Raw genomic sequence first — 127548 nt, 5'->3', positions numbered from 1 at the left:
GGACGGAGGTTTGCAACATTGTACAAGAGGTAGCAACTAAAACCATCCCAAAGAAAAAGAAATGCAAGAAAGCAAAATGGCTGTCTGAGGAAGCTTTACAAATAGCTGAGGAAAGAAGGGAAGCGAAAGGCAAGGGAGAAAGGGAAAGATACACCCAATTGAATGCAGAATTCCAGAGAATAGCTAGAAGAGGTAAGAATGTCTTTTTAAATGAACAGTGCAAAGAAATAGAAGAAAGCAATAGAATAGGGAACATTAGAGATCTCTTCAAGAAAATTGGAGATATGTTGGGAACATATCAAAGATGGGCATGATAAAGGACAAAAATGGCAGGAACCTAAGAGAGGCAGAAGAGATTAAGAAGAGGTGGCAAGACTACCCAGAAGAACTATACAAGAAAGAGCTTAACAGATCCCTGATAACCATGATGGGGTGGTCACTAACCTCGAGCCAGTCATCATGGAATGTGAAGTCAAGTGGGCCTTAGGAAGTTTGAGCAACAACAAAGCTAGTGGAGGTGACAATATTCCAGCTGAGCTAGTCAAAATCCTAAAAGATGATGCAGTAAAAGTGCTACATTCAATATGCCAGCAAATTTGGAAAACTCAACAGTGGCTACAGGATTGGAAAAGGTCAGTTTACATTCCAATTCCAAAGAAGGGCAATGCCAAACAATGTTCAAATTACCGCACCATTCACTCATTTCACTCAAAATCCTACAAGCTAGGCTCCAGCAGTATGTGGACTGAGAACTACCAGAAGTGCAGGCAGGATTTCAAAGAGGCAGAGGAACTAGAGATCAAATTGCCAATATACGCTGGATCATGGAGAAAGCTAGGGAGCTCCAGAAAAACATCTACTTCTGCTTCATTGTCTATGCTAAAGCCTTTGATTGTGTGGATAACAACAAATTGTGGCATGTTCTTAAAGAGATGGGAGTACCATACCATCTTTATTTGTCTCTTGAGAAACATATATGCGGGTCAAGAAGTAACAGTGAGAACTGAACATGGAACCACTGATTGGGTCAAAATTGAGAAAGGAGTTCGGCAAGGCTGTATACTGTCGCCCTGCCTATTTAACATATGCAGAGCACATCATGAGAAAGGCGGGGTTAGATGAATCACAAGTTGGAATTAAGATTGCTTGGAGAAATATCAACAACCTCATATGCAGATGCTACCATTCTAATGGCAGAAAGTGAAGAGAAACTAAACAGCCTCTTGATGAGGGTAAAAGAGAAGAGTGCAAAAGTTGGCTTGAAACTCAACATTAAGAAAACTAAGATCATGACATTCAGTCCTATCACTTTCTGGCAGATAGATGGGGAAGAAATGGAGGTAGTGACAGATTTTATTTTTCTGGGCTCCAAGATCACCACAGACTGTGACTGCAGCCAGGAAATTAAAAGATGCTTGCTCCTTGGGAGGAAAGCTATGACAAACTAGACAGCATACTAAAAAACAGAGAGATCACCCTGCCAACAAAAGCGTGTATAGTCAAGGCTATGGTTTTCCCACTTGCAATGTATGGCTGTGAAAGCTGGACCATAAGGAATGGCTGAGCACCAAAGAATTGGGGCCTTTCAATTGTGGTGCTGGAGAAGAATCCTGCGAGTCCCTTGGACTGCAGGGAGATCAAACCAGTCAGTCCAAGAGATCAACCCTGACTGCTCTTTAGAAGGCCAGATACTGAAGATGAAACTTAAATACTTTGACCACCTAATGAGAAGGAAGGACTCCCTGGAGAAGAGCCTAATGCTGGTAACAATGGATGGCAACAGAAGAAGGGGATGGCAGAGGATGAGGTGGCTAGATGGAGTCACTGAAGCAGTCGGTGTGAGCTCAGGTGGACTCTGGGGGATGGTGGAGGACAGGAGAGTCTGGAGGAATGTTGTCCATGGGGTTGTGATGGGTCAGACACGACTTCGCAACTAACATACATACCTATCCAACTGGAACCTCAAAAAACCGTCATTGAGGATGGACAGAGGGCAAATCCTCCACCCTGACATAGAAACATTGCAACTAACAGCTTAGAAGATCATTGGATAGATGCAAGAGCCCTTTTACAGCCTGAAATACAGCTAATCCTTGATGCTGTGCTCAAACCAAGCACCAAGTTCATGTACAAGGCAAAATGGAGGAGATTTGAGCAATTCACAAAATGATATGGGTTCATCCCTAACATACACTCCATCCACCAGATTCCCACCTTCCTGTATGACCTCCATGTCAAAGACTTAAAAGTCTTTGCTCAGGATATACTTAGCGAAGTGTTTGCTCAGGATATACTTAGCAGCAATAGCCTCCTTCCATGGGATGGTTGAAGAGTACACAGTTTTTCTCACACCCTCTCACCAGATGATTCCTGAAGGGACTACATAATTTCTCACCTCCATCCTGATCAATCATGCTGGGATGGAGACTTTCAGTAGTCTTACAAGCACTGACAGAGCCACCATTGAAACCCTTGGCAACTGCGAACATACATCTGGTCTCTGAAATAGCATTTCTTTTGGCTATATCATTGGCATGCAGGGCTAATGAATTGACCTCCATTCCTGACATTCCATAGGAACAAAGCAATATTCTGACTGGACCATTCCTTTCTCCCTAAGGTGGTCTCCACATTCCCTCTGAATCAAGATAAACCCTACCAGCTTTCTTTCTGACACCATTTGGACCAATAGAAACAGCACTGCACATATTGGACATTCGCAGAGCCTTAGCTTTCTATCGCTCATGCACAGAACCAATCCACAAAACAAAAAATACTGTTTGTTTCATACACCACAAAGGATAGTGGTGTATGAAACTGGATAGTGGAGACCATCAAACTAGTTTACCAAATAGCCAGACTGCAACTCCCACAACAACCAAAAGCCCTCTCAATCAGAGCAATGGCAACATCGACGGCTTTACACACTGGCATCCCAGCAGCAACATGGCCCAATCTGGCACTACCGACTTACCAACTTAATGTTCAAACAGGGTAGAACTATTCTTCTGGACAGGCAATTTTTACAGCAGTCCTTCAATGATGATACCACCCCACCTCCATTCCAAGGGAAGCTTGCTAATCACCCATATGTGTGATGCCCAGAGACCATAAAGAAGAAAGGCAGGTTGCTTACCTGTAACCAACATTCTTTGAGTGCTCATCTCTGCATTCACAACCCACGCACAGACCCCTTGTTGGTGTTGTATACAGTACAAAACACTTATCTTACCATCCATGCTGTAGTTCCAAGGCCCAGCCGACAGTCTCACAAGAACTGGAGAAAATGGCAGGAGCCTTGCCTTTATATAGTATCGGGGAAGTGGGCAGAGCTGCTGCCAAAATGCCTAGCTAGGGTAGCTCTATTTCTATCTATCCAATGGCAGGCGCCACATAGGCACAGATCCCATCTGTGTGAATGTACAGATGACCACTCAAAGAACATTGGTTACTGGTAAGCAACCTTACTTTATGGTTTTCTCTCATAATACTAAATAAACCCTGAGGTCACCTAGTGATGCTGAATGGTGGGAGAGTTAGGGCTAACAAAACAATATACTTCATATAGTACTGTGAACTGTGCAGTTGACTACCATAAGCTATAGTGATGGTTGCCAACTTGGATGGCTTTAAAAGACGCTTAGACCAATTATAAAGGGCGTGGTATCAGTGGGTATTAGTCACAATAGCTATATAATACTAGCATTAGTGGGAGTGCACCTCTAAATATCAGTTCCAGGTGAACATGAGTGACAGCATGCTGTTACATTCATGTTCTGAGTGTAGGTTTTTCACACTTTCCTTAACTGTGACTGCACAACCAGCTGGCTAAGTTTTGAGACCCTGATTTGCTGCAGGGCCACTCCACCAGATTTGTTGTAGCCTCCCTAACAGTGCTAGGCAACCTGGCACCCTCTAGATGCATAGCCAATTGTCCATTTATGGAAATTCTTGTCCCAAACATCTGCAACAAGGTTTCTTACCCTTGCTCTGTGTTCGTTTGGGGATTGATGGGAGTGGCTCATTGCAGAGAACAAACTTTGGGGAGTGTTTGTTTGCTTTTATAAGCTAGCCATCAGGATCTGGTATCACAACTCCATTGGTAGGACTGCGCTCAACTTGTTGACTCCTTAGCATCTGCCCCACATCCAGAAACTAAATCTACTAATATTCCCATATGTAGGTCTGTAGAGACCATACAGAAATGCAGGTTGTTTACCTATCTAATTGTAGTTTGAGTGGTCATACAACCCACCCTCCTACTCTGTTTCAGGTGCTGTCATGCCTGACTTTTTCCACTTTATTTGTAGGAGGGGAGGAGGGCTATAAAGGTCCTTGAACAAGGCTTTACATAGGTGTAGAAACTGTATGTGTGACTGCCCACATGATCACTTGAAAGGTAAGTGACCTATCATTTCATGTGGTACAAATAAATAGGTAACATAATAAAAACTAAAATCTGATATACCGTTACTAGCTTAATCTTGCCCTCCGCCATCTAACGGAAACAGAAGGTTCATATTGTCAAAAGATGTTAAGGCACGAGTATTACTGATCCTGCAAGACCACAATGTTTGTGTTGTGCAAATATGGTAGGAAACCTAAATATGTGTCTGCTTGTGTTTTTCAGGAATTCTGCCTATGTGGATGGCCTTTTCAGTATCTTCCACAGCAACCAGTGTTGTTCTTGTGACAATATGGGTGTAAGAACCTCTAATAATTTACCTTGTATTTTTGTAGTATGCAATTGAAATAATTCTTGTTTATCTTCAGCTTCATCAGCTGAAAATAATGTTATTCCTGAATCTTTAGGCAGAAAAAGAATAGGCTGTATAGCAGGTTCCACTGATGCAGCCCTTGAAGCTATAGCTATGAAGGCATTAAGTATTTTTTTACTCATGTCTTCCCTCATGCCTACAATTTCCAGTCAGTAATGTGCATTAATGGTGCATTTCCTTCTCCTCTTAGCTTATTTAGCTTGCATCTGCTTGGATGTGGAACAGTATACAAACATTGTAAAATTACATTGTAAAATGAAATAAAAATTAATATCCCATAGTTTTATTAAACTGTAATACCAGCCAGAGTGTATGTGTTAGATATGAGCAAATCAATGTGGTCCAGTGGCAGGAATGTTGGAATGAAAAAAAAAGTTAAAATTCTTGCTTAGGCCAAAAGGCAGTAAGTTGCTGAATCTATTTCATGGGGCCATTGTATAAATAAATAATATTTATTTATTTAGAAAATTTCTGTGCCACCCCATTCACCGAAGCCTCGGGGCGGCTTACAAATAAAAAATAAAATAGTACATCTCCTAGGATCAAACAGATATCTCCCAGCTTCAACAGTATTCTCCCCTGAACATCCTTGGTTATGATTTTTATATGAAAAGATACAACTCTTCCTCCTGAATTAAAATCGCTAGTACAAAAATGGTGTTATGCAGGACATTAAATAGTATCCAGTTTATTAACCTCAGTTGAATGCTGATTTTTAAAAATCTGGCTTGACTCCTTGCGCTTTCGGTGGAAATTACATGAGCAGTATTCATAGACTGTAATAGAAAAGTTGAGTCTCAATGTTTCACTTAAAGTTTCTACACGCTTGGTCTGTGTGTTTCTATTTCTATTCTATAAATAAATAAGAGCATTTTGTCATTTTATATTGCAGTGAGCCCTAACTAATTTTTCCCACATCTGTCTCACAGCATCATAACCAAGTGCTGCAAAAAAAACAATAGCAGCCCAATACATCAAAGAAGCAGAATCTGAAGTTAAAAAAAAGGTGCAAGCATTTGCAAATATTGCAAGTGATACAGACATTCAAGAGCAAAAAAGTAAATTAAGTCCCATCAAATTACAAAGAAACAAAGTTGATTTTCTAGAAGAAGAATCCATGGGATTATTAAGCAATGATGAAGCCACAGAACTGTCCACAGCTCCTGCTACAAGTCTGTCTCTTGACCAAACAGGACCAAGTGAATTAGAAACTAGCTTTGAAGGCCAGTCATCACCCACTTTGGAAAATGAAAATAATTTAATTCCAAAGAACCCATCATCTAATCAGCAGAAGTTAGCTGACATAATGAAGCACAAGCTGTCCTAGCTGCAGTGGGTGGAATTCTTCAAAGCTGCATCTACGGTTAAGGTGGAAAAGTGTCCTAAAATTACTTGTAGGAAAGCTTAAAAATGAGATTACTTGGTGTTTGCAAATGGGAAGCAGCATAAATTTCTCCCAGAATCACCATTTATAGCACTTCCTTTATGAGGACTATTTCAGAAGTTACACTATTGCCTAAAAATGGCATTGTAAGCTCAATGATTTGCCTACAAACTGGCAAATTTTCCACATTTGTGAACAATTGATTGTGAAAGTAACTAACTTTAGAAGAAATCTGTGTAGCCAAAGTAGGAATTAGACCAAAAGTGAAGCTTTAACACTACTGTTTTCTTCAAGCCAAAATGAAAAAAGTATGTAGAACTGAACCTACAGTAATTGATGTTTATCCAATGGGACTTATGTTGTAGACTGAGTTCAGAACTGTTGAAGTCATCCTGAAGCAGTGTAGCCTCAGATACTGTAATTCTGAAATAAAGTAAGAATGTGATATAGAACAGAGAACTAAACTTTCCTCAAATAATGGGTTTAATTTTGTAGTTTGCTTTGCTGCTTCATGCATAGGCTGAACAACTTTATACCAGCCTTAGCTGCCTCCAATACAGTGAGATCATAGAATAGAGCAGGCTTTTCTCTCTCCCCTTTCATGTAAACTTGAGAAACTTGCTGACTGATTCACCATCCTGATAGATAAAAATGAACCCACTATTTCAAAATGCCATGAAGGAAAATCAAGGCTTTTCACTGAAGGCTGGTTTTGTCAAATTTTAAGGATCTTTTTTCAAAAGTCCTACAATGTTTCCAAACATGTTAGGTTCTACAACATATCAGCCCAAAGCCAATTTTCACTTCTTAGTGTGGCTCTTCATGCACAGAGGTTGCTTTTTGGATGCTGTGTTAAGGACAATAAAGTGTCTACTGAAGCTTTTGAGAAGCAGTTGGTATGGACAAAGGTTTTTAGTTTTTCGTTCAACATTATCCTTGCCTATGAAATAATGCACTGTTTTTTTTCTCTTAGCTATAACTACAAGTTGGTGTAGTGGGTGGAGATGCAGAGTAGGACAGGATTCTTTGTCAGGAATTGTTCAGAAAAGCAAATTGTGAGCATGAGAAAAGCTGAAATTCCCCTTTATTAAAGGTACCACTTGGAGCATGTACTTCTCATACCTCCCCTCATAATAGAGGGTAAGATTGATCTTACTTCCTATTCCATAAAATCCCAATAAAAATATCAACAGCGCAAATGCTATTTCGCAACAAAGGGTCTAACCTCTGATTTTTGTTAGTATTGTTTGCTTTAGTATTAGTCCCTTTCCAGAGGAAATGCCCACTTCACTTAGGAGATTGGGCTCGTTGTTGCCTTCATTACTGTATTTTTGTCTCAATTTTATTTAAAATAAAGGAAGATTGGCTTCACTAGAAGAGAAGATGCTGGTTATCCAATGAACAATAAAATGTTAAAATTTAAAAGGACACATGAGAAAATAAAAAATTATTTTTATTAAAATATAAGTTTTTATATTGCATTGCAAAGTTTTTCTTCTTTTATAAGAATCAAAACAAACACTTGCTGCAAACACTTGACAACAACACAGATGTTTAAATCATTTTCAGTGCTTTCTTTTAAAGGTACAACAATTTGGCAAAGAGGATTCTACCTGTATACACTTCAAAAGTTGACTGTCACAATACTGACACAAAATACTTCATGTAGGTAAAACAGATGCACAAAAATGGTAAGGGCACAATCCAGCAGCAAGGTCTCCTCTATTCTTACACAACATCCACTTACTTAAAAAGAGCTTGTACAGGAGACTCTCCTGCTAGTTTGGGCCCTAAGTATTAAAATAGATGCTTTGTATAAGACACTACAAAGTGTAAGTTTAGATAATATGCAAATACTGCAATATCTAGAAAGACATGTATAAATAGCTTAACATTCTTCGTAATTTTGCTTCTAAAAGGAGCAAACTGTATTTGCATCTTCAATTTGTACATTGCATACATTTCTTATGTAAAGAAGATACTAGCTTAAAACATGATTGACAACTGGGCAAGGGGGCAATATTCTGCAAACCCTTCTGTGCATGTATAATTTTTTTTAAACATGATGTTTGCAGAATCAGGCCCATGGCTATAGTCTTCATAATAAAATATATAATGCATTTACATGAACAATTACCTAGTCAATTCATTTTTGGTAGATTAGTTAAGTAGCAGCAATTTGTTTCCTTCAAAACTTTATTTAAAATAAGTATATGTTTATTCTGAATGATATACCTCTAAGTGATATAAAAATAATAATTGTCAATTTTATACAGTATTTACTGCTGAAAACAAAATATTTGCACAACAATGTCCTCTTTCAGGAAAATGAAAAATCACCTTAATCCAGCAATTATTTTGCCTTCACAGTAAAGAACTGGCATGTATAGAACAAGTGCTCTGTATGCAGAAACTATACACTAGACAGATTAAACAACAACCTTTCCTGCATACAGGTAAGCCTAGAATGCTGCTGTGTGTGCATCAACCTTCACTAGTGGATGTGGGTGCAAAATGGTAGGGAAATGTGCTCTCAGCCAGTCCTGCACAGCACAGATGATGGTGCACATCCCTGCATACCATTTTTCCTGTGCAATACTTGCCATGCCCACAACTATCTTTGGATAAGACTGACTTACTGTGTTAGAAACTCCATATACTTTAAAGTACAGATGAGAAGTTATTAAGACTTAAGTCTGATGTGCATTCAAGCACAGTGGGACATACTTCCAAAGAAATATATGTAGTTAGGCTGCTTAAATTCTATGAATTTATGTGCTGGGTTGCAGCCTGAGGTCTGAGACGGAGGATGATTTCTTTCCCAGAGAGCCAAAAAGCAGTATGACAGAGCAATGTCTGTTTTGCACACATTTATTTTTTTTCCTAATAACATCTTTGGTCCAAAATACTTGTGAATTGTTGGAGCACTACAGAAACCTCCAAACTGTCTGTCCAAAAAGGGCAGTGAGTCGAAAGAAATGAGTGTGTACATATAAAACAGGCATAACTAGGAAACCAAAGGCGGAATCCTATGACCACTAGGCACAGTCTAGCCAGCCACAGGAGAGGCTGGATTCCTAGCTCTGACCTCAGAAATGTGCTTCGACATTGGAACTGTGGCTCCAACCTTGGTGGCCCCTCCCTCCACCCGCAAAGCCAGCACAGTTCTCTCTATGCTGGCTACAGCTCTGAGGTCACCAGACCAGTTTCATTTGATGAGCATTCCAAGGTCTGAGGCAGGAAGGAATGAGGCTCCACTGAGATTTGATGAATCCTGATAGGGCTTCAGCTGGTCCTTCTTCTAAGCCCAGGCAAAAATTTTAGATGGACAATTTCTACTATCAAAGTCTTTTTCAGGGTGAGAGAAGCACCAAGGTAACCTTTGCCTCCACCATTCCTCCTCCTCTCAAAAGGATGCTTGGAAACCTCTGAGCAACCATACTGGATGGCACCATAATATAATTTTTTAAAATGCTATTGCAGAGTAAAATGTGCATGATAGCTTGATACTTTAAATTAAAAATTAAGATGACACAAATAATATAATATTGAAATACAATTTTCTCCTGCTGTTCAGTGAAACAATCACTCTGGCCATATAATCTGTTTTCAGATTAAAATGTATGATACTTATTATATCAGCAGTTCTGAATGTCTTTCGCAACTCAAATGAAAAACCCTGCTTTTTTGTTACCACTGTGTATTGTATACTGTGGCTGAGAAAGTAAACACAAGGCTCCAGAGGAGCAAATGCAGTGCTGGCATAAGTTGACTACTACAAGAAAACTTCTTGAATGAAACTTCCGCCTGGGCTACAATGAGTGCTGAGAGTGGCACATGGGATGCTAAAGCAGGACTGTCAGAGTTGATCAGCGATTCTATCTTTTCTGCTTCCTTATTGCAGGCTTCAATCTGGGAAAAGTTAAGCATGAACTCCTTAAATATCACTCTCATATGTAAATACTTATATAGCAGCTTTCTATTACCTGTCTCTTTCCCTCTCATTCCCAGAGGGCATCCTCAAATTCTTAGGAGCATGCTTCCTTTTGCAAGTATGAGGCAAGATAAACATTCTTTCATAAACCCCACTGGAATGAGGCATACCTGCTCTTCCAAGGCCAGCTGCTTCTAGTGGCAGAGAAGCAGGGTTTTTGCTGAACTCCTTAACTTATTTTCCCTCCTCAATATGTGCCAAGTTTCTTAGCCCCTGACATATCCTAGATGGGGTCAGGGCCATCCTTGTCAAAGGATGGGTGAGGAAATCTGAATGGAGGCAGGCACCAATACACTTGAGCTCTGTAGCTGATGGAGACTGTTGTCAACACAACAATTCCTACACATCCCTCCCTTCTATTGGTTTGGCTGATTCAGAAAGTAGCTGCACTGTAGCAAGAGGCAGCAGCATCCTCTAGAGGAATTGTTAAGTTATCCAAGATCTCCCAGCCATTCCCTCTCATCTCAGATCTTAGCAGCAATTGAGCCAACTGAAGTTCCTCCAACGGCTAAGTTTTACCACTTGGAAGGAATTCACCCTGAGTTTGTTCCTGCCCCAAGATTGAACACAAACCTTATTTGCCCACAGAGAAAGACAAGTAAGGCTGAAAATTCCACACACACCTAATTCTGTTGTTCTTCTTCGTGGTTTCTGTGCATCACATATATGGGCTCAGTGCCTGCATGGGGCCTGTTGTCAGATTTTCCTAGCTAAACACAACCACTGAGGGCATCTAAGCATCCTTGGGGCCCATCCTCATTCAAGTCTCAGGGCCAATACAACCAGCCAACTTGCCAGCAGCAACCTGCCCAGCCACACTGAAGAGACACCACCTCTTGGCTCCTACATTCCCAAAAAAAGCTGGACACCGATAGATTACACCATTGACTCCTGCAATGACCTCCACTCCTTCAGCAGCACAAATATGGTTCAAAGGCCTTACCACCTACTTTCCCTCATGGGAAGCTATAACAATGGATCAGTGGGTACTCTCCATTGAAGGAGTGGATTTTGCATAGCATTCAACAGTTCTTGGAACCAGGCACATGACACCACCCTCTCCCATGCTGGTGGAGGAGGTTGCTATGCTGTTGCTAAAGGGAGTGATCTGATCCAGTCCTCCATCCAGTCTCTATTATGGGGTCTACTTGCATTACTTCACCATTCCAGAGAAGGATGGCAGGCTCCATGCCATCTTAGACATGCAAGGTATGAACTTTTTCATTCCCCACAGGAAGTTCTGCATTGTCTCATTGCAAAACCTTCTGCCATTGCTGTGCCAGGGGACTAATTCACGTTGACTGATTTGAGGGATGCATATTTTCATGTTATCATCCATCAGAACTACCAGTCATTTCTCCAGTTCCAAATTGGGCCCAACACTTTACAGTTTTCTGTGCTCCTGCTTGGCCTTTCCACAGCTCTCCAGGTTTTCATCAAATGTATGGCCATGAAGTGTGTTCACCTCCAGCTCCAGGGAATCCAGTTCTTCCCTTACCTGGACAAATGGCTGCTGGTTGTCCTTTGCTGGTATATGTCTAGGGCTCCACCCAGGACACATGCTATCTCTTGGAGAGACTGGGACTGTGCATTTACATCAAGAAATCTGCACTGCTTCCTTCCTAGTCCATCCCCTATACTGGGGTGCAACTAGACTCCATGACAGCATGGCAATACCTAAGAGCAGCAGCACTGCTCGGTTTAGCTTCACAGCTCCAGGTCAATCTCTGGATGATGGCTTGGTGTGTGCAATGACTCCTGCTGCTCAGGGCAGCAGCAGTTACAGTTGCCTGTTTTGCAATGCTACAGATGCAGCCACTGCAGGTTTGGTTTGTGCATGCTTACCAGCCCCTATGTGATTCAGTCCAGAAGTGGCTGGTGCTCCCACATTCAGTTTGGAAAAAACACTCATGGTGGACCTGCCAACATAACCTGACAGAAAGGGTTGTCTTTGTGCTCAAGGAACCAGACCTGACCCTGACAATGGATGCATCATGTCATGTCTATGATGGGGAGCACACTATGCCAGTGGCAGGACTCAGGGATTATGGACCAATTGAGACTGGAGGGAACGTATCAACTACCTTGAGCATCTTGTGGTCCAGAAAGTACTGGTCACTTTCCAGCTTCTCCTCAGGGGCAAACATGTTCAGGTTGCCTTGGATAACACTACAGTGGTGTTTGACCTGGACAAACAAGGCAGCACACAGTCTGCATCCCTAACCCATCTCAGGCTGCAGGAAAGAGACATTACCATAGTGGCCATCCACTTGGCTGGGACCAACATCATGGCAGACGCCCTGAGCAGAAAGCCCAAGGGGACCCATGAATGGGAAGCAGCTCTTCAAAACCTGGGGAACCCCATCCGTGGATCTTTTCTCCACACTGACCAACATGGTATGTGAAGCCTTTTTCTCCCAGGCCAGGATTGGCCAAGGTTCCATGGGAGATGCGTTTCTTCTGTGCTGTGAAGGAACTTTGTTCTTCCTGTTTCTGCTGATCACCAGGGTGCTCGCCAAGATCCAGAGAGAAGGCAACTGCTGGATTCTTGTGACTCCATATTGGCCCTGGCAGACATGATTTGTTCACCTCCTCTGCCTGTCCAGCTGCAAGTTCTTCCATCTTCCAGACACTAGGACCATCTGTTTGATGGCATGGGGGACTGGTCAGCAGATCAGAAGGTCCCTATCTGTTTTAAGATACAAACAATCCTGGATAGGGTCCTTTGCCCAAACATGAGGTGTCCTTAAAAAGCCAAATGGAATGCCTTTACGACCTTTACCTGGGTAGAAGCCTTCAATCCACACTAGGCATTCATCCAGCAGATCGCTGTCTTCATCCACATGCTCCATACCAGAGGCCTGAAACCATCTCCATTGGAGTATATCTGGCAGCAATTTCTTGCTTTCACAGGACGATCAATGGTTTCTTGGTTTTCTCAAATCCTCTGTCCCATTGGTTCATTACAGGTCTGCACAACCTGATCCCACCCATCCATTCCGTCATGCTGGGATGAAGCCTGTCAGAGGTCCTGCAAGCTCTTATGAAACCTCCTTTGAAGCACTTGGCTACCATGGACCTACACCTTCTTTCATGGAAGGTTGCATTTCCGCTGGCAAACTCTTTGACCAGCCAGGCGAGTGAACTTTGCACCTTGCACACTGATCTACCATTCCTCAATTTACTTAAGGACAAGGCAATTCTGCAACCCAACCACACGTTCCTTCTAAAGGTTGTGTCATAGTTCCACCTGAACCAGGACACTGTACTGCCAGCATTTCTTTCCAACACTGTCCCTCCTGATGGAATAGGTTCTGCATACCCTGTACAGGTTTAGGGCACTAGCATTCTATGAGTCCTGTACCAAATCCTTCCACAGGTTCAGAGACCTTTTGTTGCATATGGTGAACATTCCAGAGGCAAGCCTATTAACCTCCAACAACTCAAACTGAGCACTGGATCATGGAAACCATTGAACGGGCCTGCTAACTAGCTAGAATGCACTTCCCTGAACCAAGGGTGCATTCTGAACAACCAAGGGGCTGAAGATGACAACTATGGTGCTGCATGCCAGCATCCCAATGCAGGACCTCTGCAGAGTGGTGACTGAGTCCACTCCATCCACCTTCATCTGGCACTACTGGTTCAATGTCAACGCCAAGCAAGAGTGCTCCTTCGGCTTAGCAGTCCTTTTTGCAGTCCTCTGCAGATGATACTGGCCCTTCTCTGTTTTGAAATAATCTTGCTAGTTGCCCATATGTGTGATGCAGAAACCACGAAAAAGTAAAGTTGCTTACCTGTAACTGATGTTCTTTGAGTGGTCATTGTGCATTCACACAAGCCACCCACCAGCCCCGTGTCGGTGCCAACAGCCTCAGTTCTTGTAGTTCCCTTATTCCTCAAAATCCATATTAGAATGTGTGGATCAGACCGTTACTGGCAATCCTCCCTGGTTCCGAGGCTGAAGCATCAGTTTCATGAGAACTGGGGAAAATGGCAGGAGCTCCTTCTATATATATCAGAGGGAAGGAGGGTCAGAGCTCCTGCCAGACTTAGGTAGGAAAATCTTCCCAACAGGCCCTGGATAGACAGAGAGCCCATATGTGTGACTGCACAGATGACCAGTCAAAGAATGTCAGCTACAGGTAAACAACCTTATTTTACCGAATTATATTACCAAGCTTGAGAAGTACACATGAACAGCATGTCTACCTTCAAATAAGCAGACCAATGCTTTGCAAATCTACTTAACAGGACAAGACTCAGGTAGGAGGAGGACTGAATGACTAGAAGTTTCTTCCCTAGCAAAAAGCTCTTATTTCCAGCCACCAGCTTATTCTGGTAAGTACTAAGAAAAGTAGTCATTTTCAGCAGTAAGCAGGAAAAAAGCGCTTATCACTGATCATCTGCTGGTCAAGAACAGGAACTTCCCCATCCACGGCTGCAAGACACCCTTGGGCCAGATAAAGCACCCCATTAAGCCAAATGTTTCCCATCTCTGCTTTAAATAAACACAGGAGAAGGGTGGACACAATTTTTGTAGTCCTAAAACCAAATGCAGACCTCAGCCTAATTTCAACCCCATCCCTCATGCCATCTGTTCAAATCTCCAACAGCTGTTTCTCTCCTGAGAGTTCACTAGTTGGGAGAAAGATGGGGAGACAGAAGAGGATGTAAGGGAGAAACTCAGGTGGCAGTGCCCACTTTGGGTTCCAGACTTGCCAACCACCAGCATGTGTCCTATCACCAAAGATAAGTATCTCAAGAGAAAAATCGTTTGCTACTCCTGCTTTAACTATTCTCAAAGTGTTTATCTTACAGGGTCTGGAAAGCTAGGAGTCAACAATAACAGAACTGAACAATATCTTCAGCTGTAAATACCAGCACAATGCAGTTTTTCTATAGGCATTCTGAACTGACTCCTTGCTCCCTTCATGGGAACTTTCTGCGCCCCACGATAAGGGGTTGCTTAGAATTCTAACCTTTAAAAAAAGGGGGGGTTACATCTGCCATGAGAGTTTTAGCATTGAAAGCGCTCTTACCAGTCCCTGAGCTCTGTATCTTTCATGAAGCTTAGGCCTGAGCTCTATATTCATGCCCAAGTTAAACAATTTTTCATAGATCTCAAACATACTCTTGCTATCAAGTTTCTATGAAGCCAGTTAACCAACAGGAAAATCTCTGCAATAAACTGGAAGTTCTTTGTTTTTATCTGAACAGGGCAGCTGCCCTTTGAAAATCTCAGGTCTTCATGTGTCAATTTCAATATAACATGAAACCAACATTTTAGTTTTATGGTTTGACTGTATGTCTTAAACCTAACTAGCTCACTAACCACAATTTGTTTGCGACTAACAAACTAGGTCTTAAAATCACAATTTGTATTTCTGTAACACAGTAAGGAAGTATTTAACTGTACAATCCTATACAAATCTACCAGGAAGTAAATCCAAAATGAGATTCAATCCCAGAGTATAGGACTGTAGCTTGAAAATGCAACTTTCTGCATTTGGGGACAGGTACTCCTAAGCACTGGTGTCATTAAGTCACCTGGTCTAAAGCAATCCCTCCATTACATAAACCCTTGGAAAAGAACTACTTTTTTACATCCCAAAGGTATGAAAGTGCCTTCTGAGTCGGGAGAAAAGAGCCAATTTTGTACTGTGAATTCTTGTTCTCCATGGCTCCTTGATGCTTTTCTCCTATACTGCTGTAAGACCCATTTGGTTTAGGTTTCTGCCATGCCATACATGCAGACAGGGATGCCCAGAGATTCTCTCCTGCTGAACTTAACTTTTCTTGTGATTTACCAGTGTTCATTTTTTACTACAGTTGAGAGGCTTACTGTTATTTTTCTGGTCTAAATCTGGGAAAAAACAGAATTGTTCCTCTTAGAGGAATTAATTAAGAGTTCTTGACTCTAACTGTTGTCCTAAAGGACAGGTGCTTTCCCAAACATTTCAAAAGCCCCTCTGAAAGCCATGAAAAAGGTAGACTGCCGGTCTTCGAGTGGTCATCTGTGCATTCATACATACAGGCTTTGTGCCTGCACAAAAAAATGCCGAAATCCCCAACCCGGTCCAGCCCTTACCACCTGTGGTGAGGGGACAATTGTTGAAGGGACTACAGCAAGTGGGGCTGGATGGCAGGTTGCATGAATGTATAGATGACCACTCGAAGAACGACATACAGGTAAGCAACCTTTCTTCTTTGTGGTCTCTGTGCACTACACATATGGGTGACTAGCAAGCTTAGCTGGTGAAGGTTGGAGGGCTGTTGTCACTGGAGGACTGAGCAGTCTTCCCTTGTAAAAACATCCAGGTGGTAGTGTCTGACAAACACTGAGGGTGTGAACACATGGCTGCTCTGCAGGTATCTTGCAGGGGGATCCCAGCCAGGAGGGCTATGGACGTGGCCAATGCTTGTGTGGAGTGGACCTTAGGTCATGCTATTAGGTGGAGGCCTGCCATTTTGCATGCCAGGCAGATGGTTTTAGTGACCCAGCTAGACTGTCTCTGTGGGGACAGTGGGTCTCCTTTTTTCTAGCTACCCTAGTGGACAAACAGCCTTGGTGAGTGTTGAAATGGCTTGTTCTAGATTTGTAGAAGACAAGTGCCCTCCTGACATCAAACAGGTGGACTCTATCACAGTATTGCGGGGTGGTGAAGAAGGCAGGGATGATGATGTCCTGATTAAGGTGGAAAGATAAGATCAATAGGGAGATCTGGGCAGAGGACAGCCTTGTCCCTGTGGAAGGTAAAGTATGGTGGGTCAATTCTGAGAGCACAGAGTTTGCTGGCATGATGGGCTGATGTAATGGCCTCCAAGAAGGCAAACTTCCAGGAAAGGAGGTATAGATTTGCTGTCGTGAGAGGCTCGAAGGTTCTTTTGATGAAGGGCTGTAGCGCCACTGATAGGATCCATGCTGGGGTGCAGGGTCAGAAGGAGGGAATAAGGTTTTAAGTCCCCTCGTGGTAGGAGTTTTGCAAAAACTGATGCCCCATTGACTGTTGGCTGAAAAGAGATGGCCACCAGGTACACATGACTCAAGGAGGACTTTAGGCTCTTCTGAAGATGTGTCTGCAGAAAATGCAGGATCTGTTTGATAGTGGGGAAGGCTGTGAAACCATTCAATTTTGCCAGGTAGGACCTTCTTGTGGATGGCTCAAGATCTGTGTCTAATATAGATGAGACCTCTGGCGGTAGGGGCACTCTCCTCTGCACTAAGTGGTGATACTCCATGACATGAAATACAAAGGCTCTATATGTCTGGGTGGAGAACTTCACCCCAGTCCTGTGAGATCTGGTTCTGGCAGTGTGCGAGGCAGGTGAGGTTCCGCTGGGAGAGATGGAGGAGACAAGCAAGCCATGACCTTCTCGGCCACCATGGGGTTATGAGTACGCAGTCAGTCCCATCTTTCCGGATCATGGTGATCACCCTGATGATCATAGAGAATGGTGGAAAGATGTGGAACAGTGTCCCACTGGAGGAGGAAGGCATCTCCCAGGGAGGCAATCTCCTGTCCTGCCCAAGAGGAGGCGAAGCGGTACACTGATGGCATCCCGCGGCTGTCAAGGAAGTTGCAGAGGACTGCCTCATTCAGCTGTCACTTGTGCAAGTTGAGAGATAAGTAGCCAAGGGCATCTGCCAGGATGTTCCTTTTGCCCACCATGTGAATTCCTGGTAATCTGAAATGTCTCTGGTGATGGACCAGTGCCATATGTCAAGTGCTAGTCTGGGTGAGTGATATGGATTGTATGTGTCCCTGCTTGCTCATACAAAATATTATGGCTGTGTTTTCCATGATGATCTGGACAAGTTGACTGCGCAGAAAGGTTTGGAAAGAGATAAATGCCTTGCAGATTGCCAGTATTTCAAGAAAATCTGCTGGCCTCTTGGCAATTCCACGATCCCTGGGTTTGTAGGTTACTGCAGTTTGCTCCCCAGCCTGTCTTAGACACTTCTGTGGTGACAATGATACTTAGTTCTGGATCCCTTTTCCAAGAGATGGTCCACCACAGTAGGCTGTTCTGGACAGGTGAGATGTCCAGGAAGTGCTTTGGGGGGTTGTCCTTGGTGCAGTAGATGTGGATGAGTCACAGCTGAAGGGAGTTCATCCACAGTCAGGCAGGCAAATCACTGACACTGTGGTGGCCATGAGGCGGAGGAGCTTCTGCACATGATCCATGGTGGACACTCTTGAGCTGTGCAATGCTGCTGCTCTATCTTTTGAGAGGAGGGCTTTTGCTGAGAGTTGAGGCAAGCCCCTATGAAAAGGATGGACTGGTGGTGGGGGAAGATTTTTCACAATTCAAACACAGTTGCAGGTTTTGCAGTAAAGAGCAGTGGGTGCAGATCAAGTGTTGTTGGTCTGTTAGACTGGGTTATCAGGAGCCAATCATCAAGGTATGGGTGGATTTGTACTCCCTGCAGCCAGAGCTGTGCACAGACCATTGCTACACATTTTTGTAGACCCTGGGAACAGCTGAGAGGCTGAATGGGAGGACTGAGAACTGGTATGCCTCCTCCCCAATTTGGAAGTGAGAAAATGTTGTAATCGTGGTGTACAGTTATGTGGAAATAGGATTCCTTGAGGTTGATGGAGGCAAACCAGTCTCCCTGCTGCAGTAGGGGGAGGATCCTCTGCAGGGTGACCATTCAAAATCTCAGAGTGATAAACCAAATGACACCTCTGAAGTTCAGGAATGGTCTGCATCCCCCATCCTGCTTTGGTACCGTGAAATATTAAGAGTAAATATCTCTGGAAAGGTTGGAGTGGATTCTCTCAATGGCCCCCTTAGACAGGAACTCAGTGACCTCCAACAGTAGTGCTAGGGAAGGGGTCATACCTCTTATGGCACTGAGAGGTGGGAGGGTGTCAAAAACAATCCTGTAGCCTCTTTCCATGATGGGCAAGACCCACAAGACCGGTACCAGTAGCTGTCCAGTATTGAGGCCTGGTGTCGACCAAGTGCTGAGGGGTGGCAGTAGTGCAATGCTGATGGTTAGCAGCTAGTGTATGGCTTGTCCCCAGTGTTGAAAGTCAATGTCAGCCCAGCATGGGAGTCTGATTCCAGTGTTGGTGACACTCAGCACTGGGGTCTTGGCATCAATAGTTTTGGTACCAAGGCCTGGTATATCCAGTATCAAGAGTAGCAACTGCTGTCACTGGATGATCTGGACTTGTCCCTGGAGCAGAAGGATGCTAGTGACAAGTCTGAAGCACAGATCCAATCAATAAGGGAAGAGCAGGATGGACCCCAGTGTTCCCTAGCCTCCCAGTGTGGCATGGAGGCTCGTGTGGTCAGTCTCCAGGAACATCAGGGTCAGCTCCCAGGAGAGTCCTTGGCCCAATGTCCAAGGCGACTGGCAGCCGAGCAACTCAGTAGACTGAGCACCTGGCTCTCCTTCCAGCACAGCAGCAGTGTCCTCCCTCATCTCTGGGGAGCAGAAGTGATCAGCAGGCAATGGGGACTGGATGGTTGGGATCACTGGTCAATGGAAGCTCAAGCTGTGCCTTCTCTTTTGTTTGGGCACAGCAGAGGTAGTGGCCATCTTTTTCAACTGGCTGCATGGTCAACCAGCGAAAGACCCTAGTGCAGTGATCATGTTTTGGCCAAGGGTGCTCTCATTGCCAAGGCAGAAGGACACTCCCATCCTTTTCTGGAGCGGTCCTTCACCTGGGGAACCACTTCCAAAGTTCAGCCTTAAGATTCGGAGTCTGCTTTGTGAAGGCCTGGCACTGAGTACAGGCCTCCACAACGTGTCCCTTGCCCAGGCAAAGGGAATGGAGGCTGTAAGATGGAGGCAGCTTGCTTTCACAAGTAGCACTGCTCCTAAAAGCACTGAGAATGCCATCACAGAACATGGGAAAGGAGGAAGAGACAGAGGCACAGGCAACTCTGGTGAAGACATAAGAAGTTGTGGATAAGAAATCAGATAATTTTTTAAAAATTTATCCTGGAGCAAAAGAGTGACACAAAGGTTCATTGAAGGAGCAAAGGGATGGAGAGAGATTTGTTTTAGGTAAGCAGCAGGAGGAAAAATGAAAGAAAGAACTTTATATACTTATGTGGAATCTAGGCACAATGGTGGTTGAAAAGGAATTGAGGGAATGGGTGGGAGCTTCTTCCCGTAAGACCTGAGAACAATAAGGGGAGGTTCTCTCACCCAAAATGAGCACTTAGCTATAGAAGCTTCCAGACAGTAGCCTTTGCACAGGCACAAAATCCACATGTGTGAGGCACAGAGACCACAAAGAAGAAATAAGAGCTTGCAGGATGAAATTTCCTTTTCTGCATTTCTTACAAAATAGTATCTTTATTTTTTCAATATAATCTATTAAGTACTGAGGCAGCATGCAGTCTCACAAGCATATGTCACCCCTATTTTTATTTTCACTGTTTCACTGCTTCACCAGTATTTCAGTAGAAAACAGAGGGCAGCAAGATAATAAAGCCACATGCAAAGAACTGCATCATAAATTATACCTGGAGAGGCTTGGGATTTTGATCAACAGGAATAATAAGAATCACGATTTCAGATTCAATGCTGAAATATCCAAACACATCACACTGTGGTACTGAAACATGGAGGCGGATTTTTTGCAGTATTTCAAGTACTATGATTGGCTTTTTGTTGGATATCTGGAAGAAGAGCAACATTTCAGTACTAATGGGAGTTTACAAATTTGTGTTTCTCCGCTGTCCAGCACAGTTTCCATTTGAAAACAGAAATTCCTTAAGTGATGATCACACTTTTCTGACAGAATTATATGATCAAACAAAAGCAGATAGCAGAGAAGTGGCAAGTGGCATGATGTTAAAAGTGATTATATTCACACCATGTGGCAAGTGACCATCTATAGTTACTTCATGTTATAGACATCTTTAACTATTGAGTCCTGCAGTCCAGTGGCCTCGTTGCATAAGCAAGGCTTTAAGCATACAGGAGGCTCCCTTGCAGAATAAAGTAATTATTAATAAATAGGAAGCTGGCTTCTACTGAGTCAGACTATTGGTCTGTCTAGCTCAGTACTCTTGACACTGACTGGCAGCAGCTCTTCTAGGTTTTGGGTGGGAGCATATGTTCTATCAATGAGCTACAAACTAAGAGCATACCTTTTACCTGGTTATTTCTACCCCATTCTCTGCCCCCACACCATGCAGAGTTTAAAATTCCTTTGAATTCCTGCACAGTATGCTGGAATGCAGACATAATATTGTAACACATCTGAGCTTACTCACCCTGCATTATGAGCTTACTCACCCTGGCAAAGATATCCAGCTTTTCTTTATCATATAAGACCCTCAGCATTCCTGCATACAGAGGACAGCAAGCTCCTGTACAACAAACAGACACCGACTCCCAGAGTGAGACTGAGACTTGCAGAAGGCATTTATGATTTTGTGGCTCACCTTGTATATGATATGTGTACATAGAAATGCCACAGAGACAGAGAAGCCTACTAGATCAGACGGAAGGCCCCCCTACCCACCCTCTGATTTTCTATAGTAGCCACTGTCAGGGCTTAGAGACACAAACAGAAGTAGACATCTGAGCAGCAGTGTTTCATAATCCATGAGTTTGTCTAAATCTTTTTAAAAGCTATCTAAACAAGTAGCTATTATCATGTCTTGTAGCAGTTAATTATCATTGTGTGAACAAGGAAAATACACATTTCAAGGACAGTGAATATTTGATAGTGTTTTGGTTTTACACCAAACTTGTATGGCATTGTTTCACAGGACCAGCACTCTTCTTAATAAGACTGCTGCCAAAGTTTACTTGAATTACAGGATTTAGGTAGCAGGGTGACAAGACAATGATCCCCAGATCTGTGCATTTGGTGTTTTTCCACATGGATGGCAGGAAACCTGCACTAAAAGGGCTCTGCCTGCACACAGAAACCAAACCATAAATGGACAATTAATAACTATGGATAAATTTAGATACATTTAAGAGTTGTTAAAGTGCAGATTGTTTATCAGCAATTCTTCCATACACGTGTCAAGTGTAAAGCTGCTCAATTTCAAAATGGCGCAGCCTACTACTTTTCAACTGAACTGGAGATCTCTATCAGTATTCTCACCTGGTGGAATGATTGGTTTGTATCCAGTTGCTGAAAGATGAGGACATGTAACAGACACACATTCTCCTTGAGTACTGTAGTCAGAAAGGACTCCTACAGCTTGACAAGGTCCACTGTAATCTATAGCCACACGGTCAGAATATGCAGCACACACATTGCTGTAGGTTTCACCATTATGGCCGCACACCAAATCAACTGATTTGCAGAAGGACTGAAAAAAGGAATGATTATAGATTTACAATTCCTTTCATAATTCTGAAACAGACAGCATTTTTGTTCTAACAGTACAAGCTACACAATTATCTTCCAGCACTAGACACTGGGGGAATGAACAGTTACCCAAATGTATAGTCCAGTAAAACTGACGTCAACAAACAGCACAGAAGCAAAAAACAATGTGCAATGCTTCACACACACATGCTCTTTAGCCTCCTAAGTGCTTCAGATAAATTTGTTCCTCCTGATGGCAGTGAAAGTGCATCAGCTATATATAGTCCTGCCTCAGAAACATATTTCACATACTCAAGCAGATTCACACAACCATACATGAGATAAGTTGGGTAGTCTTGCAGTGGATATTCACATGCATTCAAGTCTTACAGCTGGCATGTTGCATGCTATCTCACATTCAGAAGTATTCCAAATTGAAATTCCTGGTCCCAGGTTGGCTGGCAATCTAACTATATAATGAATGATCACAAAATGAGGAAGCATGTAGGCACTTTCCAGGAGGTGACTTCAATAGGCCACATCTTGGAAGAAAAAGCAATCATGGAGTCATTACTTTACAATTCCTGTTCAATTTATATAGGATTTGTAAATGCCAAAAGGTCACAATATTTAAAAATTAAAAACAGAACAAATTACTGACTGGAAATAAAGTCTCAGATTATGCTAGAAAGGAATGAGAGGGAAAATCTATGACTCTTCCAAGCATACCATTGCATTCAAGTGCAGACTTCCAACCAACTTTCTCCTCAGCAGAATGAACGCTTACAGCTTACATATTATAAGATTAGCTGATGACATAATGCAAAAAGCATACATATCTTCATTTATGCACAGCAGGGAGCCACAGTTGGTCTTTGATGCAAGTCATGTTAAAGAATCTACACATAGTAATAATAATAAAGCCTCAGAAAGCGAGCAAGCAAGATGCCAACATGAAGTGCTTTACTTTACATTTGTCTGCACAAAGTGGAAGGCAGCAATCCTTGAATGCTATCCCCTCCCTATGTAAAATCCTCCCTGCATATATAAAATCAACATGTTTTGTAGATGTAGGGAGAACCATTTCTGTGAAGGAGTCCAAAATGGTAGCAGGTAACATCAAGTGTGTCATCCGCTTCTCTGTTTTAGCTTAGCATCCTTTTTAGTCACCAGTACTGTTTGAAAGAATCCTGTACTTGGGTTGAAGTAGGAAGCAAGGTGAACAAAAATCCAAATCCTCACTGATATGTCCTGCTACTGTGAATGTAAATTCACTGTTTTTAAATAGTGCCTTTTAGAGACGATTTGTACAATGTCCATGAGGAAAAAAATATTAGAAAATAACTAGATGGTATATTTACATGGAAGCTTGCACTACTCTAGAAAGAATTACAGTTGCTACACAAATTAGTGAATATTCTAATTCTATCTGTAATATACAAATGTGAGAGGCAAACTCACCTTTTTAATGTTTGTGTAAGCTGGGCTAGTTGCAGCTCTCTACAATATGTACATATGCTCAAAAAACAGGCTTGTCCTGTACAGTATTCCAGGTACATCATCGGAACATATAAGATACAGGTACATACCTGTTATTTTCACAAATACTCTGTCGTCTAAACTGAGGAAGAAATATGAAGGAAAACACCTTGCATCTTGCCACAGAAATTTATCTTCTAAGCTTTTAACATTACCATGACAAAAATTAAAATTAAGATGGAGTGCTGGGCTTGCTGAATCAATAGATCTAATACCTAGAGCCTCACAGGGTGTGGGCCATCATCTACATCGCCCAGCACTGCAGATGACATAGTCCAAATCAGTGCCCACAGAACGCATCACTCTGCACAGACTGATCTGGTTCTTCCACTTATTCACATTTCACAGAGGAAAATAGGCATATGAAGAAAGACAAAATGGGGAATGGGAGAGGGAGGGACAAAAAACCCTGTTCTAACTGGGTCTGTCTTACCAAGTGAAACAGTAATTATAACAGGTAAGCGTTTGAAAAATTACTCCATACCTGACATGGACCATTGTAGGATACACTTTTTCCTTTTTGATGCAGAGCACACAGATTGTTATATTCTATATTGTCTGTGTCACACACAGGATCTCTCAACTGGTCACCACAACTGAATTGTCTGGGCATACATTCATACTGGTTACAGCCAAACTTCTCAAAGCTGGTTAAGCAAACCTGAGGCTTTGGTATACATCTGATGAAATAATCATTTTCATACTTAAGTTATTGCTTCCAAAACACAGACAGACAGAGAGGCAGACAGATGCCAAGCTAATTTTATAAAAAGAAAAACTGTTCTTCAAAGAGAATTCTATGAATTACATATGGAAAAACATATGCAGATGCATTACAGATACAAAACAGAAGAAAAAGCAGTAGAAAAGGACATCCTTGTCCTGAAATGGTTACTATTTTCTTTAAAATGCAACACAAATGTACCTTAAAATACAACAATTAGCCCAGATTCCAGAGAAGGCAGGTTGTTTACCTGTAACTTTTGTTCCTTGAGTTGTCACAAGTACATTCACACATATCAACTCTGAGCCTGCATGGACACTGTAGTGAGGAAATTTTTACACCTAAGTGATTTGGCAGAACCCTTCCCCCACCTTTGGCATTCTGTACAATATAAGGATTTCCTGCCCCATCCCTCCATTCACTCAAGACCGACATTGGGGCCTCAGATCAAGGGAAGATCTGATAGATTGACCTTCAACGAAAACCAATCTCTACATAATACATAAACTTGTTAGTATATAACACTAAAGAGGGGGTGGTGGGTGGGCTGTGTGAATGAACAGTTGACAACTTGAAGAACAACAGTTACAAGTAAGTAACCTGCTTTTTTTCTTCATGGTAACTGTGCAGCACACAGGTGGGTGAATAGCAAGCTTATTTTTTGAAAAGTCTGCTTTCCCAAAGACATGATTTGCTCAGGCATGGACATAGCCAGTGCTCCACACAAGTTGATGAGGCAGACCAGGTGACTGCTGAAGCAATCACTAGCAGGGGAGAAAGCTTCCATGACAGCAGGTGTAGCTCAGTTGTCACTGGGGTTTGAACAGTTTCTTTGCAATGGCTTGCAGAACGACGGAGAGACTCCAGTTAGGAATTAAAGAGTTGGTGCAGCAATGTTCTTGAGCCCCCAAAGAAATTGCTAAGATAAGGGTTAGAAATTGCCAAGTTAGAGAAAACCCACAAACCCTGGATCAGTACATGAAATTGCTGCCAGGTAGATGTGGATGTATGATGTTTTCAGCCTATGTTGAAACAGAGAATTGAGGGAAAGCATGACTTGCTTCACTGTGTATAGATCAGCACTGAAGCCTTCTTGATCAGGAGAAAGCCTTCCGTGTCACCATTTTTGTACTAAACACAATCCTTCGGGAAGGCTAGTAGTCCCCACATCTAGGGAAGGGTTAGGGTGAGACATAGAATATGCATGTCCAGGTGCAATACTTTCCCCCAGTCTCAAAAGATTAGGTCTGGTTTTGGTTGGTCATACATAGCAACTGGGCAAACCATGGCTATCTGGGCCACCATGGTGTTACGATGATGAACCTTGATGTTCTAAACTGCCCAGAGAGTTTTGGGGTGGTATAGAAATGATTTTAAAAACCCCTTCACTAGCACTCTCATGATAAGAGGAAAAAGGGAGAATAGACAAACCAATGTCCCTGTCCAGTTCAGAAGGAAAGCAATCTCCATTAGTTTGACATCAATCCCCGGAAAAATTCTGGAGCAAATTATTTAAAAAATTATCTGCAAGCATCTTGAAGAAAATGCAGTGATTAATAGAAGCCACCATGGATTTATCAAAAATAAATCCTGTCAGACTAATTTAATCTCATTTTTTGACTGGGTAACCTCCCAAATGGACAAAGGGAACACTGTGGACATAATCTACCTACACTTTAGCAAAGCTTTCAACATAGTGCCACACAACATTCTGATTAGCAAATTAGCAAAAACTGGACTAGATAGAAAAACAATTAGGTGGATCCAAAATTGGCCGCTAAATCAGTCACAAAGAGTGCTCATCAATGGCACCTTCTCTAATTGGATGGAGGTAACTAGTGAGGTGCCACAGGGTTCAGTCCCAGGCCCAGTGCTTTTCAATATTAATGATTTAGATGAGGAAGTACAAGAGAAGATAATCAAATTCACAGATGATACAAAACTGGGCAGAATAGCAAACACCCTAGAAGACAGGGGGATCTTGATAAACTTGAATTCTGGGCTGAAACCAACGGAAAGAAATTCAATAAGGACAAATGTCACATCCTCCACCTAGAAAAAGAAACCAACGGCATTGATACAAGATGGGGAATACATGGCTTAACAGAACTGAACAAGAAAAAAATCTTGGAGTAATTGTGGACAATAGGCTAAACATGGGCCAACAATGCAATGCAGCTGCCAAAAGGGCAAATGCAGAAGCATTACTTCCAAATAATGAGAAGTAGTAGTTCCTCTATACTCCTCACTAGTCGGACCTCACCTGCAATACGGTGTCCTGTTCTGAGCACCAGGATTTAAGAAAGATGCAGGTAAATTAGAAAGGGTCCAGCGAAGAACGACAAAAATGATCCAGGGCTTGGAAACACTGCCCTATGAGGAGAGACTGAGGGAACTGGACACATTTTCTGAGGGGTATCTTTAGTGCCATTTCGAGCAAGAGGAGAGAGATGATAAAAGGGCAGTATTAGGAAGAGGAGAGAGGTAATAAAAGGGCTGTATTAGGAAGAAGGTGCAGAATTAAAAGGAGACAGAAATAACAGAAGGAATTTCTGAGGAAAAGATGAAAGGTTTTTTGTGGGGGGGGGAGGCAAATGATGTAAGGGAAAAGATATCAGAAAGATGACAAGATACATGGCCAAGAAGTTGCAAGAGGAAGAAGATGAAGGAAAAAATGCAGCAAATCACAAGGAGAGAAAGAACTTCCTGAGGCATCACAATGGAAGTCAAAGAAGAACTAAGGGAAGGAACTCCTTCTATTGTACCAAATGCCAAGGGTGGGGAGGAGCTCCCATGAAAACTCTCTTGGCTTTGAAAACTTCCCAGCAACAGGTCCATGCAGGCACAGAGCCCATAAGCATGATGCAAAGAGTCCACGTAGACAAAATCTGTACACAGTCAGCTTATACATATGAAGGTTCAAAAAGCTTGTAATAAATCTCCCATGCCTGATTACTCAGTCAATGACATCTAACTGGGAAACCTTCATCAACTTGAGGGCAGCAAGGTCTGGGGCCAGTGACAGGAAAAGCCAAAACCCAGGTAAGAGCTGGCAATGGACAGTCACCTCACTTACAAAGACACACAGTACTATGTCAACTCAAACTGCAGACTCCCAAAACATACAAAGCATTCACCAATGACCTGGGCAGCAGAGGAAAGAAACTGGGAAGGATAGATCTATACCTTTACACCCTGCAATTTTCACTCCCTGATCCCCAGTCTGAGTTGGAGAACACAGTAAACTGGCAATTCAGGAACAGGGAGCACCTGGGGTGCAGCTGCCAGGATGATTGCTCTAGATCTTTCACTTGTGATAAAGGATATAGAGGACAGAAAGCTGGAGGAATTAGCTGCCCAGATATTCTACCTGAACATGCTTCCTTTTGCACTTTTCTCACAGAGCTCCTGAAAAGCACTGCAGGTATCCTGCCTCTTTGTCAAAGACAGGAAGGCAACTATAAGAATGATAGGGGCCCCAACCACCCAGGAAATGGCCCTGCTTCTACAGTCTCTGGAGTTCCCACACATGCCACAATGACATACACAGAAGAATGCCATTTGTTTTCAGAAGCATTAATGCATTTTTATTATAGCCCAGTGTGAAACTTTTCTAGTGAATTTTGGTTCAGGGTGTGACACAAAATAAATGTAAGTTTTTATAACTTAAGTTGATATGATGATCAACTTTCATTCATTCTTGTCCATTAACAAAAAATGAGAACTGTGTAGAACATACTTGTCATCAGCAAGAAAGCCTGTCAACTGGAGTACCTCCCATAGCCTTGCAAATGTTCTTAAATATTTACCTCTGATTTTTAAGGCAGGGATTAGGGTTGCAAGGATCCTTGGATATACAGGATCCAAATTCAAACTGATTGTCCTCCAGCCCAACACAACGTGCTATACATGCACTTGGATAGGTGCGTCCATTCTGCCCACAAACTGGAACAAACTGATCAGCACAATTACATGGCAGTCCTGAAAAGAGTTAAACCTTTGTTAGGATCTTGCAGATTCAAAAGTGGCTAGGATTTTGAGGTTAATATCCCTAAAGCAAGTCTGAAAAGAATGGCCACAATTCAGCACATAGCTTAAGCCTAGTGAAATCAAAGAGTTTAAAAACACTTAACTGTGTGTTGGAAGCATGGCCCTTATTTAGGAATATGGTGCAATAGGTTCCTAAACTACTTATACTTCATTTCTACTTAGAGTTACGGATTTTGCTTTTTGCATTTAGCTATGTTATGAATGCTATATGTAATCTAAGGCAAGCCAATCTATTTCTTCAACATTATTTTTCATTTTCATTTCATATATTGCATTTGTATGGCACTTCATAGCCCATAGGGCTCTCTGAGTGGCTTACAATAGAGCAAGAAAACACATATTCAATACAAATACAATAACATAATCAAGCAAGTACAAAACACAATATTAACTATAAGTAATACAAATCAAAACAAAAACATCAGACAACCCACTGATATTCAAGAAAAAACAAGCTAGAGGAGATACTCCACGAATCTTACATTACTCTTACTGCACCTCTTAAGAACAAAATCTAACATTGCTTATGACTTGAAAATGGTACCTGTAAACATGTGACGTTCATCATCTGAGCTGTATTCATTTAAACACTGACGAGCAGAGCATATCAAATTCCCAGCAAAACAAGAACAGACATTGCAATCTATAGTAAAAGATGTTCCATGACCTTCAAATAAAAACAAAGAGATGCATATGTATTTCAAATGCAACTATGCATATGTCACTGCTATGAAAAACTAGACCTTGACAAATAAAACAACATTTTGTTATGTTAGTTAGCTTGGTCGTGCCTGCCAAAAAAGGAACAAATACAGATTTAAAGATTTATCTGCTTCTTTCCACTTGGGAAGAGATCTCTTTAACAATCTTTATCTGCACTCATTTTAGACAACTTAATCTGTTTTCATTTTTCATCTAGATGAAAAACTATCATATTATCAATACTTTCTGTCAAAAAAAAGTAGATGGAACTTATTTTTCTTTTTAAGAGAATTAAATGAAGAAATATCTCTATCCATACAAGCCTACTTAGACCCTAAGATCTGCATCAGAGGTCCAGCTTTGAGAGCTGCCCTTAAAGGATGCTAAGGTGGCAGCTACACAGCTGTGGTGCCCCATCTGTGGAATCAGCTCCCCAGAGTTGTGCACCAAAAGCCTTCTTTGTATACATTCCAGTGCAAGACTTTATTTTCAGAGTGTTTTAATTGTTGACAGTTTTAATTCTAATATAATTTTAGCTTGTTAGCATAGTTGATGCACTTTTATATTTTAATTATTTATAAGATGCTGTCCACTCTGTTACTGTATGTCAAAATGTTTGGTACTTGTGTTTTTGGAATGGATGTTTTTATTGGTATTGTTGTTTTATTACTGATGTTTTATTAATGAATTTGTTTATATGTTTGTTTTTATCTTTTGTTGATAGTTTTTAATTGTGTAAACCATTCAGAGAGCCATGTGAATATTGTGACAGTCTATAAAAACATGTGGTGTAGTGGTTAAGAGCCTGGGACTGGGACTCAGAGGATCTGGGTTCTAGTCCCCACTCAGCCATGGAGCCAACTGGGTGACTTTGGGCCTGTCACAGACTCTCAGCCCAACCTACCTCACAGGGTTGTTGTTGTGGGGGTAAAATGGAGGAGGAGAATGATGTAAGCTGCCTTGAGCCCCTTTTAAGAAAAAGGCAGGATATAAATCCAAAAATAAATAAATAAATAAAATAAGTTACGTTGTTTGCTAGAGGAGGCTCCATCAAGAACTTGTCTTCAAATCTGCAGGAATGTAAAATCTACAATACATCCTTAGAAGGCAACTTTTCCCACACAAACACCTAGTTCTGTGACTTTTCAGAACTTAACCTGTTACTTACTTTTTCTTTGGCCTCCAACAATACATGACTTTTGGAGGTCAACACAGTGCATTTCCATACAGTTTTCTAAGAGTCCACTCTGGCCGCATGTGCAAATTTTATAACAACCTACATCTGTAGATGATGGAACCTGGATGAGTGTACCTTGGCGGACAATAAAATCTGAAGCTTCGCCCAACTTGCAGCCTATAAAAAACAAGGCAAATGTTACTGAATAAGAGGTAAATTCCATTCCATTCCATTCATAGGATTTTTATCTTGCTCCTTAGCCAAAAAGGTTCCTGGGACAGCTTAAAAATAATCAGTAAAAGAAGATGCCCACATGTTTGCAATCTAAAAGAAACCTTACACAAGGAAAAAGGATCAGGAAAGGTAGAGCAGGAGGAAACAAGGTCTTTCAGCAGGCTTGGCAAAATGACCCTGCTTCCCCCTTCTTTTCTCTCAGTACAGCTTGCTGGAATGGTTGCTGGTTGCAACAGTTCAGGGATGAGGAGGAATCATGAAGGAGGCACTTCAACAAAGCTGGTGAAAAAGTCCCCCTTTCCATCCTACATATTTATTATAAGGGTGACATATTTACAAAGTTACTTCTGGGTGCTGTTCATCAATCAGCTACTGTAGTTTTGAAAGACTGACAGAAACTAGATACAGCCCTTTTTATGTAGCAAGGTGTGTCCACTGTAAATATTCTCCTTTGAATTCCTACAAGCATTTTAGAGAACTGTAAAAATAATTGAGATGACTTACCCTGCACACAAAAATAAGGAAGACAGGGTTCCCCAGGTTGACAACCCTTTCTGTTTACTTCACACAACTGATTGGCAGCACAAGGATTTGGGTTGCAGGGGTGTGTAACATCCTCCACAATGTTACCTAAAGTACTTGGACCTGCAAAACAACCAAGAATACATAGACAGTGCTTCAGAACTCACTGGTGAGTTTTATTTCTTTGAGTCAGCTTGCCATTTCCATTTAGAAAGCAGAGTTGTATACATTTGTTACTGTAGAACTAAGGCTGCATGAAAAGTTTGAGTAACAAAATTTCCAAGATAAACTGGGCTAAGTTTTAGGAAATGAAAGGGACAGGTTTGAAATCATGTACCATTTTTTTGTTTTAATTCAGTTCAGCTGCTCATATTTGGTGGTGGTGATGGTGGTACAAACAGCAGTAGAATGACTGCCATTTTCCTCTACAATACTATAATATCATGTAGAAGGGGTTTTGGGAAAAAAACAGAAACCTCTACTGGCAGCCACAATTTCTTTATCCAGCATCCCGCCCCCTAAATCATCAAAATAACTTCACCATGGGGCCCCACTCCATCCCATGCAGTCACAAACTTAGGGTTGTTTTTAGAATTGTCCGAGAATTGTCAATTTCCTTGTAAGTCATGTACTTTAGTTGAAACATATAAGGAAAGTGACCAGGCAAGACTACAAATATCAGACAACCATAAGGTACATTTGTGAAAAACAATAAGTAGCTGAAAAAACAACTGCACATCCACACTTTTGATGCTCCAAAACTAAAAATAAAAAAGCTGGAGAATAAAATGGATACTTATGGGAGTGGGGAAGGGGCTGGGACAAGGGAACAAGATGGATTCTACTACAAAGTGCCCTGAGATATGTGCCAGAGCTGGCTAAAGGACCAAGGGGAGATCAACCCATGGTAAGTCCAATCATCTGTCAGGCATGCAGAACAGCCCAAACTATGTAACTTAATTACAAGGCTGATGAACTCATCCAGTGCAAGCCTACCCATTGCCTCCATTATACTGAAACAGTATGATTATGCTGCTATTTGACTAGAAGGGGATTATTAATTTGATGGGAGAAGGAAAGGGGGGTTACTAATTTAAAGCTTAATTTTAAAAAATGTTAAGTCAAGGTGTTAAAACAGAGCCAATCTCATTTCACACAACTCAAGCTTATATATACTTGGAGATTAAGTCAAGACCAAACAAAAGAGATAAGTCAGGAGGTAGGACTACAGGTGATGGGACAATCCAAGGAACAGTAAGGTCATTTAAATGGTATCTGATTCTTCCCTCTTACTCATCCTTGGCTGCCACACCACTGTTTGGTGCAGAGGAGAGGACACTTTCTCTTAGTAACAACAGAGCAGGCTCCTAGACTAACTGAAAACATCCAACTGGGGAGTATCTATTTCCTGAGAAGGTATTTCTATCACCCCAGATGCAAGCTTCAATTTGTCCCCAGGAGGTGACCACAAAAGGAAAGACATTTTGGGGAAAGGGAAGTTCTACTGAAGGAGAGACTGTGAGAGAAGGCCATGCTAAACAGCTGTGTGATGAAAGGAGAACATAGGAGATGAAGATTGTGATTAGTTCAGTGAAAATAGTTGGTGTTAATGATCCCGATCCTCTTGAAAGGGAGGGAGGAATAAGCTTATTGACTGTTTGAAAGCTCTAATTATTGATGGAGTGGCTATACCAAATTTGTTGCCTGGGTGGCACCATTTTATTTAATTTACTCACTCTCTTCAGCCTTCTTGTTCATAGTTGGATTTTAAAATCATTTTCCTGGGAAGTAGTTCTAGCATGCAGCGAGGAAGCCTGATCAGACCCCTGCCAGTGCGGTTACAAATAAGGGGAAGTATGAGGAAGTGACTGATGAGCCAGATAAGGAGAAAAGCTATTAGACATTCCCTCTTCTGCTTTCTCCTTCATCATGAAGAACCATGGTAGTGTATTAGCTGGTCTGTGGTGTACTGGTGGTGTTGTTACAATGCCAGATCAGCTTACTTCTCTTCATCCATAATTTAATTGTGGATTAGGAGACTGTCTCGCTATGTATAACCAAGACTTGGGTTAGGAAGTTGGGTCTTCCAGATGTGCCTGGGAATTCAGTTCTGCATCAGGACAGACTGGAAGAACCAAGAGGGGGGACTGATGTTGTCTACAGCAATTTTCTTTGTTTCTTCAGGCTTGCTGTAACTTTTGAGTACCAATCTGACATGTATGTTTTGGGGTCCTCCAAAGTCCCATCTTGTTCTTTCCTTTTCAACACTGTGTACTGAGTATGTATGTATGCTGATGACATATAGCAATTCTTTTCATCCCATTCAGGTGAGGTAGTGTAAGTGCTAAACCAGTGCAAGGTTACAATAATGGACTTGTGGGGGTGGGCAATAAACTGAAGCTCAATACATTAATTTCAGCAGCTTATTCAGGGTATAATTTAGCAAAAAAGTAAATATAAAGGAAATAAATTATCTGCTGCATCAGATGCATGCCCATTTCAATGTGTGGTAGCATTTGGTGAAAATATTTAGCTTACTTTGAAGCTATTCATTTCTAGTGTCTTCCTACATGTTTCTGTTTCAATGCCACTTATTTTTGTGACATCTTCCCCCCCCCCTCCCCAGAGTTATCCCAGCCAACTATGGATCATGATGATGGCAATATGATACATATAGTGCCTGGAATAACTTATTCAGGCACTCCCTTTGATTTTCCTAATTTTGTTCTGTTATAACCTGGAATTGAAATGGATTTAATTAGCTTTATTATCACTTGATGAACAGAAGATACCCAACACTGTAAAGGTATAAAATATTTTTCTTATGGCACTAAAGTTAAGTAAACCAAAACAAACTTGGACTTGCTGGTTGCATGTGCAATCACACGCTTTGCTGCGACATGCTAAACTAAGCTGTGGTGCAACCTACTGCCTCCATTAGTCCAACAGAGTAAGTTGTTGGAGTCCACCTGTGTGCAATTCCAGTGCCACATGGTCTCAGATTAAACACCCCAGAGTTTCTGGAGGCCTCAGAGTTTGTTGGAGACCATATGTAAAGAAGAGCATCAAGAAGACCAAAGAGCTATCAAAACAACTCCAGGATAAAGTTGTGCAGATGCACAGATCAGGGGTGGGTTATTAAAACAAATTCCAAACTATGAACATTCCCTGGAGCACTGTTAAATCAATTATTATAGAATGAAAAGAATATGGCTTAACAATGACTCTGCTTAGGCCATCCACCAAAACCCAGTGATTGGGTGAGGAGGGCATTAGTTAGAAAAGCAACCAAGAGGCCAATGGTGACTCTGAATGAGCTGGAGAGATGTGCAGCTGAGGCAAGATAAATAATCCATAGGACAACTATCATCCAGATGCTCAACAAAGCAGGGCTTTATGGAAGAATGGCAAGAAGAAAGCCATTGCTGAAACAAACCTATATCAAACCCTGTTTGAAGTTTGTGAAAAAGCACATGGGAGATACAGCAAACCTACTGAAAAAGATTTTCTGACCTGATGAAAATAAAATTGATCCTTTTGGCCTTGTGCAATGCAAAGTTAACAGTGCTCATTGTCCTGAGAATGTCACACCCACTATGAAGCACTGTGGTGGCAACATCATGACGTGGGGATGCTTTTATGTCACCAGGGACTGGGAAACTGTTAAGGATTGAAGGTAAGTTGGATGGAGTCAAATAAAGAACAATTCCAGAGGAAAATCCATTTCAGTTTGCAAGGGACCTGGGACTGAGGCGGAAGTTCACCTTCCTGCAGGATTTTGATTCTCAAACTCAGCCAAAGTAACACTGGAGTGGTTTAAAAACAAGAACTTGAATAACTTAGAAAAGCCCAATTAAAGTCCAGACCTCAGTTTGAATGAGAATCTTTCCCATGACTTGAAATTTGCCATTTTTCAATGGTCCTCAAACATCCTGACAGAGCAGAAGCAGATTTGCCAGGAAGAACAGGCAAACATTGCAGGATTTAGATGCCCAAAGCTGACAGAGGCTTGCCCAAGGAAACTCCCAGTTGTAACTGCTGACAAAGATTCATCTCTCAAGCATTAATGCAGGGGTGGGGGGAAAATATTTAAGCAACCAATGAGTTCCAGTTTGTTTTTGCACCTTCACAATATTAAATATCTTGTTATCATCAACTGGTAACAATGCCGATTAAATCCATTTGAATTCAAATTACAACACAACAACATGTGAAACAGTCAAAGGCAGTAAATAGTTCTGTGAGCTCCTGTAGCTAAGCAGATCTGATGAAAATCTGATTGTATATGTGATACTAGCCAGTAAGGGATATAATATTATAAACATGATGCTATGCAGCCAATTGGATCTGACTATTTGCTGACATTTGAGAGTGGATGTAGCTTATTCACAGCAAGGTCAGTGCTTCCTTAATAGGTAAAACACTTCTGTCTGCTTTCAAAGGAAGCTCTACTAAAACTGGCTGAAACAGAAGACAGTTTTGAATGCTAGTAATAAAAGGGCTATAAAGAATCTTTCCCCTTACATATCACTTCAGCAATACAAATAAACTGCTTTTTAGTAATAAGCAGAAATTTGATTTGAACTGCAACTTTGATTCACAAGGCTAATTCTCATTACTTACGAATATATGTGTTTAAGGGTATGCAAGTCTCCAAGTCATCTGTTGGAGACAAAAGTTCACAAATGCTTTCAGCCATATGCCCTTCAGGAAACTTGCTTAAGTCTCCACATTTCTTGAGAATTTCCACACAGTCTGACCTGGAGGAAAATAAAATTTGCATCTCATCATATTGCTGAACAATACTTAGAGATAAAAAGCCAAATACATTGACCTAAAAGCATAATTTCTACCACACACACAACCCTATGGACAGATACTCATTATATAACAATAAGACTTGGTTTGCACAACATGAGAACCCATTATAGGCAGCTGGCAATGATTGTTGTGTCATCTTGGACTGGTTTCTACAGGGTGGCTTAATTTTCGGGAGCAAGCCCCCCATGGCTTATTATATTCACATAGGGTTCATGTGTACTCTGAACCTGAGAGCAATTTTACTGTGGGTTTGGCAATATGGCATCTTGGCAAGAGTCACAAAACCCCCTACTGTCCTTCACAATCTCACTCCTGCTGCATCCAGCCTCCTTCTCCACTGACCGTCCCTCCACCAAAGTCCAAATAGCACTCCGGAGGGGCTATCACTTGCTGCCACTTTTTCTTTTAATTTTTGAATCTAGAAAACTTAGCAAATGTTGCTATTGTGCTATTATTTTTGTTGGTCTTTTGGCGGTGCCTTGCCAACATCCTTGTAGGTTTCAGCTGTCAATGGGAGTAAAGTGCAGTAGGTAACATACAAGGAAAATGAGAAGGCAAGACTTGTATATAGGCAAATTTGTATACACTTGCCATGGATTGTGGGAAAGTAATATTAAGAGAGAGGAAAAGGGGAACAAGATGGTATCAAGTTGAGAAAGTTCCTGCTACCAGATTTCTAAACTGTTAGAAATATTTGTGCAAATTTAAATGCCAGAAGTATATAGAGGGCCAACTGGTACAAATTTAGAGGCTTGGCAGTAAAAGGATCGTTTTGCACAATTTAAGTAACTGCTCTGAAAGCTGAGGAGCCAATATAATTCCTTTTTGGACTTGCTGAAGACTCAGAGGAGTGTTGAATAGAAGGACAGTGACATATTAGTTCAACACTTAAAAGAGAGCCTATTACCATGCTAAATGGGAAAGCTTTGGCTGTTGGGCAGTATAGAAATTAAATAAATAAATATTGGCCCCTCTTCTCCTACTTCTCCCGCTTCTTCCTTTCTCTTAGTATTCTTGCTCCTTGACATGTACACAAATTTGCCTATATACAATCTTGTCTTGTCAATTTCCTTGTATGTTCCCTACTGCACTTTGAGTGACATTAACAAGAACACCTACAAGAAAAGAAAACACATATTGGACACCTGAAAGTACACTTGTGAAAGATGTTCAAAAATAAACTGACATGTGAACACAGTCTAGGGGTGCCATGCATATTATTAATCCTAATAATGGTACTATACATTTGTACAATATAGTATGATCTTTTATCTGGCCTTTATTATTTCATAAGTATGTTTGCAAGCTCCCCAAATTAATGAATTTGCTAGCTCGGCTGGGACAATATCACAACACACTAAGCATCTTGGGATTCTGCAACCAATAGTTACAAGCTATAGAACATAATTAGTGAACTATGCCATACCACTTTTATTTGAATGTGGAGTCTCACCAAACCTATGATCATGAGGCCAGGGAAATCCTACTTTTCCTATACTTAGTAGGACCGGGCATTCACAAGGATGTAATGTGTTGAGATTTCTCCAACTTGACACAGCTCCTTATTTCAGGATCTTCTGCAGTCCCTGACCTAATCCAGCAAGACAAGCTGAGGGAAAAACATTCACTGAGCAAAAGCCCATCCAGCCTCTTTTTTCATATACTGCAAGGCATCTCTTTAATCCATGTGACTGTCTACAGCCATATTCCTACCCACAGTCAAATAAGCCATGTGAAAATGCATGAAACATAATGGACATTCAGAGGATTAGTTTCCCAGTTTCCCCTTCAACTATGTTTCTTTGGGGCTGTTGCAGACTGCACAATTCTTTCAACAAAGGCTACACAGCTCCTTGTGGTGCTGGCCACTCCATAACTCCTCTAAATAAATAACATAAAAATGTTATGCAGCTCTGATGCTCAGGTAATGGACCCACCAACTGTTTGTCAATGAAGTTCAAATTGTAGTTTCTGATTCTGCTATTGACTGTGATTTGTCAGTTCAGACACCACACCATAATATAGTTAATTTCTCAACCACAAGGTCTGGCATGATGAAATTGATACTAAGAGGATTTTCAGCTCAGCTTTTGGATCAAATAGACATGCAAATATTTTCGATACTAGAAAACAGGAGGCAATGCAATACGGTTACATTATTGCTTCTTTCATTATTTAAATAAGATGTTTTAGTAGATTACAAATTAATATTTTCTTTCTACATGCATTTTACACATAGAAAAGCTACTACAGTTGAAAATTAAACAATTGCTTACTTGCAAATAATACTTCCTCTAGATTTACTGTGACAAGGTTTAATCTGCAGTGAACAAGCAATTGCCTTCCACATTTCTGGTTGGCATGTTTTAATATCAAGAACAGGAATATTTATAAATGGCATCTTGATGCTTCCCTTCTCCCAAAGTTTTATGTCATTCATAGCTCCTTGATCTGATTGGGCATTACAGCTCCTGAAGAGTTCAGTTGGCCTTCAAGGGAAAATGCGATATGGGATTATACAGAAGGGATGAAAAACTGTTTTTGAATGTAACATTGATATCTGTACATTTATAGATATATTATGCAAAACAGAGCAAAACATTCTGTGAAATGAGTTACAAGAATGAAACTATTGTAATGCTAACAATTTTTAGAAAAGAGCACCGAATCACATTAGATTCAATAATACAAATGTATTGGTGAAGGCTGAGAATCAAAACTAAGAATATCTACTTCAGAACTATCTGAGCAGGAACACAGACAGTTATTGAGGAGGCTGTACTAACTAGAAGTTTAATACAAAAAAAAGAAAAAATTAAGTATGAAAGAAATATTCAATAGAAATAATTAATTCCAATAAAATAGACATAAAATTCAACTCAAGGATAAGCACAGTGATACTCCTCAAAGTTGAAAAGGAACTAAGGTTGAAAAGGAACTAAGCAGGAAGACTGGAAAACACTCCCTTTGAGCATGCATGCTAGGGGAGGGCAGGTGGGCTCTGAAACTTCTCAATTCTAGAAAATTCCAAGAGAAGCTCTGCACAGGTGCAGGGCACATACTGTATGTTTGATATAGAGATGGCACAACAAAGAAACTGATTGTAAAGAAAGGAGGAAATTATTGACAAAGGGTGGAATATAGTTAGAAGATCAACATAATAAATACATTAAATAAATGCACAATAAAACATAAGAATATAAAAACATATTTATGCACAATAAAAACATAAGAGTTCTTCGCGGGCCCTGTCCTTGCCCCTCCCCCGCCGGCGTGGGTGGCAGCCCTCGCCGGATTGGGGGCGGGACACAGGGAGGGCCGCAGGATTAACTTGCCGGCCATGGCTCAGTCGGAGCCGGGACAGACCGTGCACCACCACTGTAGACACTGACCCACTCGCTGACGACGACGCTGCCCCGATGGACAGATGGCGACCACCGCGGGACCGGGATGCTGCCAGCCTGCAGGCCCTCCATCCTGCCGGCGAGTTATCCGCAGGCCCTGCCCTTGCCCCTCCCCCGCCAGCGTGGGTGGCAGCTGCACCGGCTTGGGGGCGGGGCACAGGGAGGGGCTGTGGGATTAACTCGCCGACCGTGGCCCAAGGGCGACGGCCCAAGGGCGTTGCCGCCGTTTGGGGCCGTGAAGGGGCTGGGTTGGCCAGGTACTCTACGCGCGTGCGTGCGTGTTTTGTAATTGGGTGGGTTGGAGGGTTTTAATTGTATTTTAATCGTATTTTATTGGGCTGTTTCAATGGATTCACATCTGGCTGCTACTACGGGGTTGCCTGGGGAACGCGTGGGCGCCACCATTGGGGTGGTGTTGGGCAATGGTCGATATAGCGTTGGGGTTTTAACATGTCAGCATAGAAGGAGGGACAGAAAGCTGACACCAGTTCCCCCTTCTGGTTATTCCCCCAACTGGAAGGTTCTGGGTATGCTTATAAACTGCCCATCGGGCCTGACGGTGCTGCTGCTTAATGCCAGGTCGGTCCATAACAAAATATCCCTCAACCACGAGTTAACTGTAGATGAGGGGGCCGACCTGGCTTGCATTATAGAAACCTGGGCGGGAGAGGAGAGGGATGTATCCCTCTCTCAACTGTGCCCGCCCGGGTATCTGGCCCAGCACCAGTCATGCCCGGAGGGGAGGGGAGGGGGGTCGCTTTAATCTATCAAGCTTCTATTTCCCTTGTGGGGCTTCCTGTTCTCTGAAGGTCTAGAGTGCTTATACCTGGTGTTGGGCGACCAAGACGACTGGGGATTCTGCACCCTTCTGCCCATCTGCCCATACACCCTTCTGCCCATCAAACTCTCTGCCTGAGTTGACGGAGATAGTTTCGGACCTGGTGTTGAAGACCCCCAGGATGTTGGTCCTGGGGGATTTCAATCTCCATGCCGAGACTGTTCTGACCGAAGCGGCTCAGGACTTCATGGCCTCCATGACGGCCATGGGGCTGTCTCAACATGTCATAGGCCCGACCCATTAACGTGGACACACGCTGGACCTGGTTTTCTCGACGGGGCAGGAAGAGGGTGATCTGAGAGTGAGGAATTTGTGTCTGACTCCCTTGTCATGGTCAGATCACTGTAAGGGGTGGACCCTATTGTGTTGGTCTGCCCTCACAGCCGGATGGCTCTGGATGGATTCCTGAAGGCTCTGGGGTATTTTCCGGTTGATAAAGCTGGCGCTCCTGTTGATGCTCTGGTTGAACTGTGGAATGAACTGTGGAATGGGGAAATGGTCAGAGCGATTGACACAATCACCCCTAAGCGTCCTCTCCTGCCAAGCAGAGCCCGTTCATCCCCATGGTACACATCTGAACTACAGGCGATGAAGCGGGTTGGGAGACGTCTAAAGCGAAGGTGGAGGAAATCACGGGATGAATCTGACCGGACATGCCTATGAGTTCATTATCGAGCCTATGCTGTGGCGGTGAGGGCGGCGAAGAAGAAATTCTTCTCCACTACCATTGCTTCCTTACAGTGCTGTCCAGCAGAAGTCTTTCAAGTGGTACATGGGCTGATACATCTAGGCCCTAAGAAAGATCCTGTACCACCTTCGATGGCCCGCTGTGACGACTTTGCCCAGCACTTTAAGGAGAAAATTGCTCAGATTTGTCACGAGCTGGACTCCACAAGTGATTCAGATCCTTTAGGGGAGGTGCCAATGACTCCGTCTGGTCAGATATTAATGGATGCATTTCAGTTATTGCGGCCTGATGATGTGGACAAGGTGCTTGGACAAGTATGTCCCACCACCTGCTTCCTTGACCCTTGCCCATCGTGGCTGCTGACCAAAGCCGAACACAGGATTGGTGCCTGGATCCTGGAGGTCATTAACGCCTCTCTGAGGGACAGCCAGGTACCTGCCCCTTTAAAGGAGGTGGTAATCAGGCCTTTCCTAAAGAAGGCGTCCCTGGATCCAGAGAAGGCTGCCAATTATAGACCGGTGGCCAACATCCCATTTTTGGGCAAGGTGTTGGAACGGGTGGTGGCAGGACAACTCCAACCACTCTTGGATGAAAATGATTATCTAGACCCATTTCAGTCCACCTTCAGACCCGGGTATGGTACTGTATCTGCCTTGGTCACACTGTATGATGATCTGTGCAGGGAGAGAGATAGGGGGAATGCGTCCCTGTTGGTCCTCCTGGACCTCTCAGCAGCTTTCGATACCATCGACCATGGTATCCTTCTGGGTAGGCTGGCGGGGGGATTGGGAGTAGGAGGCACTGCTTGGCAGTGGTTCCGCTCCTACCTCGACGGCCAATTCCAGAAGGTGGTGCTGGGGGACCTTGGCTCTGCGCCATGGCATTTATGCCATGGAGTACTGCAGGGTTCCATTTTGTCCCCCTTGCTATTTAATATCTACATGAAACCGCTGGGAGAGGTCATCAGGAGGTTTGGGCTGCAGAATCATCAGTATGTTGATGACACCCAGTTCTACCTCTCTTTTTCAACCGATCCAGGTGAGGCAGTGGCTATACTGAACCAGTGCCTGGCCGAGGTAATGGGCTAGATGAGGGCCAATAAACTGAAACTTAATCCAGACAAGACAGAGGTCCTGTTGGTGAGTGGATCGAGCTCCTGGGTAGGTGACTTGGACCTTGCTCTGAATGAGGTTGCACTCCCTCTAAAGGACAGGGACCGCAGCTAGGAAGGGCTCCTCAACTCAGAGCTGTCCCTGGAAGCTCAAGTGACTGCGGTGGCAAGGAACGCTTTCCTTCAGCTTCGGTTAATCCATCAGCTGCGTCCCTACCTGGAGGACGATTGCCTAGCAACAGTGACACATGCATTGGTTACTTCCCAGTTGGATTTCTGTAACGCGCTCTACGTGAGGCTGCCCTTGAAGACAGTCCGGATACTTCAGATGGTGCAAAATAGAGCAGCCAGGTTGCTGACAGGGACTGGGTGTTACTCTCAAATAACCCCAGTCCTCTATCAACTTCACTGGCTTCCCATTGAAGTCTGGGCTCAATTCAAGGTGCTGGTTATTACCTATAAAAGCCCTTAACGGCTTGGGACCTGGATACCTAAAGGAACTCCTTCTTCCATATTTGCCCTCCTGCCCCCCGAGATCGGCAGCAGAGGTCCTCCTCTGGGAACCCTCCATGAAAGATATTAGGAGGCAAAGTACCCAGAGTAGGGCTTTCTCTGCAGTGGCACCCCGCCTATGGAATGCGCTCCCCAGAGAGGTCCGCCTGGCGCCGTTGTTATTTGTTTTTCGGCGCCAGGTTAAGACCTTTTTATTTCAGCAATATTTTAATAACTTTTAATATTGGTTTATATATGTTTTTAACTGCAGCCAGTGTGGATCTGTAATTCATTTGTGTTATGTTTTATATTATTTATGTAAGCCGTCCTGAGGCCTTCGCGACAGGATGGCATATAAATATTCTAAATAAATAAAATAAATAAAAATAAGAATAATCAGATAGAAAGGAAAAGGACAGAGCCAACATTAAACAAGTAGACAGCATGGCTTTCAAACACATATATTTGGCAAAGGGAGAAGATCAATATGCTTTATTATCTTGATGGCTAGTGGAAACACAGGATCAGAATGTTTTTTAAAAGTTTAATAATTCTAAGTATCATGTAATGTTTAGAAGTGAAGGATCAAGGGTTTTATTCAAAATACTAATGATTTACTTTAAGTCCACTGGGAAGAGACAACAATTTAAATAATGGGGTATCATTATACCAGAATAGAAGGGAATATAATCTGTCATTTAGTGAAGCATACATTATTAAGTGGTGTAATCTGCAATCTGAATAATTTTTATTTTTGTATTAATCTTGTTTTTATTTAGGTAAAAACAATTGCACTAATGTAACATAGTCCCTGCAAAACTAAAAGAAACATAATCAGAAATGATGGCATAATATGAAAAGCACATAAAGCATTATGCAAACATCATCACATTTTGATGTGTATGTGGAATTCTCAATCACAAGAAATATCACAGAATGCATAAAGAGTTAAGAGGCTCTGAAGCAGAACAACAACACCCAAGAAAGTTTTTCAGCATTGCTTTTAAACCACACTTGAGGGAAAAAGCCCTATAACTCCCACAAGCCCAAGGAAATGTATTGTTGCCCATTGCTAGTCACGAAGTCATGTCCCATTGCGACTCCATGGACAGCATTCCTCCAGGTCTTCCTGTCCTCCACCATCCCCGAGAGTTCACCTAAGCTCACGCCGAATGCTTCAGTGACTCCATCTAGCCACCTCATTCTCTGCCATCCCCTTCTTCTTTTGCCATCTATTGTTCCCAGCATTAGGCTCTTCTCCAGGGAGTCCTTCCTTCTCATTAGGTGGCCAAAGTATTTGAGTTTCATCTTCAGCCTAGTGCTTTTCCCTACTTTCTTCAATTTAAGCCTAAATTTTGCAACAAGAAACTCATGATCTGAGCCACAGTCAGCTCCTGGTCTAGTTTTTAGTGACTGTATAGAGCTTCTCCATCTTTGGCTGCAGAGCACATTGTCAATCTGATTTCTATACTGACCATCTGGCAATGTTCATGTGTAGAGTTGTCTCTTGGGTTGTTGGAAAAGAATGTTTGCTATGACCAGCATGTTCTCTTGACAATATTCTGCCAGCCCTTGCCCTGCTTCCTTTTGTACTCCAAGGCCAAACTTGCCTGTTATTCCAGTTATCTTCTGGCTTCCTACTTTAGCACTCCAATCCCCCATGATAATAAGGACATCATTTTTGGGTGTTAATTCTAGAAGGTGTTGTAGGCCTTCACAGAACCGGTCAACTTCAGCCTCTGCAGCATCAGTGGTTGGGGCACAGACTTGGACTACTGTGATGCTGAATCTTTTGCCTTGGATTTAAATTGAGATCATTCCATCATTTTGGAGATTGTATCCCAGTATTGCTTTTCCTACTCTTTTATTGACTATGAAGGCTACTCCATTTCTTCTGAGGGATTCTTGCCTGCAGTAGTATACCTGATGGTCATCTGAATTAAATTCACCCATTCCTGTCCATTTTAGTTCACTGATTCCTAAGATGTTGATGTTCAGTCTTGTCATGTCTTGTTTGACCTCGTCCAGCTTGCCTTGATTCATAGATCTTACATTCCAGATATATCTGCAACTGAGTGTCCTTTTGGCTTTGACCCATTCACTTCTTTATTCCTGGTGCTACTAGTACTTGCCCACTGCTTTTCCCCAGTAACACACTGGACACCTTCTGACCTGAGGGGCTCACTGTCTGGTGTCGTATCTTTTGCCTTTTGCTACTGTCCATTGGGTTTTCATGGCAAGGATACTGGTGGATTGCCATTTCCTTTTCCAGTGGATCACATTGTGCCAGAGCTCTCTGCTATGACCTGTCCATCATGGGTGGCCCTGCACGGCATAGCTCATAGCTTCATTGAGCTACACAAGCCCCTTCGCTACAAGGCAGTGATACATGAAGGGAAGGAAACATATTAGCTCCTATTAATTATACATTTCACTCAAAGACAATACATGGTGTGTAAAATATTGAGTACGCCTTTCCTACCTGTTATTAAAATTAGTGCAGTAAGTAAGATTTCTACATCCCAGCTGACAAGGTTCACGTACATCTGCTAAACAGGTCAACATGGAAACTTCGACTGGGTTATACTCACAAAAACGATCAAATTCTTGCCAGCTCTGCGTATTGCCCCAGCTGCTGCTATAAAGTTTAGTGCATAAATCTCTAGGGAGAAACATACAGAAAGTAATAATTATAATGGAATTTTTAAAAGTTTAGGTAACTGTATTTAGGACACAACTCATAAGATACAGTACCCAAAAGGCAGTTTTCCTATATTAAGAGAACATGTGCAGATTACAGAAGATGATTAATGAAGGAATGTGTGGAGCCTTTTAACACATGACGTGTGTGGAAAATCATGTACAAAAGTTGAAGAGGATTTAAAATATGGTTAGCCAAAAGGGGCTCTCAGGAATCTTTAACACACTTCAGAGTTCAGTTCCCTGAATACAGGAAGCCTTCTAAGTAAAAGTGCTTAGATATATACTATTTTCTTGTTCTATGAGGCAATACATAAATGAAAAATCCCGTTACAAATGTGTCCTAGGTTACTGAACGTAGATGATGGTAATTTGAATCTTGTTGCAGAAAGGAAGTCACTATGCACTGCAACCCGAACACCAGATCACAAGTTGGGAGAGGTTGAGAAGATGGAAGAATTAACACCCATATGATGTTTAATGGGTGGTATGCAGAATATTGGCAATTTTAATGTTAACTTGCAGGGGATAATTAACTTTACTAATGTTTTATATACCACATATAGCAATGTATAAGAGAACCCTTGAAACCAAAAATAGCAAAGCTAAAACTGGGGGTTGTCTAATATGCCTGACACATATAAACAGTTCAAAATACTGACCTCATCTTATACACGAGTCACCTTATATGTTGACATATACGAGTATTTTTCTGAAACATACTTCCTGGTTGCTTGTTTCACACATTATTACTATATATACTAGTGTAGAAGACAACACTTGAAATTGAAAATAGCAAGGCATAAGTTGGGGGTAATCTTATATGACCAACTTATATCAAACACTAGGAAAATAGTCCAAAATATCAACCTCACCTTATATGCAAGTTGCCTTATATACTGGCATATACAGAATTTATTTATTTAAAGTATTTATATGCTGTCCTGCTGCGAAAGCCTCAGGATGGCTCACATAGATAGAATACAATAAAATATAACATAGAATTCAGTTCCATAATAGAGAAGACATGGAATGTACTGTTTTACATTTTGTTTATCATAGATTTATAATTTTGATTTTAAACAATCTTTAAAAGGTGAATTTAGGAACTACAAATCAAGTTCTTTTACATATGCTTTCAACCTGTATGAAATAAGGAAAAGGATGTGTAATATCATTATCCTAAAAGAAATCTTCTATTTGATTTATGGATGGCTCACTTCACACAAGACCATGGGTAAGAGCCAAGGCATACTCTCCATGCACAACGCTCCATGTTCACCTGCACTATATATCCATCGACTCCAGGAAGGGACCAAATGAAAGAACTTTCTAACAGCGAAAGCTGCACAAGCAAAACAAGCATACAAATCTGTGAGAAATATTCATTTCAATATTAATAAATAGGACAGCAGATGTGAAGAGAGATTTTCCTTGATAAGAGCCCAGAGGAGATGGAAAAACAGGGAAATATACTGACCTACATGTAGAAGTATTTGCCTTGGAACAGCAGTGCAACTTAGCACCATCCATGCCTGTTGAAGGGGGAGGATGTAGAGTAACTCCAGGGTGAACTGATCTTGAGCTCTCCAAGAAACATTGCCAGAGAGGATCCTGGGGAAGGGGCATTGTTTTACAGCTTTCAATAAGTCCATCCACAATTTCAAGTTCTGTTTTCATTGACATCAAAATCCTTTTACAAGCTGTTTGGCAAGCATAATCTTCGGCTCTGTCACAGCAGTACAAACCTAAATAGCAAAGCAAACATACATGCTGTTACCAAAATGTATTTATGTAACACTATCAAATAGTGACATTAAACATATCATGCAATTAAATAAAATCAATAGAAACAATTGTAGAAAGCACCCTTGTATCAAGTAAGACCCCTGATCTATCTAGCTCTGTCCTGTCTCCACTGATTGGCAGCAGTCCTCAAGGGACTTTCCTGGCCCAACCTCAAGATACCAGGGACTGAATCTGGGACATAGGCATGCAAAGCCTGTGCTCTACCACTTAGTTACAAACCTTCCCCAGAGAAACATAGAAACAGAGTGAGTCAGAAGGGGCCTCCCGGGCCAACTAGTCTGACCCCTGGTTCCAGCCGGCTCCACTCACGACATGCCCACCATGTGCATGTCTAGTCTATCCTTGAACACCCTCACCGACAGGGCCCCAACCACCTCCTGTGGAAGCACATTCCATACCATCGGGGTCCTAACTGTCAGGAAGTACTTCCTGGCATCAAAATTGGACCTTGGTTTCCTGAGCTTGGCTCCAATGGAGCACGTCCTGCCCTTCTCTGCAGGGGAGAACAGGTCCCTACCCACCTCCATGTGACATCCCCTCACATACCTGTAAGTCGCCAACAGGTCCCCTCTGAGTCTCTTCTCCAAGCTGAAAAGGCCCACTTCCCTCAGTCTCGCCGCATATGCAAACCAGCCACCAACCTTGTGGCCCTATGCTGCACTACTCTAACCTGGCTATATCATGGACAGGAGTATTTATTTCCTATAACTTTAAAAGCAGATATATAAAATTGTATAGATTTTTAAAACTGCGATCCATAATAAAGCTTGCTTCTACAACAGAAAAAGTTACTATAGAAGTGGACAATGTGCTGTTTGACCAAAACTCTCAGCATAAGCATTGGAGAGGGATGACAGTAGCTGCAGTCCAACAAGAGAGCCACCAGTGGTCATCTCTGCTCTATTGTAGACTTCCATATATTCACTGTTGATAGTTTGTACGTTAAACTTTATTTTTTCCCCCTTACTGTCTTATTTTTTTACTTACTGTCTGTTGAATTTCTCATTGGATAGGATTGTGTGTAGTTGTTCACACAATGAATTAACTGTGGGCTAACAGAGGCACAGTAATTTTCAACAGCTTTTATTTGGGAAGGACCTGGAGATGAGTCTGTTCGAAAGATTGCTTGGCAATATTCCCTGCAGTTTGTGTGATGAACAGCGTAACTGCAACAAACTGATCCCACTGGCAAGGTGAGGAAAGAAACAGAGGCAAGACAATAATTAGTGGTGAAAGAGAAATCAAAGTAAGCCTATGTTTTATATAAAATGGAGTGGGCTAATTGTCATGGGTCAAAGGCTGCATGGAAATTTGATGGTCAGGGGCAGTCCGCACACAAGCACCACACCCACCTCATGAGCCATCAACCATCCTGATGCCCACACAAATATTACTACAGATCACTAAGGTGGTCAGTTTGCCCTCATTACAGTAATTCTACTCCAATATAACCCTTTCTCTTGTAGTGCTACAGATATTGGGCAGTACTCTGGAGCACACTTGAGAGAGTGCATGTGTCTTATGGGCCAAGTTTTACCACTCTCTCTCTATATATCCAGCTGCTTATAAAATTGATGAAAACATCCCAAAAAGGAGGTAAATTAAAGGAATAAAACAAGGAAACTGTTAATTAAGAAGTAAGATTTTAAAAGGTAAACTTACTTTCATTTCTGTTTATGCAACTAAAAAGGGCATTCTAAAAACAAAAACAAAAACCATCATCAAAGCGTTAGTAATTTAGAAAAAACTGAAGAACACCTAGTATGGTGAAGAACAGAACCTAAAAACATTGGACCAACCCACATATTAAATTGTATGAAGAGTTAAAGCACTGTACAATTAGCAATGAAGAACATTTCCTAAAAATCTTTTGTACATCCAAAGGCTATAGTTAAGATTTTTTATCTTCCCAGGGGACAAAACAACAGTCCTTGTCTGTGAAAGGCCTAGTTTTCTCTGACTGTAAATTTAAGAGCTATATTTACAACTTTTGGCAACTACCACTAAAGTAAGAAACAATGCAACAGAAATGATAGCGATAAATCAGAGAAAAGAGGCATACAGTTTTCCATGAGAAAATAAAAGGACTCTCTTGAGAACTTTTTTTTGGTTTTGCTACATGCAAAGAATATCTTGAAATCCAGTGCTGAAACCTGAGTAACCTAAAACTAAATTAAGCATTTCTCAGTATTTTCCTTGGGTTTCTATTTCTTCTCTGCACTGATTTTAAATTTTCTTGGTTTAGAATGTTAACAGCCAGCTTTATGCACACTAGATGGCTGAATAGGCTGCAGAAATCTTGAAAATTTTTAAAACTGTGGCTGAAAGACATTTCCAATCTAATTTTTCCTAGTTTTCCTTGTTCTTAAGCACTTGTGCAAGGTGGCTTGAAAACAGCCATAGAAATTCACGATTCAAAGTCATGCACTGAGTTTTCAAAACAATTGCCGTTCTTCAGGACTTTTATTCTCAACCTGACCATTTACACATTTGCAGTCATTTTTCCACCACTTCCCTGTTCAGGTTGTAAGAACCTAATAGAAAAGTAATATTAAAAAACTGTTGTTGCTGCATATTGTGCTCTATGATGCTGCCTCCTCATGCCTCCCCAATACCCCAACCATCCCAGTTTGGATGTGTTCCCTTTCTCCTGAATGAGTAAGGAGAAATATTATTAATGAAGTTAACTTAGCATATTAATATTAACTAATATTAGCTAGGACGTTTGGAGGCTATCAAAATGATGCATTCTTCTGACTTTGTACTTTGATTTTGCACATTTGACAGATGCCTTTATAGTGTGATAAGTGGCAAATTATGAATATTCTGTTGCTTTGAAAGCTATATTTTAAGCACTAGTCATTTGCCTTTCTATTCAAGCAATTTCTGTCAGCCAGGAATCAGAAAATTCCAAGATTTCAGGAAAAAAAACCCCATCAGCCAAATTTGGTTTTTAATGTAAAGATGGCACAAATTGCAAACTTTAAATCTTTGCTAAGAATGAAAGATAAGTCCATATGTTGTAGATCAAGTGCTCAGTTCAAAATGTCCAGCCTGTAGTGAAGATAATTAGGAAGTCTTAACCTTGCTGTGAACAGATTGCTATTTAGAAGAAGCACTAAATGTTTTTTTAATGGTTATACGACAATCTGAAAGTTCAGCTTCATCAGTCCATAATGTACACTCTTTAATACTCCAGTAGAATATTATAGCCCAGATTCAAAGAGCTTGTGTATATCTATATGAATTGTGATTTTCAACAGCTCCCCCTATAAAATGTCATTCTACATATTGCTTTTGCCATCAGACATTTTTTGTTATTTAAGATATATGAACCAATACCAATCTCCCTTCTCTGCTACAAGCCACTTCTATGGCAAAAAATTCTTGGGTGTTCCAAGATCCCTGGGCTGGAAAAAGTTTCCAACTCGGCTCCGGGACTCCAACCATGGATCTCCCCCCTCCCTCCCTCCCTCCCACAGCCAGCACAAGAAGAGCCATAACAGATATTTCTCCCAGGTCATAAGAGTGAACTTGCAGAAGGAGAAAATAAGGTGTTGCCGGGGGCGGGGGGGCATAGGAGACTGAGTAGTGCTCTTGCCTCCTTTCATCTCCAGCTGAAGAACTAGACCTAGACCGACTTGCATAAAGACTGACTCGCCACTCTTCCCGCTCTGCAAAGAATACCTGTAAGTGTGGAGGTTTATGGGCCTCTCCATTGAATTATACTCTGAATAAAATTGTTTATATCCCAATTCTAAAAGGTTCCCATTATTTTTCCTAATTTTTTGGATGCTCAGGATTTGACTCAAAATTCGTTATCAGTTTTACTTCAAATGTTCTCCCTATAACTTTCCAAATACATTGCCTGTTCTTACAGTTATCTGATTCAATTGCCTTCTGATACACCTACTGTCTCACAAACTATTTCTAATCCGAAGAAGAAAATATCTTGATCTGAAAAGTTGTTTTTCTGAAATGTTATATTTTTCTTAGCTTTTCCATTCTATTATTTACTAAAAGAGCATTTCCTCATTTTTGTGTTGATACCTATTAATTTCGATTATGCAATATTTGTAAATAACATAATTGAACAAAGTATTAATATGTTATTAAATTGCCCCTTCTTGTGTAATTTTGCAGACTATCCATATGACATTATGATCTTGCAGCCATCTTATGATTTTCCCATTTTGCCCTTATCTTTTCACATTAAGGAAAATCCATTAATGTTCTCTGGTGCACCATAGTACAGCAAAGAGCCAAAGGTGTGTCTCTGGGGCAACTTGCAGCTTTTCTGCAGGGGCCTGAATGTTGCTTTTACTGTTGTGTTTCTGAATGGCAAGACTGTGGCACTACACTGTGCATCATTTCCCTTCCTCTTAGTGTTATACAAACACAGCCATTTCCTCCTCAATTTTATTTTGAGGGTGAAGCACCTGCATACTTCTGGAGTTCTCTCTTTTCAAAATTGCACTTGGAAATGTTTGCCAAAACCGTCTTGTGCGATTCTTCCACCTCATTTAAAAATTAAAAAGGTTTGTACATGGATGAGTTGACTCACTTGCAAATGTCCACAGAAGAAGTAAGAACAAGAATGGAAATGGTGTGGAAAGGGAAAGGAAGAGGTAGCAAGGGCAAACAACAAAATGGGAGATCATGTTACGAGGGTGCAGGAAGAAACCTTTGCAGAGTGATTGATATGAAATTCTGCATTTAAAGAAAAAATGGCATATCATGACATGTGCCTGCAAGAAGACTATTGTGCAATCAGACCCTTGATGTTCTTTAGCTACAGTTTATTCTAAGTTCCCAGTAGGTGTCTTAACTTTACTAACAAGTTTCCATCTTGTAATAGAAAGGACCTAATAGTTGCTTCCTCATTTATTTCTAGCTCACTTTGAAAATCTATATAGCCCTCAAAATATTTATTACTAGATGCATAATTACAAAAAGCATATCATTACTTTTTGTTATAAGAACCAAACAGAAATAGTATTTTCATTAATAACATACCATGCATTTTAAAATTTAGAATCAACCTCCTTCTGTCTCCTTCCTCATCAAAGAGTTGTACAATTCTCCAGTTCTACCCTATCAATGAAAATTCTGTGATTACAAGACAATCTGGATGATTAATCTACTGTTTCTCCTCTAGCAATAGTCATACAAGGCCTACAATTTGACACAACAAGATTTCTAGGTTTCAGATCCACTTGCCTCTCAAAATCTTTATTTCAGTTATGGGATTTTTTTAGTAGACAGAAGGAGACATCAACTGTATTAAAAAAAGGGACAACACATGATCCAAGTTGTCCCATGGCAAATTATGTTTCTCCAACAGAGTAAAGCTCAGGGCACCAAGGTTCCATTTGGATGCCAAGAAGCATTTCCTGATAGTTAGGACCCTGAGGGTGTGGAATGGACTTCCACGAGAGATCATTGAGGCCCCATCAGTGCGGGTGTTCAAGGATAGGCTGGACGTGCACATGGTGGGCATGTCGTGAGCGGAGCCGGCTGGTGCCAGAGGTCAGACTAGATGGCCCGGGAGACCCCTTCTGACTCGCTGTTTCTATGTTCCTCTGAAAGGTGCTATTGCAAAATGGACTAAATTACATGCTTATGTTAAACACATAGCATACAGCTGATCCTCACCATTTTATTTACCTTAGTTTAAGTGGAGGGTTTTTACTTCTTTAGTTTCTGCGTGGGAAATCTGAGGTAAAAGTGGTTAGGTGGAAAGGTTTATACTTCCCCTGCCAGCAAATGGAGCTCCTGATACGGCCTCCCCCACAACACACACTTATACTAAAGTAAACAGAATGGTGAGGATACTCGTGAAGTCTTCAGCAAAATGATATATGACATAGCATGTAGATTAGTCTTAAGAGTGAATATGTATTTTAGTTATCTCTAAAGTCTGAAGTCTAAAGCAGGCCTGTAATCAGTTACATCACTGTGGCAAGAACAGCTTGCTTTCAGGTGCCTATGAAAGGGGGTTTATTCCCTTGCTAGCCATCGGCTCTGGCCAAAACATCGAAGAGAAATAACTTGAGACCTACTGGGTGAGATTCTTGCTATTTTCTAAAATTGAGCCCTCAAAGGAAATGCTGGGAATAGGCATCAACTCAGATAACAGAGCCTCACGGAGGGGGAGGCTTATCCCCCCCCCACACAGACTTTGAGTGGCGACAAATTTGGGGCAATTAACCGAGAAAGCACAACACTATAAATCTTGGAGAATTAAAGCTACGTTAACCTCTCCAAGGGCAAAGATTTAAAGCTTGAAACCTACTGTAAATCATTTGAAGAGAAAGTCCACAGTTTTGGTTTATTTTCACTTTCTCTTTTGGCATCATGGCAACCTGAACATTTCCAGTCATTGTTTAAGAGAGTCGAAGGCACTGGATACCTGCATGCCCCTCTGCTGCCACCTTGTGACGAATTTGTTTTATAAAAGATTATTTAAATAAAATTTTGAACATTAACCATGTAATTGCTGGATGATATACTTAGAGGTGCCTTTGAAGTACCAACTTCTCTTTCAATAATGAGAAAAACACATCCTGCACCTGCCCCACCAGGGGCAGCTGCATCTATAGCTAGTCCACACCAAGCAAAAACATTGGAAACAACACCTTCAACAATTTATGACAAACTAGAAAAGCTGACTTCAAACTGAAAGATGGGCTAAGCTGGATATCCACTTCGAAAGTATAAATGTTAAACTTGCTGTAATACAACAGAAAGCTTAACAGAATGAGCAAAACATAAAAAAGGTGGAAAACAAGACTGACAATATAGACAAGAAGACTGAAGAGATGACTAACAAAATACAACAACTATCTCAAGTAAACAAGACATTATGGGGTTCAGTGGCTATACTGAAGATGGACAAGGCATCCAACTACCTGAGATTCCAGAATGTACCAGAGGCAAAAAAGTGAAGTCTTAAATGATGTAATAACTACATTGTTAGCTGATGCCTTGGCATTGAAAAGGAAGAGATGGATAAAGAAATTGATTTGATCTATAGAGTTAATTCAAGCTACATGAGGAGACATAAACTTCCAAGAGAAGTCCACATAAAATTCATCAAAAGGTCTACCAGAGATGAGATTCTCAAAACACTCTGTGATCAACCAGTTCTGACTGATAAGAATCAAATAGTGGCTTTGAAACAAATACCTTGGAGAATTAGACAAGGACGGAAGAAATATCAATTCCTCACCTCAAAGCTAAGTGCAAAAGGAATCATATTTTGATGGCTGACACCAGAAGGCATATTTCTTACTTGGGACACCAGAAGATACAGATTGGACTCAATCCCTAAGGCTCAAGAATTTTATGAAAATTTTAGAAGTCTACTAGAACAGGAGAATCAGACTGAAGGAAGTGAGAAAAAGAAAAATGGAGAGGCGGCTGCTGTAACAACCCACCTTACAGACAAAGAAGAAACAGTGCCCTCAGCACAACTGGGAAATGAACAACCATTAGAACAAAGAGAAAAGAGAAAGGTCAGGGTGCGAAACTCAAAAACAAATAGACATATATATATGATATACATATAAATATGGATCCCAAAATGCAAAGAAAAATTCAATTATTCTCTGTAAACATAAATGGACTAAACTCTCCCCTCAAGCAAGGGAGAATTTTTTCACAACTTGAAAAACTGAAACTAGATGTAATCTGCTTACAAGAAACCCACATCAAAAAACAACATTTTAATGGTCAAAGTGACAATAAAACAAAAGAAGATGTTATTTGTGGCAATCTATGCACCCAATGATCAACAGAAAACTTTTAATCAAAAATTATATATCTTATTGTCAAAAACTGGATAGCAAACCCTATGTTTAATGGAAGACTTTAATGCAATAGTAGACAAAAAACTGGACTACAAGAGCGATAATAAAGGGAAAGGAGGAAGGAAAATACTTCCAAGATCATTCTTCAACGTACTGGACGAACTTAGACTAATACATGCTTGGAGTCCTAAAAACACAAGCACAGCAACATATACTTTTTATTCAAACAGACATAGGTCGTGGTCTAGAATTGATATGATTTGGGTGATACCATCTGATTCTAGACTTGTTAAAAGTTGAAATAGACACAAATGTTTGGGCCAACCACAATCCCTTAACCATGACTTTGAAAGGAATACCCACACTGCCCAGATGGAGATTTAATAAATATCTCCTAAAAGACAAAGGCTTCAAAGAAGAAATAACAAAGAAATTAAGTTTTTTTCCCCAAGAAAACGAAATAGAAGAAGCATCCCTACAAAATGTTTGGGATACTACAAAAGCTTATGTTAGGGGTCTGATCATAAGATATACAGTAAACGGAACAAAAAGAGAAAACAAGAAAGAGATAAATTAACAGATAATTTGGTAGAACTAGAATTGGAATTACAGAGAGACCCATCTAAAAAAGATCTTAAGATTCAAATGAACCTTGTAAAACATAAACTGAACCTTCTGGAAAAAAATGAATTAACTAACCAAACCAAAATGGATAAACAGAACTTTTTTGAAAATGCTAATAAACCGGGAAGATGGCTAACCTACAAGTTAAAGAAAGAAAGAGAAAAAAGATTATTTCTTAAGTTGAACGATGATGATGACAGCTACATAAAGAAAATAGCGGAAGAGTTCTTCACAGAATTATACCAAGCTAAAGAGGTACCAGCTGAGAAGATTCAAGAATATACGAAAGGAAAACCTACCAAAACCTCCAGAGAACTTTAAAAAAAAGTTAAATGAGAAAATAACAATGATAGAGATAAGTGAAGCGATTAAAAGACAGAAAAATGATAAAACTCCTGGCCCTCATGGATTACTGGTGAAATACTATAAATGTTTTAAATAAATTTTAAATAATTAATTGAAAGATATATGTAATGAAGTTCTACTTGAAGCTAAAATCCTGAATACATGGATGGAGGTGAATATTACTTTGATACCAAAAGAAGACATGGACTGTACACAAATTAAAAATTATAGACCAATATCACTTTTAAATGTGGATTATACATTTTTTGCTTCAGTAATGGCAGAAAGATTGAAAAAAAATTTAATAGAGTTTATACATACAGATCAAAATGGCTTTTTGCCTAAGAGGCTAATTAGAGATAATCTGAGGACCATATTGGATATTTTAGAGTACTATGAAGCCCACTCTGGCGGTTTATGAAAAAACAATTAAAACAAATGGATTTTGGCAAAAAATTAATAAATGCAATAACATCTATCAAAAACAGACAGCCAGAATAATTAATGGGCAACCTACAGAGACAATAAAAATCCAAAAAGGCACAAGACAAGGATGTCCCTTGTCACCATTGTTATTCATATTAATTTTAGAGGTTCTTAATAGAAATGTTAGGGAAGATATGGAAATTATAGGAACTAGAGTTAAAGGTGAAACGTATAAGCTCCAAGCATCTGCAGACGACTTAGTTTTCAACTTAGAAGAACCCACGGTAACAGCACCTAAATTGTTGAAAAAAATGGAAGACTATGGAGAAATTATGGGGATGAAAATAAATAGAGAAACGACTAAATTGTTAGTAAAACAATGTACGTTGAATCAAAGAACAGCCTGGATGGAACAGCTAGATCTTCAAATAGTGAAAAAGGTTAAATATCCAGGAATCCACTTAACAGTTAGATGTGCTACACTGAAACAAGATAATTACATTATATTGTTTAAAGAGATCAGGACAGACTTGGAAAAATGCTGTAATTTACAAGTATCATTGTTGGGAAGAATAGCTATAGTTAAAATGAATATATTACCTAAGATTTTGTTTCTATTCCAAACAATCCCCATAAAAATTGGGAAAAAGCTTTTTGATGATTTAAATACACAAATTTCAAGATTTATAAGGCAAAAGAAGAAACCAAGAATTAAAATAAAAATGCTCCAGGAGGTCAAAAGGAATGGGGGTTTTGGCCTCCCAGATTTGTTGTTGTATTATCAAGCATGTGTTCTTGTGTGGCTAAAAGAATGGATAACATTAAGGAACAAAAGGATTTTATATCTTGGAAGGTCATGACTTACAAATGGGCTGGCATGTTTTTATGTGGTATGAGAAGTGTAAAGCTCATGGGTATTTTCAAAATCACTACATTAGGAAGGCAGTGATTCTGATATGGGAAAAATTAAAGATAAAAATTTATAAGAAGATACCGAGATGACTTTCTCCTATGGAAGCTTTTGTATACCCAAATGCATTACATTTCAATAAGATTGTGACTTATAATGACATCTTGGACAATGAAGGAAAATTGAAACCAAATCAAGAACTTCAAGACTAGGGCACTGATCTTTCTTGGCGGCATCAAATGCAAATACAATTGAGACATGCCAAAGATTTTAAAATGTATAGTTTCTATAAGGAAAAAAATACTTTTGATCAATTAATTTTAAAAAAAGATGAAAAAATGATTAAAAGATTGCATAATTTTCTTTTAGAAATGAAAATGGAAGATGAACAAGTTAAAGAAACAACATGGGGACAAAACTTTGACTATAACATTGAATCGCAAAGGTGGCAAAAGTTGTGGGAAAGAAATGTTAAGATAACTTTGGAAACTTCCTATTAAGAAAATTTGTATAAAATGTTTTATAGATGGTATCTATCACCCAACAGATTAGCTAAAATGTTTCCGAATAGGTCAAATAAGTGTTGGAAATGTAAACAGAAACCAGGTACCTTTTATCACATGTGGTGGACCTGTGATAAAGCAAAAAAATATTGGGTTAAAATACATAGAAGGCTTGGGCAAATGTTGCAAAGATCTGTAAAGTTTAAACCAGAAATATTTCTGTTGGGCATTCTCCCTGATGATCTTGATAAATAAAGTATATATTGACTTTGCATGCAATAACAGCGGCAAGGATCACATATGCGCAATGTTGGAGAAATGAAGAGCTACCGACTGAAGATTTGATCTTGAACAAGATATTGGACTGTGCAGAATTGGATAGACTGACTTTATCTCTTAAGGAAAAAGAAGATACAGATTGCTACCAAACATGGGACTTTTTCTATCAATGGTTACAGAACTGGAACTCTAATATGGGCTGAAATACATAGCATTTGTAGAGAGAAATAAGACTTTGTACACAGTATGTTTGAAGTCTTCAGAACAATTATTTGTTTAGTGAGTAGAAAACAATAAAACTTTAGAACTCATATCACCTGGAGACTCATTAGGGGCCCACCAGATCTCTATAACTACTGTCTGCGTCCTGGCTTCTCAGCCTGAGTAATTTTTCACCCATTCAAGGTAAAATGATGCAGTTTGCATGGAATTGGTGCTGGAAACTACAGAAGAACCAGTCTGTCTACTGACTGTTCTGCTTCATGGTCACCAGCACTATAAGCATTTACACTTTTTATAACTTGGTTCGTTTTGTTAATTTATTTTCAAGATTACTTTAAGCATCTCTGAGATGTTTCTAAAGGGAAATCTGCTATATGGAAAAAATGTAATTAACTGCAAAACAATGTTGCCTTTGGATGCACAATTGTACATGGAAGACACTTGCCAAATTAACAGCACCTTTTTCAATGGCATTCTGTTTTAACTCAGCCTTCATTGACTTCATACCCTCCAAATGTGCTGGACTACAACTTCCAGCATTCCTAATCATTGACTATGCAGGCTAGGCCTAATAGAAGCTGAAATCCAAAACACCAGAGGGCACCAAGTTGAGGAAAGGTGTTTTAAAATGGTTATGGTTACAGAAATCAGTATTGTATATCAACTGTTAGTAAAGGTATATCTTTTGCATTTATATGCGAGGAGACAACACAAAAGAAGTTGCAAGCAGGCAAAGCACACAATAAATAATCATTGTTGTAACATCACTTGTATTGCTTTTTATGATTCAAGTGCCTCTCTGTTTTCCATGAAGTCAAATACCATACATGATAAAATTGTGGCTTCTGAGGTGATAGCTATAAGTGAACATGCAATGTATAATTTACATGAAAGAAAAGCTACCACCAGATATTAAACTAAAATAAAATCAGCTAGGTGATATTCTTCATAATTTGTGCAGAGCCCCATTCAGAAAACTTCTATAGCTGAGATGCTTTTGACAGAAGCCCTCCCCATTGTCCCAGTGCACATACCTCTAGAAAGTTCCTGCATACCATCAGTTCTTTTTCAACTGCCATTGCAGTAGCCTTGTGGGGGAACTTCTCCCATTATTCACTATTAATATGCGACAGCTCAGGCATTTATTATTTTGTCTTTACTCCACACCATATAGTCTATTCCTACCTTTCAAAAACTTACATTCTTGTAGACTGCCGGTTGACAACATAGAAAGATGTTAAAATATACTTTGGAAGAGTTACCACCTCCCCACAAAAATCTGGTAAACTGAACTGGTATTTAGCATTGCATAGATTGTGCAATAAACTACAATAAATACAAGTACTTTATATTTACCTATAAATAATGGCATGTGGGGGAAAGGCACAGAGATATGAGAATTTATTATGGAAAATGCTAGATAGTTTCATGCTCCTAATATTTATCATCATTTTAAAAGGTTTCCTCTTTAAGTGAAATATGTCAAAATGATTCTAACAAAAGCAGAAAAAAGAGGAAGAATCAGAAAAAGAAATTACTCTGTCATGAGCAATGAACACTATTTCACTCTCATATTTGAAAACTCTTACCTGTCCTTTCTGTTCTCCAACAAATATTGGTCAACCTCCTACAGCAATGCAGACATTCAGAAAAGAGAAGGAAACACACTAGCACAACAGAGGAAAGGTTACAGATATGGGCAGAGAAGTATAATACAGTATTAGAAGAAATACAGTTAATATAGGGAGTTAAGTTCAGGGGAACCCAAACTATGAAAATTCCAACAACTAAAGATTTTGGATAAAGAAAAAAAAATCTAATGTTTGTTTGAGCTAAGAAGCAGAACTTAGTGATGTACACTGATGTATATGATACTCAATCCTAAGGGTATCTCCGTCCTCAGAAAACTGATCTTTGCATAGTACCACCTCCCAGGGATAAGAGAGATGTACCAACCAACTTTAGAGAAAAACAATCAATGTGGGAGAAGGATGCACCCACCCCCAGTCTAATGAGGACTACGCTTACTCAGTAGCCACTGCGTGCTGATTTCTGTGAAAGAAAATGAAAAATGGGGGGGGGGTGTCGGGATTTAGAGCATGGAGCATACAACTCCTACTTGTTTAATCTAAATGAAGCATTCTAGGGAATGAGTGAGCCACTGCATTGATCTCCTAATCTAAAGAATTAAGGAAGAAAGAATGCTGACTCTTTGTTATAAAAAGCCTCATACAGATTGAAATCCAGGGTCTATCTCAGGGGTCCTCAAACTTTTTCAGCAGGGGGCCAACTGAAAGGTGCCGGTGCTGGGCACGGGCCAGAAAGGTGGTGCTGGCAGTGCATGCGGGTCGGTGAGGGGGTGGGGGCGGTACGTGCAAGCACATGCGCTGAGGTGGGGGCGCGGGGCGAGGCACAGGCGGGCAAGTGCGCACAGCAAGGGGAGGGGAGGCAGGCGCACAAGGCAGCAGCTTGCTTGCTTGGAGATCATTTTCTCTGGGCGAGCAAACCGCTGCCTCGCTGCGCGCAGAGCGAGGCGGGCAACGGCGGGTGAGCACATGGGCCCGGGCACAGTGGGTTCAAATTGGCATGGCGGGCCGGATCCGGCCCCCGGGCCTCAGTTTGAGGTCCCATGGTCTATCTTCTCCAATGAAACATAATGGCCATTGTGACTCTGGGTTGAAGCTATCCACTTCAGATGGCAAGAACTGACTTTTCTGTTTTTCCAATACTTTAGAGTGTCCAAAATATTTCATAGAAATTAGAAAGAACAGGACAAGGGGTACAGTAACCCATCTGTGACCTGGCAATGTTTGCACATTATGGTAAACTAGAATTTATCATAACATGTGCAAGATGGAGCCACAATGAATTAGGCTTGTATACCTCCAAGCCACCTTATTTCTGCAAGGCTGGGAGGAAGATTTCAAGAAGGTGTTGTAGATCTTCATAGAACTGGTCAACTGCAGCCTCTTCAGCATCAGTGGTTGGGGCATAGACTTGAACTACTGTGAAGCTGGTTTGCCTTGGATTCGAACTGAGATCATTCTGTCATTTTGGAGATTGTATCCCGCTACTGCTTTTCCTACTCCTTTATTGACTATGAAGGCTACTCCATTTCTTCTGAGGGATTCTTGCCTGCAGTAGTGTACCTGATGGCCATCTGAACTGAATGCACCCATTCCTGTCCACTTTAGTTCGCTGGTTCCTAAGATGTCGATGTTCAGTCTTGTCATCTCTTGTTTGACCACATCCAGCTTGCCTTGATTCATAATCTTACATTCCAGGTTCCTAAGGAGTATAGATCTTTACAGCAGCAGACTCTCCCTTCACCACCAGATACATGCACAACTGAGTGTCCTTTCGGCCTTGACCTAGTTGTTTCTTTATTTCTGGCGCTACTAGTACTAGTCCTCTGCTCTTCCCCAGTAGCACATTGGACACCTTTTGACCTGAGGGGGCTCATCTTCCGGCATCGTATCTTTTTGACTTTTGGTATGGAGTTTTCATGGCAAGGATACTGGAGTGGGTTGCCATTTCCTTCTCCAGTGGATCACGTTTTGTCAGAGCTCTCTGCTATGACCTGTCCATCTTGGGTGGCCCTGCACACCATAGCTCATAGCTTCATTGAGCTACACAAGTCCCTTCACCACGACAAGGTGGGGAGCGCATGCCTAGCATGATAAATTATGTATTTTAACTTATTTTTTACACAATTGCACCATGTCAAATTGGCTACATAATCTTATCCAAGTGAATCTAAAAATGTAAACTTCTAAAATGAAGGTTGTTCTCACAGACAGGATAGATAATGTTATCTATTAGATAATGTCGTGGGATGAAGAGAGCGAGCACAGAAGGCCCCAACCACAATTAGATGCAGAGGTTCGGGTTTCCGCTGTCTGCCTTCCATCAGAGGAGCAGCCTCTTGGGCAGTCTCTGGAATTCCTCAAGGGCAGAACCAGAGTAAGAAGCAATTCATCCCTTAGGAAAAGGAGCGCAGGGTTCCAGCAGAAATTCAAGCACATGGAACCTCCCATGAAACAATACACTGGTTAACAGCTGGCTATAAATTAGATCAGCCAGAGCCTGGTCTTTGTGGCAAAGAACAAGAATAGTTATTGGCATTTTTGGCTCTAAGACTAGTAAGATAACTAGACTTTTGGCTTGTTTCCTGGACATTCTTTTGGATACTCCTGCCCGATTTAAACTGTGGATGCACAAACCATACAGCCTTGATCTTCAGACTGAATTGACTAATTGTTTGGAAGGTAACACAGGGACTTGGCATTTGTGGGCACAGAGCAGGACACCCTCCTTGAGTGGAGTGCTACATGCATACATTAAGGTAAATGAAGAGCTTTTTCCCAGACTATCTAAATGCATAGATAACACAAAAATGTTTTCACTGTGTGTGATGGGCTATGCTGTACCATGTGTTTCCCATTACGCACCTTTTAAAATGTGGGAAAGATCAGGTGACATCCCAAATGGGTTCATATTATAAGTGCACCAATTGAATTGTGGCTATTGGTCCCTTTGGTACCATGCACTGCAAGCTCAAAAAATGGCTACATTCTCTAGTTTACAAAAGAAACATGTTTTCTGTTTATTAGTTTGTATTGGTACACAAGTGCCTTTTTTTTACCCCCCCCCCACCAATTTTTTTATTTTTTTAGACAAAAAATAACATAAATACAACACAACAATAATAACAAAAACACTATAACAAAAGTAAATAATAAAGTGCCCCCACCACCCCGGAGACCAATGGTTCCACCATTCATATACTATAGCAATTAATAATATATAATATACTTCAATTATTTCCATATGCCCTCCAGAAGTTCATATAATCTTGATTGCGTTTACAGCCTTTGCCTTCTATCAGTACTGCTTTTACAAAATCTTCCCAAATTTCATTATATTTATTTGCTTTCATTAACCCTCTTTTAATTTTTATTTCTGTCATTAGTTTATCATTAATTACTACCATGTTCCATATTTCATTATACCATTCATGCCTTTGCAAAATCCAGTTCTGTTTCCAATATTTAACTATCACTAGCCTAATTGCCATTATCATACTTAAAATCAATTCTTTCTTAGCTTCATTTATATCTTGTTTTTCTATCAACAATTATAACACCAAATGTCTTGGTGACATTTCTGAGTCTATATCTAAAATTTCTCCAATTTCCTTAATACCATAATCCAAACCTTTGTATATTTTTACAATCCCACCACATATGTTTGTAAGTTCTGATCTCTTTACCACATCTCCAACATATATTAGAATATTTGTCATCAATTTGATTTAACTTAACTGGTGTTAAATACCATCTCCATATTACTTTGCATCCATGCTCTTTAATTCTAACTGACATATTCTTATATACTCTTATATTCCAAATATTCTTCCAGGCATTGTCTCTTATTTCACCTACATCCATTTCCCAAATTGATTTTAAACTTTTTGTCTGATCTTTTGTCTTATTAACTCCATTAATATCCTATAGATTTTGGCAATTCTTCCTTTACTTGTATATTCTTCCTCACTCACATTCTTTTATGATCGTTTCAAATTTTGTTAATTGTCTTTCTTCCTCTTTAAATTTATCCTCCATCTTTATCCATTTTTCTAATTAAATTAAAGTTAACCAATTTAATTTAACCTCTGGCAATATGTGATAGATTTTTATCATATTTTTCCAGTCTTCCCATCTATATGTATATATACGGTTATTTTTAAATTTAGTTTTCCAATCCTTTAATTCTATTTTTGGGAATTTCTCCATTTTGACCACTGGTGTTAATGGAGAAGTTCCTGGGATTCACTGTTGCCTCCATTTTCCCCATACTTCCATTGTATTTTTTAAAAAGGGATTTTGAATTCTCTTAATAATCTTTTTAATATCCCTTTTAAACCAATATGTTTCTAAATGATCATCTATTTTCCTTTTTTAAATTCGCTATCACTCCATATTAATTCTTTATTTTGGACTATAATACCTGGAACTATCTTTAATTGGTTTGCAACCCAATACTTTTTAACATCTGGAATGCCCAACCCTCCTTTTTTTGTGATTCATACCAAAGTACTTTACTTATTCTTGCTCTCTTCCCTCCACTACAATAAATCTCCAATAATTTCTGCATTTCCTTTAATTCATGATCATAAAACCTGATTGGGATCATCCAAAACAAAAAAATTAATCTTTGGCAGAATTTTCATTTTTGTTACTGCTATTCTTCCAAACCATGATAGTTTTACCTTTTCATATCTTCCTGGTGTACACAAGTGTTAAACTGAAGTTAATACTGACAAGAAAGGAGGAATTTCAGAGGGGAGGAATACGCAGGAGACTGCATGATCACTTTGCTGGCTCTTAGTCAGCAACCCAAAGTTTGCTAGAAGTCAGCATTTTATTTATTTAGAATATTTTTATCCTGTCCTATACAAACCAATTGTCTCAGGATGGCTTACAATATAATATAAATAAACAATAAATATAAACAAACAACTATAATAACAAGATAATTATATCATCTACAGTAAGTGAGAAAGCTCAGCTTGGTCTGTTTTTTCTCCAGAAGTGTTTGTGAATCAGAAATTATTATCAGACTTTATAGTCCTCAACAATCTGGAAAGTTTAAGCAAGCTTACAGGGAAGAAAAAGGCTATCTGTTTTGTGCTTACCTCATATTCTTTCCTGCAAATTTTCAAAATGTCATTTTTTGAAGATGCCTGAAATACACGCATTTATTATTAACACATACCCTTTTAATAAGAGTAAGACAGAAAAGATTTATATTGCAAAAATTTAGAAATGATACTAATATCTTTTTTTCATATGGCAATATTTTAATCACTTGGATATACTGCATTTTAGAATATGATCAAAATTACAAAGCATTTCTTTTAACAAATATCTTCATATTCAATTTAATATAATTATATAGACAAGCTAGGTTGATTATTTCATTATAAAACCAATAATTAAAACTAAATATGTTTTAAATTCATAAAATATTTAAATATTACAGTAGATAAAAATCCAAACCAGTCAAAAAAAATCTTACCTGTTTACATGCTTGTCGACATTCTACAACAATGGCTAACTCACAGCAACCTAAGCCAACCCAACCATCAGATTTCTTCAAAACACCTTTAAAGAAAAATTACAAAACTTGTTACAATACCACTGCTGTGTATGCTGCACAGCTGTAATCCAAAGCACTCTCCTTTTAACTTTTTCCTAGATGTGGTCTGATGGGAAGGGCTCTTGGCAGAATGACTCAGATTTCCCAGAGTTGGACAATTCATCTAGCAGAGTGGATTGATTTAAGTCTCCAAGAAAGAAAGATCAATTTAAACCACTTATTAACAATGTGATCCCATGGATCCTAGACTGTGTCTAGAAGACCACAGGATGCTTGAAATTCCCAGTTCCAAGGTCAGGAAAGAACTCTCAACTTGGACCTGGAGGTCTGCACTTGGATTCCCCCCTCCTGAATAGAGATGCCATGGCTGCTTCTCCAAAGTCAAAGACTGGAAAAGGTGTAAATAGGACATTCCAGGGGACAGGAAGGAGAGGATCTGGATCCACAGGCTATTATATATCCTGGCAGTGCTCCAGCTTATTTCTCTCCCTGTCCAAAGTGCCAGTCTAGCTTATTTCAGAACAGGGATGCAAATATAGAAACATAGAAACAGAGCAAGTCAGCCTCCCGGGCCATCTAGTCTGACCTCCAGCACCAGCCGGCTCTGCTCACGACATGCCCACCATATGCATGTCCAGCCTATCTTTGAACACCCTCACCAATGGGGCCTCAACGACCTCCCTTGGAAGCCCATTCCATACCCTCGGGGTCCTAACTGTCAGGAAGTGCTTCCTGGCATCTAAATGCAACCTTGGTTCCCTGAGCTTTGCTCTGTTGGAGAGCATCCTGCCTTCCTCTGCAGGAGAAAACAGGTCTCTACCCATCTCAGTGTGACATCCCCTCACATACCTGTATGTCGCCAACATATCCCCTCTGAGTCTCCTCTTCTCCAGGCTGAAGAGACCCAGTTCCCTCAGCCTCGCCTCATACCCCATCCCCTGCAAACCGGCCACCAACCTTGTGGCCCTACGCTGCACTGACTCTAACCTGGCTATATTCTTTCTGTAATGAGGGGCCCAAAACTGAGGACAATACTTCAGTTGTGGGCGCACCAGAGTCGTATAGAGTGGTAGTAATACCTCTCTTGATCTAGAAGCCACACTTCTGGCTATGCAAACAAGGGTGGCGTTCGCCCTCTTGACCACCGCATCACACTGCTGACTCATGTTTAGCCTGCAGTCAACCAGTACCCTGAGGTCCTTTTCACAAGTGCTGCTCTCCAGCCACTTGTCCCCTAACCTGTACTTATGACACATATTCCTATGCCCCAAGTGCAAGACCTTGCATTTATCCACATTGAACGCCATCCTGTTGTCTCCTGTCCACTGCCATAGTCTGTCAAGATCCTTTTGGATCTGGAGTACCTGCTCCTCAGTTGTGGCCACTGCTCCAGTTTTAGTGTCGTCTGCGAATTTGATCAGCACACTGTTCACCCCTTCTTCCATGTCATTAATGAAAAGATTAAACAGGATCGGCCCCAGGACAGAGCCCTGGGGGACCCCGTTTGTCACTGGCCGCCATCCTGATGATTCCCCACTAATGGTTACCTTCTGCTTTTGGTCAGTCAACCATGCCCTAATCCACCGGACAGTGCTTTGGTGTATCCCAAAACTCCTCAGTTTCTCAACCAGGATATCAAGGGGCACTTTGTCAAAGGCCTTGCTGAAATCCAGGTAAACCACATCCACTGCATCCCCTCCATCTAGCCATCTCGAAACCTTGTCATAGAATTCCACAAGGTTTGTCTGGCAGGGCCTGTAAGATTGCAACCTCTATATGGAAATTCAGGAAGAATGCACACTGGATAGTTTTTATTTCTATTTGCCTTCTCAGCCTTCTCCTAGCCTTGCCCTCACTAAAACAGAATAGGAGACAGACATGAAATGGCTATGATAGGTCAAAGCAACACATACACACAAAACAATAGCAATTCTATCTAGCCTGTGCCTTAGCACATGTGTCCTAGTCAGAAATTAAAAGCACAGAACTTTCCAGAAGCACAAACTGTTAGGCTGGACAAGGCCATTTCCACAAGATGAAAAATGAAGCTACGCGTACTGATAAACATTTTTACATGCCTGTAAATGTAGGCTTACCATACTTAAGAAGAGAGTTCACATAACTGTGGCACCATGTTGTGTATAAGATATTTATTTTTAATTAAAACAATCATTTTAAATTTGGATGTTCCCAAATATATACCATCAGTGCTGCTTCAAGAGGAAACTGAAATGTTATTTCTAATGACCAGGGCATTTCTTTTATCTTCAATTGCTGTATTCAAATTAAATTGGGGGCTCTTAACAAGAGTCAAACCATTTAGAACTTTTCAGTCCCCTCTTACATCAGAGAACCATGCTTTAACCCCCCCTCGCCCCGCGATCTCTGCTTAAGTCTAGAAGCTTCAGCTCAGTATGAGAGTTAAGAACTACCCATTCCTCCTTCCTACAAACTACTTATCATAGAGTCTTCCTTCTTATCTACGAGCTTTCAGTGCTATGACTGTTCACTCACACTCTTTGTCTTGTATGTTTTCATCCACATTCTCTGCTGTTTATAAAACCAAAGCTGCCTGTTCTGTTTGTCACAAGGCTCCACTTTTCCACCCCTTACCCAGTACAGCTGTGCTTAATTTCAACCAGCTAGCACAGGCAAGTAGTTAAATTGTTTATCTCCTTCTCTCTGGCCCAACACAAGATTATGCAAACTTTTTTTCAGGAGAGGAGATGCACTGACACTTTAAAAGAAACAGCATGACCAACCCCCCCATCCCCAATTGTCAATTCTATTCTATCTCATGGCATTTCTCCAGCTTACTTTTCATTTATAAACAGCAACAGTCAATCAGAATTTAAAAATAGCTAACTACAAATCCCAAGATCCCCAGAAAGAATTAGTACACTACACATAATTTCCACCTAAGTTCTCCACAGCACCTATCATGCCCTCCCACAAGGCTTTTTTTTACCCAGCAGGAGCCACACTTCAACCAACAGAACAAATATTCAGTAAGAATATTCCTTGAGGTTCTTCCTGTTTCACAAGAATACCTTAAAAGGTCAAATGGTTGGGTGGTGTATGGTGGGGGTTCCCACTGCACTAGTTAAAGGAAGTTTGTGAGTCTGATTTGTCCTTAATTTCAGGGGTTAAACCAATGTTCTGGTATCATATAATTAAGGAAAGTCATTTAACATTTCTCACAAAGCTTCCTGTTCTTGTGAGAAAGTTCTTGTCCTCTTGTACTTTTGGAAGCTACTGCATCTGTGACAGCCTCATTCTGGCACTCTTTGCCGGTCAAAGAATTTTTTAGGTGAGAAAACAAATAGGTGAAGAGGTATATAACTGCCTTCCTTTGCTTTTAGGGCAAAGCATGTATGTTAATACTTCTTGGAGCAAATGGTGAACTATTTTAATGATGTGAGATTGCCTAATGAAATGTTTTATCCAATGGAATGGGTTTTTATATCCTATGTGTAAGTCATGTACATTTTTGTTATGATTTGCAGTCTAAACTAAAAACTTATTTCTAAATAAATGTATTTTGGATCTCACAAGCTGCTGAATTTATGGTAAACCCTTTTCTAATTCATTCCTTAGTATGCAGTCATGCAAAGAGGAGGTGACTCACCCATGTCTGATTCAGTCAATATACCAGCAATAAAAATGGAATACAACAAATTAGAATATTGTCTGAAAACTACTAAGTAAATATGCAAAAGATAGTGTAATCTTATAAGTCTAATCAAAGTAAGACCCAAAGAGTTTAATAGGTAACTGTGCATAGGATTACACTGTCATTACAGTCTAAACTCTTACCTGGCAAAGAAGAATTTATGCATCCCCAAACCTCTCCCTAAAAGAAGTAATTGCATACTATAATTACAAAAATGGCTATAAGGTAAGGCAGACATATTTTTTAAAAAAATAAAATAAAATCAAGATAAATATCTTTAAGTAGAAAATTAGCACATTTAAACATAGATGTTCTAGGAAAGGTAACAACCAACCCTGAGGTAAGTCCATCTAGAATAATATATCCAGGATTCACTTCTGGGAAAGAAGGCATTTTCTTGAGATACCTTTGTGTGAACTCTTGCCTTGTTTTGCTAATAGTGTCTGTTTTTGCAGACATCATTGAAGCTAGGCTTCATTTTTCTTCACCTTTGAGATGAAGATCCATTGGCCAGTGATCAGTTCTGATACCATCAAGACAAGAAGACAAAGTAAACAAGGAACTGTTTTCAAATTGCCTTCCGGATATTTCCTTTTTCTCCCAAGTTTTCCTTCTTTTTTCTCCCACCCACCCCCAAACCAAGGAAGCTTAACCTGCAACTTTCAGCAAAAAAAGTTGTTTTTATTCACCCAAATGAGTTCATGCCAGCCACTTTACATCGAACTCCTAACTGGCCTGCAAAGCCGTAAAGTCATTTGTTGATTATACTATGAGGCTAAGAATAATTGATTGGATGTTGATAGATTAATTTGAGCAGTTTGTGAGGATCTGAGCTTGCCAGTGGGGAGGGGAGGATTGAACTTGCCGATCAGGTGCGATTCCTCCTTTTCTCCCTGGGTTGAAAATGATCTGAGAAGAAGCTACTGTCCTTAAGGATTGGCCAAGATCTGATCTGTAGAAGCTATCCTGAAAGTTGGATACATAGTTTCTGGAGGGCTCTATTTCTGGTCAAACAGGGAGCCAAGAACTATGGATCTGTTGTCTGTGATGGTCACCTATTTCTGCCTAAGACAGTGATGGCGAACCTATGGCACACATGCCCCAAGGTGCATGCATGGCCCGCTCTGTACACATGTGATAGAACCAGCAGCCATGTGCATATTTGGAAAGATTAAGGGCACCAGGCAATGAGTTCATTCATTAGTCGAGACTCACTGAGCTTTTGCATGACCAGTCAGTAAGCTGCCAGGGATTTGGCAAATGTACAAACCATAGCCTTGACTATACGCATTTTTGTTGGCAGGGTGATGTCTCTGCTTTTTAGTATGCTCTCTAGATTTGCCATAGCTTTCCTCCCCAGGAGCGAGCGTCTTTTAATTTCTTGGCTGCAGTTCCAGTCTGCTGTGATCTTGGAGCCCAGGAAAATAAAATCTGTCACTACCTCCATTTCTTCCCCATCTGTTTGCCAGAAAGTGAGAGGACCGGATGCCATGATCTTACTTTTCTTAATGTTGAGTTTCAAGCCAACTTTTGCACTCTTCTCCTTCACCCACATCAAGAGGCCCTTTAGTTCCTCTTCACTTTCTGCCATTAGAGTGGTACCATCTGCTTATCTGAGGTTGTTGATATTTCTCCCAGCAATCTTAATTCCAACTTGTGATTCATCTAGCCCCACCTTTCTCATGATGTGCTCTGCATATATGTTAAATAGGCAGGACAACAGTATACAGCCTTGCCGAACTCTTTTCTCAATTCTGAACCAATCAGTGGTTCAGTGCCCAGTTCTCATTGCTGCTTCTTGACACACATGTAGATTTCCCAAGAGACAAATAAGATGGTCTGGTACTCCCATCTCTTTAAGAATGTGCCATAATTTGTTGTGATTCACACAATCAAAGGCTTTAGCAAAGTCAATGAAGCAGAAGTTTTTCTGTAACTCCCTAGCTTTCTCCATGATCCAACATATGATGGCAATTTGATCTCTAGTTCCTCTGCCTCTTTGAAATCCTGCCTGTACTTTTGGTAGTTCTCACTCCACATACTGCTGGAGCCTACCTTGTAGGATTTGGAGCATAACTTTGCTAGCATGTGAAATGAGTGCAATGGTGCAGTAGTTTGAACATTCTTTGGCATTGCCCTTCTTTGGGATTGTAATGTAAACTGACCTTTTCCAAGCCTGTGACCACTTCAGTTTTCCAAATGTGCTGGCATATTCAGTGTAGCACATTTACTGCATTGTATTTTAAGATTCTGAATAGCTCAGCTAGAATAATGTCACTTCCACTAGCTTTGTTGTTGCTCAGACTTCCTAAGCCCCACTTGATTTCACATTCCAGGATGTCTGGCTCGAGGTCAGTTATCAGGGACGTTAAGCTCTTTCTTGTATAGTTCTTCTGTGTAATTCTGCCACCACTTATTAATCTCTTCTGTCTCTGTTAGGTCCCTGCCATTTTTGTCCTTTATCGTGCCCATCTTTGCATGAAACATTCCCTTCATATCTCCAATTTTCCTGAAGAGATCTCTGGTCCTCCTTATTCCATTGCATTCTTCTATTTCTTTACACTGTTCATTGAAGAAGTTATTCTTACCTCTTCTAGCTATTCTTTGGAATTCTGCTTTCACAATTGGGTGTATCTTTCTCTTTCTCCCTTGCCTTTTGCTTTCCTTCTTGCATTTAGATGTCAGGTAGCACTTCCTTAAAGTTAGGACCCCGAAGGTATGGAATGGGCATCCATGGGAGGTCGTTAAGGCCCCATAGGTGAGGGTGTTCAAAGATAGGCTAGACATGCACATGGTGGGCATGTCGTGAGCGGAGCCGGCTGGAGCCAGGGGTCAGACTAGATGTCCCGGGAGACCCCTTCTGACTCACTCTGTTTCTATGTTTCTTTCCTCAGTTATTTGTAATGCTTCCTCAGACCGCCATTTTGCTTTCTTGCATTTCTTTTTCTTTGGGGTAGTTTTAGTTGCTACCTCTTGTACAATGTTGCAAACCTCTGTCTATAGTTTTTTGGGCACTCTATCAGATCTAATTCCTTAAACCTGTTTGTCACCTCTACTGTATATTCATCAGGGATATGATTTAGGTCATACCTGAGTGGCCTAGTGCTTTTCCCTACTTTCTTCAATTTAAGCCTAAATTTTGCAACAAGAAACTCATGATCTGAGTCACAGTCAGCTCCTGGTCTTGTTTTTACTGACTGTATAGAGCTTCTCCATCTTTGGCTGCAGAGCACATTGTCAATCTGATTTCTGTGTTGACCATCTGGTGAAGTCCATGTGTAGAGTTGTCTCTTGTGTTGTTGGAAAGGAGTGTTTGCTATGACTACCACATTCTCTTGACAAAACTCTACCAGCCTGTGCCCTGCTTCATTTTGTACTCCAAGGCCAAACATGCCTGCAATTCCGGTTAACTTTTGGCTTCCTACTTTAGTATTCCAATCCCCCATGATGATAAGGACATCATTTTTTGGTGTTAATTCTAGAAGGTGTTGTAGGCCTTCATAGAACTGGTCAGCTTCAGCCTCTTCAGCATCAGTGGTTGGGGCACAGACTTGGACTACTGTGACGATGAATGGTTTGTCTTGGATTCGAACTGAGATCATTCTGTCATTTTGGAGATTGTATCCCAGAACTGCTTTTCCTACTCTTTTATTGACTATGAAGGCTACTCCATTTCTTCCCCCGGGGGATTCTTGCCTGCAGTAGTATACCTGATGGTCATCTGAATTAAATCACCCATTGCTGTCCATTTTAGTTCACTGATTCCTAAGATGTCGATGTTCAGTCTTGTCATCTCTTGTCTGACCACGTCCAGCTTGCCTTGATTTATAGATCTTACATTCCAGATAAATCTGCAACTGAGTGTCCTTTCGGCTTTGACCCCGTCACTTTGTTCTTTCTGGCGCTACTAGTACTAGCCTTCTGCTCTTCCCCAGTAACACATTGGACACCTTCTGATCTGAGGGGCTCATCTTCCAGCATCATATCTTTTTGCCTTTTGGTACTGCCCATGGGGTTTTCATGGCAAGGATACTGGAGTGGGTTGCCATTTCCTTCTCCAGTGGATCACGTTTTGTCAGACCTTTCTGCTATGACCTGTCCATCTTGGGTGGCCCTACATGGCATAGCTCATCGCTTCACTGAGCTACACAAGCCCCTTCACCACTACAAGGCACTGAACTACAAGATAAAAAGGGGCCTTCCAGTACCAAACATCAAATTACATTACCAAACAAAAGGCCTAATATGGATTACAGATTGGATTTTTAATTTCAGTGAAAGATTAGAGAAACTGGAAATTGCAGACTTTGAGGAAGGAATACACAATGGCTAAAGAATCAATTAAAAAGGTAATGACTCCAAATAGCAATCATGTATTTAGAGATGGTTTAATAAAAATTTGGTACACCATGAGAAGAATTAGCCCTCCAATCTCTCCTAGAATGAGTAACAAAGGGAAATTCAAGCTGGAAAAGACATAAGAAATTTGAGAGACTTTGAAATTATAATTAAAAATAAAGGTAGACCATCTCCTGGGATGTATTTATAAACAACTGCTTAAATGTGATACTGAGGCTCAACAAGACAAAATATGCATGAAGAGCTAGATGCAAAATCTTCAAGCAGAAGTCTTATGGGATGAAGGATGTAAAATTTACTGCATGCCAAGCATTAAGAAAAAATCAATGTAAGTTGCTGGTAGTATATTACCCTAAAAGATATACAGAAAATGGATGAGAATTATAATAAAAATGTTGGAAATGCAAAGGTAGATGGGAAATTTTACTATATGTAGTGGACTGAAGACTGCCTACCTGTCGAAGACTGGAACAACAAGCTGGCTGAGTATGCAACAATGGTGAAGCTAACTAGTTATGTCAACAGAAGATCAGTTAAAGAATTTACTGAAATATGAAAGGCTTATTGTGAGGAATTTAAATAATGGTTAAAGAAAATAAAATTTTTACAAAAGTTTGTGATTACTATCTGTTGCCAAAGCAATGTAACTGAGAATTGCATGGGTTGAATGGGAAAGTGGTTGATAGAGACTTCTGATTATTGTAAACATGCTTAAATGAGGAGTTGCTTGCTAAATCTTTAGAATGACCCTTGGCTGCTGCTTTTTCCCCCTATATATCCCTTTTTATTTTCCATTGTACTTTCTGAAAACAAATAAAATGATTTGGGGAAAAAAAAGAGAATGTATATAGTTCTGGATACCATAGCGGTGGGACTAAGTTTCCTCTAAGACCACATTCTCCCATATGAAGCAGCCCAGATTTTAAGATCACAAAGCAAGGCTCTTCTCTTTGTCTTGCTGTTATGTAAGGTAAAATTAACAGGTACTAGAGGGATTTCAGTGGCTTCTTCTAGTCTCTGGAACTCCCGCTCAAAGGAGAAAGTTTCATATGCCCTCCACACACCCCTAAGACCTTCCACCATCTGGTGATATTTTTACTATGATTGTTGATTTTGTATTCATTCATTGTTGTTAGACATGTTTTCATGTGGAACAGGGTATAAGTTTCAATAAAAATATGAATGACAAAGTGAAACCGGTTCCAATAAGAGCTACCTGATGATTAATTTAGAAGAGAAGTAATGTGAGAAATTCATAATTCCAATTACCTGTCCTTCTGGTCACATGCAGAAATAAGAATTTTCCACCAACAGACCAGAAAATTTTCTACCCACTCTTCTAACCATAAAGAGCTATTGGGTATTTTACAGTTCCTATTTCTCCCCCTACTCTCCACCCAAAGTAGCAGTTTAGTTTCTGAACTAAATTGGAATGCTTGTAAGAATACATCTGGCCTTAGCCAATGTAGAGTAAGTAGCAATTTTTATAAAACAGAATTATCAGCTTCATAAAAACTTTGTAGACCCATTTTAATCAAAAGCCTCAGTCCTTTGCAGACTGCACAGCAGTCCAAGCTGTAAGATATTGAAATGATTTAAAATTCATCATAATCCCTTAAAAGTACAGAAAATGATAATGAAAAATGTTGCAGAAGAAAACCTTACGATTTTGGTCTCATGTCTTACCAAACATAATTTTACCTACCATTGTTTCTGGACAATATTCAGGTGCACGTTGCAACAGATGTTTCAAATGAGAATCACTCTTAGATGTCAAAATCTACCAATGCATTTTAAAAGAAATATTGCATAATTATAAAAAATATAGGTAAACAGCTCAGGTTATTTCAAACTGTTATTCCACAACATATAAAAACACTGGCATATTGAACCAGCTGAACTTAAATTTGGTACCCAACAAATGTAATTTAAAACATATTAAATACTTTCATAACAATAGATATTGGGACACATATTTTAACTGGACCATTACATCCCCACTTCCTAGCTAAATTTTAGACTTCATGGGAACCTTGTCTAGAAAGGAACTAAATGCCTTGGTGATTATTAATCAGCACAATGCCACTTGTTTCTGATACAATGGTCATTTATTTTACATGGCCAAAAATGACCATGATTATTATTATGTTGAATGTATATCCCACTTTTTTTCTCTTGTAAGGACCCCAAGGTGGCTCACAAGGTCCTCCTCTACTCCATTTTATCCCCACAACAACTCTGTGAGGTATGTTGAGAGTGAGTGATTGGCCTAAGGTCACTCAGTGAGCTTCACGGCTGAGTGAGGACTAGAAACTGGATCTCTTGGATCCCCAGTCCAACACTCTATCCATCACACCACATTTACAGTAGCAGAATTATAACAAATTGCTCACAATGTCTGGGGCCCAAAGAACTACTTTTGGTGAGCAGTACACCCACCTGGATATTTGACTCTGAACAGCAGAATTCCCACTATTATCTGAAACTACTTTAAAAACTGACCTTTGCATCAAGCATAGCTGGCCACGCAGTATGGGAACATTACAGGAACATATCTGAACTGGTTCTCTATATCTGTTTGCAATATCTCTCCCATCTGCAGACCCATTAGAAATGACCTGTTAACTGTCATTTCTTTTCATCTGAAAAGGCAGGGAATTGAGGAAGAGGGCTATGGATCTCAAACAGAGACTCTTATCAAACTACAATTCCCAAAATTTTTTGATTAAACTACCATAAAATAAACATATGTTTGTGCTGATATCTATACTATGATCTTATATTGGTTACAATATAAAATGGTAACCTTACTGTTTATCCACTTAAACCTGCAAGTTTCAGTTCACTAGACCACATATCTTGTACTCTGATGAGATATGGATGATAATCAAAGATCAAACAAGAGGGGAGAAATGCCTAAAAGAAAAATAAATGCTTGTGATTTACAGACCAGCTGGCCCCTCTCAAAGGGTGAGATGTCAAGAACTGAGTCTTTATTCATATGGGTGCACTTATGCCTAAAAGAGCCTTAGAATAGGTTACCAACAGTACATTTTGCTCACATTGAGAGAACTGCTTAGAAGTTCAGCATTCAGGTTAAGTGTTGTAAACATAATTTCAACACATTTCTTTTCATAGATGTTACAGGTATGCAAATGTAAATTAAAAACCAATTTACCTGTTCACAAACATCACGGCACATTAAGTTACCCTTTGCAAGGTAACAGCATGATGCACCTGTGCAGAAAAATATGAATCAACATCAACAAAATAGCTGTTATTTCTGAGTATTTTGATGAAGTATTATTTTCATATTCATATAATTAATTGTTAAGATAATGAAGTCCAAGACTTCTAAGACATTTATTTTGGAAATTCTGAATACTCTTAAGAAATGAATTCACCCAAAACACAAGTAGAATTAAATATAGGACTGGTAACAGGTGTTGAAGGTAAATAGAGAAAACCAGCCAAATACTGCAGCCATTTATATTTGTGGGAAGAAATTACAGTATTAAATTAAAGATTAATACATGGTTTTGTGACATTCATGAGTCACCTGTATTAAAGGAATTTCTAAGGGAAGCATAAATGTTTCCTGGGAAGTCTCCTGGAAAAGGTTTGCTTTTAGTAGACCCTAAAATGCCAGAAAAGTTGCTGCTTGCCTAATCTGTAGTGGTAGGGAGTTTTCTTTCTTTCTTTCTTTCTTTCTTTCTTTCTTTCTTTCTTTCTTTCTTTCTTTCTTTCAACAATACCCTGCTTTTCTTTCCTTTCAAGGAACTCAAGGCAACTTACATAATTCTCCTCTTTTCAGTCTTATGCGTACAACAGCCTTGTGAGATAAGATGAGCATCTCTGACTGGCTCAAAGTCACCCAGTTAGCTTTATTTCCACAGCCAAGTGGGGACTAGAACTCAGATCTTCCTGTACTCTTAAACTCCACAACACATTGGTTCCTGTGAGTAGGCACAATAATGAATAACAGTTTTTGGCACTTTAAAGACTAACCATTTTATTCTGACAAAGCCTTTCAGGGACGTTGTCCCATTAATGCACCATTAGGTGAATGAGACATCAACTTCAAATTGACATATGCATATGTACGTTAATATATGTGTTTGTAATAAACCCAAAATGACTTATTTACTCTATTATTTGAAATAATTTAAAATATGGCAACTGACAATATATTCAGTTTTATACCTCCCTCCCACAAAATCTAATGCACCAACGCAGCCAGAACTAAAAACGTACATAACTATTTGTTGCTAACTCAGTAGACCCACTGCTATTACTGCACAGAACAGTGTTTAAGCTATCTTCTGTTACTCTCCAGAAAGTAGAAAGGGAAACATTTCGGGGACGAACTCAACATCTCCCACCGCCCTTACTATCCATGATCGTAGTCCTATGAATATATGGAATTCGTCTCCTCTGATTTCAGTGGGACAAGAGTGTCGTGTCTTGAAACTCGGTAGTGAGTTTCACGGGGTTCTAACGCAGATTTACGCCGTTCACTGTACACATGAGCGCTGGCTTCAAGGAAAACAAAGTCTGCGGATGTACCAAAGAGGAGCTTTGTTCCAACGCGTAGCTCCGTTGTGCACAGCTTTTTTTAACGGTGAAATTTGCTACATCATTTTGACCCTTCCTTAGGATCGCGGAACGCTTAAAAAGCAAACCAGAAAATATCCTGGCTCTTCATAGAGCAAGGTTGAGATTATTAGCTGTTAAAATTTTAAAGTGCTTCAAAAACTTCAGCAACTCAACCCAAGTTCTTCCCCCCACATCCTCAGTGCCCCCCATCATTTCCCCGCCGCGGAAGCGCGCCCTACTCCCACTTGATGGGTTCAGATTATGCTGAGCCCCCGTCCCCCGAGGGTGCCCGGCTGGATGGATGGCCGAGAGAATTCCGGAGAAGGGCTCACCCACCACGGCACCCAGTTACTCACCAGCCACGCCCGGCAAGAGTAGGAGCAGCGCGAGGACCGTTACCAGGGCCATCCGGGTCTCGCCGGTCCCCCGCTGCGGAGGGACAGTTAGCGTCGCCATGGCCCGGTCCCCTCCGCGCGCCACCCGCCAGCCACCCCGGCGCCTTCTCATTGGCTGGAGGACCCCGCCAGATCCGCCCTCTTCGCTGGTTCTGACGGAGGATGGGGCGGGGGGGAAGGGCGCTGTGGAAATCCTGGCGAGGAGGTCGAGATGGGGGAGAAACTTTCCCATCAGTCCCGCGAAGAGTTCGGGAGCAAGCGAGCCGTCCTCCTCCCAGTTCCGACAGCGGCTTCTGCCAGCCTTTCAGGGTGTCGACGCCTTTCACTGTCCACGCAGTACATGATATCTCTCTGCTGCACTTTGCCCCGCAAAGGGAAATGACACACGCACGCGCGCTGCTTGAACAAGTTGCCATGCACTGAATTAGGGTACCTCAGGAAAATGAACGCATAAGATGCAACGTGGACCGAGGCAGCCAGGGTGACTGTAAGAAAAGTTTTCAAGTAGTACAGTGGTTCTATGACGTGTAGGCTCGCGCCTTTTTGTCCCAATCTAGCCCCCTGCTGAAACTTTCTCTGCAAGGTTTCTGGGTCCCCAGAAAACATATTTATAGGAGTTAAGCTCGAGATAAGTAGCACACAATGAAAAACCAATGATGCCTTCGTACCATGTTGTATGTTTTGACACAGATGTTGTTTGCCTCCAATTTCAGAGTGCATTAACTTAATACAGTCTTGCCTGAGGCTTGGATTGGCAAAGGTTTATTTCAAAAATGTTATTTTAAATTGGCATACATGCACTACAAGGATGAGTGGTGCAGATAGCAGTTCTCTGTGCATGAAAACGCATCCCAAGCTTCTAAGATTTTTTCCACTGGCTGCTCTTACTGTAATGTTACATTCCCACCAGTATGATATGGCTGCATTTGCTCACATGTCCTTTTCTTTCAATTTATTTGAAAGGGGGGAAGGGGGATTTTTTACTGTAAATTTCAACAAAACCATAAGAAAAAGAAACAATCTTCTTGCAGAAATTGAAATGAATTGCAGTTGATGCATAAGAAAAGTGTACTCATGACTAAATATATGTATATGAAATTCACAGCAGCATGCGACAACTTCAGCCTCCTCATCAACACAAAGAAAACCAAAGTGATGCATCAGCCAGCTCCGAAAGCCCAACACCAAGAGCCCACCATCACAGTGAAGGGAGAAAAGCTGCAAGCAGTGGACCAATTTACATACCTTGGCAGCACCCTTTCCCGCGCAGTGACAATTGACATCGAGGTCAACTGCAGTATCGCCAAGGCAAGCTCTGCATTCAGCAGACTGCTGACCAAAGTGTGTGACTACCATGGAATAAGCCTTGCTACAAAGCTTAAAGTCTACCGAGCAGTAGTGCTAACTACCTTGATGTATGCCAGTGAGACTTGGACTGTATACAGGAGGCACGCTAGGCAACTGAACCACTTCCACACGCCTCTGCAGACTTTTGAGGATCTGGTGGCAGGACAAGGTGCCAGACACAGAAGTCCTCTCCAGAGCAGGCCTGCCATCAATTTACACCCTGCTGATGAAAGCTCAGACACGCTGGGCAGGCCATGTTGCAAGGATGCCAGACCACCGCATCCCCAAACAACTCTTCTATGGTGAGCTGTCTCAAGGAAAGTGATCGCACGGGGGACAAAAGAAGTGATACAAAGACACGCTGAAAGCCTCTCTCAAGTCCCTGGTTATTGACACCACCTCCTGGGAGACCCTGGCACAAGATCGATCGACATGGCGCACGCTGATCCACCAAGGCTGCCAAACATTTGAAGCCAGAAGGACAACCATAGAACAAGAGAAGCAAGCACTCCGTCAAGCCAGAGTTGCAAATGTTGCAACAATGGTGCCCACACATGTCTGCCCGACATGTGGCAGAACATTCCATGCCCGTATCGGCCTTATCAGCTACCTGTGGACACACCGTGGACAGCTCACAACCCGTTAGATATCAAGGTCCTCATTAAAAACGATGGACGAATATCATCATCATCATCATGATATACAACTATCAACAAAAATTATGCATAAGCCTCCAAAGGTCAGTCCAAATATACTTATGTTTTTGTTGGTGTTAGTTGTGAAGTACTTATGTTTATCAATATCCAAATTCAGGTGATTAAGAGAAGCATTGGTGGTAATAACCAAGATATATCTTGTAAGCCGGCCTGAGCGCTTGAAGCGATAGGACAGGGTATAAATGGATGTAATAAAATAAATAAATAAATAAAAACCCTCCAGCAATTAATTGACAGGCAAACCTGTATGAAAAAGATACTGTGTCATCCAATAAATGCAAAACAAATTTTCTGAACAAACATAGAAACAGAGCAAGTCACAAGGGGGTCTCCCAGGCCATCTAGTCTGACTCCCGGCTCCACCCAGCTCCGCTCACAACATGCCTGCCATATGCATGTCTAGCCTATCCTTGAACACCCTCACCGATGGGGACTCAACCACCTCCCGTGGAAGCCCATTCCATACCCTCGGGGTCCTAACTGTCAGGAATTACTTCCTGGCATCTAAACTGAACCTTGGTTCCTTGAGCTTCGCTCTGTTGGAGCACATTCTGCCTTCCTCTGCAGGGGAGAACAGGTCTCTACCCACCTCCATGTGACACCCTCCTCACATACCTGTATGTTGCCAACAGATCCCCTCTGAGACTCCTCCAGGCTAAAAAGACCCAGTACCCTCAGTTTCACCTCATACAGCTTTCCCTGCAATTCAGCCACCAACCTTGTGGCCCTATGCTGCACTGACTCTAACCTGGTTATATCCTTCCTGTAACAAGGGGCGCAGAACTGAGCACAATAGTCCAGTTGCAGGTGCTCCAGAGTCAATAGAGTAGTAGTAATATCTCTCTCGATCTAGAAGCCATACTTCTGGCTATGCAACCAAGGGTGCATTCTTGACCACCGCATCACACTGCTGACTCATGTTTAGCCTGCAGTCAACCAGTACCTCGAGGTCCCTTTCACAAGTGCTACTCTCCAGCCACTTGTCCCCTAACCTGTACTTATGATACCTTTCATATGCCCCAAGTGCAAGACCTTGCACTTATCCACATTGAATGCTCTCCTGTTGTCTCCTGCCCACTTCTATAGACTGTTCAGATTCTTTTGGACCTGGAATACCTGCTCCTCAGTTGTGGCCACTGTCCTGGTTTTAGTATCATTTGCCAATTTGATCAGCAGACTGTTCACCCCTTCTTCCATGTTGTCGATGAAAAGATTAAACAGGATCGGCCCCAGGACAAAGCCCTGGGGGACCCTGCTTGTCACTGGCCGCCATCCTGATGATTCCCCACTAATGGTTACCCTCGGCTCTTGGTCAGTCAACCATACCCTAATTCATTGGACAGTGCATTGGTCTACCTCAAAACTCCTCAGTTTCTCCACCAGGATATCATGGGGCACTTTGTCAAAGGCCTTGCTGAAATCCAGGTAAACCACATCCACTGCATCCCCTCCATCTAGGCACCTCAAAACCTTGTAGAATTTCACAAGGTTAGTCTGGCAGGACCTGTTTTTGCAGAAACGGTGTTGTGTGGCCTCCAGCCTTTAGTGATCTAGCGTCACTAGATCTCTTGCTAGTATGAGCCTTTCCATAGTTTTTCCTGCAATGGATGTAAGGCTAACTGGTGTGTAATTCCCCGTGTCCCTTCTACTACCTTATTTGAAAATTGGGACCACTGACGCCACCCTCCAGTCCTCTGGAACTTCAGCCGTTCTCCACGAGGCCTCAAAAATGGAAGCCAGTGAGCATGATAGAAACCCTGCCAACTCGCAAAAGTATTCTTGGGTGTAACCCATCAGGGCCTGGCGCCTTTGTAATGTCCAATGCCCTGAGGAGCCCCTCGACTTCTAGGAGGGTGACTCTAATCTGTGCCCCTAAGTTCCCAGCCTCATCTAATCTCCCATGTGGATCTCCCCCATCCTGCTTTGGGGAGAACACAGAGACAAAAATAGTCATTTAGCATCTGTGCCTGTTCCCTCACATCAGTCACTGGATCCCCTTCCTCCTTATTTAGAGGTCCCACTACCTGTTTCCCCTTCCTCTTGCTATTTTCATGCTGATGGAAGCCCTTTTTGTTGCTCTTGATATTCTTGGCAAGTCTCAGCTCGTAATCAGCCTTAGCCTTGCAAAGAATCCTTCTGCAATGGGCCTCCTCCTCCCAGTACACCCTTTTGTCTGTTTGCCCCAGTACACATTTCCTACGGAGGGTCCTCTTTCGTCTAATCCCTCTAACCACCTGCTTTCCAATCCATGGCAGCACTCTCCTTCACCTCCCCGCCTTACTAACTAGGGGTATCGTCAAGGCTTGTGCCTCCAAAACCTCCCTTTTGAGTGCCACTCTCAACTCGCTTACCTTCCAGTAACCTATCGCAGGAGACTTTCCCCAGTCTGGCCTTCAGTTGGCCAAAGTTGGCCCTCTTGAAGTCCCAGCTTCTAGTGCTTGACCTGCTGCACATCCCCATTCTCCTGATCTCAAAGCAAAGGATGGAGTGATCACTCGCATCCAGAGCTTATCTGTACCTCATTTATCAGCTCCTCCTTGTTGGTCAAAACCAAGTCAAGGATGTTCCCCCTCTCATCACATCTCAGACCCTCTGCATGAAAAACCCTCAATAGCTTTGAGGAAGTGACGTGAGCTGGCTGTCACCGCTGAGTGAGTCTCCCAACTAATATCTGGGAGATTCAAATCTCGCATAATTACTGTGTCCCTCCCTCGAGATATCCTTAGAATCTGATCTGTCAGGACATCATCCAGGGTCTCAAGTTGACCTGGAGAGTGATAACATACCCCCATTGTCAGGTCCTTCCCCCTGTCAAAGTTTCACCCAGACTGCCTCTACCAGATCCCCATCTGTGCTGCATTATATCTCACTGCATCCTATCCCTTCCCTGACATTCCATCTTGCCTTTCATCCCACCAAGTTTCCCTGATCCCCAACAGATCATACCCTCCTATTTGCAGGAGAGCTTCAAGCTCTTCCTGCTTATTACCCATGCTCCTAACATTGGTGTATATGCACCTCAACTCCATCCCACAGCTTCCTTTGTTTGGAATCCCCAGCCTCCTCTTTCCTCCCATCTTCCCTGATACCAGCCCCTCTTCATAGGAGTCCTCTCAGTACTTCTAACATCCTGGTCCCAGAGCCCTGATCCTCTCCCCTCACTTGTCCAGTGCAGACAAGTTTCTGGGGGACCTTATATAAAAAAATAACCTAAGATCCATTGGCAATTCTGGTGCAGTCACACCCTTCATTTCTCTCTGAACACCACCACATCCCCCATCATCAAAGAAGTTTCCGTCTTGGCATGGCAGGAGCAACTCTCCCTTCAACAGATCCATCCAGCAATCATCCTACCTCGCTTCAGGTCCCAGCTTCCCCACCCTCATTTTCCTCCAGCACCAGCAGCCCTACCTACTTGGTCCCTACAGTGAGACAAGGAGGGATATGGGCTGGAAAGGTATTGCATGAAGTCGGAGGAGAAACACATTGCTGTGGGGGCTGCCACCTGGGAAGCACTGTGGACTATGTTCACCAGGGAAATTCAGTCTGAACTGAAACCTGAAGGCATGGACATCACATGTCAATTAGCCCCCATGCGGGACAGGAACAGCAGTGGGCACAGCACATCATCACTAATTTCAACATGATGATGATCCACAGCCTCACCAGCACATGGCAGTCCTCTGAGAAAGTGAATCAGAAAATGGACAAGTCTTTATTCCACATTTCTCACCTCCTGGCAATGGAGGTACCTTGCTAGAACTGAGATTGGACATAGAGATATTCAGTCAGTAGGATGAGGCCCCCTTTGGCATCTTCCCACAAGAAGCCAGTGCCAAAGCCTACAACTGGAAGGAGGCAATGCAGAAGGTGGGCACACAGCTGGAAGTGGAGGAGCTGGGTCCACAGGCAGAGCAGCCAGAGGAGGCCCAGGAGAAACCTCCACTCACAAATGCTCAGCATGCTGCACATCTGCTAGCCCAGTCATGTGAAAGCAAGGCACAGCAATGAGTTGTTTGATTGAGTCCAAGAAGCCTCTCACAATTACCTTGTGCAAGCTGGCTTTCAACATCACCTCCCTTTCCCTAAGTACCACCTTCAGTGTGGGTACGTCTCTTGCATGGAAGGTCTTCTAGGAGACAGTCCATGTGATCAACGAGCTCTACCTGGTAGATGTTATCCATGCATGTACACATTTTGCCCACCCTCCCCAGGCCAGGTATGAGGAGTTCTGCTACTGGCAACATATGTACAATATGGTAGTGGAGGTGGTGGTGGATTTCAAGGAATGTTGCTAGGTTGCTATGCAGGAATGCATGGAGGTATCATGATGTAATTGCCTCCTGGAATTTCCCCTTGACAAACTGAAAAGAGGTGTCATCTTCAGAACCCTCTCCTCCAGCTTTTTTTTTAGACGGGGGGGCAGCTCTCTCAGGTTACAGTCTCTCAGATGGATTCTTCAGATCCAGAGGAGGGTGAGGAGAAGAGGTGGGCTTTGCTGTTTCAAGGTCACAAAGTGAAGATACTCAGAGAGTGAGAGCCAGCCTATCTTGGAAAAGGAGGAAGACATGTCAGAACAGGAAGAGTGGAGACTGAGGAGGAATTTGTTGACGATGTAAGGAAACAACAGGTGAAGCAAGCAGACCAGTTAAGAAGTGTCTGATGTTCCTGCCATCTAAGCATCGAGCAGCAGGAGCCACCCTGAGGGTGGAGAAAGGATCTTTTGGAAAGGGAGGGAAGGAGAAGTTGGTTCAGTTTGGATTCAGCTCTTCACATGGGCAAACACTACTCCCACATCTTAAAGAGATTGTTGCTTTGCTATATGCTGTAACCTGTGGAACAAAAATAAAGGACTGTGCATCTAAGGCAGGGGTCCTCAAACTTTTTAAACAGGGGGCCAGTTCACTGTCCCCCAGACTGTTGGGGGACAGGCCTATAGTTTGAAAAAAGTATGAACAAATTCCTATGCACACTGCACATTAAAAATAAGTGTAATAAAAATTAAATTAATTAAAATTAAAAATAATTAAAAATTAAAAACTGTTTGCACCACTCCCTGCAAAGGGGTAGTTAGGGTGGTAGAGAAGGAGAAGCGCAAAGGCAATCACACAAGTGATAGTGACTTGCATTTTTCCCTTGAACAAGAAAATGCTGAAGGACTTTCATAAAAGGAAAATGTGCTTAGTACTATAAGACCTGGTCTTCAATGAGATAGTCATCTACCAGCTGGCAATATAGATACAGGGTGTCCTGGTCCCTATTGTCAGGAGGACAGTCCTCTGTTTGAAGGCATCTAGTATTCAAAGGGCAGTTCAGTCCATCTCCAGCTGAAAAGATCTGTAAGAAGAGAAAGCTGGAGCCTTGAGCAATTAACAGTTAACAGCTGAAGAACAGACTGAGTTAGGCATCCAGATGCTTCATTTCCATTTGTGTGTGTGTACGTGTGCACATTTGCATATATGACAAAATCTGTGTGGTTCTGTGTCTTGTACTCTTTTTGATAATGCATTCCCTATTTTCTGGCAATGTATCTGTGCCCCTACATGTCAGAAATGCTTTCCCATATTCCCTACCCCAATCCCTTGGCCTAGAAAACTAGAATGTCAGCTAGGCTAGGACACTTATCCCCAACATCTAGTTTTCTTCATACAGCAAATTCAGTAATTTGAGTCCTGCCTGCAGTCCGAAATCTTGCAGCTCAGTGACACTTTTGTCAGTTCAGCAAGAACTGGTTTAAACAAGACCAGCAGTCTATCCAACAAAAAGTGATGCTATCAAGGCATCTTGTTGCAACGTCTTGTTGCTGCTGCTGCCGTTGTTTCCACTTTTTAGCTCCTCTCATTGCCTAGTTAAATATAACCATTATTATAATGAGATCAAGCTTCCATGAGCACCAAACCTGGGGGCAGCTGCTCAACAGTGGCAGCAGCTTGCCTATTGAAGCCATGGCTCCCGCACCTCTGCAGCTCCCGCATCCCCAGGAACATGGCTCACATACTTAAAAATGGATTTAAAAAGTTATATTTTTCTTACCTCCATTCCTTTTTAGTGTTCTTCGTCTCTCTCTTCCGCCCTCTTCTCTTCTGTTTCCTGCTCCATATTCCTGCTGTGTATATACATGCAAGTGGGGGGTGGGGAGAGGTGGCACACACGCAGTTGAGCTTTTACAATTAAGCCCATGTGCTGGCTCTCTGCTCAGTTTCAAAGAACTCCTGCGCCAGCTCAGAGCTTTTGGACTTGCGAGTGAGTCCAAAAACTCTAAGGCGGGCTGGATAAATGAGCATGGCAGGCCAGATCTACCCCATGGGCCGTAGTTTGAGGACTCATGATCTAAGGTTTCATTTTTCATTTTAATTTCATTTTTGACACACCTACCTGATGGACTGTGGGAATATTGTGAACCTAATCTATCTAGACTTTAGCAAAAACTTTGACAAAGTGCCTCACAACATCCTGATTACAACGCTAGGAAAAAATGGGCTAGATAGTGCAATCATTAAATGGATCCACGATTGGCTGCAAAATTAGACTTAAGAGAGTGCTCATCAATGGCATGTTCTCAAGCTAGGATGAGGTAACAAGTGGGATGCTGAGGGTTCTATCCTGGGACTAGTACTCAACATTTTTACTAATGATTTAGATGGGGAAGAACATGGAGAGAGAATTAAATTTGCAGAAGACATAAAGCTGGGTAGAATACCAAATAGCTTGGATGGCAGAGATAAGAGCCAAGGTGATCTTGATAGGCTGCAACACTGGGTAGAGAAGAGCAGAATGAAATTCAATAAGGACGAATGTCAAGTTCTCCACTTAGGAACAAGAAACCAAATGCATTGTTACAAAAAGGGGAACACTTCACTCAATAATACAGCCAATGAGAAGGATCTTGGTATTGTTGTTTATCACACAACAGTGTGATGCAGCTGCAAAAAGGGCAAATGCTATTTTGGGCTGTGTTAACAGAAGCATCACTTTCAAAACACATGAAGTTCTAGTTGCCCTATTATCAGCACTAGTCAGAGCTCACCTGGAGTACTGTGTCCAGTTCTGGACTCCTAAGTTTAAAAAAGATGCAGACAAGCTAGAAAGGGTACAGAGGATGCCAACAAGGATGATTCAGGTACTGGAGTCAAAGCCCTATGAGGAAAGATTGAAAGAACTAGGCATGTTCAACTTCAAGAGAAGACTAAGGGGTGATATGATAGCACTCTACAAGTACCTGAAAGAGCTATCACAAAGAGGAAGGACCAGATCTCTTCTTGTTCATTCTAGAGTGCAGGACATGGAATAATGGACTTAGGTTTTAAAAAACCAGATTTAGACTATACACCAGGAAGAATTTCCTGACTGTCAGAGCAGTACAACAATGGAACCTATTACTTGGGGAAGTTGTGGGCTCTCCCACACTAGAAACATTCAGAAAGCATCTAGACTGCCATCTGAGTGTTATGGCATAACTTAGTGTCCTGCAATAGCAGGGAGCTGGACCCAATGGCCTTCTGGCCCCTTCCAACTCTATGATCCTAAAGGAGAGGGAGAAGAGACCTGCTGACAACACTTGTCAATGGGAAGCCCATCCAGCCCCTGCTTCTGGATAACCAGGCTTTCACTTTGCTGATGGTATCCTACTACTTCCCCAAAAGAACCAAGTAGAAGAATTTCAGCTCCTGCCACAGCCATCCCAGGTTTGCAGTGCCAAGATGGAAGCCAACTTCTCTCTGCACCCAGGAAAATACCAGTTTACAGAAGCCCCTCATGTTTTTGTCCTCATCCTCACTTTTATCACAGCTGCCAGACGGAGCTCATTGATTATGTGGAACATCCCTCAGAAGACCATGCAGTGAATATTTCTGCAGTGAAGCTCATACTCAGTGGAAGGTAGCTGCTGTTGAAAACCAGCTTGAACAGGATGATAGCAAAGTATTCCTGGAGCAAAATGGAACATCTTGTTACTATATCAACTTGTTACTTTGGATTATCCTCCCAGTTTTGAAAGCCATTATCTCAAAGGTGTTCGTGGACATGCAGAATGGTGCAGAAGTGAGCATCATCCCAAGTAGCCACATCCAGCATAGAAATCCAAACCATCTCTCATTTGCTGATCTGGATAGGGTGTAGCACAGGAGAGCACTCCTGGCTATGCTTACCCAGGTGGGACAGACCCTCCCCTTTAGTACCATCAACTAAAAAATTTGTAGGAAAAGTAAGTGTTGGGGGCTTGAGTTGAGTGACTCATTCCCAAGTAAGGATTCTTCGCAAGGCTAAGGCTGATTACGAGCTGAGACTTGCCAAGAATATCAAGAGCAACAAAAAGGGCTTCCATCAGCATGAAAATAACAAGAGGAAGGGGAAACAGGTAGTGGGACCTCTAAATGAGGAAGCAGATCCAGTGACTGATATGAGGGAACAGGCACAGATGCTAAATGACTATTTTTGCCTCTGTGTTCTCCCCAGAGCAGGATAGGGGAGATCTGCATAGGAGATTAGATGAGGCCGGAGACTTAGGGGCACAGATTAGAGTCACCCCCCTAGAAATTGAGGGACTCCTCAGGGCATTGGACACTACAAAGGCACCAGGCCCTGACAGGTTACACCCGAGAGTACTTAAGAGTTTGTTTAAAAAAACACTCCTTTCCATTGGAAGAGAAAAATATTCCAGGCATGCAGAGAGTTCTTTTTAAAACTTTATTGCAATAAAGGGAACAGAAGAGAATGGTTTCCTTCCCAAATCTTCAGTTCACCTGAGCACATGTTCACACACTCCTTTTGAACCCTGCTCACAGCCACTTGTTCCCTCCTCCTTTCCCCTAATTGGCTAATAGGATACTGAGTTACATTCTGTCCACCCTCCTACTCCATGCTGCCCCAACACCGGCCCTTCTTCCCAATCCAGCCCTGCCCGCCCCCCATGGGCTACAGTAGGCTCATTTTGTTCTGCCCAGCTTGTCAATTAAACAATCAGCAAGTATTTAGCCCTCCTGCCTATGTGCCTGTTTCCCCATACTTTGTGCCATCTGATTTTGGCCCCTCCCCTCCTTTGGGCTAAGTAATTTTCTTTGTTACCTTTTTAAATCTCTTTTCCCCCTTGTTTCAAATAATCTCCCCACTTCTCTTTCTTATCAAGTTGGCAGGGGTTCTCTCACGCCCAGTGGCCTCCATTTTTGAGGCCTCGTGGAGAACGGGGGAAGTTCCAGAGGACTGGAGGGTGGCATCAGTGGTCCCAATTTTCAGAAAGGGTAGTAGAAGGTGTTGGGAAAATTTGGATAAATCCTGTCTGAAAAGCATTACTCCTGTGTGCCTTTGCATTGTGGGATCAAATCCTGTCCTCCTTCTCAAAACCAAGCTGTCACTGTTTAAAATGGCATTTCCCCGCTCCTTTCTCTCACCTTTAACTGTAGGCTACAGTAGGCCATTTTAGCCCAAATATACATTGTAAATAGTCATTGTTGGAATTCAGTTTACAATAATCTTTTGATAGCCCAGAGGACTTCATGTGCCCTGATCATGCAGAATGTTTAGGGTCTGAGCTTATCATGAGCTTACTATAGTTTCTAGTAGCTTGAATTTGCATGTCTGAGCAGACCTGGAGATGGGTTCAAGTTACTCAACTAAAGTGTCAATACAGGCAATTAGAACTATTTTAATCTCATTGTTACAGTGTGATTGACTGACATTTCTTTATCTGTTCTGTATGTGATGACCTCAGAATCTTATTGTAATCTCTGCATTCTGTCATCAATTGCCCTGTACCTGTGTACCTTTAAATGCCCTGTAATGGTATTGAAGCTTTGCAGCAGAGTTCATCTCTGCCTGCCCGGTAATGCAGCCTGCATTATCGTGAGTCAACCGCGGGAACCTTGGGAGTAAAACAATAAAGTCTCAGATGGTCTGGATGCTTGGTCTTTCCCATAAACCCGAGTTTTATTCCCTCTTCTCAAATTGAGATTCCGGGATTCTGACAAAGGGACATGGGGAATTACAGACCTGTTAGCCTTATGTCCATTGTAGGAAAAACAATGGAAAGGCTCATAATAGGGAGAGATCTAGTGATACTAGATAGGGAAGGGAGGCTGGCAGCCACACAACACAGCTTTCGCAAAAACAGGTCCTGCCAGACAAACCTTGTGGAATTCTATGACAAGGTTTCGAGATGGCTAGATGGAGGGGAGGCCTTTCAGCAAGGCCTTTGGCAAAGTGCCCCATGATATCCTGGTGGAGAAACTGAGGAGTTTTGGGATACACCAAAGCACAGTCCGGTGGATTAGGGCATGGTTGACTGACCGAAAGCAGAAGGTAACCATTAGTGGGGAATCATCGAGATGGCAGCCAGTGACAAGTGGGGTCCCCCAGGGCTCTGTCCTGGAGCCGATCCTGTTTAATCTTTTCATCAATTACATGGAAGAAGGGGTGAACAGTCTGCTGATCAAATTTGCAGACGATACTAAAACTGGGGCAGTGGCCACAACTGAGGAGCAGGTACTCCAGATCCAAAAGGATCTGGACAGACTATGGAAGTGGCTAGGAGACAACAGGATGGCGTTCAATGTGGATAAATGCAAGGTGTTGCACTTGGGACATAGGAATAGGTGTCATAAGTACAGGTTAGACTGGACATGCACATGGTGGGCATGTCGTGAGCGGAGCCGGCTGGAGCCGGGGGTCAGACTAGATGGCCCAGGAGACCCCTTTTGTCGCTCTGTTTCTATATTTCTATGTTTCTAAGTCATGTTAACTACTCGATTTGGACTTGATTTGGGAACAATGAGCAAGTGGCTCAACTCAAGATTTCTACATTTTTTATAACCAAGTCCATCCAAGACTTACCTCTGTTCATTTGGGAGGTTACTCAGTCAAAAAAAGAGATTAAATTAGTCTGACTGGGTTTATTTTTGATCAATGTTGTCTTCAGTAATCACTGCATTTTCTTAAAGATGCTTGCAAGACTGATTTTTAAATAATTTGTTCCAGAATTTTTCCAGGGATTGATGTCAGACTGAATGTTCTGCAGTTCCCAGGTTCATCTCCCCCTCCCCCCCCTTTTGAAGATAGGGACAATGTTAGCCCTTCTCCCGTCATCTGGCACTTCTCCTGATTACCTAGATTTATCAAAGATAATAGCCAGTGGTTCTGAGAGTTCCTCTGCTACCTCTTTTGTGGCTCTGGGATGAAGTTCATCATCAAATCTCTGGGATGGAGATTTGAATGCTTTTATTTCACTAGGTATTCCTTGACCATTTGTCTGTCCGTCTTGGGCTGCCACCACTCACTTGCAGCTTGTACTTCCACTTGGTTGTAGATTTTCTCATGGGAGAAGACTAAGGTGAAGTAGGAATTGAGTGCCTCTGTCTTTTGTTGTTTGTCTGTTATCACTCTGCCATTCACTTTAAGTAGCTGAACACCCTTATCTCTCATGCCTTTTGTTTTAGTTGTATCAGAAGGCCTTCTTATTGTTCTTAGCATCCATTGCTATTCTCAGTTCACTTCCTGCTTTAGCACTCCTGACACCATCCTGGCAATTCCTGGCTAGCTGTTTGTACTCTTCCTTTTGTCCTGGTCCTGTTTCCACTTCCTGTGCATGTCCTTTTTTTCTTTCGGGCTGTCACTTAATTTTTTATGGGGTCAGGTGGGCCTCCTCTGTTGTTTTCTACACTTTTTTTCCTTGTTTGAATTGTTCATAGTTGTGCTTGGAGAATCTTCTTTTCCAAAATTTCCCACCCCTCTTGAACTCCTTTTCCCCTAAGGGTGAGTTGCCATGGCACTTCACTTATCATTGTTCTGAGTTTGTCCCAGTTGGCTTTATTGAAGTCCAGGATACATGTTTGGCTGCAGTTAACCTTGTCTCCTTTATAATTGAGAATTCAAGTTACTAAGTTCCTCTTCATGTGGGATGAGGTGACTGAAGTGATGCAAAATAAATTCCTCCACATTTTCCAGAGCACCCTAGCTATGTTACAAGATGAAGTTGGCATACCCTCCTTTAAGGCTAACACATAAGACACTGTTGATTTGTAATCAACAGGTTAAAAAGTGCCTGGTTATCAGTTACCAAACCTAGGTGTTCAGGAAGGTTGAGCTAAGCTCCTCATCCCCAAACTGGAAATCCTCAGATAATGCTTCACATTATCTGAGGATTGTTACCTTACATTTGAGATAAAGGATCACTGATTTTGGAGGGACCAAAAATCAATCATAGATAAAGTGTTCAACATAAACTGCAACTGAGATAAATCTAACAAACACCAGGGCTTTTTTCTTGAGGTATAGGCATCCAAAAGTAAATCATACTCTGTAGCTGTAGCAGTATAGGACAATATTTCTGTTTCCAATGTTCTGTCATTACTCATTGTAGTGCAAATCATATAGAATGGCTAGAGATTTTTCTCTTGTATTTTTTGTCCTGAGATGTCAGATTTTGAGAAAAATTGAATGCTTTTATCCAATAAGGGCAATTATGTTAAATATTAGGTCACATTCTTTGCAGTAGCTGCTTGTAACGTCAGAATGGAACTGCATTTACTTATATGCAAGTGCTAGAAATTGCTTGATTTTTTAATTGTGGATTTGCTTGGCCATTTGTCTCTCCTGCTTTGTGATAACCTTTGGTTTTTAGTAAAGATTGCACTGAACTAAATAAAATCCTCTTGCAGTGCAAAGCTAGGCCCACCATGGTGGAGAGACTTTGCTCTCTGGGCACAAGTGTTAGGTATGCCTCTGCTTGCATCCACCCCAGAACCTCTCCACCTTCTTGGAAAAATTGCCTGTCAAAAATTGCCTGTCAATCTTCTCCTTTATCAGTGGTAACAATCTGTGACCCAATAAAATCTTAAAGATCCAACAAATGGATTTCCCAGACTGCACTCCTTTTTCCACCCTAACTAGCTAAATACAACAACTGAAAGGTAAAGGGGGAAAACCCTGCCTTTCAAGGAAAAGTTGGTGGAGTTTTTGCTGAGGATGTTTCTTAGAGGTAGGCAGATCTAAAATAAAATGGAGAGGATACCAAGTTGTTTTGCATACCCTTGCCTAAAAAAGTGAATGAAAATGGACATAATACTTTCACCTGAGAAGTCCATGAAATATTGAGTGAATGAAATACATCAACATTTGTTGTATATAGTCAATTCTCGTATGTTGAGTCCCATGTCCTAAAATCTCTTTGTCTATTATGATGCTAAAAGTTGGAAAGACACATTTGTTTCTAAGCAGATGGTAAGTGTGATCAAGTGTATATGGAGATGCAGAAAAGCTTTATCAGGAAAGTTTGCCATAAATAAACTACTTAGATTGCAGCAAAGGTTAAAGTTTCTCCAGCCAGTTTGTACATTAGACAATATATGATTCAATATGGTACAGGAGATAATGAGATGGCAAAGCATATCCAGATTCTTTTCTCTGGTCTGCTAGAATGCTCACAAGATGACTGGAAATACTACCATCAGACTAGCTTAACTCTGTACTATTATGGGAAAGGCTCTCATGCAGATTGTATAGAATGAATAAAATGTATTCAAAGACATATTCAAGCTATTTTTTTATTTTCAGCCCTAACATAACATTATTAGGATAATCTAATATTTTGCCAAATTTTCCTGTTTATACAGATATTAATTAGGCAGAATGAACACTTGGATATATTCTGGTCCAGTAAATTATACTCCTTCACAGCACCTAATTTGTGTCAAATGGACACTTTTATGAAAGTCAACTGAAATGTATATCTGGAATCAAAAGAAAAGTAATTCTGAGTTCCCAGGGGAAATTCAGACTTTTTTCTCCTTGAAGAGAACCCCACTCCAAAATAAATTGCTCTGAAACTGAGGGGAATTAGAAAAGCAGTTTGTGATAGCATGGAACACTGCTCTGCAAAGGGAGGAAAATGTCAAATACCATTGAGCTAGCATAAACCCAAGCCCTTTTTATCCATGCCCAATCTAAAATTCTAGTTCTCACAAGTAGGGATAACAATTCAAAGTCCATATCAGTTTCACATATGTTCTTCAGCTTATTTTGGCTAATCTGTGGCTTTAAAAACTCTGCTTGAAAATTTGCATATACATACCTTTACTGAATGTATCTTCTCACAAATAATGCATTTCTAAAGTATCTTAAAATGCATTTTGTTACTGTTTTTGAGCTAACGACTATATTGGAACATTTGGAAATGTGCAAAATTGAAATGATAACTGTGCTTTGATTATACAGTAGATCTGAATAACGTCATGACATGTGGCATGTCATGACTGGAGCCAGGTGGAGCCCGGGGTCAGATGGCCCAGGAGATCCCTTCTGACTCGCTCTGTTTCTTTGTTTCTATAGCACAATTCACTGCAGAGTTCTCAAGCACATCTACTCTCTAGTTAGTATGCCTGTTTTAAGAAAATAGAACATTTGTCATAACAGAACAATAGATGAATTTGGTAGAATTACCAATGATTTAAATTTCTGTACCCCAAGAAGAAACATACACATATATCTATTTAAAAAAAGAAAAATCTTTCATCGCTTTATTATTTTCTACCGTAGTGTTAGCATTCAACAAGAACCATCACTCTTCTACCATTTACAATTCTCTGTTGCATACTCTACAAATACATAATTATCAGGCATATACAGGGAAATGAACAATTCTTGTAAGGCTTAGAAGTGACACATTTGTACAGATTCTCAAAATGTATCATTCAAAATGTAAAAATTACCCATATAGCTCTGGAAGGGCTGATGCTACATTGACAAAACAGCAAATATATTTGCCAAAAAACCCCCACAAGACAGAAATAAAATATGCAATCTGGGCAGAAGATACAATCAGCTCAATCCATGTCCTGTTTAAATATGCAAATGCTCCAACGTGCACGCACAACTCCCACACAAGCAGTGAATTTGTATCAGAGGCCACGCAGTGCATACATCTACACAAAGCACAAGAAGCACCCCGCCCCCAAACACTGAAGTTGACAGGAAAGCCCACTTTAAAAGAGGTTCCAAGTGGCAAAGCCTACACAGAGCTTTGGATGAGCCAGTTAAGTACCAGCAATGTTGCAGGCTTATCAGTATAATACCTATAATTGTAGAGACATATTTATGCGACATGTAATAACCAACCTTTAGAAAATTTGGGAAAAAACATTAAACATTATACACACAATGAGGTAAATGTACCTTGGTCTTTTAAAGAGGTAATTTAAGTTTAAAGCAACTGATTAAAAAAACATGTAAAACCACTGAAATACTATTGAAACCACTTTAATGGCACAGTAGAAACAGGAGCTAAATAAAATGTGGATTCTTGGCATTCATCTGACAAAGCATTATTTTGCTAGAATAGCCTATTTCACATGATAATATGAAAGGCTATGAACATCTGGGCAGGCAAATTGAAATATATAATAAAACTCCAGCTTATGAGGATTAAAAGTCCCTAGCAAGTTCCAGCATTCCAAGTACAGAATTCTTTCAATACATTCTGTAAGTAATCTGATCATATGTCATGATCTCAAAACAATTTTAGACTAAAAAACTGTATAAAAACTGATATCAAATGCATATGGTGTGAAGATTTACAATTGTTCACTTCAGTAGTATACCAGAAACCATTCTAGTATATCTTTGAAATGATATAAAATTAATGTTAAGAGTGCTAAAATATTTTGGTCCCCTGGACTCTTCAGAACAAAACAATATTATATCTAAAAATATTAATGCTTTTGTGGGTAAAAGTTTAAAGATCTTATTACCAGGTCATGGAAAATCAAAAATCAGCTTCTACGACTCTTAAGAGATTGCTTCGAAAGGCAGGCAAGCTTTTAAGACACCGCCCCCATCCCCATCTCTGAACTCCACTATACCCTTCTCCAGCTTGATGAAGGGTCCCATGGATTCCCTCCTGCTCCAGATCCCAAGGCACTTTCCCACCCTTCGTTTTACTTCCAAATGGGTCATGGAAAACACAGCAGCTGTTAGAATAAATAAAACTTTTGCTTCCTTCCTCTGCTTCTCCATAGTGCCCCAGAACTAAGGGCAGTGCTCCTTAAGAACTGCCATCTTGTAATAAAATGCTTTGCAGTACACTGGGAGGCTCAAGGAAGAAGAGAAAGAAAAACACTTCCTTCACGCTGCTGTTGTGGCTACTGCTGCTTCTGCACTCCCACTTGAAAATAAGGAAAATGGAAGACTGGGATGGTGCTTTGGAGTCTGCCAGGAATGACCTGGGAAGGCAGCAGAGACAGCAAAAAGAAATGGGGAAACCTTCTGAAACACCAAATTGTTCCTGGATACTTCCCAGATTTTCCTGATTTGGGGAGGAAAACCAAGCTGAGGAAATACTCTAATTTTTCCATGACAAATTTGTACATGATCTTGCAAGCAACAGATAAAAAGTTCTATATTATATGCAGACACTCATTCACAAGACATTGACAAACAATGGAAAACATATAAACAAAATTCAAATTATGTTACAGCCAAAGCCACAAATAACTGTGTACAATTTTCAGGATAGGCAATTTGCCTGTTGCAAAGCCTACTTAAAGAACAGAAAAAAAGACCTCCCTAAAATTTTGAGCTACTTTACAGTGGTCTCCTTTTACAAGGTATGTTATATATTCTGGATATGTAATAAACTAAAATAGAAAAATCATTTTAACTGGAGGGAGTTATGGATAGTTAAGATAACAGATAGCTGCTACACAGTTAATGTTTACTATTTTTCTGCATTCGTGTAAAATGATTGCAAATCTTGAAATCTACACTTTTAATTCATCTCTGTGTTGAATAAAGGCAAAGCCAAGCTGATGCCTTTTGTTTAACACATTTTAAATTTTATGCAAATCAAGACTAGTTTAAGACTCCCATTTCTTTTCTCTTTCTTTTATAAATATAATTGTTTTAAAGATATTAGTAGTGATCCAACTTGTGTGCAAGATTTAAATATTTAAGAGACATTCAAAATATACCTTTAAACACAATTGTTGTGCATATTTTCAGTGTCCTTGGTGTCGGCACCAGATATTTTAATTTGGGATTTTTTTGCTGTTTTGCAGAACTAAACCCATTAGTTAGAAACCAAGTTTTCTAGTTAAGTGTATGCTGAGAAAAAATGGCTTACAGGTTCCCAGTTAACAGATGGAGGTCTCAGGTCAGACTTGCATATGAGGCTCTTCCCCGTAAGTTGGAGATGGCCAATGCAGAAAATTTTAACAGCTCCATCTGTGCAAATGGGCAGGGGGTAGAAAGCCGAGATTCAGTCCCTGCACCTCCCCAAAATTATACAATGGTACAGAAATAACCAACAGTGTGGACTATCTGTCAAGACATCGAGTATTAACCTGATCTACATAGCAGCCCCAGATGCTGGGAAATATCCCATTTTGCACATATAGATTATAACTATTAAGGCCAGATGCATGCATTATTTTCATATGTGGAGCACTCTTGGAAAAACAGGGATCAGCTTCTATTTTAGCAAAGTGCTATTCTTTGAACAGTTAAGGTCTTACTGAAACTCCCCCCGCCCCCCCGCCCATAGATGGCATTCAAGAGCTAGAATTTATTTTAAACAGGTGAGTACTCATATCAAATTTTAAAAGAACCTTCAAGTGCTTTTTACAAGAGTCCTTAAAAGTTAAATGTCACTTTTGATACTACAATTCATTGTGACGTACAACTGCAATAGCACTTAATAAATCTGTACACTTCAATTCCTACAGTCTACAGAATTGGAGTTTTTGGTAAAAAGAAAGGAATTCACATGTGAATATGGAATCCCCTTTTAGCTAAGAGCCATATCATTTAATGTCACACTATAAGCACCAAAGTTTTTGCATGTCCCTACTGAACTGCATTTAAGATTCAGAAGTGGCACTAACAGGTACAGTACAATGTACAAGGCAAGTAATGTTCTGAAGTGAAAAAGCAGAAATATAGTATAAAATATAATTGCATATACTGTGCATGTTCCTCTCAGTTGAATGCAGTCATGTCTCTAAATCCTGATAAAAAGTGTCCAATAGTCATGTACTGGTAGTCAAAGACTACACAATCTGGTAAGAATAAGCCAAGAGTGGTTCAGAATATACAGTGTACCATCATGAGCAAAGCAAATAGCTTAAGAAAATGTTCAAGACATCCTTCAATGCAATAAATAGTGTGCACCAGTGCCACTATCTGAAGCATGATCTTCGTGTTCTCAACAAAACAGAGACCAGTGTTAACCTTTAAAAATGAGTTACATATTACTGAAGCTAGGCTAGTGCCCTGGGAAAGAGGTGTTCATAGTGCACAATAAGAATCTGTACAACTGTTTACTGCATCTATAGAAATCTTGGGCTAATAACTGATCTTCCTATCCTGTGTATAAGGCAGCAATATCCTTCTGTTCCCTCAGTGAGGTAGAACAATTAGCCTTCTCAATGCACAAACCAGGTGCAGATATGGACCTTTAAGAGTTTCCTTCAATATCAAGACTACATTTTTATGCCTTCTTGCTGACTGAGCTGTGACAGCGTTTTCTTAATGCGTAAAGCTGTTAGCCTTGCTGCACCATTGGCATACCAACATTCCCGCATAATTTTGGCCATTACTCGTAATGCCTGTAATGCAAAAGAAAACAGTAACTTTAGTTTGCATACAATAATTTACATTTCTGTTATCACAAAGTAGGCAGTTAAAATGTTTTAAATTTCTGTGATCAACTTGTGTCAACAGATCAAATTTGAATTAATATCCTCCAAGAAAGCAAAATATCCTAAAATCCACAATTCAAAATAAAAATTTAAACTCACATTCTCACATTCTAACATTCCATTGATTTAAGTATGTTTAAATATTCTGATCTTGAAAATTCTCACCTCACAGCTCTGCCACCTGTTTGGAATATTGGGTCTTAGCTTCTGTTCACAAACAACTTTCCGCATTTCTTCAACTGAAGGGTCAGAAGGGACTAGGTCGTAATAGGGTAATTGATAATCTTCATGAATTCCTGATACGCACAAACAAAAATGCAGCTTAAGGGTCTGACATAAGTGTGATAAAGGAAATTATATTTTATTTCTTCTTATACCTACCACCAATTGAACACCGACGAGCTATTTCCCAGAAAACTAATCCCATTGCATAAATGTCTGCTCTTTTGAAAGATTCAAAATGCTTCATGTTTATAGAATCATCAAGTACCTCAGGAGCCATGTACCTATTAACATAACAATGAATAGATATTATTTACAAATTCACGATTTTCAACATCATTTTCTTTAGTTGAGGGATTATAAGTAGCCATAACCACTTTGTCGGTTTGGCATCATCTCACTATTGTCCTAGCTTTCCACTCCAACCGAAGGCACTGATCAGTGCTTCTAATGAAACAACTACAACAAAGGGCTACTGGATTCCTGTGAAGTGTTGTCATTTAAACAGTGTCTGCCTGTTCCACAGCCAATAAGCTACAAAGAGTCAGTCAGCTCAGTTCCTTTCCTTGATATATCGATGTTCTCTAGGGCCAAAATCAGATGGTTGGAAAGGTGTCCTCTTCAGCTACGGACAGTAAAGACACCTAAAACTGTCCTGTGTTTTATTTTAAATCATGTCTACAAATTGAGATGGGATTATTTAATGTTTGACATCACAGGAAGCTCCACTATATTTTCAGGCAGTTTTGAAGGCGAAAACAGTATGAAGAGAGTCTTCCTTCTTGGGCCATTTTCCTCCTGCAAACCACCCTCCTTAACTGTGATTACCCTTCCTCAACCCCACAATATATTTTAGAAACCTAGAAAAATGGAAACGGAGCGAGTCAGAAGGGGTCTCCCGGGCCATCTAGTCTGACCTCCAGCACCAGCCGGCTCTGCTCACGACATGCCCACCATGTGCATGTCCAGCCTATCTTTGAACACCCTCACCAATGGGGCCTCAACGACCTCTCGTGGAAGCCTATTCCACACCCTCGGGGTCCTAACTGTCAGGAAGTGCTTCCTGGCATCTAAATGGAACCTTGGTTCCCTGAGCTTTGCTCCATTGGAGCGCGTCCTGCCTTCCTCTGCAGGGGAGAGCAGATGACATCCCCTCACATACCTGTATGTCGCCAACATATATCTCCTCTGAGTCTCCTCTTCCTCCAGGCTGAAGAGACCCAGTTCCCTCAGTCTCGCCTTATATGGCATCCCCTGCAAACTGGCCACCAACCTTGTGGCCCTATGCTGCACTGACTCTAACCTGGCTTATCCTTATTGTAATGAAGGGCCCAAAACCGAGCACAATACTCCAGTTGCGGGCACACCAGAGTCATATAGAGTGGTAGTAATACCTCTCTTGATCTAGAAGCCACACTTCTGGCCATGCAACCAAGGGTGGCGTTCGCCCTCTTAACCACCGCATCACATGGCTGACTCATGTTTAGCCTGCAGTCAACCAGTACCCTGAAGTCCCTTTCACAAGTGTTGCTCTCCAGCCACTTGTCCCCTAACCTGTACTTATAACAGGTATTCCTATGCCCCAAGTGCAAGACCTTGCACTTATCCACACTGAACGTCATCCTGTTGTCTCCTGCCCACTTCCATAGTCTGTCCAGATCCTTTTGTATCTGGAGTACCTGCTCCTCAGTTGTGGCCATTGCTCCAGTTTTAGTGTCGTCTGCAAATTTGATCAGCACACTGTTCACCCCTTCTTCCATGTCTTTAATGAAAACATTAAACAGGATCAGCCCCAGGACAGAGCCCTGGGGGACCCCAGTTGTTACTGGCCGCTATCCCGATGATTCCCCACTAATGGTTACCTTCTGCTTTTGGTCAGTCAGCCATGCCCTAATCCACCAGACAGTGCTTGGGTGTATCCCAAAACGCCTCAGTTTCTCCACCAGGATATCATGGGGCACTTTGTCAAAGGCCTTGCTGAAATTCAGGTATACCACATTCACTGCATCCCCTCCATCTAGCCATCTTCAAACCTTGTCATAGAATTCCACAAGGTTTGTCTGGCAGGACCTGTTTTTGTGAAAACTGTGTTGTGTGGCTGTCAGCCTCCCTTCCCTATCTAGCATCACTAGATCTCACTCTATTATGAGCCTTTCCATTGTTTTTCCTACAATGGACGTAAGGCTAACCGGTCTTTAATTCCCCATGTCCTTTCTACTACTCTTTTTGAAAATTGGGACCACTGATGCCACCCTCCAGTCCTCTGGAGCTTCACCTGTTCTCCACGAGGTGTCAAAAATGGAGGCCAGCGGGCATGAGAGAACCCCTGCCAACTCTCTAAGTACTCTCGGGTATAACCCGTCAGGGCCTGGCGCCTTTGTAATGTCCAATGCCCTGAGGAGCCCCTCGACTTCAAGGGGAGTGACTCTAATCTGTGCCCCTAAGTCCCCGACCTATGAGGATATCCCCGTCCTGCTTTGGGGAGAACACAGGCAAAATAGTCATTTAGCATCTGTGCCTGTTCCCTCACATCAGTCACTGGATCTCCTTCCTCCTTATTTAGTGGTCCCACTACTTGTCTCCCCTTCCTCTTCCTATTTACATGCTGAAAGAAGCCTTTTTTGTTGCTCTTGATATTCTTGGCAAGTCTCAGCTCGTAATCAGCCTTAGCCTTGCGAAGAATCCTTTTGCAAGGAGGATTTGAGGATTTTTCCTCAGAGGCTATTACCCCTATTGAGGAAGATAGTAGGGGAAGTGGAGGGAAGCAGATATACAGGAGCAATTTCCAGCAGACAGACAGACTGATCTCTAGCTGCCTAGAGATGCCATGGGCAAAGTAGTGATCCCATGGGCAAAACAGGCAGCATTTAAGTCCCACTTCAAACCACAGGCTTCTGCAGAGCTGGCACTGAGAAAAAGGCCAGGAGCACTCACATTAATGCTGTGCTGCAACTGAATCCTGCCCAACACAGTATAGGGACAGTGAAAACCATGAGAAGCCCCAGTTGAGTTCTGTTGCTCCCACTTCAGCACTCTAGAAGTTTTCTCAGTCCCTGCTGAGACATGCTGAGAGGGGTTTGGTGAGAGGCCTAGAACACTGGAGAAGGGGAAATGTGTTTTGGAAAGGTAAAACTAGATGGAAAATCCTTAAGTAACAAATAAATGGTTGGATGCTTGACAGCTCCAACCAAACCCAACTGGTCTCTACACTGCTCAGGATAGGATTAAATGCCACCCCCCCCAGCCCCCAAGAGAGGCAATTTCAAGACTGAGTCATTCTGAACCACAGGGAAGTATCATCTCAGGATGAAGGAAAATGCTCCATAAACTCAGAAAAACTATGCTATTTATAGTTCTGCATTGTCTTTCTTGTCTAACTATCTCTGTGGCCACTAGAGTGCACTATAAAACTGCAAGAAAAGCACCTACAGAGAAAAAGATTGAACAGGGGTATGTACAAGAATTTTGTTTTGATCCTTTACAGTGGTACCTTGGTTCATGAACTTAATCCGTTCCACAACTCTGGTCGCTACCTGAATTGGTCGCGAACCAAGTCAAATTTCCCTGTAAGGCTCAAGATAAATAAGGTTAATCTGTTCTGAACCATAACTTTATGTTATACATAAAGGACAGTACAAAAAATTTTAAATAAATAAAAACTTTTTTTTTAAACCACAAAAATATGAGCCATGTCCCTGGGCTGCAGGCCAAGCCGCGGCCGCCTTGCTGAGCCCAGGGGTGGATGGGGCGAGGTAGAGCGGAAGCAGGGCCTCTGCTGCAGCCTTCTCAGGGCAAGTCGCCACTCTTGCCTCGGCCCATGGAAAGCAGCCCTTACCTCCCTCCTCGCAGCCCTCTCCCAGCTGGGGGAGCTGCCCCGCACTCACCTCTCCAGCCTCCCACTCTTGCTCCCCCGCTCCCGGAGCCAGGCGAGTGCCTGCGAGAGGTCCTTCCTCCAGCTAGGAAGTGGGGCAGCCGTGAGGAGCCAGGAAGGCCTCGACCAAGGTGAGCACATGGCTCCCCCTCCTGGTGGGTGGGGAGAATGTTATTGTTTGGAGTTTTCCTGCAGGTAAGATAGCAATGATCATGTTCGTGTGGGAACATGGCTGCGATCGTGGTCGTCACCCGATGCTGAGTTCGTGAAAGGAGGCAAAATTTTGCCAAAATTTCTGTTCAAGTTCCTACTTGGTCGTGAACTGAGGTGTTTGTGAACCGAGGTACCACTGTATTTCTTTCTACCAGAACTTGCCCCATTCACTCCCAAATACAAGCATGTTTTCCAGACAAGAAAACACATTATAAAAATTTGCACTTAAAAATGTCTACTTTGAAAAGAAAAAAAAAAGCATTTTTACAATTCAGCCATAGGGGAAAGTACATACTTGGGTACATGCTTTAAAAGAATGCACATCCATTCACACAATGTTCCTGGCTCAAGTAACAACAAAAGCAAATCCTCTTGTTTGGGAATAGGGAGTTTTGGGAACCTAAGCAGCTGAGTAACTGGGTTTTATAAATTCAGGCTGCAGATGAGGTTTGACATGATGGAATGTTTCTCCTGTTTAGAAAATGATTTGGCAATGGGAAACTAAACTTCATGTTTTTGTTTTTAAATGCAGGATCATTCCATCATGAATCCATCTGAAGACTGAGTGGTGTAGTTCAGAAAGACGGTACTTTCCATTTATCATGAGATGTTGTAATAGATCAGCCAAATAGCAATTACAAGCAATTTTACCATTTACAAACATTTTCAAGACTACTTGCATAAATTTTCTGAGACAGTAGACATGGATGGTTGAAAGATCACTGGTTTCAAGGACAGGGCACATCCTCCCTCTCCACAGTTATTTTATTTGCTTACTGTTACAGTGGTGCCTCATACTTCAAACTTAATTCGTTTTAGGAGGCCATTTGAACTCTGAATTGTTCGAAGTTCGAAGCAATGTTCCCCATTAGAAGTAATGGAAAGTGAATTAATCCATTCCCAGACCCTAAACAGTACCCATTTGGGCTTTAAGAACAATTGAAAAAGCACTGAGAATGGATCAAAAAGCACTGAGGCATATTTTCACTGCACCTGCAGTTTGAATTTGGAAGCATCGTTCAACCTTTGGAATGATTGTATGTGGATTTTAGTGTTCAAACTCTGGAACATTTTAAGTTCAAGGCACCAATGTATTTTATTAAACAAAATGGCTGCTGAGATGAAGGATGTATCCTGCCCTGAAACTGAGCACTTTTCAGTCAGTCATGTTGGCCTACCTAAGGTGGAAGATAACCACTCAGCAGTGCCAGTGGGGAAGGTGAAAAGAATGAGACACTAGGTTTTCCATACCCAAACCAGCACAGTAAGAAATTGCAGATTTCCATTGCATAAGTAACTGCTGTCAGTACACCCTGGAAAGTATTGTCTTCAAATTAACAGTTACTTCACACATTCTGTTAAAAGAGAATGGTATTTTACCTTTTTGTTCCTACCCTGTGGTTTGGTGCAATATCTATTGTGTCTGTAGCAGAATCGTGTCTTACAGCCAGACCTAAATCTGCAATACAACATGTTCCATTTTTTTTTACTAAGATATTTTTTGATTTCAAATCTCTATGAGCTATAGCTGGTTTTCCTGCATTGAAACAAACAAAACAGATCATTAGTTGAATAGTATTTTCCAAGCAGAAGCTTCTTGATTGTTACACATGAAAATCAAAATTTAGTCTTGATCTTTGGCAAAATTTTGGTGTTAAACAACCTTCATAAATAGTTATCTGAATATCCATTTATGGTTTGAACAATTTTGAGAGCTTGTAAAATTAGAAAGAGAGGTGAAAGGTCATGATTTTTTCAAACTGAACTATTTGACAAATTTGAATAAGGTTAGCAAGATGGTGAAGCTCTTAACTGATTAGGAGAAGTGTTGTACGAGTATTATTTCTGGTACTACTGCAACCAAAGCTTTAACTTATTCTCAAACCTGAGGAATCTGAAGTTTATCAATACATTTCAGCATTGGTAGGATAAGCTTGAGCTCAAGGGTACTTTATATATGCATTGCATGCAAACTGTTCATGATTCAATTCTTAGCATCTTTAAGTAGAACTAGGAAAGATTCTCCTTCATGGATCACTGCCTAGTTGTGGCGAAGGGGCTTGCACAGCTCAATGAAGCTATGAGCTATGCCGTGCAGGGACACCCAAGACAGACAGGTCACAGCAGAGAGCTCTCACAAAACATGATCCACTGGAGAAGGAAATGGCAACCCACTCCAGTATCCTTGCCATGAAAACCCCATGGACAGAACCAAAAGCAAAAAGATATGACGCCGGAAGATGAGCCCCTCAGGTCGGAAGGTGTCCAATATGCTACTGGGGAAGAGCGGAGGGCTAGTACTAGTAGCGCCAGAAAGAATGAAGTGACTGGGTCAAAGCCGAAAGGACACTCAGTTGCAGATGTATCTGGTGGTAAAAGGAGAGTCTGATGCAGCAAAGATCTATACTCCATAGGAACCTGGAATGTAAGATCAATGAATCAAGGCAAGCTGAATGTGGTCAAACAAGAGATGACAAGACTGAACATCGACATCTTAGGAATCAGTGAACTAAAATGGACAGGAATGGGTGAATTTAATTCAGCTGATCATCAGGTATACTACTGCGGGCAAGAATCCCTCAGAAGAAATGGAGTAGCCTTCATAGGCAATAAAAGAGTAGGAAAAGCAGTACAGGCATACAATCCCCAAAATGACAGAATGATCTCAATTCGAATCCAATGCAATCCATTCAACATCGCAGTAGTCCAAGTCTATGCTCCAACCACTGGTGCTGAAGAGGCTGAAGTTGACCATGAAGGCTACAACACCTTCTAGAATTAACACCAAAAAATGATGTCCTCATCATCATGGGGGATTGGAATGCTAAAGTAGGAAGCCAAAAGATAACTGGAATAACAGGCAAGTTTGGCCTTGGAGTACAAAATGAAGCAGGGCACAGGCTGGTAGAATTTTGTCAAGAGAATACGATGGTCATAGCAAACACTCTTTTCCAGCAACCCAAGAGACGACTCTACACATGGACATCACCAGACGGTCAACACAGAAATCAGACTGACTATGTGTTCTGCAGCCAAAGATGGAGAAGCTCTATACAGTCACTAAAAACTAGACCAGGAGCTGACTGTGGCTCAGATCATGAGCTTCTTGTTGCAAAATTTAGGCTTAAATTGAAGAAAGTAGGGAAAAGCACTAGGCCACTCAGGTTTGACCTAAATCATATCCCTGATGAATATACAGTAGAGGTGACAAATACATTTAAGGAATTAGATCTGATAGACAGAGTGCCTGAAGAACTATGGACGGAGGTTCGCAACATTGTACAAGAGGTAGCAACTAAAACCATCCCAAAGAAAAAGAAATGCAAGAAAGCAAAATGGCTGTCTGAGGAAGCTTTACAAATAGCTGAGGAAAGAAAGCAAGCGAAAGGCAAGGGAGAAAAGGAAAGATACACCCAACTGAATGCAGAATTCCAGAGAATAGCTAGAAGAGATAAGAAGGCCTTCTTAAATGAACAGTGCAAAGAAATAGAAGAAAACAATAGAATAGGGAGGACCAGAGATCTCTTCAGGAAAATTGGAGATATGAAGGGAACGTTTCATACAAAGATGGGCATGATAAAGGACCAAAATGGCAGGGACCTAACAGAGGCAGAAGAGATGGCAAGATTACACAGAGGAACTATACAAGAAAGAGCTTAACATCCCTGATGGGGTGGTCACTGACCTCGAGCCAGACATCCTGGAATGTGAGGTCAACTGGGCCTTAGGACATCTGAGCAACAACAAAGCTAGTGGAGGTGACAATATTCCAGCTGAGCTATTCAAAATCTTAAAAGACGATGCAGTAAAAGTGCTACACTCAATATGCCAGCAAATTTGGAAAACTCAACAGTGGCCACAGGATTGGAAAATGTCAGTTTACATTCCCATCTCAAAGAAGGGCAATGCCAAAGAATGTTCAAACTACCGCACCATTGCATTCATTTCACATGCTAGCAAAGTAATGCTCCAAATCCTACAAGCTAGACTCCAGCACTATGTGGACCGAGAACTACCAGAAGTACAGGCACGATTTCGAAGAGGGAGAGGAACTAGAGATCAAATTGCCAACATACGGTGGATCATGGAGAAAGCTAGGGAGTTCCAGAAAAAGATCTACTTCTGCTTCATTGACTATGCTAAAGCCTTTGACTGTGTGGATCACAACAAACTGTGGCATGTTCTTAAAGAGATGGGAGTAACTGACCATCTTATTTGTCTCTTGAGAAACCTATATGCGGGTCAAGAAGCAACAGTGAGAACTGGACATGGAAACACTGATTGGTGCAAAATTGAGAAAGGAGTTTGGCAAGGCTGTATACTGTTGCCCTGCCTATTTAACTTATATGCAGAGCAAATCATGAGAAAGGCGGGGCTAGATGAATCACCAATTGGAATTAAGATTGCTGGGAGAAATATCAACAACCTCAGATATCCAGATGATACCACTCTCATGGCAGAAAGTGAAGAGGAACTAGAGCCTCTTGATGCGGGTGAAGGAGGAGAGTGCAAAAGTTGGCTTGAAACTCAACATTAAGAAAACTAAGATCATAGCATCCGGTCCTCTCACTTCCTGGCAAATAGATGGGGAAGAAATGGAGGTAGTGACAGATTTTATTTTCCTGGGCCCCAAGATCACCGCAGACAGGGACTGCAGTCAAGAAATTAAAAGACGCTCGCTCCTGGGGAGGAATGCTATGGCAAATCTAGATAGCATACTAAAAAGCAGAGACATCACCCTGCCAACAAAAGTGAGTATAGTCAAGGCTATGGTTTTCCCAGTTGCAATGTATGGCTGTGAAAGTTGGACCATAAGGAAGGCTGAGCACCGAAGAATTGAGGCCTTCGAACTGTGGTGCTGGTGGAGACTCCTGCGAGTCCGTTGGACCGCAAGGCCATCAAACCGGTCAGTCCTAGAGGAGATCAACCCTGACTGCTCTTTAGAAGGCCAGAGCCTGAAGATGAAACTCAAATACTTTGGCCACCTAATGAGAAGGAAGGACTCCCTGGAGAAGAGTCTAATGCTGGGAACAATAGATGGCAAAAGAAGAAGGGGATGGCAGAGAATGAGGTGGCTAGATGGAGTCACTGAAGCAGTTGGTGTGAGCTTCAATGGACTTAAGCTCACTTAAGGGGATGGTGGAGGACAGGGAGGACTGGAGGAATGTTGTCCATGGGGTCATGATGGGTCGGACACGACTTTGCGACTAACAACAACAGGAAAGATTACAGGTTGTTATGTTGGAGAGTTGAAATCAGGTAGTGACCCAGTTCAAATGTAACAACAGCCCGTGAATTGCCACAGCAGTGCACAAATAAATGCTCTACCTCCAGACCACTTGCTTCCAATTTTCATCCGGTGAAACAAAAAACTCAGGAGTGCCCTGCTTCTGGCTTGTTTACTACAGTGTCTGAATCTGGCACTCTGGATTGTTGAAGGAGAAACAAACTAGAGTTTTAACCCATGTTTTCTTAAAGCTCCAGGAACTGAATGCAAAGCAAACACAGCAAGCAGCCAGGAAGTGGTATGCTTACAGCCAGGATCAACCACAGGGTAATTCAGTCGAGTTGATTAATGTACATTATTAGGCAATTTTTATACATGTGCATGAGAGCACAAATTTAACAATGTAATTTTTTCAGACATGGACATAATAAGAGCCCACAGACTGTATGAGGTAAATTACCTTGTGTACCAACAATTTCCATGTGAAGATGTGCAAGTCCACTTGCAGTAGACAAAGCAAGTTTTATCATTCCTTCCACAGATACAGTATACCTGTTTAGGTAATCAAAGAGAGAGCCATGCTCATGATAATCTGACACCAACCAGAGCTGTGTCCATGTACCATTGTCTGCAAAACAGAAGACATACTATAAAAGTACTTTCCAAAGACAAAACAAAAATGAACACCAATGAAATGCACAAGTTATTCTTATCCCATGCATGGTCAGTATTTCATTTAACCTTCCTTGCTATAAGGTCTCAAGGCAATGGGAATCATTTCTACTGATGCCAGATAATAAAAGTAATCACTACAATTGTGCACATACCAGTGGTTTAAATTGCAATGAAATCAATGAGATTTAAGTGACCCATGTGCACAGGATTGCAGATAAACAATGACATCGTGAACAATATGTTTTTGAGAATTCCAAGCTTCCAGAATAATGTCTGGAATCCAGAGACATAAGTCATTGCCATATAAGAAATGTGTATGATACCATTTCATTTAAAATGGACAGGACAGTATTCTCCTTGCAAGTGTCTGAATCCTTTTAGGATATGAATGGGAACAAATTATTTATCTGCATGGACTAGGACTACAATCTATAAACCAGGACTGCACGACTATAAACCAGAGCTTCCCAGCCTTTCTGGACTAGTGGGTACACATGGAATTTAGGAATGTGCTTTGCCATAGGATGTATGACCAGTCAGAAAACCAAATTCATGAGGCTGTGGCTAAGTTCGCATGACAGGAGGATTAGGATAAATCCCCATCCTTCTAAGCATTTGTGGGCTTCCTCTTTTGTTCAGCCTGGTCTTCCAAAACCACCTGAGTTGAGAGGAAGTCTGCAAACACTTGTGGACCCCCTGGCTGTAAAACCAGCAACCTTCTTCACCATCAGGTTCAGCTCTGTAAGATATGGGAGAGAGAATCCTTCAGCCATCCCATGGAAGACAGAAATTGCCACAACATAGATTCTGATAGAAGATAGTTCTAGTCCTTAGGTGTGGATCATGTAAAGGAAATTGAGAATTTGCTGAATAGATGTCCAGGATGGTTTGAATGTTTCCTTCTGGATGAAATGCATAAAGGAGTTCCATTTGTCCTTGTAGAAGTGCCTTGAGTTCCACTGTACTTCTGTCTCCAGGATCAACTGTATTGCAGGTTGGAGAGAGTTCTCTCAATGTACCAGCCAATCCTTCATGCTGTTAGACAGATGATTCCAAGAGATGATATCTGGTCTTGTCAGGAGGTGGATGAACCATGCCTGCCTGGTCCACCATGGGGTCACAAAGATGCAGAAGGTATTCCTTATATGCCCTCACGCCCCTTAAGATCTGTGGGAGAGGCCCTGCTCCGAGAACCCTCCCTAAAGGAAGTAAAAAGGACATCTACTTGGAACAGGGCCTTCTCTGTGGTGGCGTCCAGATTATGGAATACACTCCCCAGGGAGTTTCGCCTGGTGCCAAGTCTATATTCTTTTCAGTGCCAGGTTAAAACCTTTTTATTTAATCAGTATTTTAAAAATTAGCATTTTTATTGATTCATAGTCGCCTTTGCTTTGTTTGGTTTTGTTCTGATTTGATTTATGGTATTTGGTAATTTTATTGTAATGTTTTATTGATTGTTGTTATGATTATTGGTTTTAATCTTGTAAGCTGTCCTGAGACGTGATAGTGAAAGACGGCATATAAATGTTTTAAATAAAATAAATAAATAAATATTCTTTCTCTGGATCTTGGCTAGTACCCTGTTGATTAGCAGGAATGGTGGGAACAGGTAGAACAACATCCCTTCCCATTGAAGAAGTAACGTGTATTCCAATGAACCCTGGCCAAGCCCAACACAACAGCAGAAGGACTTGCACACCACATTGTTTAGCATGGTGAAAAGGTCCATGGGTGATGTTCCCCTGGCCTCTAACAGCTGCCTCAGGATCTCCAGATGCAGCTCCTTTTTTGTGGGTCCCCTCAGGACTCCTGCTCAAGATGTCTGCCATTATGTTGCTGACCCATATGGCTACAATGGTAATATCCTATTTCAGGCACCAGTCCCAGATCTACAGCATGCAATAGGTTACGGATGCAGACTCCATGCTGCCCTGTTTGTTCAGGTAGAACACCACTGTTGTGTTGTCTGATGTGACCTGAACATGTTTTCCTCTGAGGAGCTGGAAGGTGAGCTGTGCTTTCTGTACTATAAGCAGTAGTTCCTGAACTGGGCTCAACTTGGAGCTGTAGGGCCAAGCTGACCTGTGTTACCACTGAGTCAGCAGGAAGATAACCACGTGCTATCACAGAATTTAGCCTTGCCTCAAAGTAGAGAATCAACTGGGCAGGAAGAAGCACAGATTTCTTGGTGTCGGTAGAGAGTCCCAGTCTTTCCAAGAATTCATGTGTTTCAGATGGAGCCCAAGAGATCCTCCTGGGATGTGGTGACCAGCAGCCAGTTGTCCAGGTAAGGAAAAACCTGGATTCCTTGTGGCCTGAAATAGGTGCACACCACAGCCATGCATGTGGTAAAGACTTGTGGGGCTGTGGAAGGCCAAATGGGAGCAAAGAAAACTCACAGCTCCCAATTTGAAACCAGAGACTATGCTTGTAGTCCAGATGAACAGACACATGACAATAAGCATTCCTCAGATTGAGGTGAACCAGTCCTATTGGTACAGCAACGGAAGGTTTTGCAGTGAGACCATGAGGAACTTCTTGTGGGGAATGAAAAAGTTTACATCTCACAGGTCTAAGATGGAATGAAGGCTGCCATCCTTCTTCAGAATGGTGAAGTACCATGAGTAAAAACCATAATGGAGATTGGTTGGAGTGATGGGTTTAATCACTCATTTTGGTAGTAATATGGTAACCTCTTCTGCCAGTACAGGAGAAGGCAATGGTCCCAAGAGGTGCAAGGTCAAATTCAATATAGTATCCACTTTCCAAAATTGAGAGAACCCACCAACCTGATGTTATGGCTTCTCAACTGGGAGAATAGATTGTAAGGTGACCTTCAAACCATATTTGCACCATTAGCGAGGGGCTTGTTTGATCCAGGAGTTTGTCGTGTTGCCTATTGGTATCCTGCTTCTTCTTGGGATGCAGGAACTGAAAGGCACCCCAGCAACATGGCTGGGATTGTTGCTGCTGGCATGCGGGTTCGTGGTACTGGCTCTGAGACTGGAACAAGGATGAGCTCCATGTCCACTCTGGAACAAGGACGGGCTCTATGACCACTTACATGCCCTTGGTGGCTGCAAGGGTGAGAAGCCCATCCCTCTCACCATTGCCCTGGACTCCTGGACACTATCCAGTTTTCTGTTGGTCCAGGCACTGAAATGTCTATCTCCATCAAAAGGCATTTATTCAGTGTGAGACCAGACCTTCTGGGAAAGGCTTAGTATCAATAAGCACACATGCAACCCGATTGCCACTGCACCAACAAGGGCCCAGGAGTTGAGGTCAACATAGTGACAAGCAATACTGATTCACTGCCAGGAGAGTCTGTGGGCCTCTGCGTGAAACACCTTAGCCAATTCAGTGTTTCTCCAAAAGGAACTTGACTACAGCACCCATCTTCTCCCACAGGAAGGTTTAGTATCTTCTCATGGTGGTCACATAATATGAGATCTAGAGACACAGTTGCATTGCTGTGTAGACCCTCCTCACCATGGCATCCAAATGGCATCCCTCTTGATTTGCCAGGGTGGTATACTCTCTCTGCATCCAACCCTGAGCCAACTCTATGATGGCAGAATTTGGTTGCGGGTAGTGTATCAGGGAGAGAATGTCCCTCTCCTAGACACAGAACAGGCTTTCCAAACGCTGGGATGTTGGCTGCAGCTGTGTCAGTGTCTTCCACAGTTCCTTCATCAATTGTAGAAGCAGAAAAAGGAACAGGATAGCCACTGGCATGGAGTTCTCTGTCAGGACAACGTCACAGACTGGATCCACTGGTGGTCTGGTAAAGTGTTGGGTTCCACCCAAGCAACACTGTCATTTGGAGGACCTGTTTGGAGAATCTTCCAAGGTCTTTGGAAGGAGATGCCAGGCCTTGTGCCAAGATGATGTCTTCAGGTGATGAAGATAACAGGTCATCATACAGCAGTGGCTGGTCCGAGTTAGACAAATAGTTGGTGGGATCCAATGAGAAAGAATGGGCAGATGGTGAGGGAGTATGACAGGACAGAGCAGACTGAGTATGAGTATGCAGCTGACAGGAACTGGCAGCTGATAAGTGAGAACTAGTGGTTGCACCGGGACCAAAGAAGGTGCTTCCCATGGTGGTTGTACTGCATGGTAAGTCGCTATGTCACTCTGTTAGCGATATGGATCCATGGGTCTCCTCTCCCAAAGGCAACTACTGTAATATGGATCTGTTGGTGGAAGTGACATCCAGAAAGATTCCCGGTCCCAGGTCATTGGTAGGAACCTGGACCATTCTGTCAGGTGATGGCTGGAAGCATATGATGGGTGCAAAGAAAAGATGGCATGTGAGTGCCCAGCAGTTTGCCTTGGAACCAGCATAGATGGCTGTTACTCCTGGTATAGGAAGTGGAAGAGCCTGGGAGGAGATAAAGGAGAAAGACTGGCCAGCATATGGGGTGGCGAGTCCTATATTTCTCCTTCAGAGAAAGACAAAAAAGTGGTTGGTTCTGTTCAAACCACTGAGCCTCATGGAGGCACCTCTGCAGAACTGGTGAGAGGACCAGTGGAGTAGCCAGCACTGGGGCTGCAGTCAGGACCATTGACAGAACTGGGGCCTGACCAGAAGACTCTGATAATGAATAGTAGCATCAGGTTCATTTCTTGGGTTTGCCTTGCCCTTCTTTGCTACACAGACCCAGGCTTGGGTGGCATGGACAGAGCGGTTGTTGAAGCCCCAGCAGCCAACAATGGCATATGAGAGGCATGAGTTGCCAGAAATGTCAAAGGGTGCTCTGTCAGGGCTGCCATGACCAACTGAATGGCCATAAGCACATGGTTCCACATCTCCTTCTTGAGCCAGCCTACTCAGTTTTACTGAGCCTGCAAGGTAAATGGCAGGTGTCCATCCGGTGATCTTCACTTAATTAAAATAGGAAAAGAGAATGCCCATCAGTTGAAGGCATTTGTGTGCCACACTGTACACATTTCCTTGAGCACCACTGGGTGAGAAGAAGAGACGATTACAGCTAAGGAAAGAAGTCTGAAAAAGAGAGGACAATAGAGGATTGTTTAAAAAGTTGTTTTTAATATAAGGGTAAGGTAAAAAGTGCATATAAAGTGAAAAACAGGTAGAGAAGAAAGTGAATTGGAACAAGAGAAAAGGGATAAAGAGAATGATAGAACTTTCTAGAAAAGCCTGAGGAAAAATGCTAGGGGAAAGAACCCAAGGCACCCAAAACAGTGGTTGAAAGAGAACTAGGGGAAATTACCCTTGCCTTTATATACTGGTGGGAGGGGAGCTTAGGTAGAAAAATCTTCCTGGGAACAGGCCCTGCACAGGTGCAGAGCCCATATGAGTGATTCAAAGAGACCACAAAGAAGAAGCAGGCGTCATGAACCTGAATCAACATGAGGCACACCACTTTGGCAACCAGGAACAGGTCTTGGCCATCCTTGTCACAGAGGCAATTTTTCCCAATGGCTTGAGAGGTCTACTGTACCATTGCAGCCAAATGAAACCTGATAGCAGCCACCAAGAATGACGTGAGAACTTTGGAACTTGCTGACAGCTCTGCTCATCAGGCAGCTTCTTATCAAGAGCAGCACTCCCTTGGCAAGCAGCTCACTGTTGGGGTTCCCCCATGGTGGATCATGTTGTCTAGGTTCAGAGGACACAACAATCCACTGTGGGTGATAACAACCCTAAAATACCCCATGGGTTCTCGGGGTGAGTTGTCTGGAAATATCGTACCCTGGGTGATCCAACCAGTGTTTGTAACAACACAACAATCCACCCACAATTCTGTTGTCCAAAAGAGGTCTGTAAGAAAAGCAAGCTGCGTAAGAAAAAAAATGAAAAGATAGGTGGGCTAACACTTTCAAACACAAAACCATTCTTTTGAACCCACAGCTTTTAGTCTACTTTAGCTATTAGCATCAGATTTATTGGGAATTATTTTTATTTCTTTTTTCTGCAATGATACCCGTGGAAAAAGCTGCATTCCTTGCTAATTGACATAAAGAAAGAAAAAACAGAAAGCCCTTCCCCCTACGGAGTTGAAAGGTTGCGAATTTCAAGAGAAGAGAGAGACAGAGCTCTTTCTAAGGAAAAGATCTTTTTTTTCTTTAATCTCTCCAAGGGCGAAGAATTAAAATAACAAATTACTGATTAATTGAACTATAGAAGTATCTTTCTTGTGTGTTGGACCTTTGCCAAGAAATAACGGCCATCTTTGCTCTTCTGTTCCTAGGACTCTTGGACCCCTGCCAAATTATGGAAGAAATTGAAGCAATACAGAAGACATTTTCGGCAATACAGACCTCTTTAACAGCCTTGCAACTATCCCAACAGGCGATAATAATACAACAGAAGACTGTTTTAATTAAGCAACTTGACTGTTTCTTGATTGAACAAAAAGCTGGCTTTGATAAACTAGATGTTTCCATTAATCAGGCTTTGCAGAATATGCAAAATATCCAGCAAGTAGAAGAAAAGTTTGAAACTGGGAAGATAACAATTATTATGGGATGGGCTTTAAATAGACAACAAGCAGATGGATATTTGGAAACATCAGGAATAAATAGCCTCCATGTGATTTGTTTGTTATGCTGGAAAAAGAGAAGATAGCTGGGCTACAGTCCAAGACACATGATCTACTGCACACACTACAACAATCTAATGTAAACAAAGAAGCAACGGGCGGACACGATTTATTACATGATTTATCACAGGCATGTTTTTTTGTATGAGCGGAAAAGTTGGCACAATCTGTGGAGCTAATTAGCATGAGGTTATTGAATTTGCTTGCTATGTTGGAAAAGGAGAAAACAGTTCACCATTTAAGAGAGGCTTTGTTCATGTGGCTACATTTGAAAATTTATTACAGATATTACGACGTTATAATGTAAAGAAAACAAAGGTTTGGTAGAGGTAAAAAAAAATCAAAGGGAAGATAAGAGAACTTTCTTTCTTGTTATTTCAAAAAGGGGTGACGCATAGAGGTTGGTATTCTCATATGTAATGTAGAAAAGCTAAGCTACTGTTCTTGGTGAAGCTTTAGTAATTTTGTTTAAAGAAATTTCGGCTAAAAGATATTATAGGTATTAGTTATCACCAAATAGATTAATCAGTGGTGCTTTTAAAGATGTTAAGTGGATGTTTCTGATTTTATCTGTATTTGAAAATAAGATAATTCATTATAGGTATTAATAATCACCAAATAGAGTTGTTAAGCCATTTTTAGAGATGATAAATCGATGCTTTTGATGTTATTTGTAACTGTAGAGATTTTTCTCTTTCTTTTTGTTCTTCTTTTCATCTTAAAAAGGGATGATTTAAATAGGCTGGTATGTTCACATGAGATACAGAAAGGCTAATTTAATATGGTTGGTGAAAACTTAAAAATCTAGATTAATGAAACATTGTTAAATGGATATCTCTGACTATATCTGTAATTGAAAATAGGAGAACTTACTATTAAAAAAAAGGAATGACTTATATGGGTTGGTAAGTCTATATGTGATACTGTATGGAGTTAACTATATTTGATTAACTGGAGTTTAAGTTAGATGAAACATTAGTGAGTTTAAATAAAATTGGCTTAAAGTTATCACCAAGCAGAGCAGTTAGGATGCCCTTTGAGATGTCAAATAGATCTTTTTGAAGTTACCAGTAATCGTGGTAGTGAAGAAGTTATTTATCATTAGATAGATTTTGAATTGTTCAGAAATGTTTAGATGAAACCTATCACTGAAGAAGAAAGATGTCGTAATTTCACCCAACCTGGAGAAGCTTCCCTTAAATAATGGTTAAGAGAAACAGGACTTTGCAAGAAAAGATGGGATTGATTTCACCAATAAAGAAGGAGGAAGATAGTGACTTCTATCAAATTTGGAATTACTTTATTTGGCTGGAGAAACGGGACTTGGTTTTGATCTAAAGATGTTTTCATATTATAAAAGGATTTTAGCATGATCATACAATGTTAAAAGATATGTTGTAGGGGGCTGACCCAGTAAATCTGATATGTGTGATGATTGATATGTGTAGTTTTAGTTTAAAATCTTAATAAAAAAATTCTAAAAAAAAAAAAGCAAGCTGGATTCTTTACAACCCAAGAGCAAGGTGTTGGAGCCCCACTAGTCAGCCCACCTCCCATGGCGGAATTTGAGGGAGTAGGTTTTGAAGATTTTGTTGCAATGGATGATGATGTGGCAAACTGCAATGAACTTGACCCAGAAGCAATTTTCCAATCAGTACTGACTGAGGTACAACCCAGCAGAAAAGTGCTGGAAGCAACTAATGAGGCAGAAGAATTAAGTGAGGAGGACACAGAAATTGCAGATATTCTGAAAGAAAAGGATATGAGTAATTTGATATTGCAGTTAAAGTCATTTGCTGTGGAAAATGCCGAGGCATGCTGAATGGTATAGTCAGAGTTGAGAGTGCTTTCCCCACTAACCTTCATAAAAAGAGTAAGAAACAAACTAAAATTCACTCTTTTTTCAGAAAGAATGATCAAACCACGAGAAAACAATATATATGGATGGGTCAGATGTGACTTTGCCACTAGCAAGCAAGCACCAATTGATTTTGTATGATACAGCATTGATTTTCCTGTGTTTTCACTATGTGTGTTTCTGTATGACGTTCTCTAATAAAAGATGTACAATAAAATGAGGCATGTGTACATATCACTACAGTTGTTCCGTATGTTGACCACCTCCGTATGTTGACCACTTTCCTTCAGTTCCTTGAGTGGTCAACTTTCAGAAGTTTTACTGTATTTGAAAAGACAATCAGCCAAAAGTATAAAATCAGACAAGGGTATAAAATTGTTAGCTAATATTTATCACATATAAATTGCAGCAGATTATGATGAAGGAAATTATTTTAAGTTAAAATGAGAAAAGACATTAAAGACACAAATCTGTTTAGAACAGTGGAATTGCATCTTCCACAATGGTTTTAACATTTCCCTATGTGTTACTCTAAAGGAACATTTATTGTTGGTATATGACACCATGGAAGTTGGTAATGGTAAATCCCAACGTTGACAACACTTGTTGGAAATGTGAGAAAAATAGTGCAGACTTTTCCCTTTTATGCTGGACTTGCAAAAAGATTAAAGATTAGACTTTTCTGGGAAAAAGTTATGACACATATGACCTCTATGACTGCATATCCCATTCCTATGAATCCTATGTATGTTTTACTTAGCTATCTTAAAGATATTGTTAGGGTGTAGATATGGTTGGAAACCTTTTCAAGACTGCCAAATTAGTTATTGCTGCTAAATGGAGACTACTTGTTATTCCTTCTATAGAAGAATGGATTGACAAGATATGGTATATCACTTCAATGGTGAAGTTAACAAAATTTGTTCATCTATGGAGGAGGGGTAGGTGGAAAGATCATAAACTTGAACAACTCTGGATTCCATTTATTATTTATATTAAACAATAATTTGATTTGGTCATTAACAAATTCAGAGCTTTTGCAATGTTAGTGTAATTTTTGAGAATATTTTATGCGGACAGTTAGGATTAATTTGCTTGATCATTAAGGGGTATATAGGCTTGATTTACAATTACGATTTTTTTGTAATTGTCCTGATATTCCTTCTGTTTGTATATGTATAATAAATATAATAATAAATGCAAATATAATAATAGTGTCACTGTATTGCTACAACCTAAAATAAAAAGGCAGAAAAAAGGGAGCCTTGGTTGCTACCAATGGAGGTATCCACAGAAATAACACTGAAAACTCAAGCTGTATATATGTACTGGTAATAACCCCATTAAATTAAAATGGGACTTACTTTTGAGTAAGTATTTTACTTAGTGTTTTTTTTCATTATTGTTATAAATTGTAACTTGGAATGCAAATACTTGTGAAGTCAATGTATTAGTCATTCCAAATGGTCAAAGGCAGTATTTATTTACAGTTATTTCAAGAGGAGAGGCGAGGCAAGATTTTTTTAAATAATATAGGGCTCTCATGGTGCCATCAACACTACACACTACTGATATGCAAATAAATATTATAGCTAGCAAAGGACAGCAGCAGCCATTTTTAAGAGTTGCTAACCTTTATTGTCTGCAGCTATGAACCCAAGAATATTTTCATGGCGTAGCATAACCGTTTGATAAATTTCTGCCTCACGAAACCATGAACGTTCTTCTCTTGAGGAAAAAATTTTCACTGCAACTTCTTCTCCTCTCCATTTCCCCCTCCAGACTTCTCCAAACCGACCTTTTCCAATACTTTCTTGTAGTACAATTGTTCTTGCAATTGTTCTTTGAACAAGTAAAGGTAAACCTAAAAAATCAAAGTTTATTTTCCAGTCAGCAACAAAGATTGAGCTAATTAATTCAAGGCTATTTGGAGACAATGCTAACTCAAGGTTTATAAATAATAAAGTATGAGTGACCTCTTGGTTCACACACATACCCTCACCTTCTGGACGGGCAGCAAGAAATTTAGAAGATTTGCATCAATCAGACCTGGCATGGGGATTTAAGCTTGAGATTTAGCATTACATTTTAATATAGCCATAGTCTTTGCAAATGTTGTGCATACAAATTTTAAAAAACTGTTTATCCTACTGATCCAGAGGATTTTTCTACAATTTCAAATACCATTTACTTCAAGTTAGAGTGGGTTCACACAACACAACAAGGCATTAAGGTTTCTTGCACAGGTTGGTCTGTCATGTGGTCCAAACCTGTCATGGTATTTCAGCATGGTACATTTGTTTTTTCAGAAACCATGATACAAAACAATAGTCTCTTCTATGACTTTCATGCTTCATCAGTTGTGTAAACCCAGCATCATGGTTTCCATGGTCCTGGCAGGTAGCTACTAGAGTTCTCTGGAAAAAGGAGCAGTTGCAGGAGCTGCTCCAGTCATCCAATGTATGACTGAATCAGGCACAGTGACTCATGGGATACATGCTGAAAGTAGAAAGTCTAAGCAAGGAGGTTGGAAATCACACAAGCACAGAAACCACCTGAACCTCTGTCAGGCTCTGTGTCCTGTGGGATTGCTTGTTGCTTGACATGACATGTGAACCCAGCCTTGGTATCATGACTTTAAACAGGGCACTTGCAGAGAATTATTCACAGGGTCTGTTCACAGATCACTATAGCTGCACCAAGTGTGTGTGCAGAGTGCCTCCACATTTTCAATATGCTAGTGCTCCTTAAGGGTTGTTTCTAGCTCTCAAGCTAGTCCTACTTGACCTGCTTGAGGGTTTAACAACCCTTACAAAACACATGGCTTTTTAAAAAATTTTAAATGTCACTGAACTCACATTGACTGGATTTGCACAACACAGCAAGGGTTGTCTATGGAACATTGCACCTGCAAGCACTGCAGTGCTGCATCATATTATCTGAACCGAGTCAATGAATTTTACTTTTTTTGAACACATCAAAAAAGGATGGTAACATTTGCAAGCCTCCTGCCTGGGTTAGGCTTTTCAATGCATATCTGGAATAATAACTCCCTATAATAGCATCATACAAGACTTGAGATTTTGTGGTATTTATTTGTTCTCAGGTAATATATTTGGCCAAGCCAATGATGTTAAACTTTTGATTAGCAGTTTATTTATGATATAAATTTTCCTCTTTTGTAAGATAATTTTATATATAAACCATATATATAAACCAAGGTATATATAAACTTGGTTATATATAAACCAAGGTATCTAGGAATGAAACACAAGCCTGTTGATGATACAATAAAAAGCCAGATTCATAAAATAGTACTTTCAAGGGTATGCTTTTTACCTCTGGATAAAACCAAACAATCCCACTAAAATGCAACAGTTATTATTCCCATGTCATTTAGCAAGTAGCTACAGCTGCACAGCAATATTCATATTATTATTCATTGTTTTTAAAAGGTGATCTATCAGGATATAGCCAGGGAAAAACCTCTATTACCTGATCCTGAGCCAGATGTAGTCATATCATAAATTAAATCTTTTAAAGTAGTTCCCTCAGATATAAAAGGCCGATCCATAGAAGGATCTTCTTCACTTGGAACCCGATGATGTATGACTGTACGATTATGGCAAATGTATAGGATCAACATGAGTGAAATGCAGACAAAGCAAACAGGTCCAGCAATGATAGCAGCCAATTCTACTGGTCCTAGGTTAGGAGAAAACTTTTCTGGTATAGGACCTAAGAGGAGACAGAGGAAAGCAGAAACACAAAAGAGGAAGAAAAACCAATATCCTATTAGTTAAATATTAACATTCATTGCTTGGTGTCTGCAAGCTAGCATAAGATAGAATTATATCTCTATAGGCATGTTTTTCTGCATAGATTCCTCCCTACCCCACTGGTTCCCAGAAGACAAATGGGAGAAAATTTGATATGGATGTATCTTAAGATGTTTAGGCCATTCCACCATTGTGTTCTATCTATTTGACCTATTAATCTTATCTTTTAGTATCTTTGTATACTTTGAAAAAAGGTACCTGGTGTTGGAATTGGGAGATCCATTTTATTGCAGAGGTCTTTATCACAGCAATGAGGCACTGTAATTACTCCTTCAGTTGTTGAGGGAGCACACACAAATGGCCGGTCTCTGGGAATAAGATCAACTTTTGCAATGCACATACTACTGCGTGCAATTTTGTCTCCAGTCCGCGTTACTGATGTAAGGCAGAGCCCATCTGTTGTGCATGTAAAGTTCTCTTTTGTACAATGAAGGCAAAAACATTGTAAAGCTGCAGCAAATAAAATATTTTAGTATTAGTCATGTAAAAACATTTTGGAATTATGAAGTTTAAGTGCACCTAAATGTCCCATTGAATTCTACTTCTATGTAAATAGATATAGGATTGTGCTGTTAATTTCCTAATAGCTCCATACATTTGCAATAATTATCTACCAAACATCTTTTAAGTAAACCCAGAGAAAAGGTGGCAAGCATCTTTAAAGAAAGGAAAAGTTTCTAAATGAAGCATTCCTTCAGGCATAGTTCTTGTGAGTTGATATCCAATATTTGATACCCAATAGCATTACTTCATATATGTTATTTTCCATAACCATAACATGAAATATGCTTGCAATATTTCCATGAATTATGAAAGGCCTTCTGCATGCAAGAAGGGGATCTGGCCTTGGGTTTCTCTCTTTTTTTAAATAAGTTTTATTCTAAATAAACCTAATACAAAGAAAAACTAAAAACAACATCAATCATCGGAAACATCGGACCTACTGGGTCAGCCCCCCACATCTTTTCTTTTTATGTTAACTTATGAACATATTTAAATCTATGTGAAGCCCCATTTCTCTAGCCAATAATAAAAAGAGTCCCAAGTTTGACAGAAGTCAGTATCTTCTTTCTCCTTCAGTGACAAAGTCAATCTGTCCATTTCTGCATAGTCCAAGATCTTTTTTAGGGTCAGTTCATCAGTGGGTGGCTCTTCACTCTTCCAGTGTTGGGCAAATGCAATCCTCTCCACAGAAATTACATGTAAAATCAAGTACATTTCTTGATGAGATTTTTGTAACATTTCCTCAAGCCATTTATGTATTTTAATCCAATACTTTTTCGCTTTATCGCAAGTCCACCACATATGATAGAAGGTACCCAATTTATGCTTACATTTCCAACATCCATTTGACATACTTAGAAACATCTTAGCTAGTCTATTTGGTGACAAATATCATCTATAAAACATTTTATACAAGTTTTCTTTATATGAAGTTGCTAATGTTGCCTTAATATTTCTTTTCCATAGCTTTTGCCATTTTTCTAATTCAATATTATATCCAAAGTTTTCCTTAACCTGTTCATCTTCCATTCTCCTATCGAGTAAGAAATTATATCATCTTTTAATAATTTTTTCATCCAATTTAAGCATCACCTGATCAAATGCTGTTAAGTCCTTATAAAAGCCCCACATTCTATAGTCTTTAGCGTATCTCGATTGTATCTGCACCTTATGCCACCAAGAAATATTAGATCCTTGTTCTTGTATTTCTTGATTCAATTTCAATCCTCCATCATTATCCAAGATGTCATCATATCTTACGATTGCTTCAAAATTCAATGCCTTTGGATATACAAGAGCTTCCATAGGTGAAAGCCATCTTGGTAATTTATTACACAGTTTTGTCTTTAACTTTTCCTACACCGACATTAATGATTTCCTAATATAATGACTTAAAAAACTACCATGTGCCTTACACTTTTCATACCACATATAAGCATGCCAACCCATTTGCAAATCATGCCCTTCAAGATACAAGATTGTCTTATTTCTTAAAGTTATCCATTCTTTTAGCCACATTAAAACAGAAGCTTGATAATACAGCATCCAATCATGAAGACCAAAACCCCCATTCTCTTAAGCCTCCTGAAGTATTTTTAATTTAATCCTTGGTTTCTTCTTTCTCCATGTAAATCTCGAGATTTGAAAATTTAAACCATTATTTTTTTATCAATTTTTATGGAAATCATTTGGAATAAAAACAAAAGCTTTGGAAATATATTCATTTTAGCTAGTGCTATTATTCCCAGCAAAGATAATTGCAAATTAGCCCATTTTTCCAAATCACTCTTAATTTCCTTAAATATCATAACTGTCTTCTTTCAGAATGCTACACTTAGCTGTAAGAAAAATTCCCAAATATTTAACCTTTTTAACAATTTGAAGATCTACTTGTTCCACCAGAGTTTTTCTCTGCTCCTGTGTGAGATTTTTTTACTAACAATTTCTTCTTTTCTCTGTTTATTTTCACCCCAGTAACCTGCCATACTCTTCAATCCTTTATAGGAGTTTGGGCATTGTTACTAAGGGTTCCTCAATTATGAGAACTAGGTCATCTGCAAATGCTTGCAATTTATAGCTTTCATCTTTAATTATAGTACATTTAAAGTCCATATTGTCCCTGATATTTCTGTTTAACACTTCTAGGATCATATAAACAACAGTGGTGATAGCGGGCATCCTTGTCTTGTACCCTTTTGTATATCTATAGTATTTGTAAATTCTCCATTGATTATAATCATAGCAGACTGCTTTTGATAGATGCTTAGTATCACATTAATGAATTTCTCACCAAACTCCACTTGAACTAGTTGCTGCTTCATAAATTGCCAATTAACATTGTCAAAAGCCTTCTGTGCGTCCATGAACAATAGTGCCATTGGTTTTTCCGTATGTATCTCATAATTCTCTAAGATATCCAGGATAGTTCTCATGTTATTCCTCATTTGTCTTTTAGGTAAAAAACCATTTTGATCTGAATGAATAAAATCTATGAAATACTTCATCAATCTTTCTGCCAAAATGAGGCAAAAATTTTGTAATCCACATTTAATAGTGATATAGGTCTATAGTTTTGAATCTGTGTCAAGTCTGTGTCTTCTTTCGGTATTAATGTAATATTTGCCTCTGTCCAAGTATTTGGTATTTTAGCATCTAACAATGCTGCATTACATATATCCTTAGGAAGTGTAGCAAAAATTCCTTCAAAGGATTTATAAAACTCTGCTGGAAGCCCATCCGGGACTGGAGTTTTGTCATTCTTTTGTCTCTTAATTGCCTCAATTACTTCTGTGATTGTTACTTCTTCATTCAATACTTTTGGTATTTCTCCGGTAACTTTGGCAGGTCTCCCTTTCGGATATACTCATTTACATTCTCAGTTGAAATCTCATCATTCTGGTACAGCTTTGCAAAGAAATCTTCCGCTATTTTCTTAATATGTATACTTTGTACTTGCAGTCATCCTTCTCCATCCTTCAGTTTACTTATTAGTCTATTCTCTCTTTCCTTCTTTACTATATAAGCTAACCATCTCCCTGGTTTATTAGCATTTTTGAAGAAATTCGAAGAAGTTCTGTTTGGTCAATTTCATTTGCTTAGTAAGTTCATTTGTATCAAAGAGGTTCAGTTTATGTTTTAGAATATTCATTTGTACCTTAAAGTCCTTTTTGGATGGATCTTCCTGTAGTTCTTGTTCACATTTCGTCAATTCCTCTACTATTTCAGATCGTTCCTGCTTTCTCCTTTTATTTATTTTTGCTGAATATGTTATTATCAGCCCTCTGACATAGGCTTTGGCTGTATCCCAGACATTTTGCAAAGAGGTTTCTTCAGTTTTATTTATTTGAAAGAATATTTGCATTTCCTTATTTATCTCTTCTATGAATTTTTTATCCTTTAATAAGGCTTTATTTAACCTCCATCTGGGCGTTTTTACTGTCCCTTTCAATGTCATAGTTACAGGGTTATGATCTGCCTAGACATTTGCCTCTATTTCAACTTCTAGCAGGTCTGGTACTAAGTCTGGGGTTATCCAAATCATATCGATTCTAGACCATGACCTATGTCTATTCGAATAGAAAGTATATCTAGCAGAGGTTGGATTTTTATGTCTCCAGACATCTATCAAACTAAATCCTTCAATCATATTAAACAAGACTTTGGAAGTATCCTCCTGCCTTTTCTGTCCTTAATCTCACTCTTGTGATCCATTTTCTTGTCCACAATTGCATTAAAGTCTCCCATTACACACACACACACACACACACACAATTGTGAGAGTAAAGCATGTAGTTTTTGGTAAAACATTTCCTGATGGTCATTTGGGGCATAAATCGCCACAAGCACCTTTTTAAGTTTCATTGTGATTTCAACCATAAGAATCCTACCATCATCATCAGCTAATATATATTTAGGGTCTAATTTTTCCTTGAGGTATAATGCTAAACCTCTTTTCTTTTGAGAAGCGGAAGATATAAATAGCTTTCTAAGCTTTAAACATTCCAAAAGCTTACTAAGTTGTTTCTTAATATGTGTTTCTTGTAGGCAAATTATATCTAATTTCTGTTTTTGAAGTTGAGAGAAAATCCTTCTCTTAGAGAGTCCGTTTAGTCCATTTATGTTTAAAGAGAGCAGTTCAATTCTTCCTTCCATTTTGAAAGCCATATTTAAAGAGTATATATTTATCTACTTATGCTTTGCCTTTACACTTCTACCTTTTTTCTTTTCCTTTGGTTCCAGTGTCTGTTCCTCTTGTAAGTCTGTATTTGCTATTTCTCCTTCTTCAGAATGGTATGCTGTTAATTCCATTGGTTCAGCACCTTTTTCTCCTTCTTTTGGAACATCCGATTCTTTCTCTTCAAATGCACTTCTGAATTTTTCATAAAACTCTTGTGCCTTGAAGACTGAGTCCAGCTTATATCTTGTAGAGTTCCAGGTGAAAAATATTCCTTCTGGCATTAGCCACCTAAACATGATCTTTTTCTTAATCAGTTTCGTGGTAAGGAATAAGTATTTCTTTTGTCCTTCTCTAAACTTCCATGGTATTTGTTTCAAAACAGTCACCTCATGATGATCATCAGCCTTTAAAGGTATATCATGTACAGCCCTCAAAACATTATCTCTTATAGACCTTTTTGCAAATTTAACATGAACTTCTCTCGGAATCTTGTGTTTCCTAGCGTAACTTGAATTTACCTTATAAACAAGGTCAATATTTGTGTCCACCTCTTCATTTTCCAGATACAACACCTCTGCCAGCATAGTAATTATTAATTTCCTTAAGTCCTCATTCTTTCCCTTGGGTATTTTCTGGAATCTCAGATACTTGGATGCCTTCTCCATCTCTAATATAGCAAGTGAGTCCCATAATGACTTGTTTGTTTTAATAATTGTGTTTCTTTCTCTACTGTTTCAATTTTTTCATGGGCTTGCTGTATTTCTTGTGTATTCAGTTCAGTTTTAAGTTGAACATCTGCCAGTTGGTTTGATACATCCTTGACAGAGCTGTCCAATTTGTCAAGACGTTCTCTTTGTTCATTTGCAATTTTCTTCTGTTAAGCTGACATAATCTTCTGTTCTAAGCTTAATTTTGATATAGTATTTTGCATAGCCTCCTGGAATGCTTGCATAGCTGTTAAAGATGTTTGTATCGCCAAAAGAGTCATTTGTAGATCTTTTTGGTATTTTTTGGCATCTGCTGCTTTAGACTGGTGAGTTGGGCTCTGAGCAGCTGATGTAGGTGCCGAAGAGG

General features: G+C 40.9%; 2 protein-coding genes across 7 annotated transcripts in view; both read right to left on the bottom strand.

Moving 5' to 3' along the window:
• Positions 1-7598: 7598 nt before the first annotated feature.
• Positions 7599-78693, bottom strand: RECK (reversion inducing cysteine rich protein with kazal motifs). Of its 4 annotated transcripts, XM_044452850.1 has the most exons (21): positions 78535-78693; positions 76761-76819; positions 75288-75362; positions 69367-69403; positions 65470-65555; positions 65087-65134; positions 48932-48965; positions 48257-48454; positions 46941-47208; positions 45243-45422; positions 38504-38716; positions 36030-36166; positions 31389-31529; positions 30642-30827; positions 29316-29438; positions 28531-28702; positions 24482-24677; positions 22249-22459; positions 21426-21499; positions 20648-20803; positions 7599-10074 (listed from the first exon to the last, which is right to left on the bottom strand). In XM_044452850.1, the coding sequence occupies exons 1-21, from the start codon at positions 78683-78685 to the stop codon at positions 9853-9855; spliced, it is 2967 nt and encodes a 988-aa protein (XP_044308785.1). In that variant the 5' UTR covers positions 78686-78693; the 3' UTR covers positions 7599-9852. The 4 variants fall into 4 exon arrangements, 3 of the variants coding, with proteins under 3 accessions (XP_044308785.1, XP_044308796.1, XP_044308804.1); XR_006416885.1 differs by lacking the exon at positions 21426-21499 and having other exon boundaries at positions 9944-10074; positions 78535-78677; XM_044452861.1 differs by lacking the exons at positions 7599-10074; positions 21426-21499 and having other exon boundaries at positions 20639-20803; positions 78535-78677.
• A 16415-nt stretch (positions 78694-95108) lies between these two features.
• The window catches only part of TGFBR1 (transforming growth factor beta receptor 1), a 50198-nt gene continuing 17758 nt past the window's right edge, over positions 95109-127548 (bottom strand). For all 3 annotated transcript variants that reach the window (XM_044452812.1, XM_044452823.1, XM_044452815.1), the window contains exons 2-9: positions 121992-122243; positions 121450-121692; positions 119588-119818; positions 109310-109477; positions 105003-105159; positions 99698-99822; positions 99482-99612; positions 95109-99223 (exon numbers count right to left, since the gene is read on the bottom strand). In XM_044452812.1, the coding sequence (XP_044308747.1) occupies positions 99098-99223; positions 99482-99612; positions 99698-99822; positions 105003-105159; positions 109310-109477; positions 119588-119818; positions 121450-121692; positions 121992-122243 (1433 nt within the window). In that variant the 3' untranslated portion in view covers positions 95109-99097. The remainder of the gene's footprint in view (positions 99224-99481; positions 99613-99697; positions 99823-105002; positions 105160-109309; positions 109478-119587; positions 119819-121449; positions 121693-121991; positions 122244-127548) is intronic.

The sequence above is a fragment of the Varanus komodoensis genome, unplaced genomic scaffold (genome assembly GCF_004798865.1).
Source record: "Varanus komodoensis strain SLA01 unplaced genomic scaffold, ASM479886v1 scaffold10, whole genome shotgun sequence".
Taxonomy (NCBI): domain Eukaryota; kingdom Metazoa; phylum Chordata; class Lepidosauria; order Squamata; family Varanidae; genus Varanus; species Varanus komodoensis.
This window is presented reverse-complemented; position numbering and strand designations above follow the sequence as displayed.

Coding starts and splice junctions, on each gene's coding strand:
- RECK (XM_044452850.1), bottom strand. CDS start 78,685: ATGAGAAGGCGCCGGGGTGGCTGGCGGGTGGCGCGCGGAGGGGACCGG. Junction 76,820..78,534: donor ACTCTTGCCGGGCGTGGCTG/GTGAGTAACTGG, acceptor TTTTCTGCACAG/GTGCATCATGCTGTTACCTT. Junction 31,530..36,029: donor ACCCTTAAACACATATATTC/GTAAGTAATGAG, acceptor GTTGTTTTGCAG/GTCCAAGTACTTTAGGTAAC.